This window comes from Callospermophilus lateralis, unplaced genomic scaffold (assembly GCF_048772815.1).
Source record: "Callospermophilus lateralis isolate mCalLat2 unplaced genomic scaffold, mCalLat2.hap1 Scaffold_63, whole genome shotgun sequence".
NCBI classification, from domain to species: domain Eukaryota; kingdom Metazoa; phylum Chordata; class Mammalia; order Rodentia; family Sciuridae; genus Callospermophilus; species Callospermophilus lateralis.
Genome location: NW_027514713.1, coordinates 7,858,330 through 8,002,508, shown reverse-complemented (window position 1 = coordinate 8,002,508; position 144,179 = coordinate 7,858,330). Strand labels below are relative to the sequence as shown.

At 50.0% G+C, this 144,179-nt stretch overlaps 1 non-coding gene and 3 pseudogenes across 1 annotated transcript; 3 read left to right on the top strand and 1 right to left on the bottom strand.

Moving 5' to 3' along the window:
- The first annotated feature begins 5,277 nt into the window (after positions 1–5,277).
- LOC143389618 (zinc finger and BTB domain-containing protein 14 pseudogene) lies at positions 5,278–6,641 on the top strand (annotated as a pseudogene).
- An 8,685-nt stretch (positions 6,642–15,326) lies between these two features.
- Positions 15,327–18,117, top strand: LOC143389468 (mitogen-activated protein kinase kinase kinase kinase 3 pseudogene; annotated as a pseudogene).
- Positions 18,118–51,097: 32,980 nt separating this feature from the next.
- Positions 51,098–51,223, bottom strand: LOC143389722 (small nucleolar RNA SNORA28). Its single transcript, XR_013090155.1, has one exon. It is a non-coding gene; the product is annotated as a small nucleolar RNA SNORA28 (small nucleolar RNA).
- A 1,461-nt stretch (positions 51,224–52,684) lies between these two features.
- Positions 52,685–89,251, top strand: LOC143389477 (transcription termination factor 1, mitochondrial-like; annotated as a pseudogene).
- Positions 89,252–144,179: the final 54,928 nt, after the last annotated feature.

Genomic DNA, 144,179 nt, shown 5'->3' with positions numbered 1-144,179 from the left:
CTCATCTTTGTATAGGGAAGCAGAACCTAACAGAATGTTCATAACTAACTATTCCTCAGATAATTTTTCCCAATTTTCTTTATCAACAACATATTAAGAAAGGTATAACAGGGCAGATGCATAAAGAGGAAAAGAATACAACACCATTATTGTTTATCTCTTCATTATTTCTCAAAAATACAGACAGTTATAATGTATCTTATTTCTCTATGCAGGAATCCATAAGAGTGAGACCAAAATAAATAAAATTTGTAATATAAGTAATAAAAGTAAAAAACAGAAAACTTACACTCTCAGGTATTGTTGGGAGTTCAGTTACATCAGGGGCAATGAAGTAGGAATGCTAATCAGTAAAAATAAATCATGTAAGAAAAGAATTAAATTTGGGGATTAAAAATAAGAAAATAGATTAAGTAATAAATGTCATGGGCTGACACTCAAGTTTTGTTGAATTTAAGAAACTCTTAAATGAAAGAGCAGGTTTATATAAATTTAACAATGACTTTTCAGTTAAGGCCAAAAAGAGTATATTACCAAAGATTTTATACACATATACACATACCTCAACTTGATTCAGGGAAACTCAGGACCTAACTGAATGTGTAAGATCCTACCTACATGTTCTAAATGAAGAAATACTTTCCCTTATATCATTTTTCTTAATTTCTTTTTCAACAACATATTAAGAAATGTATAACAGAAGAAATAAAAAGGAAAAAGACATAACACCATTATTCCTTATTTCTTCATTATTTCTCACAAATGCAGATATACTCATAATTATACAATTCTTCTATGCAGGAATCCATAATGTAAGTAAAAAAAGTAGAGAACAAAAAAATTGTACACACACAAACACATATATACACCTGTATGTATGTGTATATATATATATATATATATATATATATATATATATATATATGCAAGTATATATTCTTAAAACATATCTAATTTAGGTAGACTACAGAAATAAAGCTTCTCCTCCCAAAAATATGTCAAAGTATATTAAAATTCCAGAGTTTATAAGCTAAGTCACAATAAATCTCTTTGTAAAACACAGTTATTAAATGCTTAAATCTTAAAAATATAGTTGCTCATCACAAAATGACCTTCACACATCAAGTGAACAAGGATCAAATGCTACAATGTACCAAACAATACAATAGCTAACTGAAATATTTACATACAAAACATTGTATATATGCCTTCATATTTCCCACAATTTTTACAAATATTTATAAAATCAAAGTGCAATTTAATCATCAAAAACTGTTTTATTTTCTGTTCATATTAAGCTCCAAATTATTTTAATATCTTGATTTAGTATCATCTTTGTAATTAAAGGCTCAGACAGAAACTTTTCTAGGCAATATTAGAGCACAATTAAACTAGAGAGAACAAGGCTGGTTAACACAGTCATAATGTATCATTTTCCATGGTGAAAAAATAATCTGAGGTAAACCACAAGATAATCTTGTGACAAAAATTTCATGCTGTGAATGTGCTTCAAAACTGCTTTTTCTGAAGATGGGGAACATGCATATTTGGTCTCTATTAATTTTATTTGGATAGGTTTTCAATAACTATATTTGATAAGACCATGGTTTAAAAGATAGTATAAACAGAAAATATATTCAAAATGATTATTTTTTAAAGAGTCAGTCTACCATTTCCCATAGGACTGAGGTAAATTTTAAAGGCAGAGAAAAAGAAGCAACTTTTTTCCCAATTTCATAATGATTTTTAGAAGCCAATGTCTTTCAACTCACTGGTGTTAGTGAGAGCTGATCTTTCAATACTTGTTCACTGGCAATAAATATTTCTTGATTCTTATAATACATAAGAAAAAAATGAATATAGGGAAAACTTATGTAAAAGTGTTTTTGAGAGAAACTCATGCAGCTACATTATCCTTTGATTATAAGTGTTATTTTAAATGCTGATTTGGTAATTCTATGGTAGAAAAAATCCTAAAGAAAGTATTTTTACATTGTGAGAGTAGAGAACACTATGGTTATTTAATGATTTTGAAACACAATTTCAAAAAAAATCAATTTTTAGACACTTAACATCTCATAAAATCTGATATTCTAGTGACCAGTAACCCACTTTCAAGAAAACTTCCATGATCATAAATTTTTAATCTGGCAACATAAAACTAAAATCTCTACTAGTAGTTGAAGATAAATGTTCTAATCCCAAAATTGTCCCTCATTAGCAGTGTGTAACACTGGGTACATTCTGTTATTAGAAGCAAATGAAATTTAAACATAGGTAACAAGTTATTTTACCAAACACTTGAGACTAGGTGTAGAAAATGTGAAAGATATCATAGGCTATTCAAAGGCCTAACTTATCAAAATATATACAGAAAAAAATCTCAACATAAATAGCTATCAAGAAAATGCAAATCAAAATCAAAATGTGTTATCACCTCACCCCAGTTACAATGCTATTATCCAAAAGACAAAAAAATAATAAGAGTTGTGGAGGGTATAAAGGGGAACTTTTATACATTGTTAGTGGAAACGTAAATTAGCACAACCATTATGGAAAACAGTATAGAGGTTCTTCAAAAAATTAAAAATAGAAACGCCATATGATTCAGTATCCCCACTACTAGGTGTCTGGCCATAAGAAGGGAAACCAGAATGTCTTCACTCCCAGGTTCAATGCATCATTGTTCATAACAGACCAGACATGGCATTAACCTCCCCATCTGACAATGAATGCATAGGTATTTTTAAATGATACATATATACAACAGAATATTCAGCAATAAGAAATGAAATTATGTCATTTGTGGCAACATGCATGAAAATAGAGCTTATCATTTTAAATGAAACAAGTCAGACACAGAAGGATATATAAGTGATTTAACTCATATTTGAAATCTAAAAATTTGTCATAGAAGCAGAGATTCCAAGTATAACTAACTGATTCTGATTTCATTGTCATATAATCTACACATACACAACACTGCATCCCATAAATAGGTAAAATTATTATATGTCAATTAAAGGGAAATAAATTTTCATAACTCTTTAGCAAAGTGTCAGAATCACTACGAACATAATACTTTCCAAGAAAGAGGAGTTCTTTTTGGAAAACCAACGATTATTCTTTGTTTTGCTTGCACTTTCTGCTGCCTTTCTGCTGTACTGCCACTAACCATACACACTGCATTCTTTTGGCTTTCATGACCTATCAGTGTGAATTTCTCCCTATCTGCTCTTTCCTCTATTTTTTCCTCTATTTTTGGATTTCTTTTCTTCGTCCTCAGAGTCTAATTGGGCAATTAGACCTTAGCCTCTTCTCCATATTCTCTACAGTATATTCTTCACAAAGCTACAACTATCTCTGCTGATGACTCTCAAATTTGATTAAAAATATCCAGGGTCTTCTTGGCTTTCCATCCCCAGTCTCTTTCCACTTTGGCAGTATCCAACAAAAGATGATGCAGACACAAGGCAGCAGAGATCACAGGAAAGAAAGAACACCTTGAGGTGTGTGGCAAGAGCTTCATAAAGGTGGGACCTGAGCTAGTCTAAATATAGACAGTCTATAAATAAGATTCAGTGCAAAAGGAAAGCAAAATGTTCATTCAAGAAACTAGGCTAAACAATGTGACCACTGTAGGGAATGATTTAAGAAAAAATTGTGATACAGAACATGAAAAGTTAGAGTAAAATTAGGAATTGGATGGTCCGGAAAGCCTGGCCAAAAGTTCAAACAAATTCTGTATATAAAATGAGGAGTTGTTTTTCAGTAGTGGACTTACAAGGTTTAAGGTAGTTTAATTTGAGGAAAGAACTGGAAGGAAAGATTCTAGACTAAGGACAATATGAAGTGCTTAGCACCTGAATGAGGGTATGACAGTGAAAATGTAAAGAATGGAGTTAAGTAAGAAAAAAACTATTATTAAATTATAATATAAATATAATTTTATCAGGCAAGGAGAAAGTTGTTACCAAAGAAAGAATAATAATAATGATTTCCTTATCTTGCAAAAACACAAAATACCTATTACTATCTATATTTCAAGTTAGCCAGCACCACACACCACACAATGCCTCCAATAAACAAGCCTCAGGGACCCGTTTTATTTTCTAAGAAACAGCAAAAGGAAACATCCAAGTCAGAACCGAAAAAATAAAAACAGCTTACAAAAAACGGTTATCTTAATGCTAGGAGAGCACTTTAAATAATAACCGCTTAACCTCAAGGCTGCTCCCTCCCGGCCACCTGGCACCACCCAGACTCGACGAGTCTGACATCAGCGGGAGGAGAAGCCCACGGCGGGGGGTGTCGGCGCGCCCGCGGGCTGTCTGGCCACCCCGGGGTGGGAAGCCCCACTCCCTGCTCCATACGGGCGACTCTGTGCGCTTGCGATTTAGGGAGCAGTTACATAGGGGAAGCTTTATTGTGGAGGTGTAGTTGGGGGCTACATCTTTTCTTGCACTTACCCACATAAATACTGGCAATGGCTGCCTTCTGGTTTGACTCATCTGAACTTAGCAATTGGAACATCTCTATAGAAAAAAATGAGCTAGTGAACACAAGGTCTCTCCTTTCAGGTCCTCGAGAGATCTTGAGGAGGGGGACAGCCAAATACACACTAGCCACAAAAGGAAAACACATGCGCACACACAGGACACACATGGACACTGTATGACCCGTGCACTTTTATTTTCTAAGCCCCGGAAGTTACATCAGTAGGAAGTGACAGGGTAGGAAACTTCTCCCTGGACTGCCCTCTCTCTGGGGGGGGGGGTGACTGTAGTCCCTGGGGACCCTAAAGAACAGGGAGCAAAATGGTCAAGTAAGAAGCATCCTTAGAAATAATTTTGCCCAGCCTTCACACTGCAGATGAGAAACCCCCCTAGTATTCTAGTTGGCTTAGTGTTTTCTATAGAGGGAATTTTCGTCTTTAGGTTAGAGGTTTGCATCAGTTTTTTTTTTTTGTTTTTTGTTTTTTTTTTTTGGGGGGGGGACTGTATTACAGCTCAAGTCCTTTGCTCCTACTATACCAGTTTATTTGGTCATGGTTTAGTAGAGAAAGTGTTTTGATTTTTAAGATTGGAGTGCAGGAAAAAGTTCTTCAGCTAAGAATTAAAAAGCTAAATTTCTTTGAGACTGTGGGGATAGAGATAAAATACCAGGATTTCACAAGTTCAATCTTAAAGACAAGTGTGCTCAATATCACACAGGTCTGGTGTGACCCTGATCAGAGTTATTCTGATCTGAAGATTTTGGCGTTTAAGGCATTAAGATAATTGCCTGAGTTGTTCATGGAGTTTTTCATCAGTATGTCTGAAACCATTAAATACAATGACGATGATCATAAAACTCTGTTTCTGAAAACACTAAATGAACAACGCCTGGAAGGAGAATTTTGTGATATTGCTATTGTGGTTGAAGATGTGAAATTCAGAGCACACAGATGTGTTCTTGCCGCCTGCAGCACCTACTTTAAAAAGCTTTTCAAGAAGCTTGAGGTAGATAGCTCTTCAGTAATAGAGATAGATTTTCTTCATTCTGATATATTTGAAGAGGTCCTGAACTACATGTACACAGCAAAGATCTCCGTGAAAAAGGAAGATGTTAACCTAATGATGTCATCAGGTCAGATTCTTGGTATCAGATTTTTGGATAAACTCTGTTCTCAGAAGTGAGATGTATCTAGTCCTGATGAAAATAATGGCCAATCAAAGAGTAAATATTGCCTCAAAATAAATCGCCCCATTGGAGATACTGCTGACGCTCAGGATGATGATGTGGAAGAAATCGGGGATCAGGATGACAGTCCTTCAGATGACACAGTAGAAGGCACCCCCCCAAGTCAAGAGGACAGCAAGTCACCTACGACTACACTCAGGGTTCAGGAAGCAATTTTGAAAGAGTTGGGGAGCGAGGAAGTTCGAAAAGTAAATTGCTATGGTCAGGAAGTAGAATCCATGGAGACCCCAGAGTCCAAAGATTTGGGGTCCCAGACCCCTCAAGCCTTAACATTTAATGATGGAATGAGTGAGGTAAAAGATGAACAGACACCAGGCTGGACTGCTACCAGTGACATGAAGTTTGAGTACTTACTTTATGGTCACCATCAGGAGCAGATTGCCTGTCAAGCACGTGGTAAGACATTTTCTGATGAAGGCAGATTGAGGAAGCATGAGAAACTTCACACCGCAGACCGGCCATTTGTATGTGAAATGTGTACAAAAGGGTTCACCACCCAGGCCCACCTGAAGGAACACCTAAAAATCCACACAGGGTATAAGCCTTACAGTTGTGAGGTGTGTGGAAAATCATTCATTTGTGCCCCAGACTTAAAGAAGCATGAGAGAGGTCACAGTAATGAAAGACCATTCGCATGTCACATGTGTGACAAAGCCTTCAAACACAAGTCCCACCTTAAGGACCATGAAAGGAGGCACAGAGGTGAAAAGCCCTTTGTGTGTGGCTCCTGCACCAAGGCCTTTGCCAAGGCATTGGATCTGAAGAGACATGAGAACAATAAGCACAGCGAGAGAAAGCAGGTTACCCCCAGTGCCATCCAGAGCGAGACTGAACAGTTGCAGGCCGCGGCCATGACCGCAGAAGCAGAGCAGCAGTTGGAGACAATAGCCTGTAGCTAGAGGTGGCAGGGCCCGAGTGCTACGCCTGGGAAGCCGAGACTGGGACTACATGGATCGTGATCAGCGAACGCCAGTTATTATGTTTTCATGGAAATGAATGGAGCAGTGTACTTGCTGGACATAAGGCAGGGATTGGTTAGGTATTTTTAAAACTTTATCAAGGAAATTACGTTCCTAAGTTCTGTCCAAACCATTTCAGTGTCCTGTCTAGTGTCTATTGTTGCCAATAAGCTCCCCTCCCCTTCTTTTTTATGATTTTAATTTGAGAACTCCTGTGTCCAGTTTAGAGGTGAGAGACTTCTGTTCTATTTTTAATCCTCTACACTCGCGTTGTGAGTGCACTGCACAGAGTAATAATCGAGGAAATTGATTTCTTAATTGTCATAGTCACATGTGACTTATGGTCAAAACAGCAGTTTGAATAACTTAATAAACGTTCTTCATACAGACCCAGAAAATGCTGGTGGGTGATTGACCAAGAGCACTGCACAAGTGTGAAACCAAGTTCAGGAAATGCAGAATGGTATTAGATTTATATTTGGTTTGTTCACTTTTTCTGTCACTGTTTTACCTTGTTTTTGTGCACAGGTAATAATTGCTTTGCTGAAGTGTTTCTTCATCCATTTCCATTGCCCCATGTCTACCCCCAAAGCTGTAGTCGTACGTACTACATCATCCTGTGAACGCACAGGATGCTGGTGCTTAGGGCTGGCTTCACAGGTTCCTCTTTTGGGGGCATTGTCCTTCTGCAACAAAAGGAGTTTGTGGAGTAGACCAGTGGTGAGAGGAGTGAAAGCTCTCAGAGACAAGGTTTTCATATGTGCAACAATTCCAAGACTTATTAGATCAAAATAATTCTTAATTTATTTTGAAATTGGATTTATATTTAGGTTCAAAATTAGGACAAGAAACATTTGTGTGGCTTAATGGAGTGTCATCCAGCTTTTAGGCTCTCTGTGGCACATGATTTATTCATAAAAGAGATGCAATATGCTTGCTTAAATTAATAAATTTAAAAATCTTCTAAGTGTAAATAGTAGTGTTGGTCTTATGTATTTCAAGTAAAAGCAGATGGCTGCACCTTTTTTTGCACATTGGATTAAAGTAACTTCCATGAGCAACAAACATCAGACTGTTTTTAACCAATATTAAAGATTGTGAGACCAAATGTTTGTTATTGAAGTATATTTCATCACTGGTTACAGTTTAAATAGGAATTGATTGCCTTTTATTAGCTGTAAATCAGAATTATAAATTCTGTTTCAGATTTGGTGTACTAAATGTTCTTTTAACCATTTCGTTAGGAATATATTGAAATGCCAACAATAGTTTGAATTATGTTCTGTAAGAAAGTATTAGTCAATTATTTTAGAATATGTACAATTGTAGAAAATGACAACTGTTAAAATTCATGTTTGGTTGCTAGAATTTTTTTAAGTACATTAAAGTAATTTCATTTAATAGCTTGTTACATTAACACCTGTAATGACTATTGTGGGAGAAACTTTATTTTTTAAATTGGTGTATATGTTCTGCCCGAGATTGTAGGATGAAGATGCTACTTTAAAAGAAATTATTTATTGGTAAAAATGTTAATTTAGTTTAAAATTAATTTAATTTTTTTTCTTGAAAGTTTTTTTATTCTGTACTAAAAGTAGTCCTGTTACTGTGTTTATATGCTGTTAGTAGAAGGGGAACTGACTGCTGTTCCAAGGCTGTTTTAACCAAAGCAAAGGAAAAATAATTTAACATCTTGTTGATAGCTACTTCAACAAACCATATTTTGGGCCTTCATTTTTGTATATAAAAGAAAGTATACTTCTATCATTCCTGTTTTCATTTTTTTCATAGCAATCTTTCACACACCCAGGTTTCTTCCAAAATATGCTTTCTATACTCTTAATCATGGTTTTATAGAATTGCAAGTTTAACATGGGAATGACACCCATTAAAACCACAGAATCATGGCAGTACCCCCCAAAAGAGAAAGTTTAGTTTTCAGATCTTTATTTGTATTGTGCAGGTATTTTTCATTTGGCCTATTTTGCATGAGAAATATATTTCTGTTACAATTTCTACCACTGGTATTGGGTTCCTATATGTATTTGGGTGCATGTTTTCTTTGTGTTCTTTTAGTGGCAGCAGAGTCATAAACTGACAGCTGTTCTGCTTGCTGAGACCTGGTTAGTAACTGCCTTTCTTCACATCCGTCTGGCTGTAATAATCTCCTGGATAGTGAAACCATCATGTTAGATTCTTCAAGGGTATCTCTAATGTATTAGGGAGTTAATTCTGAAATGTGCTCACCCTGCATCTGCTACATACATGAGAGGAAGGGAAATTCTAAATGTCAATATTACTCCCTTTTCACTGCTACTTTTTCTGTTTGTATGAAGAGAATGTCCATAAACTTGATGTTAACTTTTGTATTCAACTTGCATTGTACTGGTACTGATGAAGAAAGAGATTTGGGGAAGTTTAACTGAAGGGCAATGTGTTAGCTTTGTGTTACTATAGAAACATCTGAGATGTTCAACTGATGAGAAGTTTTGTTTTGGCGGTTTCAATCCATGATCAGTTGGCCCAGTTGTTTTGGGCCCATGGTGCCATATCAAAAGAACATGTGGTAGAACAAAGCTGCTTATCTCTGGCCAGAAAGCTAGGAAGAGGAAGATGCCCTTCAAGGGCATGCCCCCAAAGACCTGAAGACCTCACACTAGGTCCCATGCAAAGTTCCACCATGACCCAGTAATGTCATGAGCTGAAGTCCAAGCCTCCAACAGATGCACTTTTGGAGAACATTTAAAATCCAAACTGTAGCAGGTATTTTGCATCTGTTAACTTACTCATTAATTTAAAGTGTTTGGAAATTACAGAAGTGCTATCAAATGAACTTGATACTAACTTCTGTTTTGTTGGAGGAAAAGATTGAAATGAGAGAAAATGATGTAAGTGTATGTAGTTTCCAATTAAATGGATTATACTGTAACTCAAAAAAAAAGAATATACTATTAAGTGAGCAACAGGGTAAAAGGACGACTATTATTTAAAACCTTAGCAAAAATCAAGGTAAGAGACAGTGGCTTGGATTACAGGATATATTTGAACACAGTTTATTATTGGACTGAATAAGGGTTATGAAAGAAAGAGAAAAGACAAGGATAACTCCAAGATTACTGCTGAGGAACTCCTAAAGCAGGGCCACCACTCACTGGAATAGGAAGAACAGGATTGGGGGAATAAAACAAAAGTTTGGTTTTAGAGAAAACTTTACATTTATGTATATTATTCATTCAAATAGAGTTGTCTAGTAAGTGATTAGAAATGAATATGGAGTTCAAGGGGAAGAAGACCCAAGCTGGAGATATAAATAGGAAGCATATAAGTGGTATTTTAAGCAATGACACTAAATGAGATAACCAAGGTAGTGAGTGGAGATGGAGAAAATGTCTGAGGATTGATCTTAGACCCTGAGACATGAATAAATGAGGAAAATAAGAAAGAACCAATGTTTAACATTAGGTTTGGCTAAATGTTGGGCACAATTGACCTTGACAAGAACAGGTTGGTAGAGTGGTGAAGGTCAAACCTGCTTCAAGTCAGGCATGATGGCCACATGGCTGTAATCTCAACAGCTCCAGAGGCTAAGGCAGGAGGATTGTGAGTTTAAAACCAGCCTCAACAACTTAGCAAGGCTCTAAGCAACTCAGGGAGACCCTGTCCCTAAATAAAAAACAAAAAGGGCTGAGCATGTTGCTCAGTGGTTAAGTGCCTCTGAATTCAATCTTCAGTATTTAAAAAAAAAACCTTCTTCAAGTGAGTTCAACAGAGTAGAGAAGCTGGAGACCATGAATATGAGGGGGTTTTGTTGCAAAAAAAGAATTACAGAAATTGTGGGATAGTTAGATGGCACAGAGTCAATAGAGGTTTTTTTTTGTTTTGTTATTTAAGATAGGAGATATGTCATTTTTATATGCTAATGGTAATGATTCAGTAATGATAATTACTGAAACAATACCCTAGAGCAGAAAGAGGAAAAGGGAACCAATGGAAGGATTTACCATAAATTGGAGTGAGGTGATCACTGTTAGAGGAAAGGAACTTGTACAATATGAATACTATGCAAGTTTGTTGACTGATATGGCAGAGGGAGAATGCCAACATTTTATTATTAGAGTTGTATCTACTTTATAAGCATTTAAGAATAAAAATTATTATCTAAGAGTGAGGATCTTGTAAATAGTATTGGAAGTAAGGGAAGATAAGATATGGATTGAATTAACAAAGACAAGATAATTAGCTATGAAAATGTAGCAAATTTAAAGTAAGACTGGGTAGCATAATTGAGTATTCTGTATTAAGCCAGGTTCAAATACTAGCATAAATTTTATTTAAGATTAGGGAGGGAGAGAGGTAGGATTGAAGGAGTTAGGGTATATGTAAGAAGTTATTATAATGACAGGCCATAAATCTAAGCTGTATAATAATTAAGGAATTAAGAACATGATAAGATGCATGACGATATGGTGGTTAATGTATTAAATATTGTGATGAAAAGAATGATTCAGAATTGGAGTCCCCAAAGAAATCAGCTGAAAAAATAAGAAGATATATTGGCTTTTAATTGAGATTATCAAGGAACAAGTGCAAGTGTTAATAATGACAAAGTCAGCAATGTAACAGTAATGGATGGCTGAGAGGGAATAAAGGACAAGATCAGTGGAAGATACAAGATCAAGTAACTGAGAAGTCAGGGTACCAGAAGGGTTGCTACAATACTGAAATCATGAGAATTATGATAGGAAGTGCAGTAAAGAGAGTCATTGAGGCAGGCTTAAAATCTTCAATAAATGAGGGGTTGAGATCTACAATAAGGAGGTGGTACATCTATCTAATGACATGAATTTTAGATAGGATCATGGTCTAGGACACAGAAAAGGACAAGAGGACTTTTAGTCCCCCACTGGGAAAATGCAGGCCCCTTTCTTGAGGCCCAGTTGGAGGACCTGGAAACCAGTGAGATAGAGTCCAAGGGTGAAGAGGACTGGAGTTGAGCACAGGAGCATCTGAGGAGGAATCAGTGGTCAGTTGTGGTGGGCCACAGTGGGAGCAAGTCAGAAGACAAGAGGATCTTCATAGCAGCAATATAGACTCTGATGGTCCCTAGACCCATATGTACAAGTGGCAGAGAGAGGAGGATCTCAGGCTCTTAACCAAAAGTAGCCTGGGGATGGCTCTGTGTTTGGAAAGTGCCTGGAAACCTTGGGGTCCCCTCCCCCAATGCCCATTGCAAGCTTCAGCCACGTTGATAGGAGACTTGAGAAGATGCCCCTGTCTGAACTAATTGTACTCCAAAACTTTGGCATGATGACAGGCTAAATTTTTCCCTAATTATCATTATACATTTTCTCTTTGTCTTCCCCATGTGCTGACTCTCTTGGTTATTTTGTTTGTTTTATTTTTGTTTTTGGGAAGTTATGCTTCTTTATTTTTTAAAAATTTTCCTTACTCATTTTATTTCGATATATCATCCTATAGCTTATTTTTGAAATCTTACAAATCTTAAAGTATCTTTAATTTACCCTTGTACTTGATTAAATTTGGCTGGATAAAGAATTCAGGGAGGCTGAAAATTATTTTCCCCTACATTTTTGTGACATTGATCTCTTGTCTTGCAGCTTCTAAAATTGAGAAAGGTCAAGCCATTATGATCTCTGAATCTGTTTCACCCACACACATACCCTTTCTTTTGTGCTTTTTTAAAATATTCATTCACAAGTATTTATCAAGCAGCTGTGCTGTGTCTGCTTCTGTTTTAGGTACAAATATCCAATTTATGGAATTTGAAGGAGAGGTATTTTTTGGTTTTAAAGTGCTTTGGTATTATATTTTCTTCATTTATTCCTTTTTCCCCACCTATAACAGTTGTTGTCAAGTGTTAGTGGCTCAGATCTTGGTTTGAATCCCATATCTGTTACTTCTTATCCATGTGATAATGAAAAAAAAATATTTGAAAAATTTAATTGCTAGTATATCTATTTTACAAGGATATTATGAGGATTAACTGAAATAATGTAAACAAAACTCACAGTACCCAGTGCTATACAAACATAAAATTAATGTTATCTCCCTTACCTTTCTTGGTTCCTCTTCCCTAGTTTGACCCAGAGGAAGGAGTATTGAATGAGCCCTGCCACAGCAAACTGTCCCCCACCATTCTTTACTATTTTCATGTCTCTGCAAGAGAAAATCTACAGAGTACATACCTTAGAGAAAGATCGTGGGTTGGGCTAGGGCATTGTGGAGGTTGCTAAACTTCACTTGGAATCTTTCTGAATAGAAGACATCCTTTTTCTGAATAGAGAGGGTGCTGCTTGAGCAATACTGTGTCCTTGACAAATGGGAATCTTCATAAAAAACACTTGTGTCATAGACATAGACCTTTTTATGGCATTTTATATCACTCAGAGTAAAACCCAAAAGCCTTATAAGGTCTTCTGGATCTGTACTTTTACCTCATCTATGCTTCTGTCTTATTTACTCTGATTCAACCAAACTAGGCTTCTTGATCTTTATCAAAAAAGCCAAGTATGTTCCTATCTTAGGGTCTTTGCACTTATCATTCCCATTGACTGGCTTGTTCTTTCTCCAGATAGCCATTCCCAACTTGATCCATACCCTCCTATGATAGGAACTAGAAAGGCAAATACTTTCCTAGTCTCCTTTGCAGCAAGGATTAGCCATGTGATCATATATGATCATGAAACACAAAGAGACATTTCCTAACTGGCAAGTATTTAGGAAAGGTTTGAAAAGGAATGGATAATGAGATACTACTTAGCACTAAAAAGGTACAATCTATTGATACACATGAACTTATTCAATCAAAATTATTATGTTAAATGAAAAATCCAGACAAGTGTACATGCTATATGATTTCATGTTTATGAAATTTAATTATGAGACAATCAGAACTATTGGTGTTTCTGGGATAGTGAGGGAGCTGACTCCACAGGAGCACAGGGAACTTTCATCGGTGAGGAAAGTTGATTTGCATATTTAAGAATATATTAACTTTACTACATGTAAATTATGCAATTAAAATTTTTTAAAAAGAAAAGAAAAGAATGAAAAAAAGACACAGAGGTGGCTCAGTGCCTTTCAGCCACTCCCTTTCTCCAGAACATGATTCCTGGAGTTGCCACAATCACTTGTGTCTAAACAGAAAGATCAAGAAAATTGCAGAGACATTTGTTGTAAGCTTGCTAAGTCACTAAACCACTGCCTCCCTCCAGACTCTTTGTTATGCCAGAGAAATAAATTATTATTTATTTTAGCCACCATAGTTAAAATCAAGGAAATGTAAAATATATTTTACTCCAAAAAATGAGACTAGTGATTTAAATGTTTAATAAATGTGATTCGTTTTCATTTCACATTTTACCAAGTGAGATTCTATAATGATTTAAAATGGTTTAGTGTCATAGAAGCACTCACATGGGAAAATGGGCAGATCAAGAAAATTTACCTCATTGTGGATTAAATATTAATAATGATAAAGTAGAAGGCACACTTATAAAACTCAATAATTGTATTTAAAATAAACAAAAGGACAAATAAAGAACAAGTTCTTACATAACTTTTGCTTTACAAATTTGATCCCTAAAAGGAAACAAAACTGCAGTGGCTAAAATACAAATTATGCGGGCTAAAAAAGTTAAAATTGTCTACCATAAAAATAATTGTAAGAACTAATATTTGTTGAATGCTTTCTAATTACCTGCCAATCATGCAATAAAAGCTTTTAGACATTATCTCAGCATATTCTTAACAACTCTATGAAGTATATACTATCTCCATTTTGGCATGAGGAGTCTGAGTTGCAGAGAAGTTGAGCAGCTTTATCAAGGTCATGAGGCAAATAAAGGTGAAAGCAGGCCTTAATGATGGATCCATCAGATAGTAAAATCAAGAACCCTTAACCATGTCTATGTTCAGTTTCTCTGTGTTGCCACAGGACAATGCATCACAATTTTACTGTTTTTTGTTGTTGTCATTGTTTTGATTTCTGCCTAACAAATATGTGAAAAGGACCCTGACAGTTTCTGAACCATGGGGTCTTATGCCTGCAGATCAGATCATGGATTTTCTTATAAAAATTAAAATAGACACTGTGGCCAGTAATCATAGTTTGTGTAGTTCACACTGCATTTCTGTGGGTGTAGTCCATAATCTATTCTCACTTTGGCAATTTAAAATGTGGTAATACTATGCATAAGAAATTAGAATGATATTTATTTATTTATTATATCTTAATAAAGCCAAAAAAGAGTAGAATAATGATCAGTTATAAACTGTTAATAGTTGCAAAACTTGAATTCTCAGAGAATCCAAAATATACTGATGTATAATATCTTTAAGTGAAATTTTCTGAAGATAACTGAAATAGTTTTCGTTTTGTCTTGGTAAATTTTTTCAAGTGTTCACTGCATTTATTGCATGCACCCATAATTTTTAAAAGACAATAATAGCACAACTATGTCAGGGGCAGCCGCAGCGTGGAGCCGGGCGATTGTGACCGCCGGGGGAGCAGGGGGCCAGCTGCGGCGCCCACTCTCCGTGTGGCCCCCTGAGCGCCCCCCCTCCCCTGCCCGGGAGGGAGGCGGGGGGCACCTGGGGCCCGCCATGAACCCCGGCTTTGATCTGTCCCACCGGAACCCACAGGAAGACTTCGAGCTGATTCAGCGCATTGGCAGCGGCACCTATGGCAACGTCTACAAGGTGCGGAATGTTAACACTGGTGAATTAGCAGTAATTAAAGTAATAAAATTGGAACCAGGAGAAGATTTTGCAGTTGTGCAGCAAGAAATTATTATGATGAAAGACTGTAAACACCCAAATATTGTTGCTTATTTTGGAAGCTATCTCAGGCGAGATAAACTATGGATTTGCATGGAATTTTGTGGAGGTGGTTCTTTACAGGATATGTATCATGTAACTGGCCCTCTCACAGAACTGCAGATTGCATATGTAATCAGAGAAACACTACAGGGATTATATTATCTTCACAGTAAAGGAAAAATGCACAGAGATATTAAGGGAGCTAACATTCTATTAACGGATAATGGTCATGTGAAACTGGCTGATTTTGGAGTATCTGCACGGATAACAGCTACAATTGCCAAACGGAAGTCTTTCATTGGTACACCATATTGGATGGCTCCAGAAGTTGCAGCTGTGGAGAGGAAAGGGGGATATAATCAGCTCTGTGACCTCTGGGCCATAGGGATCACTGCCATAGAACTCGCTGAGCTTCAGCCTCCTATGTTCGACCTGCACCCAAAGAGAGCATTATTTCTAATGACAAAAAGCAATTTTCAGCCCCCTAAATTAAAGGATAAATTGAAGTGGTCAAATAGTTTCCATCATTTTGTGAAAACGGCACTTCCAAAAAATCCAAAAAAAAGACCAACTGCTGAAAAGTTACTGCAGCACCCTTTTGTCACACAGCCTTTGATACGATCTTTAGCAATAGAGCTATTGGATAAAGTAAATAATCCAGATCAGTCCACTTACCATGATTTTGATGATGATGATCCTGAGCCTCTTGTTGCTGTACCACATAGAATTCACTCAACTAGTAGAAATGTAAGAGAAGAAAAAACACGTTCAGAGATAAACTATGGCCAAGTGAAATTTGATCCACCCTTAAGGAAGGAGACAGAACCACATCATGAACTTGATCTACAATTAGAATATGGACACAGACACCAAGGTAGTTACTTTTTAGGTGGAAACAAGAGTCTTCTGAAGTCTGTTGAAGAAAAATTGCATCAGCGAGGACATGTGGCACACTTAGAAGATGATGAGGGGGATGATGATGAATCCAAACATTCAACCATGAAAGCAAAAGTTCCACCACCTCTGCCACCAAAGCCTAAGTCCATCTTCATACCACAGGAAACCCATTCTATTGAGGAAGATAATCAAGGAACAATCAAGAGATGTCCCATGTCAGGGAGCCCAGCAAAACCATCCCATGTTCCACCAAGACCACCACCTCCCCGATTACCGCCACAAAAGCCTGTTGCTTTAGGAAATGGAGTGGGCTCCTTCCAGTTAAATGGTGAACGAGATGGATCTTTATATCAGCAACAGAATGAACATCGAGGCACAAACCTTTCCAGGAAAGAGAAGAAGATGTGCCAAAGCCTGTTAGCAATGGTCTTCCCCCAACACCTAAAGTACATATGGGTGCATGTTTTTCAAAGGTTTTTAATGGGTGTCCCTTGAAAATTCACTGTGCAATATCCTGGATAAACCCAGATACACGAGATCAATATTTGATATTTGGTGCCGAAGAAGGGATTTACACCCTTAATCTTAATGAGCTTCATGAGACATCAATGGAGCAGCTATTCCCTTGAAGGTGTACATGGTTGTATGTGATGAACAATTGCTTGCTATCAATATCTGGTAAAGCTTCTCAGCTTTATTCCCATAATTTACCAGGGCTTTTTGATTATGCAAGACAAATGCAAAAGTTACCTGTTGCTATTCCAGCACACAAACTCCCTCATAGAATACTGCCAAGGAAATTTGCTGTATCAGCAAAAATCCCTGAAACCAAGTGGTGTCAGAAGTGTTGTGTTGTGAGAAATCCTTACACAGGCCATAAATACCTATGCGGGGCACTTCAGACTAGCATTGTTCTATTAGAATGGGTTGAACCAATTCAGAAATTTATGTTAATTAAGCATATCGATTTCCCTATCCCATGCCCACTCAGGATGTTTGAGATGCTGGTAGTCCCTGAGCAGGAGTACCCATTAGTCTGTGTTGGTGTCAGTAGAGGGCGAGACTTCAACCAGGTGGTTTGATTTGAGACTGTCAATCCAAATTCTACCTCTTCATGGTTTACAGAATCAGATACCCCACAGACAAATGTTACTCATGTAACCCAACTGGAGAAAGATACCATTCTTGTATATTTGGACTGTTGTATAAAACTAGTAAATCTCCAAGGAAGATTAAAATCTAGTAGAAAATTATAATCAGAGCTCACCTTTGATTTCCAGATTGAATCAATAGTTTGTCTACAAGACAGTGTGCTAGCTTTCTGGAAACATGGAATGCAAGGTAGAAGTTTTAGATCTAATGAGGTAACACAAGAAATTTCAGATAGCACAAGAATTTTCAGGCTGCTTGGATCTGACAGGGTCGTGGTTTTGGAAAGTAGGCCAACTGATAACCCCACAGCAAATAGCAATTTATACATCCTGGCAGGTCATGAAAACAGTTACTGAGAAGTGTTGTGCTTTGACAGTTAAACTATAGAAAGAACACTACCACTGCAACATTAATGGATGCTTGAAGCTGTACAAAAGCTGCAGTAACCTGGCTTCAGTTACTCGTAATTTATTGTGGCATGAGACAAGATGGGGAAATTTTTGTTTTAAGTGGTATGGATATATTTAGCATAGAACCACACAAGTGCTTTATTCATTGTTATGTAATCTTTGTACATATAGGCAGTATTTTTCTGTGAAACTTCATATTGCTGAAGACATACACTAAGAACTTATGTAGATATGTACTTTTATGAGATGTACAAGTAATTGTCTTATCTGTACAGATGTAAATGTTGATGAAAATGCAGTTGGGGTAATATTTTAAAAATTCTTTAGTATATTGGGTGTGGTTATATTACAAAATGGGATGCTGGCAATGACACAGTACATTTAACACTATTGTATTTTTATTATATGTAATTTAGTAATATGAATATAAATCTTGTAACTTTTAAAATTGTAATGGAGGCTGTAATCATTTTATAATCTTGTTTTTAATTTTAATGCAAGTACACTGGTGTTTATATTTGCACAAAGTATTGATATGTGATGTATTAAGTCACAAAAATAAGCTGTGACATTGTCAATATGCATTTGGCTCCACAACATCTTTTTAAAAAATGTATTTGGATTGTTTTCTATGTGAAACAAACCAGTTAACCATCTGTTGTAGTAACTGATCTTTTAATATTTAAGCAGAATCCGGTAAGATTGCTTGTCTGTGCTTCAAAAGACCTTTGAAAAAATTTTAAATCACAGAATAGCGGTACCATGGTGTAACACTGCAGTTGTTGTCTGAATTACAGTATGCACAAAGAATAAATTAGCATTATTAAAGAGTCCACACTAGGCATTTCATATAATCACACTGAAGAACTGTAACATTCCATAGAGTGAAGTGGTTCAAATTTCTAGTGGAATTTTTCTGTTGTTGTCCTTATTTTAGGATTACTTTCATTTCTTTTGATTTAGAGTATTACAACATGGCCAAAATAATTTAGTTACTACCTCATACAAACAATATAATGGTTATTACACATCAAAGAAACTTAGTTTTGGTTAAAGTCATTTTTGATTGCTTTTTTCCAATGGAATATGTATATACCAAGTTCTAGCAAAATGCACACTTTGGACTCTTTTTGGTATATTTTTTTATATTTTACTGTGGATAAACACTAAGAACAAACTAAATTGTGATTTATGGTCTTCATTTATTTTAATTGATAACGGTTTTAAATATGTTCCTTATTGTACATAGTGTAAAATAAAAATGTTTTTTAACAAAAAAAAAATTAAAACTAGTCAGTGAAATTAAATAACCTTTCCTGCACATAAGAAAAATTAAGAGAACTTTTGAGAAAAGAGTGAGGTCATAGAAATGAAAACTATACTCATCCCCCTCCCTACTCAGTTGCTTAAAGCATCTGGAAAATTCCCATTAAAATGTTTTAGCAAAATCTAGTTTTTAGTCAGGTCCTGAAGCTTCACTATTATACTGTTACAGCTTAGAAATGAGGTGTCCCCTAAAATCTCTAGTGTGAGATAATGCAAGAAAATTTAGAGGTGAAATGATTGGGTTAGAAGAGCCTTAATCTAATCAGTGTATTAATCCACTGATAGGATTAACTTGGTAGTAACTGTGGATGGATCCCTAGGGTACGGCTGAAGGAGGTGGGTACCTGGGGGTGTGCTTTTGGGATTTATATTTTGTTCCTGGTGAGTGAAGCTCTTTACTTCCAGTTTGCTATGTCCTGAGCTGCTTTACTCTAACACATACATTTGCCATAATGTACTGCTTCATCTTAGGCCCAAAGCAGTGGAGTTGGCCATCTGTTGATTTTGAGACTTATGAAACTGTGAGCCAAATAATCTTTTTCTCCATTAAAATTGTTATCATCATGTCTTTTGGTCACAACAATGAAAAAAAACTGATTAAAACATAGACTAAACTCCTTACTTCATTCTCAAAAAATAGAAACAACAGTTAAAATTTACTATTCATTTTCTGTAGGACTAGGGAATAGGAAGAACCAAGAATAGAATTGTTGTTCTATTGAATTATTTTAAATTTTTTGTATAAATCATATATACATATACACACACACACACATACATACACATACACACATGGCACCGATTGCTAATTATCAATAGAAAATATAAGATGTATTTAAATGCTTAATTATTGAAAAAGTATTATTTATTTTATAATTTCCCAAGGTATAAAAGATAATAATGATTACCCATGAGGCAAATAAGATACATTTTTGAAAAGTGGGTTAAAGTAACAAGGAAGTTGTGGCAATGAATGTTGAAGCATTTGAATGTTTTGAATGATTCTAAAGAGTAAGAAAACATATTAAAGAACTTGTAGTAAGCCATTGTTGTAAATTGTGGCCGCCATTAGAAGATGGCGCCGGCTTCCACTGTGGCCTGTGATAAATCAAATTCCTTTGTGGAGAGTTGGCACGCTATCTCTTGCCACCCTATAAGAAAGACCCACGCGGTGGCTTAAGATTGGTACGTGGGAGGCTTTATTAGGCTGTGCTTGGGCCCTCAAAGAGAGAAGAAGAAAGAAAGGGAGTCACTATAAGATACTTAAATCAAGGCCTGAATAAACTGCTGAAAGAAGATTCCTGAGTTGCGTCTTCCTTGCGGGCAAGGGGTCGCGACAAGAACTTATTAAAAAGAAAATAACTTAGAAAACTTCATTTTATTTTAATGTGCTTGTTGAGCAAATCATACAGTTAAATATAAATTTTCTGTCTTTATGAGAAAGTCATAAGGAAAAAGAAATCAAGCTGATATTGAACTTTCATTTACAAGATTAAGTACTGAGATACATTATGGGGAGATAGCCCAGGGTGGGGGGCATATTATCTATGTCTATGACACAAGTGTTTTTTATGAAGATTCCCATTTGTCAAGGACACAGTATTGCTCAAGCAGCATCCTCTCTATTCACAAAAAGGATGTCTTCTATTCTATTCAGAAAGATTCCAAGTGAAGTTTAGCAACCTCCACAATTCCCTGGCCCAATCCATGATCTTTCTCTAAGGTATATACTCTGTAGAGTTTCTATTGCAGAGACATGAAAATAGTAAAGAATGGTGGGGGATAGTTTGCTGTGGCAGGGCTCATTCAATACTCCTTCCTCTGGGTCAAACTAGGGAAGAGGAACCAAGAAAGGTATGGGAGATAACATTAATTTTATGTTTGTATAGCACTGGGTACTGTGAGTTTTGTTTACATTATTTCAGTTAATCATCATAATATCCTTGTGAAATAGATATACTAGCAATTAAATTTTTCAAATAATTTTTTTTCATTATCACATGGATAAGAAGTAACAGATATGGGATTCAAACCAAGATCTGAGCCACTAACACTTGACAACAACTGTTATAGGTGGGGAAAAAGGAATAAATGAAGAAAATATAATACCAAAGCACTTTAAAACCAAAAAATACCTCTCCTTCAAATTCCATCAATTGGACATTTGTACCTAAAACAGAAGCAGACACAGCACAGCTGCTTGATAAATACTTGTGAATGAATATTTTATAAAAGCTCAAAAGAAAGGGTATGTGTGTGGGTGAAACAGATTCAGAGATCATAATGGCTTGACCTTTCTCAATTTTAGAAGCTGCAAGACAAGAGATCAATGTCACAAAAATGTAGGGGAAAATAATTTTCAGCCTCCCTGAATTCTTTATCCAGCCAAATTTAATCAAGTACAAGGGTAAATTAAAGATACTTTAAGATTTGTAAGATTTCAAAAATAAGCTATAGGATGATATATCGAAATAAAATGAGTAAGGAAAATTTTTAAAAAATAAGGAAGCATAACTTCCCCAAAACAAAAATAAAACAAACAAAATAACCAAGAGAGTCAGCACATGGGGAAGACAAAGAGAAAATGTATAATGATAATTAGGGAAAAATTTAGCCTGTCATCATGCCAAAGTTTTGGAGTACAATTAGTTCAGACAGGGGCATCTTCTCAAGTCTCCTATCAACGTGGCTGAAGCTTGCAGTGGGCATCGGGGGAGGGGACCCCAAGGTTTCCAGGCACTTTCCAAACACAGAGCCATCCCCAGCTACTTTTGGCTAAGAGCCTGAGATCCTCCTCTCTCTGCCACTTGTACATATGGGTCTAGGGACCATCAGAGTCTATATTGCTGCTATGAAGATCCTCTTGACTTCTGACTTCCTCCCACTGTGGCCCACCACAACTGACCACTGATTCCTCCTCAGATGCTCCTGTGCTCAACTCCAGTCCTCTTCACCCTTGGACTCTATCTCACTGGTCTCCAGGTCCTCCAACTGGGCCTCAAGAAAGGGGCCTGCATTTTCCCAGTGGGAGCACATTCTCAGATGACAGGGCAGAAAGGCAGCATCCTGTGATGCTTCATGACCCAGGTCTCACTTAGTTGGAAGACAACATCTCAGAAAGTATGAGAGGGACCCTATACAGCAGATTTTTGCAAAATCACCAGAACTGTGACACCCACCTCCCCTGCAGAAATCAGAGCCTCTCTGTTTGAGTAGGACTCTGGACTCTAGACCCAAATCCCACAGTTCTAGCTCATGCACGGCTCTCAAGTGTCTTAGCAGAATCACCTATCAGCACCTCTGCAGAACTCCAGACTGTGCACAGCTCCCATGCAGGTCACTTGGCTGCTACCTATCCACAGCACAAGGCCATTACCCAGCTCCCCCCACCTCACCAGACACCCCGGCACTGGAAGCAGACCAACTCCATCTTGGAAAATCTTTCTCGCCATATTTGATGGGTGTGGCTCTTAGATGAGATCTCCATCTGAGCAGGTACGTGATTTCCAACTCCCTCCTCCTGGAGGCAATAACTCAGCATAATGAGCTCCCAACACAAAAACAGCTCTCAGTTGGGCAGGTGTGCAGTGCAACCAGGGCACCGTCTGCCTAGTGTGAGCCTGGGGGTGAGAGTTCCTGCAGTTGGGATCTGCTAATTAAAAGAGGAGAGGGTGGCTAAAGTTTGGAGCATAACAGAGAGACCAGAATCTGGGAAATCTTCAGGCAAGAGAGGGAGATGATACCTGGGGCTCAAGTCAAATGAGTGGTCCCAAAAAGAGACCCATGAAGTGCAATTTCCCTGCTGAAACTGGTGGGTGGCATTCCCTGCTTCCAGATGCTCTACACCAGGTCCAGTCTTCTCACTCTGGTTACCTACACCATCCTGAGGGCAGAGACACCAGCTTAAAACAGATAACCCCACCTACTGGATGAGAAGAAAAGCAGGAAAGAAACGGGTCTCTAAAACTAGCAATAACCCTAGTTTATTTGAAGTATTTTTTTCTTCTTTCTCTTCTACCCTTTTATCCTCTGGCCCTCACATCTTCAACATATGTGATGAAAGAATCCTCCATGCAAGACAACTCTCCAGGGAGAATTCCAATTTTATTGCAAAAGGCTGTGTGCATATATAGATCTAAGGAGAGATGGCAGGGCTTAGATAAATGGCAGGCCACCTGTTTATTGGCAAGTTCTTCCAGATATCAGTTCCGGAGCCCAGGAATTAGTTCTTATTGGGGCTAAGGTTTCCCGCCAGCGAGATTTGAAATTGGCGCCTGCGGCAGAGTTCACACCGGCGGGAACTTTTCGCGCCAGTGAAAAAAAGGGGAAAGTAGTAAGAGAAGGTCATTAGGCGCCATGCTGTGGTTTTTGTCTGGGGTGCGGCTGCCGTTATACTTTTCCCAACATGTGAAACCAAGAACTTTACATGAAATAGGACTTTGAGGACTGAGTCACTTGAATAATATAATATAGAGGAGTTGCATAAGCCTTTTTTTCTTTTTCTTCTCTCTTTTCTTTCTTTACCTTTTTCTTTCTTCTTTTTTCACCCTCCAAATTTTACTATTTTTACATCCTGTATTTTTCTAAATACATATGTGTGATTGTTTTATGTACTTACTGTCTTCTCACATACTTGTCTACCCTAAATTACTTCCTGTCTATTCCCCTGCTACTAACCCTCTTCATATATTTTTTTTCACATTTCCTAAGATATATTAACTCTATGCCCTCACATCTTTTCCCCTTAGCATATCATCCTATACCCGACCCCCAGTTCATTGTCCACCACCAGAAACTATAAACCTTTTTATGATACTGCTGATTATATTTTAAATAATAATTGAACCCAATATTTCTGGACATTGAGACTAAAATGATATTGTCTTAATAACAACAATTTATTCATAGGTGATGTATTGTTGATATTGGGATCTGTTAACATTTTTCTTCCCCACATAGGAGGGATCTTGGAACCCTACAAGAGCACTACAAATCTATAGGGTAAAAACAATAATACACCAGACTCACAGAGCTGAAAAGGAAGACACACGGGCAACATGAAAAGTCAAGGGACAAAAGTACTATAAACAAATCAAGACAACACGTCAACAGAGCAGGGAGGAAGAGCAGGAGGAAAAGAATAACATTAAACAGAGACATGAGGTGGGAGGGAAAGGGAGAGAAAAGGGAAATTGCATGGAAATGGAAGGAGACCCTCATTGTCATACAAAATTACATATAAGAGGTTGTGAGGGGAATGAGAAAAAAAAAAGGAGAGAAATGAATTACAGTAGATGGGGTAGAGAGAGAAAATGAGGGGGAGGGGAGGGGGGATAGTAGAGGATAGGAAAGAAAGCAGAATACAACAGTTAATATTATGGCATTATGTAAAAATGTGGATGTGTAACCGATGTGATTCTGCAATCTGTATTTGGGGTAAAAATGGGAGTTTATAATCCACTTGAATCTAATGTATGAAATATGATATGTCAAGAGCTTTGTAATGTTTTGAACAACCAATAAAAAAATTTAAAAAAAAGAATCATTGGCAGCTACAGCAGAAAAAATGACAGAGAAATATTTCAGGATATACATGGTTAAAATGTTCTGTGAACTCAAAGAAGACATACGAGAACAAATACAAGCAGTGAAAGATCACTTTGACAATGAGCTACATAAATAAATTCAAGAAGCAAAAGATCACCTCAACAGAGAGAGATTCTAAAAATAAACAAACAGAAATCCATGAAATGAAAGAAAATTAAAAGCTCAAATGAAAGAATCACTAACAGAGTAGGAAATCAGCTAATGAAGATAACATATATTATCTTGAAAAGCACATAGATCACACAGCGAAAAGGTAAGAAACCACAAGCAGAATATTCAAGAAATATGGGATTGCATAAAAAGACCAAATTTAAGAGTTATTGGGATAGAGGAAGGCATAGAGGTCCAAACCAAAGGAATGAACCATCTATTCAATGAAATAATATCAGAAAACTTTCCAAACATGAAGAATGAATTGGAAATCCAAATTGAAGAAGTCTCTACAGGACACCGAATGTACAAAATCACAACAGATCCACACCGAGGCACATTATAATGAAAGTGCCCAACATACAGAATAAGGAGGGAAATCTTAAAAGCCACAAGAGAAAGGAATCAGATTACATATAGGGGAAAACCAATTAGGATAAATGGCAAATTTTTCAACACATACCCTGAAAGCTAGAAGATCCTTGAACAACATATATCAAGCTCTGAAAGGAAATGCGTACCAACCAAGAATCTTGTATCCAGCAAAATTAAGCTTTATATTTGAAGATGAAATAAAAACCTTCCATGAGAAAAAAAAGTTAAAAGAATTTATAGCTAGAAAACTGGCACTACAAAACATCCTTGGCAAAATATTTCATGAAGAGGAAATGGAAAACAACAATGAAAATGAGCAGAGAGAGGTAGTACACTAAAGGAAAAACTAATCAAAGAGGAAAACCAAGTCAAGTTAAATAACAAAATTAAACAAATATGGCTTGGAATGCAAACTATGTCTCAATAATAATCCTAAATGTCAATGGCCTAAACTTATCAATCAAAAGACATACACTAGCAGATTGTATTTAAAAAAAGACCCAACAATATGCTGCCACCAGGAGATTCATCTGATAGGGAAAAACATACTCAGACTAAAGGTGAAAGGTTGGGAAAAATCATACAACTCACACAGACTGTGGAAGCAAGCAGGAGTTTCAATTCTTATTTCAAATAAAGTAGACTTCAAACCAAAGTTAATAAAAAGGGATAAAGATGGATAATACAAGGGAACCATACACAAACAAGACATAACAATCATAAATATATATGTCCCAAACAATGGTGCAGCTATATTCATCAAACAAATTCTTCTCAAGTTCAAGAGTCAAACTAACCACAACACAATAATCTTGGGTGACTTTAACACACCTCCCTCACCACTGGATAGATCTTCCAAACAAAAGTTGAATAAAGAACTCAATAATACAATAGAACTCAATAATACAATCAATAACTTAGACTCAACTGACAAGTATAGAATATTTCAACCTGCATCAAGCGGATACACTTTCTTCTCAGCACACATGGATCCTTCTCTAAAACAGACCATATATTGTGCCACAAGCAACTCTTAGCAAATACAAAAAAGTAGAGATACTACCATGCATTTTATTAGATCATGATGGAATAAATTGGAAATCAACGACAAAATAAAAAATAAAAATTTCTCCATCACCTGGAGACTAAGCAATATGCTACTGAATGAACAATGGGTTGCAGAAGACATCAAGGAGAAGATTTAAAAATTCTTAGAGGTAAATGAGAACACAGACACAACATATCGAAATTTTGGGGACACTATGAAAGCAGTACTAAGAGGAAAATTCATTGCATGGAGTTCATTCCCTAAAAGAAGAAAAAGTCAACAAATAAATGACCTCTCACTACATCTCAAAGCCCTAGAAAAAGAAGTACAAATCAGCAACAAAATCAGTAGAAGGCAAGAAATAATTAAAATTAGAGCTGAAATCAAAACAAAAAAAAATTGAAAAATTGACAAAACTAAAAGTTGGTTCTTTGAAAAAACAAATAAAATTGACAGACCTTAGCCATGCTAATGAAGAGAAGGAGAGATTAAACTCAAATTACCAGCATACTGATGAAAAAGGTAATATCACAACAGACACGACAGAAATACAGAGGATAATTAAAAATTACTTTGAAATCTTATACTCCAATAAAATAGAAGACATTGAAGGCATTGACAAATTTCTTAAGTCATACGACTTGCCCAGATTGAGTCATGAAGATATGCACAATTTAAACAGACTGATATCAAGTGAGGAAATAGAAGATGCCATCAGAAGCTTACCAACCAAGAAAATTCCAGGACTGGATGGATACACAGCTGAGTTCTATAAGACCATTAAAGAAGAACTAATACCAATATTCTTCAATTTATTTCAGGAAATAAAAAAAGAGGCAGTAATTCCAAACTCATTCTATGAGGCCAATATCACCCTAATCCCAAAGCCAGTCAAAAGACACTTTGTAGAAAGAAAACTTCAGACCAATATCTCTAAGGAACATAGATGCAAAAATTTTCAATAAAATTCTGGCAAATCCAAAATAAAAACCTATCAAAAAGATTGTGCACCATGATCAAGTGAGATTTATCCCAGGTATGCAAGTTTGTTTCAACATATGGAAATCAATAAATGTAATCCATCACATCAAAAGATAAGAATCATATGATCATCTCAATAGATGCAGAAAAAGCATTTGACAAAATGCAGCACCCCTTTATGTTCAAAACACTAGAAAAACTAGGGATAACAGGAACATATGTCTACATTGTAAAGGCTATCTATGCTAAGTCTCAGGCCAACATCATTGTAATTGGAAAAAAATTGAAGGCATTACCTCTAAAAACTGGAACAAGGCAGGGATGCCCTCTTTCACCACTTCTATTCAACATAGTTCTTGAAACACTGGCCAGAGCAATTAGATGAAAGAAATTAAAGGGATATATATAGAAAAAGAAGAAGTTAAATTAGCACTATACACTGATGACATGATTCTATCTAGAAGACCCAAAAAACTCCTCCATAAAACTTCTAGAGATAGTAAATGAGAAGTAGTAAATCATATCTTCAGCAAAGTAGCAGGATATAAAATCAACACCCATAAATCAAAGTCATTTCTGTAGCAATGACAAATCCTTTGAGAAGGAAATGAGGAAAACTACCCCATTCACAATAACCTAAAAAAAAAGATATTTGGGAATCAATTTAATGAAAGAGGTGAAAGATCTATACAATGAAAACTACAGAATCCTAAAGAGAGAAAACAAAGAAGACTTTATAAGATAGAAAGATCTACCTTGCTCTTGGATAGGCAGAATTAATATTTTCACAATGACCATACTACCAAAAGCATTACACAGATTCAATGCAATTCCCATCAAAATCCCAATGGCATTCCTCATAGAAATAGAAAAAGCAATCATGAAATTCATCTGGAAAAATAAGAATCCCAGAATAGCTAAAGCAATCCTTAGCAGGAAGAGTGAAACAGGTGGCATCGCTATACCAGACCTTAAACTATACTACAGAGCAATAGTAGCAAAAACACCATGGTATTGGCACCAAAACAGACTGGTTGACCAATGGTACAGAATAGAGGACACAGAGACTACCCCACAAAATTTCAATTATGTTATATTAGACAAAGTTGCCAAAAACATGCACTGAAGAAAATATAGCAATTTAAATAAATGGTGCTGGGAAAACTGGAAATCCATATGCAACAAAATGAAATTAAATCCGTATATCTCACCATGCACCATCCAATTCAAAATGGATCAAAGACCTAGGAATTAAACCAGAAACTCTGAGTCTAATAGTAGAAAAAGTAGGCCCTAATCTTTATCATGTGGGATTAAGCTCCAACTTCCTTAATAAGACTCCTATAGTGCAAGAATTAAAACCAAGAATCATTAAATGGGATGGAATCAAATTAAAAAGTTTCTTCTCAACAAAAGAAACAATCTATGAGGTGAAAAGAGAGCCTACATCTCGGGAACAAATTTTTCCTCTCACACATCAGGTAGAGCACTAATCTCTAGGGTATATAAAGAACTCAAAAAGCTAAGTACCAAGAAACCAAATAACCCAGTCAACAAATGGGCCAAGGAGCTGAACAGACACTTCTCAGAAGAGGATGTACAATCAACAAATATATGAAAAAAAAATGCTCATCATCTATAGCAATTAGAGAAATGCAAATCAAAACTACTCTGAGATATCATCTTACTCCAGTCAGAATGGCAGCTGTTGGGCTGGGGTTGTGGCTCAGTGGTAGAGCACTTGCCTAGTATGTGCGAGGCCCTGGGTTCCATCCTTAGCATCACATAAAAATGAATAAATAAAATAAAGGTATTGTGTACAACTAAAAAATAAATATTAAATTTTTTTTTTAAAAAGAATAGCAGCTATTATGAAGACATACTCCAATAAGTGTTGGTGAGAATGTGGGGAAAAAGATACACTCATACATTGCTGGTGGGACTGCAAATTGGTGCAGCCAATATGGAAAGCAGTATGGAGATTCCTTGGAAAACTGGGAATGGAACCATCATTTGACCCAGATATCCCTCTCCTTGGACTATACCCAAAGGACTTAAAAACAGCATACTACATGGACATAGCCACATCAACGTTTATAGCACCACAATTCACAATAGCTAAATTGTGGAGCCAACCTAGATGCCCTTCAGTGTATGAATCGATAAAAAATGTGGCATATATACACAATGGGAATTTACTCTGCAATAAAAGAGAATAAAATCATGGAATTTGCAGGTAAATGGATGGCATTGGAGAAGATAACATTAAGTGAAGTTAGCCAATCCCAGAAAACCAAATGCTGAATGTTTTCTCTGATATAAGGAGGTTGATTAATAGTGGGGTAGGGAGGGGAAGCCTGGGAGGAATATGAATTCTAGATAGGGCAAAAGGGTGGGAGGAAAAGGAAGGAGGCAGGAAACTAGCAAGGATCGTGAAATGTGATGGATGTCATTATCCAAAGTACATGTATGAAGACACGAATTGGGTGTCAACATACTTTTTATGCAAACAGAGATATAAAAAATTGTGGTATATATTGGTAATAAAAATTGTAAAGCAAAAAAGTATATGTATAAAGACATGAATTGGCATGAACATACTTTATATACAAAGATATGAAAAATTGTGCTCTATATATGTAATAAGAGTTGTAATACGTTCTGCTGTTATGTACTTTAAAAAATAAAATCAATTAAAAAAAAACAAGTAGTCCAGACAGGAGCAGGAGGACCTGGACTCCAGGAGGGTTAAGAAGAAATAAGGAAGAAGGAAGGAGAAAGAAGGAGGAGGAAAGAGGAGGAGGAGGAGATGGGGACAGAACCAAGAGTTTGCTTTTTATATTTGTTCATAAGAGGAGAATTTCTATAGTCCTGTTAGTGAGTTCATGAAAAATGAGTTAGAAGTAAACAGAAACCAGCTGGTGTGGTGGCACATGCCTGTAATCCCAGAAGCTTGGGAGACTGAGCCAGGAGGATCACAAGTTCAAAGTGAGGTGCTAAGCAACTCAGTGAGATCCTGTCTCCAAGTAAAATAGAAAATAGGGCTAGGAATGTGGCTCAGTGGTTGAATGCCCCCGAATTCAATCCTGGGTATGCTCCCAAAAACGTAAACAAAAAACAAAGAATACTATATGTCTTAGTTATTAATAGTATTTTTATTTTCATAATAAAAAAGGAATCATTTGACAAAAATTATAACCTTGGGTTGAGAAGAATGTGTGGAAGTTATGTACAGGAGTCAAATTCAAAATTTTCATAATAAAAAGCTGATAAATAATTATCTGAAATGAAATAATAAAAATAGTAGTATAAGCATAGTAGTTGGAATTATGAATGTAAATAGGTAAACAGAAAGACATAAAAGAATAGAAAAAAATTGCCACTGTGGACTGGGCATAAAAGATTGAGAAGAAGGGGCTGGGATTGTGACTCAGTGGCAGAGCACTTGCCTCGCACATGTGAGGCACTGAGTTCAATCCTCAGTACCACATACAAATGAATAAACAAAATAAAGATATTAAAAAAGATTGAGAATAAGAGGATATTTTGAAGTTCGTGTTCTTCACTATAAGCAATATAGTTACTATTTGACTTTTTAAAGTTACACAATTTCAGTAAACATACAATTTTATTTATTTTTTTTATTTTTTTAAAATTTACATACATATATATTTGAGATGGAATCAGTTAAATAATTACAAAAATTTGATAATGTAAGTTTGCACAAAGTAACTTCAGTAGCAAGGCCAAACAAGAATATTGATTTTTCAATGAAGTCCTGAATTTAGTCAAATTCAAACACTTGCTGAATGGAATTTTTAGTTTTCAAAGAGCACTAATATTCAGCCTCTTGGTTAATATTAGTAATTTGATGAATTAGGAAAAAATGAGAGAGAAGCAGAGGATCATGGGAGGCAAGGAACTTACATATACACTTTTTATAGGCAAAGTGAATTCAAGTCCTCTGATGACCAGTTCAATCCCTTATCTGCATCAGCTAAAAATACCAAAAATAAAGTCTAAATACCTAAAAATAAATGTCTATAAAGATGGTTGTGTCTCTAGAAAGTACTTCCCTCAAAATTCACAGCTTAATTATAACTTCTTAAATGATCAGCTCTTCTTCTCTTTCTTTTTCTTTTTTTTTATTATTAGTTGTTTGAAACATTACAAAGTTCTTGACATATCATATTTCATACATTTGATTCAAGCGGATTATGAACTCCCATTTTTACCCTATATACATATTGCAGATTCACATCTGTTACACATCCTACTGCCATACTAGTGTATAAACATACAATTTTAAATTTAAAAATTTCCTGTGAATTTAACAAAATTATGCTGTGTGCATGTATAAGTAGACCACAGTGAATAATAAACATTCCACCATTATATATATATGTATATATAAAGCACTAATAAAAATAAATGAATAAGGAAGTGAAAGAAGACCAGTAGAGAGAAGAGAATAGAGAGAGGGAGGTGGGAGGGAAGTGGTTGGTGGTGGGACTGGGGACTTAAATGAAGTAAATCAAATTCCATACATGTATGATTTTGTTAAAATGGACCCAACTATAATGTATAATTATAATTCACAAAAAAGAAAAAAATCAAGTAATAGTATTGTAGGAATGTTATTTAGAGTCATGGAGGTGATAAAAGAACAAAAAACAGTTGGTAAAAGCCAATGGTTACCTCTGAAGAGTGGGATTAAGGTCTGTTTTTAAATGATCATAGAAACGAGTGCTTTACAATAAAAATAAATTAATGATACTAAAAAAATAAAGATTGGCTTATCAGATATTTGTGAGAATGGGATGGGGCTAAAAAATAACTGTGAACTAGTTGGCTCTCATTGAAGACACTTTGACAGAATACATATTTTAATAGAAACTATTATTTTGAGAAAATGGATATGTTCATGCTTTACCATGATGATGTCACTACAGTTTGCCTTTCTAATAACTCAATCTAGTTTTTTTTTTAATATCAAGGAGTGTTGTCTGTTGGCTTAATAGGAGTTACCCAAATGCTGAAATCCAAATTTGTATACTTGAGTTTAAATGACCTTCCTGGAAGAATTAATCGTTTTGGTCTTTTGTCCTAATCTTATTGTAGGCACAGATTTTATCTAATACCCAGTGAAGTTATATGAGTTCTGACACAGAAAGAGCAAATAAATGGTATTAAATGAACATTCAGAACTTCTGCGTGTTCCATGGCAGCAACCCATCCAGTCATGAATTGCTGGGTGAAATTATTGCTGGTGAAGTTAGTGAGGGCGAAATCTTGTTAGCTTTGATTTTTAAAAGACATTTAGTCAAAGATTTTACAGTATCTCTTAAAAATTCATTTGAAATTTTCTTTTAAATATGTTTACATAATATTTTAATAAATAGTGGAAAATGTAACATACATGTAAGGGAAAGTATGAAGATATAATGAAATGAAATTAGCCCACCACCTAATTTAAGAATGGGAACCTTACAAACAACTTTGTAACTCTTGAGCGTTCTATATCATATCCTCTTTAATTATAAAATAGCAATCTATATAGCTATCTTCAATACTCCCTGTCATGTTTAAAATTAATATCCTCTGATTTTTTTCTCTGGAGATAAATATTTGTGACATGTTTTGGCTTGCACTCTCTAACAAGTGAGCATAATATTTTGGAGTTGGTAGATCTAGTTGCAAGTCCAACTCTGCAACAATCTCACTAATGGTAGAACTGTAGAGATGTTATTTAACTCTTCTGACCTACAATTTCCTCATTTGTAAACAAAATAATTTCTAATTTCTAGGGCTATTGTAAGACTTAAGTGAACTAATGCATATAAAACACTATTTTATAGAAACACTATTTTATAGAAAATGAATAATTGTGATCTTAGAACCTTTTTGAAAAGAATGAAGGAAAGATAATTAAATGTTTGGCTGATTACTTCTTTTGTTAAAATCTGCTTCAAAAACCATTAAACATAATCTGGAAAGGAATGTTTTACCTTATCTTTTCCTAGATATTTTAGTAACTGAATCTAGTCATGTACATAAATGACTTTTATTGATTGTAGATATTGGTTGTCACGTCAGCTAAATATCCTGTTAGTTAATGAATTCAATAACTTTTAAAAGATTAGCAGAAGAATGATGTAAACCATAGAAATTTGTGCATGAGTAACGTATATGGGATATTAATTTAGTTTAGATCTATGTTTAGCTGAGACAGCATCATAGGCACAAAAAAAGAGGGGCTATGACATGGGAAACATTTCATTTTAGTCTTCAAAACCATTTTTTTTTCTTCTTTAAGACATAACAGAATGAGCTGTTACAATAAAGCAGGGCAGACTGTTGCCAGTTAGTCCATGACCATGGTCGCAGCATCTGCTGAACATTCAAGATGAACCACTATTCCAGCAATCCAGAGAATGACTCCTACATTTGACTCCTACATTTGCTTGTTTAACTAAAGAGATGTAAAATCATTTCTTGTATACTCTTGAGTTGTTTATAATGTTAACTTTTTTAAAAACACTAAGGTATGTAAAATTCTGGAAGAAATTAAAGATAGACAACATTATGCAGCTGCAGAAATTAAATCTGTGTTGAAAAGACAATAGTATGGAGTATTGACTGTTTAAGCTTAAAAGTACTTAATACTTTGTTATCACATATAATGCTGATGCCAGAAACTATAATAATAATAATAACAATGCTGATGATAATGACCATGCTATTGTGAGCAAATTAGAACAGGATACTTGATGTTAAAAACACAAGTGTTTATTTTGGTGCATTTCTTGCTCATTCTTAAAAAGCTGTTGCTTCATTTTCATGTGATATATATTCTGTGTTGTAGTCATGATTTTTGACTTGCATGTTGTAGTGAATATGCTATAGAGTTATATAGTTAGGTTAATTTTTTAAAGACACTGTAAAAAAGGAGGCTTTTTGCCTTTGGAGTTCAGGACTAAACATACAGCATGATAAATATTTGGGTGAAGTATGAAAAATTCATTCAAATGTTAGATTAGCACATGTTGTTAAAAGATTCATTTGACTGATTTTACATTTAGCCTGCTTCACCAATAGTTGCTTTCTTTGGAATGTTTTAGACAGAATTTAAAAACAACAACTAGCTATGTGGAAATTTGCTTAAAAACGATTTGTTTAACTACTTTTAATCAGAGTGTCAGTCATGATGTTAGTCACTGAACCATCTAGTCCAATCCTTCTCATGTGATCAGAAAAATCTAGACAGTGATATTGACTTTCTGGTGAACCTGAATTTTAAGGAATAAAATATATTTGGGATGAGAAAAGATGGTTGAGAATTATTCGAGAATTCTTAAATAAAGGGAATTCTATTTCTTTCCAATTTTTAAAATTATAATTCATATTGTTGTTACAAAATGTTATAGAACCATCACTCTGATAGCCATAAATCTTCATAAAATACATTTTATCTATTAAGATCACAAATATCTAGAAACAAGAACCTTCTAGGTATTCAATGCATAACTTAATTTTCCTTTTAATTGAGTAGTCATTGGTACCCTTAGAAATCTACCTTACCAAGAAAGGAACTCTTTTTTTTTTTTTTTCCCGAAACATTCATTTTACTTAAGGCTTTAACTTCTAAAACAAAGTGCTTAGTCTTTTCTATTATTTCTATTAGCTTATGAAACTTTTTTCATTTTAGAAAGTAATAGTATTTTATCATCTGGTCAGAATTTTTTTATCCCTATTAAAATTATTATTATTTTCCTATTTTCTTGAGATGTATATCCAGAATAACTACTTATCAATTTGAGGGTTAGTTGTAGTATTATAATGACTATTATAATAACAGGTTAAAATGTCACAGTCCCAATTTTTGCTTATTTAGATTTTTTAAAGTATCTATTTTAGATGTTGATGGATCTTTATTTTATTTATTTATTTATATGTGGTGCTGAGAATTGGACCCAGGGCCTCACACATGCTAAGCAAGCGCTCTACCACTAAGCCACAACTCCAGCCCCTTATTTAGATTTTTGATATCAAAATATCAAAATTTTGTCTGTACACAACAACCAAGTTATGGAACTAGCCCACCTTCCCATCAATAGATGAATGGATTAACAAAATGTGATATATATACACAATGAAGTTTTACTCAGTCATAAAGAAGAATGAAATCATGGCATTTGCCCATAAGTGAATGGAAGTGGAAAATAACATGCTAAGTGAAATAAGCCAGACTCTGAAAATCAAGGATTGAATGTTTTCTCTAATATGCAGAAACTAGAACAAAGTAAGCGGAAACAAGGTGTGTGGAGGAGAATCAAATATCATAAGAACAGAGGGAAGATTAGTGTAGTAGAAGAAACAGAGGGAGAGAGGAGGGATAGGAAAGACAAGAAAATGTGGGATGAATTTGACAAAATTACACTATGTGCATATATAAATATACTACAGTGAATTCAACCTTTATGCATATCTATGAAGCAAAAATTTAAAATAAATAGATAAGTGGAAGATCAGTAGAGGAAGGGGAAAGGAAGAGAAAGGAGGGGGATGATAGAGGAGGCACCAAGGACTGAAATGGAGCAAATTAAATTCCAAACATTTATGATTATGTCAAAATGAACCCAAATATTATACATAACTAATAAAGGCATAAAACCACAGCAAGATACTACTACATACCTATTAGAATAGCTAAAATGAAATACTACCAATACTAAGTGTTATTGCAGATATGGAGCAAGTGTAATTCTCATGAACTTCAGTTAGAGATCTAAAATGGTACAATCATCCTAGAAATAGAAAACAGTTGTCAATTTTTTAAATAGATGTTGATCATTAGACCTAGCCCTCATATCACCAGGTAATTGCTCAAAAGAAATAGAAGTTAATATCTTTAAAAAAATGTACATGAATGTCCATAACATGTTGTTACAGTCCCAAACTGAAAACAATCCAATGTCCATGAGCAGAAAAGTGAATTAATAGACTGTGGTATATCCATATAAAGGGTTACTACTCAACCATAAAAAACAATGAGCTATTGATACAAGCAATAACTTGGAGGAATTTCAAAATAATTGTACTACATAAAAGAAACCAGATCAAAATTTCTAACAAGCCAGTCACAGTGGTGTGTGCCAGTAATCCCAGCAGTTTGGGATGCTGGGAGAGGAGGATCCAATTTCAAAGCCAGCCTTAGCAAAAGCAAGCCACTAAGCAAGTGAAGATCATTCTGATATATTCATACATGCACAAAATACAAATTGCTCCATTTCAATCCCTTGTACATCCACTTTCCCTCCCTTTCTTCTTCCCCCTATTTCCCTTTCTCTACTCTGTTGGTTTTCCTTCCATTTATTTATTGTTTTTTAAAGTTGTTGCTTTACAGATATACATAAAGGTAGAATTCACTATGGTATACTAATATGTATACATAGCATAATTTGGTCAATTTCATCTGGCAACTCCTCCTTTGTTCCTTCCCTCCTCTCTCCCTCTCAATTCCTTTCCACTACACCACTGATAATTCTTATATTTTAAAGAATATAGACTTTTATGGGAATTTTGAAAAGAGATTATTAGTACTTTTATGAACTCTAAAGGTTGTTTTTAATTTTTAAATGCCAAAATTCCACTTTTAAAAAATAAGTAGCTTTTCTTTTCCTTGGTTTACATTGACAATAAATAGTCTTACACTTAAGGATGATAACAATCAGTGAATGGAGAGATTTGTAAAAAGGAATCAAATAAGAGTAAAATCTGGGATTGACTGGGTGCAATTAAAAAAGGGAGAAGACAGGATTAAAGATGAGGTATCTCAGAAAGAGGTTATTAGGAGGAGTTTGTCATAAAATAAACAGAAATATCTGGCAGCTTGACATAAGACATAACTAAAGACAGATATTTAGGACAGATATTTTCTATCCGTAAAGGTCATTAAGTGATCTTGTTTACAAGGGAGAATTTTGTTAAAATGAGATGAGCAGAGGGGATAGGAAGCAGAAAGAAGTGGGAGAATACTAGAGTAAACATCTGCTGTTTTTGTCTGCCCAGCAACTGTTAACCCTTTTGCCCTTCCTGTTCCTTTGGGGCAAGGGCTTATTCATGATGAATAGCAACCACCTATAATTACTGGAACTGGGAGTCCAGGCCACAGTGGGATTAAGCCCTAAGTATTGGGCTGCTGAGCTTCTAGCTTAAGAATCCTTGAATTCTCCCTGGACAGGAACAGAATTGGGCCCAGAATCCAGCGTTGAGATTTAACCAGGAGATGAAAATTAAGCAACTTCTGTTTCAAAGGTGTAGTTGTTTTCAGTTCTGGCTATATATTAGAGTCATCTGCTGGGGATTTAGGAAAAACAAACATACAAACAAAAAACCAACTCTGAACTAAAACTAAAAACAGACCAATGCCAGGACCTCATGTTAAACCAATTAGATCAGAACCCCTGGGGGTAGAAAGGTAGGCTTCAACATTTTTTAAAAAGCTCCCTTGGTGATGCTAATAAGCAGCTAGGATTAAGTTCTGCAGGATATGAGGTGCTCAGAGGTGAAAAAGTCAAGCATCTACCTCATGGGTGAAAGTTAAGAGGTAAGTTCTTAGAAGCAGCTCTGGAAGAGGCAACATTTCATATTTGGTTGGCATGGCTATTGTCAAAGTAGGATTTGGAGGACATATGTTTCCTAGTAGATATTATAGTTAGTAATGAAGCGAGAACATTAGAGGGAGTAACCCAAAGCTTCCCATTCCTTGTTAGTTGGCTGCTTTGGACATCCTTATATCCGCTCCTTTGGTTATCTGACAAGTAGTGCTTGCCTTCTCTCTAGCACGTAGCAAGGACAGCAGTTACTTAAAATTTTTATGAAAATTTAGGTTTATTTGCATTGATTTGAATCTTTAGGATAGGAAGAAGAATGAACAATCTTTTTGATAACTACAACTACCACTATGGTACAAAGAGAGCAAAGCTCCCACTCAATATAATCTCTACCTTTTAGAGCTGGAAGGAGCTTTTAGACTGTATTTCCCGTAGACTTGTAGAAGAATTAAGAGTGGTGAGACCATAATTAACTAGACCAACTACCGTGAAACCTCCCATACAGATGGGGAGAAAAGAGTGATATCTACATGGTAGTTGATGAAAATGGCTTTGGATAATTTATGCCACTGAACAGAACAGTGGAATGATAGTTATTAGCCATCTGAATCCATATACTCTTTGATTTGAAGCAATGTGGAAGACTACATATGACAAATGTGCTGCATCAAATGCTTTTATAATATATAGACTCCTTTTTGTGGTCAGGTCAGTTCATCAAGATAATGAAAATTAAACAGGCAAGAATGCAATCAATAATATTTATGATACTCAATTAAACTGAGGAGAATATGTAGATGTTCTCTTCCCTAATCTATATATTGCTATAGTGGAGTCCAATCCAAGAGATAGCTAACTCTATGTGTGGAACAATAATTTTATTTTATGATACTCTCTGGAGTTAAGTCCACCTGATCCTGCCAAAGAGAGATTCTGGGAAACATTAGATGCAAGGGGGATAAAGCAACCTCAGACACCAAGGGGAATGACGGTTGAACGATCACATCCCAAGAGAACAAGAGGAACTGTCTTGCATCTCTGGATGGTTCTCACTGGAACATGGAACCCTAAGTAGCCCAGATCTTAGCAACTGTACCTCATACTGGGTAAATCAGTTGGCTTGGAAACTCAGAAGTGTAGAAAATGCTACTAGTCTTGCCAATTAACTGGCTAAATATACCAAAGGTCCCATGTTTTCAGGGGATGTGAGTTCTTCAGTGAGACTGATGGAGCAACTGGTGGACATCCTTGATGTAATGTCAGGTTGTTTATTTGTTGACTTTTTCTTCTTTTAATGAATGAATTTAAGGCAATGAAACTTTCCTCTTAGAACTGCCTTCATAGTGTCCCATAGATTTTGATAAGTTGTATTGGAGTAGGGAATGGCTGCAGTGTCCCAAGATGGAGGTGGGTTGGGCCTGGTCTCAGGAATGGGTTGGCCAGTCAGAGAGTGGTCCTGTGTTTAATGTTGGCCTAGGCTTCCATGCAGGTCAGTGGGTCCGCCCTGGACTTGGGCCTGGGCTCCAATGTGGGTCTGATGGTAAGTGGGGCAGTCCTGGGCAGGGGCCTCAGAAAATCATCATTTCAAAATTAGTGCACAACAATCTTCTGGGCATTAGTAAGACTCCCAACTTCAAACTCACACTCCCAGTCAAGCCTGTGATAAGGCAGCATTAGTGAAGATGATGCTATTGTGGCAGATACTTCACTTTAATACATGGAGACAACTCAGGGAATAGAGCTCCTTCAAAAGAACTTGAGGCTCAGCTCATTCCTCAGAGAACTCACTCCCTTGTCTACCAACCCCAGAAGAAAGACAAGATAGCTATATTTTCTAGTTGACTGCAGAGGTGGAAGTTATATCTTCAGTTCCCAACAGAGACTCCCTTCATACAAGCATGCCCAACCAGAGACTCTCCCTATCAGAAGAGAAATCCCAAGATGGAAGAACATCTCTCTCCCTCCAAGAGGAGCCAATGAGGATATTTACTATAAAAGCATACCAAATCCTAGAGCTGGACAGCAGCTTTAGATGTGCTACTGTCAGCAGGGGCAGTGATGGTTATGTAATTCCACTAACAAAGATGGGTGTACCCTGGAAGGAGATGTTAGAGGAGGACAGATGCAATTGGTAACAAGTCTTAATAATACAACTAAGGAATTCCAAGGGCCACATGCAAGTATTAATAAGTAAATAAAGTCACAATTGGTTTGATGCACCTCTCCCTAAACTCTGGAGGAGATGGCTCTGTTGAACTGTGGCTCTCCAGTGTAAATAAGATGACTGAATCTTGCAATTCTGTGAATTTTTATAAAACATACAAAAACTTTGTATATATACAGAGTATATACTAAAATGAATTATTTATTATAAAGAAGAGAGATGTTTTAAAATTCTGCTGCTGTACAGAGAAAATTTTAAAGAAGCCAAACAAAATTTCCAGCTATTTTTCTGTAGCAGTTTGTGAATTAAATTTGTAAATATGGCTGCAATATTTTTGTAGACCTGAGATGCATTGTATATAAAACTTAGGCTTTAAAATCCTGTGGGGCAAATTTATTGTATCTTATTGTTCCTGACAAGACTTGGAAAAGTAGGAAAGATATTCTGCATCAGTTTGTAGTTGATTAAAAATCTTTTACATTAGGGCAAAGATTGAAAACATGTTTGGCCACTAGCAATCAAGCCATAGGCTTTATTTTGTACATTTTCTTAATTGTACAATGAACTAACCTCATGGAAAAAAAATAATTTGTTCTTTTGATAGGGTATAAATAAATACATTGTGTCTAACTGAAATATAATTTTTTAAGATAATTTGGAAAAAATATTGAGAAAAGTTCCTCGTTGCACATGTTATAAAATGTTTTTTCTTACCCTTTCTTATGGTAAATTATATACATTTTCACTTATTTGTTCACAGTGTTCTCCTTTGACCAGTTAGTGTTTAGTCTTACATTTAAATTTCTAATTGCTTAAAGAATGTGTTTTATGGGGAGAAAACTCTTCGAAGTCAGTTATGCCATCCCTCACACAAATGTGCTGAAATCTAAAAAAAGACTATGTCATCCCTTTGTTTACTCAAAGAGGGCACTGAGCACTTCTCACAGACTTTCTAGTAAACAAAAGGTGACTATTCTTTTTTTTAAAAAAAAAATAACATAAAACAAATATAACTCTTCTGTCTATATTTTGTAATTAGTTTCTTTATGATAAAGTTCTAATGAAATGTAAATTGTTTCAATGAAATTCCACTTTTCAGGGGCTGGGTTGTGGCTTACTGGTAGAGCACTTGCTTAGCATGTGTGAGGCACTGGGTTTGATTCTTAGCGCCACATATAAATAAATAAATGAAAGGTCTGTTGAAAACTAAAATAATATTTTTTTAAAAATTCTGCTTTTCATTTCATGCCTTTGTGTAAACCTGTTAATAATGAACATTTCACTAATATCTCATATGCAGTGTAAAATTTAATGTTGTTTGACATTAAATAAATGTAAATTTTCTCAAGTAAAAAAATAATGTAATACATGATAAATGTGACATTTCAAACTTGTGCAAAGAAAGCATTACTCATTAAATAATTTTAGAACAATTAACTAGGCATTTGGAAAACAAAATAAAACCTCTACTTCATTTCTTATCTCAAAATAAAGTCCAGATGATTCAAAGATTTAAAGTAAAAACAAATAAAAATAATAATGAACCCATACATTTATAGTCATCGGATCCTTGACAAAGGTGCCAAAAATGTACACTGGAGAAAAGATAGCTTTTTTTTTGTCATACCAGGAATTGAACTCAGGAGCACTCAACCGACTGAGCCACATTCCCAGCCCTATTCTGTATTTTATTTAGAGACAGGGTCTCACTGAGTTGCTTAGCACCTCACTTTTTGCTGAGGCTGGCTTGGAACTTGCGATTCTCCTGTCTCAGCCTCTGAAGCCACTGGGATTACAGGTGTGCACCATGGGGCCCTGCTGAAAAGACAGCCTTTTTAACAAATGGTACTTGGAAGCTAGTTATTGCTATGTATAATGCAACTAGACTCTTACCTTTTAAATTGCACAAAAGTCAACTCAAAATAGATCAAAGACCTCAGAATTAGATCATAAACCATGCATTTCCTAGAAAAAAAAATGTAGGTTAATGCTCCAGCATATAGGCACAGGCTACAACTTTCTCAATAGGATCACTAAAACTCAGGAAATAATGCTGAGAGTTAATAAATGGAATGGCATCAAATTAAAAACCTGCCCTCCAAAACTAAGCAATTAGGAATGTGAAGAGAGAACCCACAGAATGGGAGAAAATCTTTGCTAGCTACTCTTATTACACAAGATTAATATCTAGAATATACAAAGAATTTGAAAACTATAAAAAATCCCAATTAATAAATGGGCAAATTCAACACACACACTTCTCAAAAGAAGAAATCCAAATAGCCAACAAATATATGAAAAAATATTCAGCATCATTAACAATTAGGGAAATGCAAATAAAAACTACACTGAGATTTCTTCTCACACCAGTCAGAAGGGGACTCATCAAGAATGCAAATAATAAATGCTGAGGAGGAAATGGAGAAAAATGAATATTTTTACACTACTGGTGGGATTCTAAATTATTACAACAACTATGGAGATCAGTAGGAAATTTCTCAAAGTACTAGGCATAGAATCACCATGTGACCTGCTATACCACTCCTCATTATTTGTCCTAAAATCAACATATTATAGTGCTACTCATGTTTATAGCAGCACAATTCACACTAGCCAAACTATGGAACCAGCCTAGGTGTACATCTACAGATTAATGGATTAAAAAAAATATGGTATATATACACAATGGAGTTTATTCAGCCATAAAGAAAAATTACATTCTGTCATTTACAGAAAAATGAACAGAATTTTAGACCATTATGTTAAATGAAATATGCTAAATTCAGGTGAAGGGTTTTATGTTTTCTCTCATATATGGAAAATAGTGAGGAAAAAGAAAAAGAAAAGTGGTGTGGTGGGGGAAGGATCTAATGAAAATCAAAGGGAGATCAGTAGAGGAAAAGGACCAGGGGTAGGAAGGAAGTGTTGGGCAGTGATATTGCTCAAATTCTATTGTTGTATTTTGTGCATACAGGATTATGTAACAACAAATCCCATCATTATGTACAACTGAAAATGTGGGAAGAAAAAAAGTACTGGTAGAAGATATGAGTGACTGCTCTTTATAAACCCAGGGGGAGGGCTGGGGATATAGTTCAGTGGTAGAGCACTCATCTTGCTTGTGAGAGGCCCTGGGTTTGATGCCCAGCACCACAATCAAATAAAATAAACAGGAAGTTAACAAGATTGCAGCAAGTAAGTAAAAATTGAAATGTTCTTACCAGAGGGTAAGAGCACATGTTCTAGAAGAACAGCCTGGGTTCAAATCCTGGTTCCACACACATACTAGCTTTATGACTTGATAAAGTTACTTAATCCATCTAGGCCTCAGTTTTCCCATTTGCAAAACTATGATACCTACCTAACAGAGTGGATTAAGGAGAATAATTATACTCAGGAATATTCTGGAATAATATAAACCAAAATAATATTAAAATGTAAGTAGTTGTTATTTCAAAGTGATAGAATTGTGGGTGAATACTTTGATACTTTAAAAAAGCTTATTTGTATTTTAAAAAGTGAATTAAAATGTTATTTCTCCCTGAGTATAGGCATAGGCATACAGTTGCAATTATGATCATAGACTCTACAGCCCAACTTCTGAGGCTCTATTTCTAGTTCTATTACCTGTGTGAGCTTAAGTACTTAGTCTTTATTTCAGTTTCTTCATCTGTAAAATGGAGATACTAGTACTTCCATCATAGAATTAAATAGTTAATAATATAAGTGAAGTAATAAGAATAGTACCTGGCAGATAGTGTTGGATGAGTGTTTTCAAATATTATTAAATATTTTCCTCTTTTAAGTTCTCTTAAGATTCCTATTCTTTGGATTCCTATAATACAGTGGTCAACACACTAAACTACAGTTACATGAGTGTAGCTCCTTATAGTTTAGTGCAGATGTTGGCAGACTATGGCTCATGGGTAGGCCACCCTCAAGCTAAGAATGGTGTTTGCATTTTGAAAGCATTGCTTAAAAAGAAAGAAAGAAAGAATATGCAACATAGACCTTCAAATCTTAAAATATTTATTATGTGGCCCTTTGCATAAAAATTTTGCCCAACATTGGCTTAATACATTTCCCCTTTCACATATATTTGCAATTTGAAATCACCACAGTATAGATAATAAGGAATAAATCTTTAAAGGAAGAAGGATGATTCTGGACAAGAAAGATTTTATTTCATTTTTTTTGAATATTTGGGGAATTCCCAGTTCTCTGGTGAGATAATTTTTTCTACCAATGATTAAGAATCACTTCAGGGTGATTAACAGCATGGTAGAATAAAACAGTTCCAAAGATATTTACACTTGAGACTGAATGGGATCTCAAAAGATTATCCTGTTTCTTCTGGACAATTCTATCCTGATGATGTTGGCAATCCAACTTCCATGGGAAGCCAGGATCATATTGGTCCAGAATCAGCAAGTTTGCCAGTCTAAGTATCCAGTTCTTTGCCACAGACACTTTTGGTAGTGAGTGTGGGAATAGGAAAGCTGACTCAGCAAGTCTTTCAGAGAAAGAAATTTGCAGGAAGTAAAATCATTAGAAACGTAAAGTTGTTAAAAAGCAACTGTTTTGAAAAGGAAGGCAGTTTTGAGCTATCTTTTTTGTTTTTTTGAAAATAAATAGTGTTAACTACTTTAAAAAATCTCTGGGCAACTTTTACCTACTGCTTTAATCAACCTTGACCACCTTGTAGATTTTTCATTTGTTTTCATATGTAAAAAAACAGCCACAGGCAAGAGAAGAGACAGTAGGTAGAGTCCTGGGGAGAGATAAGACATTCCTCTGAGGGCACTCAAGTGAGACTGTAGGAAGCTGACAGATGAAGTTGATGAGGAGGTAGGGAATACATTTTTTATTGAATTCAGGAGTCCCATCAGTGTGCAATATCAACAGTGCCGGCAGTGGAGGGTGACTTCCTTTCTGACCTTAATTGGGTCTGCTGAGATTCAAACATGAGTGGTCAAATGAGGATCTGTGAACTTCTGTGGCAGAGCAAGACAGGCAGGCACATTGGACACAACAGAACAGTCTTTAGTTGTAACATGGCAGGAGGCAATTTAGACTACAGCACAGATTCTGCATGTGAACTTGACTTTTGGCCTAACTCCTGAGTTCTAAGTCCATTTTGGGGATGGTGAGCTCCAGAGTCTGTGCCTTTCCTCTGTGACCATCTTTTGTATTAAAAAGGTGGTGGTGGTGGTATTGCTGATACTGACTTTTTTTTTCCCAAGAAAGATCATTTAAAAAACAAATACCAGGGCTGGGGCTGGGGCTGGGGCTCAGTGGCAGATCACTTGCCTAGCATGCATAAGGCACTGGGTTCTATCCTCAGCACCACGTAAAAATAAACAAATAAAATAAAGGCATTCTGTCAATCTACTGCTACAATAAAATAAAAAATAAATACCATATAAAAACACCACTGTTTCAGAAAAGAAAAATATTTGTAAGGGAGTTATAATATGATAATATAAATTTGAAATTAAAATTAGAATTGTTTTAGCCTTCATAAAACACTCAGAAAGATGAAGACTTAAGAACAGTCTGTAGGAAAAACTCTTTTTCACCATGTTCCTATGAGTTTGTTTCATCCTGTTTTCCTCTTTGTTCCTTCATCTTTTACTTTTTGCCTTTGGTCTTTCCCCCAGCCCTCAAATGTTTCCATACTTCAATCACACTTTCTTTTTCTTAATTTTATTACTTTAGTAGAGACTTGAGTCAACTATTGGAAGGTATATGGGAGAAGCAAGTAGAGGAACAAGACATTCAGTCTGAGAAGCTAAGGTCCAGGAGGGCAGGAACTTTGTTTTGTTTTCCACTATATATAAAGGCTTGCAAGCCTGGAAACAGGGCCTTAGAATGCAGGTGCTTGATAAATGTTCATTGAATAAATGAATAAAATACAGGCAAGGTATATACATTTCTTTTGTAATGCTCCATAAATAACAGAAAGGTATTAGTCATTGCTCTTAACTAGAAGTAATGAGCACATTTCAAAAAATCATTGCAGAAATAGAAGAAAAATCCCAATTAACAACATACCATCTTAACCCAGCCATTACTCACTTTTATTATTATTTCAATATTTTATAATATGTAATTATAGCATATCTGAACTCAGAAAAATTTGGATGGAATATAAAACTTATTTTCAGAAGAACCAATTTCCTTTATGCACAAGAGATCACAAAAACAATCTTATACCTGTTACCTGATCTGAAGAAATGTTTTATTATCTGTCAGTGCAAGAGGGCATGCGGTATAAAACACAGAAGACATGCCCCATCTCTCTGTGTGGTCCTGGGCATTGAATCTCAGGCCTCAAGCATGCTAAACAAGCTCTTTGCCACCGAGCTACAACCCCATCCCCAAAGCATACATCCTCTTGCTGGCTTCTAAAGGGTATCAAGGTTCCCATCTGTAAAATGAGAAGACTGTGGCTCCATAGTCTCAAAGGCCTTCTTTAAGTATGGAACTTAATGATTCCTAAAATAGATTTTGTTTTACATTATGATTGTAGAGCAATTTATATACCTAAATTTATATATTTTTATGTAATGGTAAACGTTAATGCAGACATAGGAATCACTTCCACGCAGAAGTAGACTTTAGAAATGCACACAGGAGTCATTTCGAATTTTTTCAGTATCATTTTTTTTTAAACCTGGAGAAAAGCAGTAAGTAGTTTCACTTACTAGATAAACTGATTGTTAGTGACTCCATTCGCAAAGATAAATCTTCATCCTACAAAACAACAAAACAAAGTTAATTCAAAGTGACAACAAATATGATAAATATAAGCGGAAGATAAAACAGAATTGGTTCATTGATAGAGAAACAGGCTGGCCGGTGAGTAGCTTCCGCCCTGTCACGCCCTCAAAACCGGCCCAGTCACGCCAATCCTGGCACTCACAACGGCCTCTTACCGCCCTCTGCAGGGCTCTTCAAGTCGGGCTACTGAGGACTGAAGCATGGCCGTCGGGGCGCAGGGCCGATGACGTCATGTATGCGCGCGGCCCAAAGCAGAAAGTTAGTCTTCTCCACTTCCTCTCCTCTGTCCAGTTTAGGATTCCTGACGCCGAAGTAGAAGGCATCTATGGTAAACCTTGCTACTGTGTATGGTTCAGATGAGACGGGGGCTGGCTGGTTTTTGTTTTTGTTTGAAAGGGTGCCTGGGTGTCTTTGGTTTCAGCTCAACTCCTTGCCGAGCTTCCCTTGGGGGAAGAAGAGGGATGAGAAGAGCCTCTGTGGTTTTTGAGTTAAGAAAGATGAAGCAGTGTTCAGACTCTACACAAACTAAGGGGACTCGGTGCCCTTTTAGATTTTGTAATTTTAGAAGTAATACTTTTTAGGTTGTTGTACATGGGGTTAAGACAATGTGTATGAAGCATTTAGCTCTGGTTTTACAAAATATATTCGAGATTTCACTACCCTTCCCCATCACGTTAGTCGCATACTAGCCGTTTTCTTCTCAGTATGACTGAGAGATCTTCAGTTTACATGAGGTAATGCATCTTACAGAAGTATCATGCGTGGTTGTTTATTATGAATTCTTGGCAGTGTTTTGCGGTTTCTTTTTTTTTGGGGGGGGGTGCCATGTATAGAAACAGTGATTTCTGCTTTTCTGGAGGGATGAAAAGTCCAATTAAGATCAGTAAGGGGAGAAATGCATTGTTCCAAAGAACTCCATATTAGCTTGCTGTGTCAAAAGAAGATCAGCTGGAATGTGTTGCCTTAGGACCTGTGGTTAGCCATTTTCATTAGAAGCCCCTTAATAGGCCAATTGTAGAGAAAAAGGGAACATAAATCCTCTTCTTTTTTAAAAAATATTTTTTAGTTATAGTTGGACACAGTGCCTTTATTTTATTTATTTAATTTATTTTTGTGTGGTGCTGAGGATGGAACCCAGCGCTCTACCACTGAGCCACAAGCCCAGTCCCAATTCTCTTCTTTTATTTCTTAGACTTCACAAGTTACAAGTACAGAGATTTTCAGTGTGTTAAGCTTGAACATTAGCCCTTAATATATGGTTTTGAGAAATTGAATCAGTTTGAGAGAGAAATTGAAGACAATTATGAAATATTTATTATTTTTGAATTTGTTGATTGAGCAAGTTAATAACTTAGGCTATGTGAGTCGCTATGACAAAATATATGAGAAAAGCAACTTAAAGGAGGAAAGATTTGTTTTGTTCATTGTTTCAGAGGTAAACCATGATCACTTGGCTCTATCACTGTGGGCTTGGAGTGAGGCAGAACATCATGACTGGGAGCACCTAGTGGAGAAAAACTGCTCCTTAGAGCAGAGGAGGGTCTTGGAACAAAAATATGTCCTTCAAAAATACCCTTCCCCACACTGCCTTATGTCTTCCAGCTAGGTCCTACCTCCTGAAGTTTCTACTACCTTCCAGAAACTGCCACCAGCTGGAGACCAACCCTTTAACACATGGGCCTTTGCTGGGGGGTTCCAGATCCAAATTGTAACAGGCTATTTATTCACCTTGCTAGATATTATATGAGTACTTGACTGGAGAAGAGCTGCTAATGTAAAAATCATTGGTATTTTTGAAGTCTGATATTTTTTTGTGTAATAAATTGAAAAATAAAGGTAACACAGTTTCCATTGCATAATTCACCCCTAGACCAGTTTAATTTGTTTACATTTTTTGTCTGATTGCAAAATAACACATACTCATTAAATAAATCATAATATTTCTGAAATGATAGAGCCCCCATTAATCTTTCAGAAATGTCATTTCACTTTTTCCTTTTGCTGTATGTATTACCATTTCTTTCCTTTAAAAGTATAATTCATTATTATGCAGTTTACCACTGAGAATATCTTGGATATTTTTAATTTCATTAGGTATGCTATGATTTTTTTTAGCACCTGTATGATATTATATCACATAGCATACCACAATTTGTTAAATAATTTTACTATCAGTGGGCATTTGGGGTTCTTTTTGCTATAGCAAATGTTAGGATGGGCATACTTTTTTATAACAATATTGTTATATTTTTGTCCTTTTTTCCCTTTGTTTAATTCTAAAGAAGTGGAAATGTTGAGTTAAAAGATGAACATTTAAAATTGTGATAGATGGGGCTAAATTATCCTCCAATAATAGTATTTGAGACTTTCCTGTTTTCTCATATGTTCACCAATGGTCAGTACTGTTAATTACCATTGATTTTCGGTTTAGCAGAGAACTGCTCATTCAGTTTTTGAGGTCACTATTTCATTTTAGTGTTATAATCCAGTTCATATTTCAGTTCTGTAATAATAAATTATTATCAAGTGATTCATTTCAACAGTAAATATTTTAAGTTGAAGATTTGAGGGAAAACCATTTACGATGGGTAGATATCAGGAATATGAACCTTTCTGAAAGAAAGGACAGCTTAAGCAAAGGTAGGGGGACTAGAATGGGTTCTGAGTTCTGAGAGGTGATGATGCTAGGCAGTGAGTTTGATTGAAGACAATAGAAGAGATAGCTGGAAAAGTAGTTTGAACTAAGTGGTGAGGGCCTTTAGAAGGTGGAGTCTATTTTTTTCTGAGAGGGAACTGAAAAGGTCTTTAATCACAGAATGAGGGACATAATCAGATCTTCCTTTTACAAATATTAGTATTGTGGCAGTTTTGAGTGACTGGTGTAAGAAGCAAGTTAGTTAGCTGGTATGGCTTGGGGAAGAGAATATGAAGACTTTTAAGAGCGTGAGAACCGAAAAAAGTAGAGAAATTGGAGTTCAGAGATGAAGCTGAGTCTGCATGATTTGATGACGGTTGAGGAAGAGGAAGAAAGCAAAGTTCACTTAGATTTTTATCATGGGTGACTCTCTGAGTTTCACTCAAAGAGATGAAATTACTTGTGAAAGATTTGTTACTTTTTAAAAACTCAGCATATATTTTATCTTATTTTTGAATTGCTGTTAGAATTTCTGCTGAATGTTCTGTGCCTTGTTCAGCTCTGTTTATGTTAGTAGTACTTCTACTTGTACGTACTATCAATAAAAAAGTTCACAAATAGTAATTTATACCTGTCTTATAGTGCCATTATGTTGTATACATTATACAACATGTAGAAGTGTACATTTTCAAAGACTAAGACACAAATACATTAGAGTTTTAGTATTTTTCCCCCTACATTCCATTGGATTATCTTGCACCCTTCTTTAGAGATGTTGCTCTGATATCTAGCTGACAGTGTTCTGTCCCATTCTCCAGTAGAGGTCACCTTTGAGCATGGAAGAGAGAACAGGCTGTTGAGCTGTGAAAGGTAGTCTTTATTCCTGAGTTAGAAGAAGGATCTTATTTCTGAATTTCTAAATTAATGCATTTTTGGAAGAAATGTTGTTATAGAATAGTATGTGGAGTTATGGAGAACTGAAGAATAGTAAGCTCAGTAGAGTTTAGATTTGTTTTTATTGTTTGATGTTTGCTTTGTGAATGCTTTGCCTTTGAGTTTGAATGTTACTTGAGTCTATAGTTTTAGAATCTTTTCCTAGTTCTTTTGAGAATCTGTAGACTATGTGAGCCACAGGAATGTTTCTAGCATGTAGGCACAATCTAAGTTTTTGTTCAAATTGGAGTAATTGCAAAAACACATACAAAGAGGTTTTCATTGAAATTGATCCTAAAAGCAATATGTTAAGCAAGAAATTTAGTGGTGGGTTGGAATTATCTATCTTTATTTTCTATTTTATGCATAATTGAGAGAAGGGGCAAAGGGACATGCCTCCTCTAAGTAAGATACCATTGTAAGGAATTAGAAATCAAGAACTAAATTTGTTGCAGCCATATATTCTATTTAAAAAAATAATGCTTAAGCCTATATAACAGCTTGTCTCATGGAAGAGAGAACACTGGAATAGGTTACACTTTCTTGCTATAGCAAGCTCAAATTGTATCAGACAGTTTCAGTTATCTGTCATAGAGTGTTGATTGCAAGCAGTCATATATTCTAAAAAAGAGAAAGTAGTTTTTTTAAAATCTATGTGTTGTATGATTCAGAACTTAAGTAGTTTATAGGAACAAATCCTCTGATAGATTAAGAAATAGAAGAATGATTTTCTGTTGCTTTCCTAATAAAATATTTCCTGTGAATGAAGGTGCTCATTTAATAGGGACATATGATTATAATCATATATAAGTTCATAGTTATTAAGGTTTCATGGGGCTTGGGAGGTGGCTCAAGTGGTAGTGTGCTTGCCTGGCATGCATGAGGCACTGGGTTCTATCCTCTGCACTACATAAATAAAATAAAATAAAATAAAAATACTGTGTCCACCTAAAACTAAAAAAAATATTAAAAAAAGGTTTTAATCCCATGATAGAAGCTGAAAGTGTAGTCAAACAGGTGTAGACAGTCCTGGGTTAGTCTTGTGTAATATGGTGATGGGGTAGAGAAAAATGGTAAAAATTACATTTGAATGTTTATATAAAGCTGGGCACATTGGCTTATGCCTATAGTCCCAGCTATTTGGGAAGCTGAGGCAGGAGGATCACTTGACATTGGGAATTTGAGCAATATAGAGAGGTCTCAATGTGGAGTATGTGGATTAATTATCACAACTAGATTTTGTGTGTATTTATGTGCATGTGTGCTAGAGATTGAAAACCCAGGTCCTCATATATGCTAAGCAGGTACTCTATAACTGAGGTACACACCCAGTTCCCTAACTGCATATTTTTGAACATAAAATTGTTTTAAATTGTTGCATTACAACTAAGGGGACAATCAGGTAAAGTGAATGAGATGCATATTAGAATCAGGAGCTGTTGACCAGAGGTCTGTAAATGGTAAGAATTAAAGCTATAAAGCCTACATGGATTTCAAGGATAGCATAAATCCAGTAAAATATATTTAGCTAGAAATCAGATAATCTGAGGTATTGGCTTTCAGGGCTGGATTTAGAAGTTGAAAACAGGAGTCCAGAGGCAAAGAAGCCTGGTATCAAAGGGCAGGGAAAGATCAAACACCTGGGAAGTTGGAAGACAAGGCAGAAATGAAAATGTTATTTATTAGGAATAAACCAAAGGTTTAGAAACCAGGAGACAAAGTAGAGATGGAGAAGGACTCCTGGTTTTGGGTAGAGATGGCAATTAAGGTCAAATAGAGAAAGGAAAAAACTAGAATAATTCTAGGGCAGTGATGGTGCCATCACATTCTTCTTTATGTTAAAAATGATAGCAGCCCTGGGTTCACAGATAACCAACAGAAGCAGTGAGCTAGGGAGTGAAGAGTGTTGAATTATTACCATTAGCATCAGGAGAGCTAAAAGTATAGGTATTTTCTTATAAAAAGGACCGTGATGCTTGTAGGATGATAATATGGTCATTTGGTTACTTAATGCAGATATTTTTGTAATATTATATGTGTTATTTTATGCAGCTTTCCAAAAGGTTTGGGATACCTGACCATTATGGCATCAAGAAACCTCTGGTATATGAGAAGTAACCTTTTCTTTGGTTCAAGATGTTGGATGATTCGCTATTCAGCAGAAATCCTCAAATCAGTTTCATTTAGGCTTTTTGGTGTGACATGTAATAATGGAGACAATGAGCCTTTGGAGAATGAGGACCTATTGAACAACTTAACTTACTATGGAAGTTGATATTGACATGGCAAAGAAACGACAGCCTGGAGTTTTTAATAGAATGGTTACTAATGAGCAGGACCTAAAGATGTTCCTTTTGTCCAAAGGAGCTAGCAAAGAAGTGATTGCTAGCATCATATCAAGATATCCACGAGCTATAACACGCACTTCTGAAAGTCTTTCAAAACGGTGGGATCTGTGGAGAAAGATTATGAAATCAGACCTTGAAATTGTAAATATTTTGGAACGTTCTCCTGAATCCTTTTTTTGGTCCAATAACAATATAAATTTAGAAAATAATATAAAGTTCCTCTACTCAGTTGGATTGTCCCAGAAATGCCTGTGTTGATTATTAGCCAATGCCCCTTGCACCTTTTCCAATAGTCTTGATTTGAATAAACAGATGATTGAAGTTTTGCAGGAAGTCTGTTTGTTCTTGGGTCACAATGATTCCACAAATTTTGTCAGGAAGATAATTTCTAAAAATCCTTTCATCTTAATTCAGAGCACCAAACGGGTGAAAGCTAACATTGAATTTTTGCAGTCAACTTTCAACTTGAACAAGGAAGAACTGCTGCAACTACTATGTGGTCCAGGAGCTGGAATTCTAGACCTTTCTACAGAATGTGCCAAAAGAAATTATACAAATATCAAAGAGAAGCTGTTTTCTCTTGAATGTACTGAAGAAGAGGTACAAAAATTTGTCTTAAGCTATCCGGATATGATCTTCTTGGCAGATAAAAAGTTTAATGATAAAATAGACTGCCTCGTAGAAGAAAAAATTAGTATTTTACAAATAATTGAAAGTCCTTGGGTTCTGGATTCAAGCATAAGTACTTTAAAAAGTCGAATCAAAGAATTGGTACATGCTGGCTATAACTTGAGTGTCTCTAACATTTCTCTTCTATCTTGGAGTCAAAAAAGATTTGAAGCTCAACTGGAAAAAATTAAGTGGCTAGAACAGTGCCTGGGGAGTTAAAAAAAAAAAGTCTTGGGGCTGGGGTTGTGGCTCAGTGGTAGAGTGCTTGCCTAGCATGTGTGAATCACTGTGTTCGGTCCTCATACCACATAAAATAAATAAATAAAATAAAGGCATTGTGTCCATCTACAACTGAAAAAATATTTGTTAAAAAATTCATATAATGTATTTATATAATTTAATTTTGAATTTGGGCCTTTCAGAAAGGACAATTTTGATTTCTTCACCACAAACATATATGTAATAATCCTTTGGGTATTTTATTTTAAAAGTTCATAAGAACTCAATATTGGCATGCTTAAGTGTAGTCTTCCTAACTACTACTGTAGTTTGAATTAATGGCTGCTATATAGTAGCAGTAGTTCCTGAATGCCATGTAAAACAAATGCAGAAAATAAGCTTTTGTGATTTCTGTTTGGATTGAAAATGCCTGAGACATGCTAGAGCTGGGTCCTCGCATGGTGCTGGTGGGAATTGAAATTGGCACAACCATTCAGGAAGAGAGTGACCACGTCCATCTGCAAGACCCAGGGTTGCTGTCTGGGTGTCAGCACCAGAGAAGTGAGCACTGGTGTGCCCGTGGAGAGAGGCACATCAGCCAGTCAACAAGTGGGTGGCGATTGTGGCCACCCGTACACGGGAACCGAGAGGCACTGACAGCTTATTCAACCTGGAAAGTGGGTAAGCAAGACCTGCATGGACCCGGGTCGCACAGTCTCGTTTAAAGACGGGTCTAGAGCAGGCAGTCCTGGGACCCGGACATGGCTCAGTGGTGCTCCAAGCTGGGCAGATGACACTGGGGGACGGCTGAAGGTCCAGGGTTGGTTTGGAGGAGGTGGACTGTGGTGCAGGCCATGCACTCTCGAAGCGCGGGTGCACACTGTGTGCGTGGGCTATACCTGGGGCGGCTCTTGCCTCAGGAGCAGCGGTGCCTGGAGAGGAAGCAGGGACGCACCCCTGTGTCCACACAGCCCAGAGTCAGAAGCAACTCAGGTGTCTTGTCAGGAGCGCAGCTAAAGACACAGGTGCTGCTCAGCAGGGGAGGAGCCAGCCCTTGTGCCCCCTGGAAGCCCGGGGGCTCCCCGAGAATCACCTAGAGTAGAAGCACCCATCCCATCTGGGTGCGTGCTGGAGGATCCTTCGGCTAAGTCTCTCTAAGTGGCGGGAGAGAAGACAGCCCATGTACACGATGTGCCCAGGTGCAGGGAGGCACCCGTTGATGACAGCCCTCCATCTGCTCCAGGCTGCCTTGTGGGAAAGCCTAGTGGACTGAGGGGCCACCCCGCAGGGCACCTGCAGGACAGGGGGACTAGGGGTTTGGGATTGTGGGGGTGCTGGCCGCATACCAGTGGTTGGGTTGTGCTGCAGTCTTGTCCCCTCGAGAAGCTGGGAGGGGTCTCCTCCCTCCAGTTCCTGTAAGTCTGAGGTCACCCTACGAGTACAGGCCATGTCCCAGTGACCTGAGAGGCTGAGGCAGGGAGACTGTGAATTTGAGGTCATCCTGGGCAATGCCGTGGCGAGACCCCGACTCAAAATAGGAAAGTAGGAAAGGGCTGGGGAGGGAGCCCAGTGGCAGCATGCCCCAGCATGCCCCATGATCTCCAGTGTCACCAAAAGAAAGTGAGAGAACTTAATGTCCCAGACTGTAAGATTTCAGGTGAGCTGCTTGGCAGGGAGGACAGGGGCAGTGGGGGCCAGCTGTCTGCTGGTGATGCCGAGAAGGCATCCCCCACATGAGGGGCCAAGCACGCTGCCCTCAAAGAGCACGTTTCCATGGGCTTCGGGAAGGGACGACTCTCGGTTCCCAGGGCAGCACACGTGCTTAGCTCTAGGTCAGGAGTACATGTGTCCGCCACCAGAGTCGGCCTGGGGACTGAGGCTGGAGGGCAGATCACCCCACCCGCCCATGTGGGCACGAAAACAGTCTGCACAGATTGTCACCTCGACACCGACTCACCATGCAAGGAAGTAGCAGGCCTACTTCAGTGTGAGCGAGTTGCCCCCGCAATCTGGTGTCACCTGGTGGGTGTGTGTCGGCCTGGGGCAGCAGAGCAGTGGCAGGACACTGAGCTCTGCCTGTGCTCAGTGTGAGGACAGTACGTGTGGCTGTTCCTAGATCACTCAGAGGTCTGCCACAGGTCTGTTCCATGTCCCTCCAGACCCTGGCCCAGGTCACAGGGTGGGCACACACAAGCCACATTTCTAAGACTGTGCCTCTACATTTAGGATGCAGGACACAGCCCTGAGGAGTTGGGGACACACTGAGTGACCACTCCTTTAATGGAGTGGCTCAAGTGACTCTATTTCAAGGTCTTTGCACTGCCTTTAATGACCCTGCCTCTGCCTATGGATGTGCCCACCAAGTTCAGGGGTGGCACAGTCCCTGCTCCCCAGCCAGGGCAAGCACCGCATGTTGAGGGTGGATACCTGGGTCATCTGAGTCACCACTTCTCTTGCTGTCCTTGTCCTTCAGTCATCAAACGCTGGCTGATGGCTTGGAATCAAGCCAGTGTGATTTTCCCAGTGACGTGTACACCAGCCAAGTGAGGCACAAGGCAGAATTCTGACCCAGCTCTGCCCTGCCTCCACTGTGTCTGCCCAGGCAGTAATATGACCTCTCTGGGCCTGTTCATTGAGTGCACCTGAAAGGGTTGAGCTAGGCTAGCCATAGAGGATAGCTTCTGCCTCCCAAACCAGCACAAACTGACCACTCATGGCTGCCTGGAATCCTGTGTTGGAGAATCCTGAGGCTCTTCCCACTGCAACAGGAGGTGGCATTGTAATTGGTCAGTGATGTCTTTGTGACCGTGAGAGCTGCACTTTAAGGTAGCAGCCCTGGTATTGGCCTAGGAATAGGGTTATTTCTCTGCAGTGAAGCTGTTTCCTCCTGCAGACTGACCTGGGGGCAAGTCCAACAGGGCCGGTACAGAACCTGGCTCCCCTCCTGGAAAAACAGGTAAAGGACCCCAGGAGTGGAGAAGGATGGTAGCCATTGGCCGCCTTCTCCCTTGGAGAACTGACAGCCTCTCTCCCTGCAGCCAACGTCCCCTAGACTCCACACCTAGACTGATTCCAGGTGGGCGGCAGATGCTCAGACAGCAGAAGGGACACCCTGGGAGATGCACCGTCCCCAGGGCTGGGGTGGCATGTGCACCTGCCCCTCTTTCTGGCTGCAGCTCCTACGGCTTCCACCCGACCGCGTGCGTCCAGTACAAGACTTCTGCTTAGTCCAGCTGCTGGCAGCTCATTGCTGGAGCTGATCATTGTGGCCTGTCCCCACATCCTGGGTGCTGGAAGGCAGCAGCACTTAGGACAGCATGCAGAGGTCTCTTTGGCAGCAGTGTGATCTTCCCCATGTCTCTGAGGTTCCCAGGGAAAGGCAGCTTCCACCCTCAGCCTCTTACCCAAAACTCCTCACTGAGCTGGGCTCACTGAGCATCTCTAGTGCAGTGGCTGGGCCAGTGCAGGGTCACAGGAGCAGGAAAGACTCCAGGAAAGGAAGGGGCTGTCTTGGTGGGTGCCAGGTGCAGCTCACCTCAACAAGACTCTAAGGGCCGGGCAGGTGATCGGCACCACTTAGTCCTCCCTGGGGACTGTGGTGTGGTGAGTGGCCAATTCTGGCTTCCATGAGGTCTGAGGTGGCAGAGCACAGCTCACTGCTCCTGCTTCTAGAAGGCACCAGGGCCAAGCCTTGCCACCCCTCAGTGAGGCCGGGTGCCCCCAGTAGAGTCACCTTGCTTCCCTGTCTCTCCAGGAGGGAGCTCCACTCGAGCTGGGGCACCTCCTGTGGTCATGGCCATCTCAGCAACTCAGACTGGAGCAGTGTGGAAAGAGCCCTTTAAAGGAAAGGAGCTTCGGGGGTCAGCCCCATGGGGACGGTGTCAATATTCTTGTCATTGCATTACTCACTCATGGACAAATGTGGAACTCGGAGTCCACTGGCAGCCTGAGCTCTTGGCTCTTTAAGGACTCTAAATGCAAAACACATTTTCAAGTTAAATACAAACAGAATTTAAAATCAGTAAAATTCAAATTAACAGCATTATCTTATTGTGACAGATGATGTTCTTCTGCAGAAGCTCAACTCCAGGTGTGGGCTGTGGTATCAGGAACGTGGCCTTGGGTCCAGGTCCATCCACTGGTGGGGGCTTTTCATGGGTGACACCAACAGGGGGCTGTGCTTGGGGAAGCAAGCCCTGCAGGAGGCAGTGCTACTGGCTTGAGGCTTTCTGGCCAGGGCAGCATGATCGAGTCCCTCGATTCTCAGTCTTGGCCCATTGCCAGCTCCACACAACTATCTTGTTCCCTTGAAATACAAGTCAGCGCTTGGCGGCTCAGGATCACCTGCGAGCGGGCAGCAACTACCCTTGGGGTTGGGAGAGAGGTGCTCCATTGTCCACCGTCTGATTGATCTTGTTGTGAGCTGGTCCCCCTAATGATGGGCTCCTTCTGGCCGCCTGGGCCATCTTGGGGGTGGGAATGCTCCATCCGGCAGGTTCAGGGTCTGGAAAATGCTGTGCCCGGCTGAGCTGCAGAAACAGCGCTTTAGCTCAACTTGATTGTGACTGAGCGCCCTGTACTGAAGCCCTGGCATGCCCCTGGCCCATGCAGGCTCTCCCACTCTGCTTTCTGCCTCTCTCCACATACCCCCATGTCACACAGGTGTGAACACAGAGAGCTGTGGATAGAGTCACGTAGGAAAGCTGAAGACACACGTATCTGCATGTGTACGGGTGTCGGTCTGGTGGTGGAAGGCGGGGGCATGAGAAGGGAGGGGGCTCCTGGTTGAGTGCAGGTTGGATTCCCAGTGCCAGTCATCAAGGCTGAGCTGACCTCACCCATGCTCTGGTTCTGCCATGTGTACCAATCAGCCCCTTGAGAACTCTGTGACTACAAAGAGAAAGGCCTTGTCTGCACTGCACAGTACAGTGGGCCACTGGCCCCTTATGGCTCATGAGCATTTGAAATGTGGCAACTATGCCTGAGGAACTGAATTTTAATTTAGTTTACATTTAAAGAGTCTGTCTCCTGCTCTGTGTATTGCTATAACAAAATACCAAAAGCTGGAGAACTTGATAGAGTGAACAGGTTTATGTGGCTCATGATTTTGGTGGCTGTAGGGCCCAAATAGCATGGTGCCAGCCAGCATGCTGGTGAGAGCCATCTGGCTATGTCCCAGCATGGCAGATGGTAGAGAGGGCACTGTCAGGAGGCACACGCATGTGGGAGGATGCAAGAGCGTGGGGAGGAGCCAGGCTTCCTCTTGTGTCAACCTGCTCTCCAGGACACTGATCTGTTCCCAAGACCCTGCCCCAAGACCTGCCTCCATCCTTCCCCAGTGTGGTTGTGACCTAGTCACCTGCACTCAGTCCCTCCTCACAGTCTCCCACCTTTCAGTACTGTGACCTCTTGACCAAGTACCCAGCATCTGAACCTTGGGGGACAAGCTACCCATGACCCATAGCCAAGGCCAAAGGCAGGAGCTTCCCTCAGCACAGATCAAGCCCCTTTGAACCACCTGTATCCTCTGATCTGTCACCTGCTTCTAGAGTTTTGTCCTTGAGCAAGACGTGACCGCCTTTTTCACATGCAGGGATCTTGCCTGAAGGGCTCTTTGTGACAGGGAAGGGGACGCTATAAGTGCTCGACCATGAGGCAGAGGGGCTGAGTTACTCCAGGTGGGGTGATAGGAAGGGAGAGGCTTTCATCCAGCAGAGAAGACGGGGCTGGAACACTAGTGGTGGAGGTACCCCACCAGGTGAGCACACCTGCACACACCTGGGGGAAAGAGGCCAGTGGGAAGGGCTCCCCAGTGGTGGCCCATGTGGTCCCCTTCGCCTGCCCTCTACTGCTCCTCTGGCAACTGCTCCCCAGCAAGGACGTGCATGCGCACCAGAAGAAGAGCATTTCTTCCTAGCAGGACAGCTGTGTGTCACTTCACCATGGTGGCCAGGGCGAGCGTGTGTCCTGAACTCTGTGGTGCAGACTCAGACCCAGTGGCTGGCTCTCAGCCCTGTCTCACACCCTGGTGTCCTCTCCCTAGGCATGCAGCCAAGCCTCCAGCTCCAACACCGGCCCTTTTTACGCAGCCAGGACAGACTGCGCTGGCAGGACTTGGCCTGACACTTTCTGTCATTCCAGGAGTCTCTGACTCACAGCAGAGCCTGGAGTCTTTCCCTGTTACCAGGTCAGTTTAGCTCTTTAAAACCCTTTCTACTGCTCCTGAAATTAGTCTCATGCTGGACAGTTTGGGAAGTTGAACAAGGTCCCACGCTGCTTCCAGCCCCAGCAGGTCAGCTCCGGCTTCCCGCCAACCTGCTTTCCTTGGGGGACAGGGATAGTGTCACCACCTCACAGATGGGAGACAGCGCTGGGAGAGAAAGGTGACTTACCGGAGGTCTCCAAGGTTTCTTAACTGGTGAGATGAGAGCCCAGCCTATGCCAGGCTGCAGTCTGCATTCCTGCCCTGGCTCAGGAGTGGGGGTCTCCATGCAGCTGACTGCTCCCTTGGCCGAAGACTGCAAGAAGCTATGGCCCTTCCCCTATAGCACTGGACTGCCAGTTCAGCTCTGGAGTGAGTTGCTCTGGCCTGCAGCGTCCTTTAGGGGAGCTCACTGTGTAAAGTAGACTCAGTGATGTAGGCCCGGTCACTCAGCATGCACATTGTCACAGCAAACCAGGTAAGCTGAATGTTGACCCAACCCATCCATGGAGGGGCAGAGGCTCCCTGCAGAGAGGCCGGGGGTGGGGGGTGGGGCAGGAGGGAGGCCTATGAAGAACTGTGGCCCCAGGAGCCTGGAATATTACAACTATTCCAGTTCTTGGCCTGAAATGTGCATGACATCCCTTCGTGGCTTTCCACCCCAGCCTGAGCCACCACCCTGGCTTAATGAAACCAAGCAGCATCTCCAACCCTGAACAGTCTGTGTATCAGAGGAGAAAAGCACCAGTAGATTTTTTTAGCATCCCTTAACCTGGCCAGGCGCTGTGTGCACGTGTGGAGTGCCCTCCTTCCCTTTCCAGAGGACACTCCTGGCCCAGCCATGACGTTGAGCCCGAGTCCCCGCCGCCTCCAGCCCAGCCCCCTCCATCCGGGAACTGTGGAGGACTGCTGATGCGCTGGCTTGGTGCTCCTGGGGCTGCTATGTGCATTTGGGAATATGGTGTGCTAGTGTGGACTTCCCTGGGGGAGAAACAGCTCAAGACTCTGGAAAAGATTTGGCTTGACAAGAAACAGCCTGCAGCCCACAGTGGGCAGCGGGAGGGGCAAGCAGGGCCAGGGTGTTCTGGGAAGGGCCTCCCACGCTGTCCCTCAGGAGACCTCCATGGCCATTTCCTGGCAAATGTTTATCTCATCAGCTGCATCCTTGGGTGGCCATATGCCTTGGGGGATGAGCTCAGACCAGCCACAAAGTCCTGGGGTCCCCTCCAAGGGACAAGGCATCTTCATGGCAGAGTAGTCCACCTCTGGCCAGTTGATCTGTGGGTTTTCAACCCGCATCCCCAGGGTTGCTGCAGCCTCTATACACATCCCCGAAATCCCCGCAGCACCCAGAACCAGAGGGCTGCTGGAGGGTGCGGCCACTCAGGAGGAGCCACTCATTTGTATCTCATTTTTGAGTTATTATTGATCTGCTGCTTGTGAGAGTGTTTTGACAGCAGCTGTCAGCAAGGTGCAAGTGGCTGCCATCGCCTCTGATTGGCTGAAGACATCTATGGCAGCTGGTGGAATAATGGCCAGGCCAGCCTGCCACCAGGGGGAGGAGACGGGAGGAAAGGAAAACAGCACAGACATCCCAGCGCCACATCATTAGCATTTTTCTGGATCCCGCTAGAGAAGGCAGCCGGAAAAGACTCGGATTGTGTCTTGAGTTTTATTTAATTTATTTTATTTGAGGTCTCAGGCAGTCAGGGAGGTGGGAGGAGAGAGGATCCATCCAAACAACTGTTTGGGCTTCTCAAAGTTCATTTACTGAATTAGCGAGGTGACCACTCACAGCTCCCAGCTGCCTGGCTGCAGCCCCTGGGGCAGGAGCCAGGCACTGGCAAAGGAGCTCAGATGCAGGAGCAGGGTGTTCCAGCCAGGGAAGCAGGATGCAGGAGGGGGTGCTCTGATCAGTGATGCCCCTCTGTCTCTCTCTCTCTCCCCCTCCCTCCCTCTCTCTCATTCCCTTTCCCCCTCTCCCCCCTCTTCTTATCTGAAGTGCAAAAGGCCACCCATGCTCCCTCCTTCCCTGAGGATTCTTCTCTATCCATAACATAAATCATCCCCATGCATTTTTCCAGACAGGGTGCCACTATGTGCCCAGGCAGGTGCCTGCGGGGCGCTGGGAATCACTGCCTTTCACCAAAGAGGCTTAAAATTCATTGTTTGGTCGGTTTCGTTCTGTTTTTAAGTATGAAAAAAACTGTCAGCAACATCAGAAGGCAGCTGCCTGGTGATGGGGGCACACTCCGCCTCTACTGAGGGCCCATGGGGGTGCTCTGCCATGCACACACAGCCAGAGAATGTCAGCACAGCATGAGGAGACCATGTATCACTCTTGTTTGCACCCAGAAGGTCCCTGGGAGCTCTGTCACCTGGCAGCTCCGTCACCCTGGAAGCTCCATCCCCCAGCCTTCTGAAGCCCCTCTGCCTCGGAGGTCTGGGCTGGTTCTTCCTGCCTGTCAGTACCAGAGAGCTAAAGAGGGCCATGGTCTGGGGTGTGGTGGTCAACCAGGCTACTTGTCAGGGGACATGTGGTGACGATTGGGGTTGTCATGACTTCACGGGTGCTGCTGGCCTCTAGGCAAAAGCTAGGGGTGCTGCTGAATGTTCTTCTACATGCAGGACAGATGAGGTTGGGCTCGAGTTGGTGGGAAGAGGCTTGTCAGCAGAGGGGACAGCAGGAAGCTTTGAGGATCTGAGGTTCTGAGTGGGGTGCAGATGGCATGGATCATCTGGGGCATCTGGGGAGGACAGCTGCTGCCCAGTAAACCCAGGAGTACTCGTGGTCATTGCAACAACCAAAACTGGCCCCACAGGTCTCCCCCGGGCAGTGCCACCCTGTAAGACCTGCCACCTTTATTTTTACTTCTGGGAAGACTGTGCTAAATGCCAGGCCAAGTTCCCATGTATCCCTTTTTATGTGTAAGTGACTGTCCCCCCAGGTGGAACCTTACCTCCACTTAAGAGATGGAGAAGAGAAGCTTACAGAGGTGACGTCTCTGTTGGTGGCTGATCCCCGCCCCCAGGAGCCTGGGTCTCCAAATCTGTCATGGGACCCTGATGCCTGTCCTGCTGTTCCACAGGAACAGTGTGCAAGTAAAGGAGGTCTGACCAGGGGAGGTGTCGGAACCACAAAGTTGTGACGGTGCCATACCTGGAAAAACTCAAACCCTCGCGCATAGTGAAAAGCTGTGGTCACCTGTCTGTGGGCTTAGCTGCCTTGGGGATGGGGACTTGGTAGATCAAGGCTTCGGGCCTGGCTGGGTGTGGGCTGACATCTGGGGTTGCAGAGCAGAGGCAGATGTCCCTGGACAGATGCAGTGGGTGCTGCCTGTCAAGTCGCTGAACACACTGGGGATGTAACATGGTTGCAAACCCAGTCTTCTGTCATGGTCGAGTATTACAGAAGGCACCAGCCTGACAGTGAAGGACCCTGAGTCTCAATGCAGTTCTTCCTGTATGCCCCTCCAGCCCCCATGTCTCGGAGCCTGGCTGTGCATCCAGATGGCCTCAGAGACTTGTAAAAAGCTGGGGTCTGGTGCCACCAGCCCACCCCAATCAGAACCCCTGGGTGTTGGTGTTTCTTAGACACTCAGTGCCTCTTGCTCCCACCCCCTGGGGCTGGTGAAGAATCTGAGGCCCAGCGTCTCCTGTGGGCCTGCAGGGCTCTTCTGCTGTCCCTCCTCCCCAGATGGTGCTTGGCATGTGGTACGCATAAGCCGTGTGCTGGGGTGTTGCTGAGTGCAGGGACAGAGGGAACCCCTGGGGTCCCTTGCCTCAAGAGCTGGCTTCCGAGCCCAACCTAATGGGGCCTCCACCAGAGGAACGTGGTGCCTGTCCTTGACACGAGACAAAGGTGGGTCTGGGGAAGCAGTGACGAATGTGCTGGCCCCTTGAGCCACTGTGGCGAGGCCCAAATTGGGCGGGGCCATCGATGCTGAGGCAGAGAGGCCCCTGCACCGCGCTTGATAGGCACTTTTTATTTTAAATCCTATAAGGACTCTGTACCTGTCAGAACGTGCCCAGGTCTGTCACTGGTTCAGGTGAAGAGCTGGGGCAGGGGCATCGGTGGTGAATGTTTCTGAAAACCTAAAAAAACAAAAATTGCAAAGAATACTGAAATCTGTGTACGGAAAGCTGTGTTGGGGCCCCAGACAAGTGTGTCTTCCTGTGTTTCCTGAACACCACCTGCATCTTTTACCCACTCATGATGACCAGAAATATCTGCAGACATTGCCAGGTGTACTGGCGGATGGAGCTGGGGACAGGACAGAGCCCCATTGGTTGAGAACCAGACCTTGTTAGCTGACAGTCCTGAAGGAGGGTTCATGGGTGTGCACACGTGAGCGGGGTGTGTGGATGCGCTGTGTGTTAGTTGCTCTGTATGAAAGCCGGGAGCCCTGCTGGCTCCTCTGGTTCATCCCAGGGTTGCCAGAGGTTCTCCACTCACGCACATTTGTCACCCGTCCCTTTCAGGGAAAGTCCCGTTTCCGTGGCACGTCCTTTATTCTCTGCCTTGCTGCACTCTGGTCTGCAGGTGTTCTCAGAAATAGTTGCCCGTTGGCAGTGAACTTGGGAAGCTGGGTTTCTTGTCCCTTTGTACATATGCCTCTTGTAAAAACCTCAGTTCCCAGCAAAGACATGAGGCTGCAGGTTCTGTTGAGAGTGGTGACCTGTCTGTCCTTTTCACCGTCACATCCCTAGCACCATGCCTGGCACGTAGTAGGTGGGCAGTAAAAATGAGTACCATGGTATAGATCTGAAGTGGCCCCAGGGACCCCTGTGTTACAGGCGAGGTCCCAAGTCCATGGTGCCAGAGGAGGAGGTGGTGGAAACCCTGAAGGGTAGGGCCTCGGGCAGTTGAGGCTACCGGGCTGTGCCCTCCAAGGGTGCTGTGACATCCTGGCTTCTCATCTGCCTCCCTGTGGGATAAGTGGCTTTGTCCTCCCAGAAGCCCCTGACTGAAGCCTCCCAACCTGGGAGCCAAAGTAAACTCCTCCCTCTGCACTGGTCGCTCCAGGGGCACCCCTGGTTGACCTGGCCATGCTTCTCAGTGGCACTCCTGAGTCCCCCCAAAGCTGCGTCCTGTTCAGGATGCACCGCGGCCCGGACCCTTCCCTCCGCCAGGTCCCATCAGAGATGCTCGGGCCTCCAAGGGAACCTCCCAGCCTCCCATGAGCCTGCCCCTCCTTCTGCCTCACAAAGGCAGTTTGAGAAGCAGACTTGTAATCTCCCCTGTGCAAGGAGAAACAGAAGGTTCTGGAAAAGCTGTTTCTGTGAGCGCTGGCTAGGTGTGCCCAGGACCCAGCTGGACCAGAGCTGGTGACCTGCAGCAGCAGGGGCGTCCTGGGAGGGCAGGGGCTCAAACCAGGCAGACCTGGGTCCAGATTCCCACACAACCCTGCCGGGTGCATTGCCCTGTCGGCTGCTGGCCTGGGATGCTTTGTCTCCTCCTAGGTGACAAGGGGACACCTCGACTCTCCTGGTGGTGGAGGACTGAGGTCAGGATCAGACAGGCTGTTGAGACACTAACTCTGCCATCTTCCAGTCCTGACCTTGGGCACACTTGTGCCTGCCTCGCACATCTGTCATGAAAGCCGAGTTAAGACTCAGCCCAGTGACATGGTGACCCTGGACCCCATCACATGGGGACCAGAGGGGTTGTTCCTTCTCGCTTTTTTAAAGTCAGTTTTATTATGTGTTTGCTAAACTGAGAGTGGCTTTGCTGAACATGAAAGGGACCTTCTGCCCGCCCTCCTGCAGCAGCACAGCTGGTCAGCCCGGCAGGCACCCTGCCCAGTGGCCCTCTCTCCTAGGGCACTGCCTGAGCTTGACAGCACCCCCTCCTAGGCTGGCTCCAACTAGAACTGCACTGGGGTCACCATTGGTGACTTCAGTAGCCTCGGGAGCCTCCTTGATGTCTCTGGGTGTCTGGGCACAGTGTTCTTTGGGGGGATCCCTTGTCTTGCATTTTCTTGTCCTCAAAGTCCTCGCTCACTCTTCCTCCCCTCTGTCCCCCCACAACTTCCATCCCTCCTTTCTCCTTTTCCAATGTCTGCTGGGCTCGCTGTCCTCCAGGGTCTTCATGCTCCACCTAATTCCCTGTCCAGTGAAGGAGAGGGCCACATAGGAAGGGTGTATGGCCTCCCAGGGGTCTCAGACAAGAGCCAGGCCAGTCTTGGGCCACTGTGTTAGTCCACTTGGTGTGGCCCCAGGTGTCACTAGGAGGCAGGGTGTCTGAGATTCCTCCTGGAAGCTGCATTTGTCAATAAGCATGTGCTTCCCCTGAGGTTGTTGGGGGGCCTAGATACCCCAGGCTTGCTCCTGGAGCCCCCCTGGCCATAGGCCTCCCTCTTCTGCAGCCTCTGACACTCACCAGCCCCAGGCCTCACCAGGCTGCTGCAGACCTCCATCTCCAGACTCCACCTAGAGATGCCCAGAGCACCTTTGAAATGCACTGTTCTTCACCTCTGAGGGAGGGGTTGCTGGAGCAAAGAATTAGCAAGAGTGCAGAGTTTTGCTGTCTGCCTGTCCTGCACCCCGTGAAGTGGCCAGGCCCTGTGGGTCAGCGACTTGCACAAGTCCAGAGGCTCAGTGCAGGTTTCAGAGGCAGCTCTGAGCCCAAGTGGTCGGGGAGAGCCAGGAGCAACTTGGGTGGCCCAATCTCTGGGCAGTGCAGGGAGATGTGTGTGCTGGCTGCTCCTCCCGGCTTCCCGCACTCGTCCCCCTGACATGGGAGAGCAGGTTTCCAGGGGATCCAAGGTGTGGTTCCCAGAGGACAGAGGCCAGCAGCAATCCAGGCCCCTGGAGGCCTGGGGGTTCTGATATGGACACTGAGGTGGGAGGGCTCAGCTTCTTGGAGTCAAGCAACATGCGCCTGCCTCCCAGCAGAGGCAGTGTGGCCACATCTGGTGCCCAAAGTGGCACTTCTGCCCCATGGGACAGCAGGGCCTCCCAAAGGGGCCTCCCATCTCGAGTTGTTCCCAAGAGTCAGTGGGGCAGGGAAGCCATTCAGATGATGGGGCGCAGGCCCAGCCTGGAGAAGCAGTCTCCTGACACCCGGGACATGGGCTCCTTGATCCTGGCCAGGGCTCCCTCCCATCTGCCCCGCCTTCTGTTTTTTTTCAGCAGTGGAGGCTCTGTTTTGTCCACACAGGGCTGGGAGGAAAGGAGAGCCAGCCACAGGCTCCTGCAGACTGTCCCTAATAGAAAGGGCCTTGTGGCCAGAGGAAGGCTGGTTCCCCGTGGCTGACCCACAGCTTCTCTGACTCACCGTTTCCCTTCCACAGAGCAGACGTGGCTTTCCACCCGGATCTTCCTTCCACTGCCGCAGTTGGGCCTCCTCGGCTACGGGAACTTGGACTGTGTCTTTGGAGGTGAGGATATCAGGCCACATGACGCTGTCTCCTTCTTCCTTTCCCATGACAGATTCTTCAGTTATTCTGGGGATGCAGAGCTCTGAGGCTAAATTACCACAGTGGCCATATCATGGCAACTGTATCTGTCCCGGCTCCTGTCACTCTCCTGTGCCACCGTGGCCTGCAGGAACTTGCTCCAGAGAAGTCATTAAGGGGTAGGCAGGGATCTGGACGGGAGTGCTCCAGAGTCCCTCCTACTCCCAGGCCCATTAGGCAGTGCCCTGGGCAGGAGCCTGGGTGACAGGCAGATTGGGGGCTGGGTGGTGGGTGCGTGATAGCGTGTGTGTGGCCCACAACCCGCTGGCATCCACAGAGCCAGGGACACTTTTTGAGGGTGGAGATTTCGGAAAGGGATGAAGCCTAGAGGGCCTCTGTCTTTCTGCCCTCCTGATTTCTACCCTCTTCCATTTATTTCTTGGACTACTGACCACAGGATAGGGCCTTAGGGGATGTGTTGGTGGCCCTGCTGTCACAGAGCTGGCATCCAGGTGGGGACTGGGAAAGTCACAGTGCACAGACTCATCACCGGATCCTGATGCCTAGGCGTGAAGCTCCATGGGTGGGGAGGCTGCCCAGGAGGGGCCTTTGACCTGACACCTGCAGAGCCACACAGAGGACCTTGGTGGCCAGCCCTGGGTGAGCATGGCACCGTAAATCCACTTGCAGCAGCCACACCCTCCTGCCCCCCAAGTCTGGAGCTCGGGCAGCAGGATGCTCACCCTGCAGGTGCAGGCAGGACAAGCCCTGGGCCCCAGAGGCCAGCAGCCACAGGGTACCTGACAGCCAGGAAGAGCAGGGGATGGCCAGCTGTAGGGCACCAATCCCTGCAGCATGGGAGCTATGGTGCTCCTCATCCTTAATCAGAGGCTCAGCCTCAGCTGGGCCTCTCAGATGCTATTGGGTGGCCCTTGCCACTACACTTGGGACAGTGGGGGGGTGGGTCAGAACCACCATTATCACAGAGGAGGGGCTACTGGGAGCCCCAAGGCAAGAGGTCCTGGGAAGAAGTCCCCCAGCTCCCCTCTGCTCCCCTGCAGCCTACCCACATAGTCTTGGTGTGGCCCCACCTGGGGGTAAGGTGCAGGGCAAATGCAGTTGGGGTGAGTAGGGGTGGGGCATGAGGGATAAAGGTTTTTGCCAGAAAACATACCAGTAAAGGCTCCTCAGGGTGTGGCTGGGCTCCCTGGCATCCCAAGGAATAGGGAAGCAAGTGGTTCTGGGTGCTGGGTTCAGGCAGAACATGGTTCTCAGCAGTGCTCTCGGAGGACAAAGGACAAACTAGTCTGCAACAAGTGTTGAAGGGGAGTGGTGTTTGGGGCTTCAGTGCATCTTTTTCTCTCTCTTTTAAAATGCCACAATATAGGTGATAATTCTGCCAACATCGGGCACCTAGTGCAGAACAGGAGGGCTGTGGACTGAGCACTCAGTGTCCGTCTCCTCTGGGTCTCTCAGGACTGGAGCTTGAGGGGTTCACTTAGGGACAGATAGCTTCTTGCCAGGAGACACCAGGGTGCGGGGAGAGCAGGACAGGGAAGGAGGTCCCACTTAGGTGTGTGTGGAGGCCAGCACATTTGAGAAATGCCACCCGGTATTGTCCCAAGCCCGAGCCCTGGTGGCTCAGCCAGGGAGCATCCCTGAGGCCTGCCCTTCCCTGCCCTGGACTGAGCGAGCTCTGGGCAGGAGGGAAGAGCAGGTGGGGACAGGGAGGCTGACCATGTGACACTGCACCAAGGCCCGGCCTAAGGGGGGCAGGATGGGGGCTTGTGGGACCTGCCCTCAGCTCTACCCAGGATAGCCCCCACCCGAGTGCGTCCCCACCTCCAAACTCCCTTGGTGATTTTCTGGCACCTGGCTTTGTTCTTCTTTTTACCCTGTGTCACATGTCTCAGTGACAGTCTCTCTGGGGAGAAGTTTCTTGGCAGTGTCTTCTCCCCCCATGGGGTGTGCATGTGTGGCAGGGACAAAGGACACTTCCTTCCAAGCCCGGAGCTTTCTGGTCACTCACAGGGCAGGATGAGGTCGGACACCCTCTCCCTGTCACTGGAGAAAAGTCGGTGGGGGGAGGGAGGGCACTGTGGACGATGCCGGGCTCAGCACCACCTGTCCTCTCAAGACCTCCAGGTACATGACACCCTGGGAAGGCAAGGCCGAGAGGCCTGACAAGGCTTGCTATGGGCCTCCCTAAGTACCTGCCTCTCCCCAGTGACCGCTAAGTACCCAATTAGGGGAAGCTGACTGCTCAGGAGTGAGGAGCCAAGGCCACCTGGGTTCCAGGGGCAGGATCAAGATGCAGGGTGTTGGGCAGACAGGTGGGGTCGGTGCATTGCCCCGGGGTGCAGTGGGCATGGGCAGGGAGGAGATGAGCTAGGATGGGGTGGACACGGTTTCTGCAAGGCCAGGAGAGAGTGCTCTGCTTCATGGCCACATGGTCTGTCCCAGATGCTCTGCTACCGCAACCCAGAGAAGCCACAGACAGAACAAGTCCTCTGTAGAATTTTATGTGCCCGGCACATTGAGTGGGTCAACTTGGCCTCAGTTTGCCAGCCCTGGTCTGAGAGTAACTCGCTCCTTCTCGCTCCTCCTCATGTGAGATGGGAGTCACCACCGTGGTGCTTACCTAATGGGCAGAGGAACTGGTCCAGGCAGAGCCCAGGAGATGCTATCACCTGCCATGTGGGTCCCCACCCCACCCCCTTCAGTGGCCCACATGCCTGCCCATACTCTCTCTGTGCCAGCTGTGCTGAGCACGTCTGGAGTGTGGACACCACGGTCCTCCTTTCAGATGGGCAGGCCAAGGTCGAGCGGGACAGGGCAGCTGGCCATCCCTCCTGTAGGCAACTGGCCCAGTGTGTGCCCAGCGAGTGGGTATAAGGCTGGACCCCACTGCCAGAGCAGTGCCCCCCACAAAGGCCCAAGGCACCACGTCTGGGCTAGAGCTTCTGTCAGGGTGCTTAAGCCACACCAGGGCCATGAAGGACTCCACTCGCTGCTGACCTTCCCTGCGCTCTGCCTCGGTGCTTTGGTCCCCATATCCCAAGCCCTACCTGGCCCCAAGTGGGTTTTCTGTCAAAAACAAGGCCCCACCTGTGTAGCTGTTCCCACCCTGGCCGTCTGGGGGTGCGCTCACCTCCTCTTCCAGCCCTGGGGCCCCAGGGCCCCCCTCCTCTGTCCCACGACCCAGACTGCCACAGGCCGGGTGGAAGAGCCCTTTGGCTCTCAGTTCTGCCAACCATGCAGCCCCAGACCCCACTTTCCCCTGGTGTAATTGAATCCAGTCCTGCGTCAATTGGTTTGTCCCCAAACAAACGGCCCACCCGCAAAATCCATCTCCACATCCCCGCGAACCTTAGGCCTGACCAGTCATCCCCAGCCCTGCTTGTTTAATTGTTGTTTTCCTTCCCAGACTTTCAAAAATAATATTTATCCCTGCTGGGATGGGCTGTCCACCGCCCGCCGCCTTGGCAGGCTCAGCAGCAGGAGTCACGCCACCGTGCACCACCTGGAGAACCCCCAGGAGGGCCTCCAGGCCTTCCCTGACCACCTGGTCAGCAGCAGACTGGCTCTCTGGAAGCTTGGGGGTCGTGGCCTCCCAGGCACCTGAGACAGCCCCAGGCTGCACCCCGTGGGACTGGAAATGCGGCCACCCCTGTCCTGGGACTTCCCACCAAGATACAGAGGCCAGGAGACTTTCCCAGCCATGAACAGAGCCAGGTGGCCACCTGAGACCTGCTTGGTGAAGGTGGAGACATCCAGGGCCGGGGGGTTGCATGCTCTCCCTAACGGTAGTCATTGGCAGGAGCCAGCTCCTCAGAGGCTGCCTCTGTGTGTCCTCCTCTCCTCTCCCACCTCTGCCACCGCTTGCCTGGCAGCTCCCAGTGACTGGCAGCTCCCGCCATATCAAGGCATGAGTTCAAGGGCAGAAAGCAGTGACTTGCTCAGTGGCACAAAATAAGGAGCAAGGGACTTCTCCAGCTCTGACCTTGGAGGAGACACCTTGGTGCCTACCCAGGTGGCTCTGGGGCCCCATGGAGGCAGAAGATGGCACACCCAATGCAGCGTGCCAGTGCCCCCTCCCTGTACAGTACGCCCATCTCTGGCCTTGAGGACCTGAGCCTGAGGAAACAGGAAAGACCAGCAGCCATCAGTGGCCAGGTCCACGCACGCTGACAGGTGTTCTCACTGCACCTGCCGTGTGCCAGGTGCCGTGGACTCTGTTTTGGGCACTGACCCTGCAGTAGCCCTCTATGCCACCGACCTGTGCCATATTGTGTGTCATCGTATTACCCACTGTCTTTCTCCCTTGGGATACTGCATGTGTCACCTGTGCCCAGCAGAAGGACCTGGGAGGTGTCACTCGCTCAGCACCAGGACCTTCCCAGTGTTAAGTGCATTAGTCACAACAGTGCCCACTGACATGGCTCCTGAAAGGGGACAGAGGCCGAGTGTAGTGAGGAGACAATTCCCCTTTCACAGGTGTTTGAAACTGAGCCTCTGAGGGGTGACAGCAGCTGTGTTGCCTGCAGACTTTGGGGTTTTTGGTGCTGCCAGAACTCACCCTTCAGGGTCAGAACCAGACTCCTGCAAAACCCACCCACACCAAGACCTGTCCCCTTTGCATGTTGTGCATTCCTGCCAGAATGGCCACTGTCTTCTTTCTACCTCCCACATCCCCCCAGCAGGGTCCTGGGGCCTGCGGTACCCTGAGGGGTGATGGGGGTTCTCTGGTTTGGTGAGTGGGGCTCTGTGACCAACTGTGCTTGGGAAGCGCTACGTCTCCTCTCAGTCCTCCAGAGGTAGTGCAGATGCTCACAGCCAGAAGGACTGACAAGGGTGGCAGGGACGCATGAAGAGCCTGATGTCAGCCATGCTGACCATATCCCAGGTGGTCAACCAACTCCCTTCAGGGAGGGCCTGAGAAGCACTGATTTAAAATAATCATCTTTGATTTCCAAAACCCTTTTTTTATCCTCATCTTCACACAAAGGCTGCCCTCAGCTTCAGCAGACAGTGCTCGGCCTTCGCTGCTGCCAGGACCCTTCACCAGGGGTGGGCTCTTCCCTGGAGCACAGGCTGTGGCACACGGGGTCACCACCCAGCAGCCTGCACCTGGCAGACCTATTAAGCAGCCTAAAGCACGTCTTTTCTGTGCACCAAATGGGCCCCCCACCTCCCTCCCGATGGCTAGGGATGGTTTGAGAGTGCTTGGGTACACCTGGCATGGTGCCTGCCCAACATGTGCCCTCAGGAAGTCAAAGGGCAGCTCCAGAGACGGTCCACAGCAGACAGTTGGTGGGCTGGGGAAGATATTAGGGTTTCCATTTCTGTTCAGGTTTTTATCTCATCCTTTAAATCTGCTAATATTAAACATTTAAAGATGTGCATAGACGGGGAGCCAGCTGCACGCACAGGGACATTTGTGAAAGCGTCTGCTCTGGGGAACCGTGCACCCAAAGTGGCCTCACCAGGAGGTCACCCAACCGAGTGGTAAACAGAGTCCACTGACTCTCAGCCAGGCCTCAGCAGTGTCCCCCTCTGTCCTTGCCAGGACAGAGCTTTGTGCCCACTCATGGGGTTTGCTCTGGGGTATTTGCCAGGTGCATGCAGGGCCCACAGTCCCCAGACTACATGGTCTCTTTTGCGTGAGTCAGGACCAGCCACAGAGGTGTGAGCACTGTGCAGAAGGTCTCAGTGGCAGAGCCCTGCCTTTCCTCATGGAGCTTAGAGCCCCTGAGAAGCCACATGAGAATGGAGCTTGGTCATGGAGGTGGCAGGTGGCTTCTCGTGTTTGGTGACAGTGTATTTTGATGGCGTGGCTCTTGGTAGCCGTCTGAGATCTCGCATGAAGGAGGCTGGGTTTCAGGCATTTTCTGAAGAGGGGCTACTCCTGGGCTCCTGTGGCCCCTGCCCGACCTGGAGAAGCAGTGGCCCTTGAGGCTGGCTCTCAGCTGGGGCCTGTCACCACCCTAGAGCTGCTGATACAAAGCAGCTGGGCTGAGGTGGCACGTCTCAGATGAGCTCCCCAGTGCTGTTAGTGCAGTTGGCTTGTCCCCTGCATGTCCCTTTCCCGTCCCCCTCGGCTCACCCCATCTCCCCTCAGGCCTTGGAGCCTCGACCTTGGACAATGCCAGCCTCTCTTTGCTCTGGCACAGCCCAGTGTCCTTCCACACTCTGTTCTTTCTCTGTTGTCCCTGAGGCTGGGAACTGAACCCAGGGGCTCTGTACCAGGGAGCTGAGCTACATCCCCTACCCTTTGTATTTTAGGGTCTCTCTCCAAGTTGTTTGGGGCCTCACTAAGTTGCTGTGGCTGGCCTTGAACTTGCCTGCCTCAGCCCCTGCATCACTGGAATCACAGGCATGTGCCACTGTGCAGGTCTGTCTTGCTCTTGACCCAGAACTGCCCTAGGATCACCCAGTTGGTGCTGGACAGAGCCAGGCAAGGAGACTGCCTTCCAGTGCCAGGTCCCCTCCACCAGAGCCTCAGTCTCTCTGGAACACGGCCCTGACTCCTATTCAGAGATGCTGTTTCACTCTTACCCCTGGGATTTCTCATCTAGAAAATGAGAGGGTCATGCTTCCCTGGCAAGGACCCTGGAAAAGGCTATTGAGGGAAGCCGAACACTGTTCTCTGTGCCTCTCTGTCACTTTCCCAGAAACCAGGCTGTTTTCAGCCTCCAAGAGGCAAAGATGAGAAGGAACATGGCTGAAGGTGGCCAGGTGGCCCTGCTCAGGGCTCTCCCTGGCATGAGCAGTGGGTGAAGGAGTTCTGAGCCTCAGAGGGGCTCTTCCCAGGAGAGGGCAAGCAGGACCTGGGCAGGGACTGCCTCCTCAATGGGGCTGTTGGCAGCCCTGTGCACATCTGGCCAGGGCTGTGTGCATAGTCCACGTCCTCTGCCACCAGACGGGCACGGTTCTCAGCCCATGGTGAAACCTCTTGCTGCCATTTGCTCTGTGACTGGATGAGTCATGGCAGGCACTTGTGGGTCACATACATGAGAGAGCATCCTCCTGGGCACAGGTCTGGATGGCCTGCCCCCGAGTGTGACCCCGCCTGCACCACAGCGCGTGGCCTGCTGAGATGATGCACAGAGGATGGGGACCTAATTCTTTGGGAGAACCCCAGGCTCAGCTCCATGACAAGGGAAGTCCATGTGTGTCTGAGAGCCGGGCAGCCCTGGGTGCCGTGGCCACAACAGTGGAGGAGCCCTGCCATCAGCAAGGTCCATTCTACTGACAGAAGGAGGGGGGAAATTCACTCAGGCAGCCCTCACACATGACAGGGTGGCTGGCGGGATGGAGGCAGCCTGAAGTAGGGTGGTCTGGGAAGACTTCTATGGAGGCAGTGTAAGTGTCAAAGAGCTGTCCCTGGGGTGCCCCTGAAAGGAGGCCCTGGTCACGGACAGAGCAGTTGAAGGGCCTTGAGGAGGAGGATCACTGTAGTCCTTACAGTGAGGAGGGGAGGGAACAAGGTGGCAGAGAAGAAGGCAGGGCACCTCAGGCACCGCCACATCCCAAGAGACAAGTTCAGAGATCACCATGGGCGCAGAAGTCCTGGGAGCTGGACAGCCTGAGTGGTGACTGAGCCAAGTGCAGGAAGCCTGGGCAGTTCATCCCTTGGAGCCCACGGTGGGGGGTGGGGGTGTGGGCGGCAGAAGACACCTGCTGGGGTAAAGGGGTGGGTTTGCTTCCAGGTGTCCTGTTGGCCTGTCTCCCTGCCTGCCCCAACCAGGCCTCAAGCCGCATAGGGGCTCCGTAAGGAAAGGGAGCCCGGAGACAGGATGCCGCCCAAGGGCCAGCTTACCGCTGGAATCCTCCACTGTAGACACTGGCAGTGGGATTGGGGGAACCTGGTTCCTCGTGTGTGTCTGGCCAGCAGCTCTCCCCCAGGCGCAGAGACCCTGGGGATCAGTCTAGGAACTGACCTCCATCAACTTCTGCAGGATCCTGCCTCCCAGGGCAAAGGCTACCGCTTGGGCGGCCTCTATGAACCCAGGGAACAGGCGCACGGACCTGGGGACAGCCACTCACCTTGGGTCCAGCTCTGCTCACTGCTGCCCGTTGTCCTCAGGTGAGTCTGCAACCCTGAGATCAGTGGAAGCTCCTGAGTGACGTGGCTTCCTTCTGCCTTAGTTCTCTCCACCAGGAAATGGGCATGGCACCACACTCAGGAGGGTCCAGTGCATGGCCACTGGGAACTGGCCCACACGGGGCTCAGGGGACAAGCCGGGCAGCCTGCTTGGTCGCATGTGCCTCTGATGTGCCAGGAGATGGCAGTGGCATATTTGAAGGGCTTTTAATGACCGGAGGTCTGGCTGGGGTTTCTCCCCTGTGACCTGTTCCTCACCCTACCTCCCTGCCCTGCCTTGGGTGGCCCCAGACATGTTCCACAGCAGTGCCTTGTGCAGGTGGGGAACAGGCACCCACACACCACGTGGCTCACACTGAGCTGGCTCTGGTTCTGCCAGCAGGTCCAGCGGGAGATCAGGACGCCTGTCCTGAGGCAGGGTCCAGGCTCCTTGGGATGTGCCCCTGCTCGGTGCCACATGCACACGGGGAGAGGCGGTCAGGGCTGGTGCCTGCCCACCAGGCCTTCAGCAGCTGCAGAGCAGGGGAAGAGGGCACAAAGGTTCTTGTGGGTCACACCCCCTCCTCCTGGTGCCTCCTTCCTAGCCCCCCCTTCCCTGGGGAAGGGCACAGGTGATTTTGCCCTCTTCACTGGTATCTGGTCTTCAGGGCGGGTTAGGGCTGCAGCTTGCAGAGGTGGAACCCAAACCTCTGTGGCATGGCACATGCGCCTGTGTGGGCCTCACACCTGTGTGCAAACATGCTGTGCACACCGGCTTTTTACCAGGCCTGGCCCCTCCCACCCCACACACCCCACAAGAATTAGGAACATGGCAACAAACTCCAGTTGTTTCAGACCCACAAACCATCACTAATCATGCGTCCCCGGCATGGCGGAGAGGGTAGTGTGTGCATTGGGGAGTAATTGGTGAACCCGAGGTGAATGAAATAATTGGAAAAGTGAGGTGCGAGTTTGTTACCAAAGTGCCAGCACGGGGGAGGGCTGGGGGTGGTAGGCCGTGTTTAAAGGCCCGGCCTGTCCTCTTCATCCACAGCTACAGATACAGTAATTGCTATTTTGTGGTTCCTATTATCTACACAGTGGGGAGCAGGCTGGCTGGAAAGGAGGCCTGGTGTCCTGCCAAGCCCCTCCCCTTGGGACCTGGTCCTGCCCAGCCTGTCCCCAGTGGTAGCCTTCACCCTGGGAGGCAGGTTCCTGCAGAATTTCCTTCTAAAGTTCCTTCCAAGGACTTGAGACCTGGCATCAGGCCAGAGCTTAAGAATCGCCTGTATTCGTGTCCCGCTTCTCTCCCCAGAGCTAATGGTGCCTCATCTATTTTCTCCCCGACCTTTCTTATCTCTTTTTAATTCTCTTTCGATATCTCCATGATCATTATCGTTGGCCTTACGAGATCCAACACGATCACACGAGTGCCCAGGGCCATCCGCTGTCCCTGCATTGTTCCAGGACAGGAGCAGTCCTGGGCCGTGGGTCCCAGGTCCTGAGGACTTGGCCAATAGCCTTCTCTCTGGCCCTTGATTTTTTCAGCTGTAAACCAATAGATGGTGTCACTCTTATCCTCAGTTCCCTTACCCCTGAAGATGGTATGTTTCAAAGACCAGCCCTGGCAGGCACTCCTCGATGGCTGGCACCGTGGCAGCAATGATGGCATGCTGAAGCCTCAGTACATTTGATGCTAAAGCCAGACATTTCTGCAAGTGTCCGAAGATGTCCAAAAGTTCCTTCTAAGATCTAACTCCAATGCTCCAGCTCCATCTTACCCCGCTCCCTCTCCTCTTGTTAGTAGAAGAAAGAACCTGCTCACCAGAGCCATTTCCCTGAAGCTGCCAGGGTTTTCGGACACAGCTTCCATTGGCCTGCAGAGGTCCGTCTGGAAGCCCTGGGCCAGGGTTCCCTGAGACCCCCAGCTGGGTTCTGTGGTGGACCCAGAGTGTCCATCTGTCACAGTTCCCCTTGCTGAGCTCTGCAGCGCCTCTTCCACTGGCCACAGAAGCCCAGCTCTGCCAGCCTGTCCTCTCCACCTCCTCATCGTCTCTAGACCCCCGGCTGCTTACCATGTACAGAGCATCCAGCTGCCCCTGGACTGCAAGGGGTGGGCGACCTCAGCGGTCTCCCTCTTCTGCCCTCCCTTCTCCTTCTCTCCCTCTCTCTCTCTCTCTCTCTCTCTCTCTCACACACACACACACACACATACACACACACACTCTCTCTCTCTCACAGGCTGGCTCTTCACAAAAAAGGGCTGAGAGACCTGGGCAGAAGTTGAGGACGCACAGGGGAGAAGGCTGTGGGCCCTCCGGGCACAAGTCGGGGTTGGCGCCGGAGGACAGAAAGCTCAGGCTGTTCCCTCTCTTGCCCCCTGGTGTTGGGCAATCACTGAACTGTGGTGGGCTGCACGGGGCTTTCCTGGCCCCCTCGTGGGTCTCCTGCTCATGTCAACCTGGCCAGGCCGGCTCCTGACAGTGGCTGGCAGGGTGGCCACACTGTCTGGCCCAGAGGCCAGGCCTGGGCACTCGTTCTCCAGCTCTGTCACCTGGGGATGGGCTGCTGATGAGCATGTCTGTGCATGCCCCATGTCCCCTGCCTGGGAGGGGAGGCTGCTGTCACCTGTTGGTTGGCTCAGGTTGTCCCCAGGTGTCCTGGTGGAGCTTGCTGCAGATACAGGTGACAAGACCACTGTGGTTCCCACCACGCAGGGCTTACCTCCAGCCCTGGGGAGGCTGGGGGCAGACAGACATCCACCCCACAGTGAGCCCTGGCTTTACAGGTGGCTTCCAGCCATGCCTCGGGGACATCACAAGGGGCTGCTGTGAGCCAGTGGGGACCAGGGCTGGGTCGGGGGAACGGGCCCTCCATACTGCTGGACCACCAGTGCTGGACCTGCAGGCTCACCCACAGACCCTGGTCCTTGTGGCCACCACACATGTCATCCCTGGGGTCCCCATGCCTCTCTGAAGAACTGGAGCCAGAGGGTCAGGTATCTGAAGGGGCCCAGCAGAGAGCTCGTCACCGGCCCCAGCAGAGGCAGGGACCTGAGAGGTGACCTGGCTGTCATGGGACGTGTTGGCTTTAGGTGGCAGGATAAAGCAGGTTTTGGGAACTGTACTGCCTGCTCTCTAGACTCACCTTCTTGTCCCACCTTCCTGGCCTGTGTCCCCAGCCCCAGCCCCCTCCAGAGGGATCAGAAACAACCTCGCAGCGGGAAGACGAATGGGCTTCATTCTGGCTCCTCCTGTTCCCAGGAGGCTGGCATCCTGACCAGAGCTGTTCCTAATCTGTGCAGAGGAGGTGCCAGGAGGGGTCGAGCTCTGGGGAGCTGCGAGGAGACGTGTGGATTCATTTTGAGGCTTCATAAGGCAGTGGTTGCATGCTGTCCTGCCGGCAGAAATCAGACTGTCAGATGCCTGGTCATGCTGGCGGCCGCGAGTTAACACCTCAGGTTCAGCTTATGTTGTTTGAGGAGGGCTGACGGCCTTTCCCGTGTTGGTCCCTGGTCGATCTTTGGCCCTGAAGCATCCTGGACCGTCGGGGGCATGTGGGTGCTGGGGTCACGAGTGTGTGTAGATTTTCAAATATGCCAGCCCTCTCTGCAGAGCCGCGCATTAAATATTTATCGGCAGCAATTTGTGCTTCTGTAGTTGATAAATGGATACTAGGAGGCGGCTGGGGGTGGGAAGGCAAGGAGAGGGCCAGGAAGGCCCTTGGTCCTTTTGTCCTGCATCTCTAGGGGGAGCAGGCCACAGGGTTGGCATGTCACCTGTGTGATCCCTGCGGCAGGAGGGCCATTTTCTTGGCATAGCGCTGCCTGCGTTGGCTCACAGATATCAAAGGACAGATCAGGGAAGGGGACGTGATGTGGAGGAAGGAGCTTTGTGTCGATCCAGTGCCAGCCCTCAAGGCGCCTCCTAGGTGCCAGTCCTGGGAGCTGCTGCTCCTGCTCACCTGCTCAGCCTGGAGCTCCCATGCAGCCAGCTGGACCTGGACTTGGACCTGGCCCCACACCCAGAACCCGGGGCCTCTCTGGCCTGGCAACATGGGCACAAGCCTGGGTCCCACAGAACTGGCTTCCCCTCCAGGAAGGGGAGGAGAGGTTCCCCAGCTGGCAGCTTCTTGGATTGGAGCTGAAAATGACCTCCCCGTGTGAGCCACCAGGGCCTGACGGGTGTGCAACGTGTGCCTGGGAGCACGTGTGACCGTCCTCCAGCCACCCACCCCCTATGCAGATCCCTGTGCTCAGACCCCATCTGCTTCTGTTCACAGCACCTTCAGAGAGCTGAAGATGGTCCGCTTGCCCAAGAAGATGACCTGGACAGGCACGCACAGGTGCTTCAGCTTCGTGGACTTCCTCACAAAGCAGGATGCCAAGGTGAGACCCTGGGGAAGCTCGAGGCCTGTTCAGTGCAGCGTGCACCACCCCCGAGCTTGTGTCCCTTTTCCTGACCGTGCTAATTCATGCTGCACCTCGGGAGGGAACGCTGCTGGGTTTGCGTCTGTGACATGGGAAAAGGCTGCTCCCTTGCACCCATGCAGGAGGCCAGATTGCAGGTTTCCCAGGCCTTCACACAACAGAGAGGGCTCTGCCATTCAGCTGTCCCCAGGGTGGGCAGTGTGCTATGTGGAAAGGCACTCAGAGACGAGAGCAGAAGGTGCCAGGGGCAGCCCGTGGGGACACGTCTCTCTGGTTATCTTTGCACCCTGGCCAGGCTGTGGTTGGTATGGTTGTGCATGTGAGGCAGCCTTGGTGGCCCCATGTGCATGCTGTTTGCATCCCTGCGGCTGTCCCGCCAGGCTTGGTTGGCTGGTCGGAGGTTTGTGGTGCTGAGGACTCGATCCAGGGCTTCACACGGGCCAGCAGGGCTCTTTCCCTGAGCCCAGCCCTGGCCTTCTGAAATGGAGCCTCTGCTCCAAATTTGAGTACAAAATGTTGGCCCTGCTGTGGGTGCTGGGTTCTCATCTGCCACCAGCAGGCTTCCCTGCTGTGTCCTTGGTCACTGCTGCACCCTCAACCCTGAGCTCCATATAAAAGGTCCTGTGGGGCCATGGTCATGGACTTCCCTCTGGGAGCTCTGGCCTCGGCCCCCTCGAGGGTGAAGAGAAACCACGGGGAGGCTGTGCTGGTGACCCTGCACCTTCTGCCCTGGCAGGGATTCCTTTGGGAAAGCAGAAGCTTCTTGAATACACTGTGGCATAAGAGGGTCCCAGTGAGGGGGTCAGCTGGCACGGAGCCCAAGGTGCAGCTCTGGGTCACTGCTCGGGCCCTGGGAACACCCCGGAGGGCCCTGCCAGACTTTGTCCCCAAGCCTTGCACCAGGTGCCTGGGCTTTTGGCCACGTGGCCACTTTCATCTGGACACCTGCTCCTCTCGCCTGGGCTGGCAGCCTTTCCTTGCCTCCCTTCAGGGTTGGAGGTGCAGCCCCTGCAGGCAGCAGGCCCAGGCCAGCATGGGAGGCAGCAGAGGGCAGCTGTGCAGCCTGGAAGGCTCACCAATGGCAGGGCCCACCTTTCTGGGCACAGCAGATGGTGTGCTGACCCAGGCCCGGCACATGATAAGCTCTGCATGTGACTTGGCCGTTCCCTCCTCGCTGCCATAGTGCCTGTCCCCACAGGCCGCTGTCCTTGGTCCTTGGTGTACGCACAGCGGGGGGCTGGGTAGAGAAGGCTGTGGGTGGGTTTCCTCTGTCAGTATCTGTGCTGGGCATAGGTGTGGCTACACTGTCTGCTCATACTGGGCTAGTGGGCCTAGGAAACACCTCAGCAGGGCACACCAGCAGGCCGTGGTCAGCACGGGAGTTTGGCACACAAACCGTGAGTCCAGACTGCCAGTCAGCATCCCAGTGTCATGTCGCCTGTCCTGTGACCATGGGCCACTGGACCCCTTTGCACCTCCTTCCCCTGTGGCATGGTGGCAGTTCCTTGCAGAGTGGCCTGTGGCCTGGGTGCCAGGTGTTCTGGGAACAGGCCAGCTCGACCTCCTGTTGGTCGTGAGGGTGACACAGGGGTGGCTACAGTGGGGTGACCCAGGGAGAGGTGTGGGGAAGGGCAGGGAGCAAAACACCCCCTTCCAACCCCAGAGCTGGGGTCACCGTGACACAACACTCGGGTCTGGAGGTGGCGGCTGCTCCCCACCATCCCTTCCCTACCTCCATTTCTGGCTCCTGGAAGAAGGAGGGAGGCCCCAGCCCTCAGGAGTGGCTCGTCCACCCTCTCCTCTGCTGGGCATCTGCTTCTGACCCCCAAGGGCCTGTAGCCCTTCCCTCCCTGCTCCAGGCACAGGCCCTCGCCATCCCCCCACCTAATGAGCCACTTCCAGAAAGTGCTAGCCACAGCTCTTCAGAGATGGCCGCTCCATCTGCCTGCCACACAGGGAAAACCGCCTAGCTCCTCCGTCCTCCCGGCCTGTCCGCAGCCCGGGCGGATACCTAACCCTGACTCAGGGACTGCGCTCTGCAGTGGGTGAGTGACTCCTGCTGTGGGTGCTCTGAATACCAGGCCAGCTCCCGGGCATGGGCTTGAGGAAGGGGAGCGGCTCTGGGGCCTTGGCGTCATGTTTTGATCCTCACAGGACTCTGGGGGTGGGGCAGGAGGCCTCTGCGGCTGGAGACACAGAGGCCTCGAGGCCTGTGTCCTGCTCACAGTCCCACAGCCAGGGCTCGCCAGCTGGGCACAGTGGTCCTTCCACCTCATCTATGGAGTCCCCTAACCCAGGGCCATCTCTGTGTCACCTCTTAGGGACACCTTGGCAGAGGCCAGAGGCTGTCCCTTGGAGTATCTTTGGGAACAGCCTCTCCAGCCCCCAGAGAAAGGGTGGCATTCCTCATGCCTCCCTGCAGAGGATCAACCTCCCTGCGTCCCACTGGTCAAGCCTGAGGCGAGCCCAGGAGCCAGCCCACATGTACTGGGGCTCCCCAGCCAGGTCCTCATTGGCTGAGTGGCCACCAATGGCCACTGGGATTCTCTTAGAAGCCCCCGTCCCCCAGGCGGTCATGGAGGAAGGAAGAAAGGGCCACGGGGAGGGCGGCCTGGGGGAGATTGAGCTGCTCGCGGTTCCTTCTCCTCCCCGTCCGCACCTTTGTACTTCTGCGGCTGCAGCTGTTTTTATTTGCCACCGCCGCTATTGTTTTAAAAGGTTTATTTTCACATGGAATGTTATCCAATGAGCAGAGTGATGTGTCGGCTTAAATAAACACGTGGGAGAGCCAAGCGCCATGTCAGCGGGCGCTGGCAGCCACCTGCTCTTGCTGTGGAAGACAGCACAGTCGATTGTGGGGCCCTCCAGCCAAGGATGGGCACTGAGCGAGCCACAGGGTGTGGGCCCCATGCCTGCCCCCATCCGAGGGAGCTTGGAGCAGGCTTCTCCCAGCCCCGGTCACCTTACAGAGTCCACTGCGGTGGGCAGCCAGGGCCAGGTGGAGCTGCGAGGGCCCCCCAACCCTCCTCCTTGCTGGGAGCCTGTCCCTGCCACATCCACTTGGGAACTGTCATGGTCCGGCACGTGCTAGGGCACACTTTCTTGACTGAGTGTGACGGGGAGGCCCAGGTCTGTGGGACGCAGCAGGGTCCCAGGGGCATTGCCTGGGAAAGGGAGGGGGCAAGGCGCACTGTCCTGACACCCCCTCCCCCAGCAGGGCCACACAGGGTTCAACGTGGCGGTCAGCATGGCAGTCAGCAGAGCTGCCTCTTCCTTGTTGGGTGTGTGCAGGGGACTTACCCCCACCAGAGGAAACTGCCCTGGGGGCCACTGAGGGTGACAGGGAACATGCCTGGAAGCTCTGCCCACAGCCACAGCCCGTGGCATGAAAGAGTGGGGGCAGCAGAGCGTTCCTCCGGCCTCTGGGTTGGTGCTGCAGCTGGACATTCTCCGTGCCCTCCAGGGTGTTGGCCGGGGGCAGGCCCAGTAGTCACACTGTCCTGAGCGTGGTACGTACACACACACACTTGGGCACGCGGTGCTCCACCGTGGGGTTCTGCTGTCATCACAGCCCAGAGGGACAAGAAAAGGCGGCTGGATTCTGAGATTACCTGCAGGGCAGGGACTTGGGCTCAGCCAACACAGGTGTGAACTGAGTGTCTAGAATCAGGATAAGCCACTGCCACACAGGCACAGCCCAGCCGCTTCCCTGCCAGCCTCCCAGCAGCCTGAGGCTTGTCCTGTCCTTGGAGGTCAGAGCAAGGAGTCAGGTGCAATGTCCTCCTTTCAGATTCACAGGCGATTAGTTACCATGGGCAGGTCCAGGTGCCAGCTGAGCTGGAGGACCTCTCCTCCTCCATGGTATTCAAATAATTTGCTTCCAGTGCTGGTGAAAGATTCTGGGAGCCTGGCCCTCGCCAGGCGCTGGGCCAGGGCTGGAGGAGCAGCCGTTGTCTTACCTTATCTTCTGGTGGCCTAAGAAGTCAGAGCTTTCAACTGTGCAGTTGAGAAAGTGAAGAGGGAAGTTTCTCAACAGTCAGGAGCCAGAGAGCAGCGGGGCTGGGCCCTGTGCCCTGCTGGAGCCCTGAGAATTACTGGGCCCAAGCCCTCCTCCTCAGTGGCCATTCTGCTGTCCCAGGCATGCTGTTAACTCCTGAGGTGGAGGTGGCACCCAGGTGCCCATCTCTGGTAGAGCACGTGGCTCACAGCAGGTCCCTGGGGGAGGGTCCCTGGGGATGAATCGGGATGCTTGAGCTGGGAAGCGGGTGGGCATGGGGGTGGGAGAGAGATGTTTTGGGAGCCACCAGCTGGGGATGGGCCTGTGGGTATCTGTCTCAGAAGCACACTCTGCCACATGGTGTCACTTCTCAGAAGGACGCAGAGTCACTCTTTGTTGTGCACAGACCCCATGAACCGGGGGACATTTTTGCCCAGTTGGCACTCTCCCTCCACGCAGGCCAGGAGTGGTTGGCAGGGGTTGCAGGGTTGCCAAGAGGTGGCTCTCAGGACCTGGCATGTGGGACATGGGGAATGGGTCTGTCCTGGAGCACCCACCGTACCCACGGCGGGGTAAACATCAGAATGTCCCCAAGAAGTTGGTGGCCCTGGGCTGATCCTTAGCCAGCTCAGGGGCACTGCTGGCTGGTTGGCATGGCCTGTGTTCCCTCGGTCTCTGCCAGGACAGCTCCCCAGGGAGCCAGAGGGGCCTGGAGGGCACCCTGGGCATCACGACAGGATCCATGCCTGGCCCTACCCAGGAACCAGGCAGCCCTCACAGCCTGTAGGACTGAAGTCCTGCCAAGGGTGTGCGGTGGGCTTTTGTTGCTGGGAGGAGGAGGGTGTCCCCAGGGAGACTGTGGAAAGGTCAGGCCTGCAAAACTGGCAGCTTCCAGGGCCTCCTGCTCTTCATGATAGCCTCAGTCCACCTGCACCGCCACAACACACCACCGATGTCATGGAGTTTGGACAATGTGGCAGGAGACCTGGGTTCCCCAGACCTGTGGGTTGTGCCCTACTCAGAGGAGAGCCAAGTCCAGGATTTCTGGGAAGCTGCGGTCAGTGGGCCCAGGGGCTGCCGTTTTCCCAGGGCTCAGGCTGCTGCCTGGGGAAGAGCCCCACCTGCCCTCCAGGAGCTCAGGCACCCAGGGAGTCAAGGTTCAGGGTCAAGGTCAGAGCACGCAAGCACACATATGGCTGCCATTCAAAGGTAGACAGGTGTGTTGGCTTACAATGGGCTGAGGGACTCACCAGGATCAGTGGAGAAATGTCACCTCACTTAGCCTAAGGGAGGCTTGGATGAAAAGGTGAGGGCCGAGCAGGAAAGAAGTGCCCACCTCATCTCGCCTCCACTCCGGGCCCTCATCACTTCACCTGAGTAGAAACCCGTGTGCATGAGCCCTGCCGTGGGGCCCAGGAGCCACCTCCTATGGGGGTGGCCAGGAATGGCCAGCATCCACCGTCAGAAAACTGCAAGAAGGGGCTCCTAGGGACAGGGTGGCCCCCGTGGCCTTCTCTTTGCCAATGACTACAGACTCAGAGCTCCATCCTGGACCTTAGTCTTGCCCAGCAAGCCAGCGGGGGCTCAGTTTCTTGATCGTGCATCATGGGTCACGGTCCCTGTCCACAGTCGTGCATGTTGGGTGCAGTGCCAGACCAGGGCTGTGTGTCAAGTCAGGATCCCAGGCTCGCTCCCCAGTGCCAACGTGTTCCTGGCCTGACCCCTCTTGGCAGGCTGAAGGGCAGGGCTAGAAGGGAGCCAACAGGAGACCTGCAGTGAGGAGATGCCTCCGTCTCTCTGGTTATTTTCTGTGCACAGTGCACCACTGAGGTGGCAGGGACACAGCGCCTTTTCTGCAGGGGTCAAGGCCAGGCCTGGGATCAGCTGCAGGGAGGAAGCCAGGTGTGTTGGGTGCTGGGTGGGCATCTGCTGCAGCCCATGGGAGAGAAGGGCAGTACCTTCCGGGGCCGCCAGCAGGTGTATGCATGAGGGCAGCTTCCAGGGCTCGAGCCAGGGGTGGGATGTGGAGCCACTGAAATCCAAAGAAGGAGGAAGCTGGCCTGCGGGGGCCCGGCCCCTTCGGCCCTCCCTTCCCTGCCCGGAAGGACAGAGTCCTCTCTGAGCTTGGGGCCAAGAGCTCGAAGTTCCTTGCAGCCAGAAGATCTCTAAAATGAGGAGACCATCAGCCCATGGTGGGAGGCAGCCCAAGGGGTCCTCAATGGGGTCCTCAGTGTGGCTGAGCCGCAGGAGCCCCAAGCCCTGCAAGGCACCAAGGCCGCTGGGCACAGGCCACTCTGAGCTGCCTCTAGAAAGGTGAGGATGTGGCTGTGGCCCAATGGGCACAGCCTAGGAGGAAGCAGCTGGCAGACCTGACCCATCACAGGGGACCTTCACTTCCCTGCCCTGCCTGGCACCTTCGTGTGCCTCAGTGTCCCCTGGAGCCTGGGCCGTCTTTTTCCTCCACAACCCCGCCCCCGCCCCTGCAAGCTGCCACCCAACACATTCTCATTATGCTTCTTTAATGAAGCCCAGTCACTCTGGATTATCCAAGGCCAGATTTAGCCTGGAATCAGTGTCCTCCCCGCTGCCTGTGACAGTTTGAGGCCACCAGATTCCAGTCAGTAAGGCCGTGGGCACCGGGGAACACAGCCTGACTTCCCATTAACCTGCGGGGATGGAACTGGAGGGTGATTCTGCTATTTTTGGAGAACCACATATCTGCGTGGTAACTGTCACACAGAGCTGTGTGTCAACCTGCCATTGCCCCTGCTCTGTGGTGGGATTGAAAAGTCCAATGCACAACAAGAGCGACCTGCAGCAGGACCCGCAGGACCCTCCCAGTTCTCTGCTGCTGCCTTTCCTTTCCACGGGCAGAAGCTGAGGCTCAGAGATGTTAAGCAGTTTGCCCAAGATCACACAGAGAACAGGGATTTGAACCCAGCTAGCCAGCCACAGAGCCCATCGCAAGCTGACCGCCACTTGTCTGTGAGTGTGAAAGCCTTTCAAAGAGAGGCCATTATTAAGTGTTTGAGGAGTGCAGAGGAGATGAAAGTGGACAGGGGGAATGTGGGAGAACCAGGAAAGGGGTTTAGGGACATACACCAAGCTTCCAGGCCCAGGAGTGAGAACTGTTTCCCAGGGTAAGGCGCACCCATGGAGGGCCAAAGGAGGCAGAGAGGCTGGGCCAGTGGGGGCCACCTCCCCGGCCTCCTCGCCTTCCTTCAGGTTGAGGCTGAGAATCCAGCAGATGCAGCTGTTGGCCACCCCCACCCCCACATCTCGGATGCGCTCCTCAGGGACGCTGGCACCAGGATGGCACCGCTGCCATGCCAGGCTCCCCACCAGCTCCTCTCCCCCATCCAGCCCTGCTCCCCCACCAGGCCATTTCCCTCCCTTGACAGCTGAGAGTACGTGTGTTTAGAGCTGGAATGGGCCATTTTGGCTCTGAGTCCAGATTCATCTTTATATCCACCTGGAAAAAGCACAGAGGCTCTACTGGCAGCCAGGAAGGTTTTTTAAATTAAAGATAAAAAAAAAAAAGGAAGATGCAGTTCCCCACACCTGGCCCTCTTCAGAACCCCATGTGCCCTCCATTGGCCACATGTGCTCAGGGCTGTGTCCCGCCCCTCCCATCCCTCCCTCTCCCAGGTGGGCACTGGGTGTCCTGGGTGACTTCCACTCTCAGCCCCTTCACAGAGGTGACCAGATGACCAGGGTGGGGTGAGGTCTGGTGGTGTCACCACTTGCTTCCCGGGGCTGTGGGACAAGTTGTCCTCCCCAGGCTGCTCCAGCAACCTCAGGGCACCCTCTGTGGGTCCCAGAGGCTGTGCATCCACAGTGGAGATCAGCAGGGCCAGTCCTTGGAGTACCTCCATGACAACCACAGTGCCTGGCGTCCTCGGCTTGTGGTCTTGTCACTCAGCCTGTCTCCATGCAGTGAACCCCTGGTGGCACGGCTTCTGCCAGATGAGCGCCCACCCTCCTCCAGTGTCCCCTCACCTGGGTTGCTTCCTCCTAGTTCAGTCACCTGAGCCCCGGAGTGGCCCCAAAATAGATCGACTGTCCAGACCCCTCCTGGGTGAGAGCCAAGGACTTCCCGGCTGCCTGGTGTGTCTTGGCTTGGGGGAGCAGGAGGCACAGATCCCAATCCTTGCCTAGCCCCAGAGCTGCTGTCCAGCACCCAGAGCAGAGCACTGGCTCCTCTCACCCTCCAACCCTGATAGGGACGCCTGGGCCTGGTCCTCTTCAAACCCAAAACCTCCCTTAGCTCTGCCGAGAGCAGGCTGAGGTGATGTCAGATAACTGGTCCTGGGACTACCTGCTGTGAGCCCCACCCTTTCCTGAGACTGTTCACAGGTCACCTCTTCTGTCTCCTCTGAGCCCCGCACTGGCTCATACTGATGTTCCCATCCAGAGACGGAGATTTGATCGCCCAGATCGTGAAGCTGTGGCTCACTTCTGCAGTCCCAGCAGCTCTGGAGGCTGAGGCAGGAGGATCACAAGTTCACAGCCAGCCTCACAATTTATAGAGGCCCTGAGCAACTTAGTGAGACCTTCACAATGAAAAGTCAGGGCCAGTGCTCAGTGGTGAAGCACCCCTGGGTTCAGTTTCCAGGCCCCAAAAGCAGAACCCTACAGGAAGCCTTCCTGACATGGTCCTGCACGTAAAGACAGGGCATTGGACTGATTGTGGAGGTTGGAACAGCAAGGAGGTAGAGGAGGAGCATGTGCAGGCCCCCAGCTGCAGGACCAGGGCTGGACACAAGCAGCAGAAGAGCAGGGGACTCACAGGGAGTCAGCAGAAACCAAAAGGGCCTTACTCAAGAACAATGTGGGAGACAGGGCCACCGGGGCCAGCAAAGGAGAGTGGTACTAAGTGACACAGGGCTGCAAAGCTGTCATTCGGTGGGCAGATGGAGCTGGGCTTCCTACAGCTGACGTGCGGGGGATGGGGAGCCTGGTAATGGGGCACCCTGTGCGTAGAGGGCGTAACTCGGGAGCAAGGCCCTGGCCAGGCATCAGGCAGCCCTGCTGGCTATGATGGCATTTGGGCCCTCACAGCGTCCCCGGAAACAACCATTCATGGACAGATGGGCCCCAAGCCCCAATGTCCCCAGGCTATAGGCTCACACACTGCCTTGTCTCTTGTCCCCTTGCAGAGAGTCTTCAATGCCCTGTGTCACAGCACCCACTTGTACGGCCTAAGGTTGGTCTTGGAGTGGGCGGACTCCCAGGTGACCCTGCAGGCCCTGCGGCAGAAGACGGCCAAGCACTTCCAGTAGGAGGTCATGGGGATGGGGCCTTGACTGGGGCTTCCTGGAAGGCAGGAGGGCCTGGGCTCCAAAGGCACCACCAAGGCCCCCCACAGCCCCATGCCGGGCAGCACCCACCTGTCCCTGTGCCAGGCAGCACCCTCCTGTCCCACTGCCAGGAGGCTGGCCCCTGGAGGCCTCCCTTCTCTCTCGGGTGCCTTCACTTTGGGGCTAGGTGACAGAGGATAGGTGCCAGCTCTCTTCCCCCTTCTGGTCTGTTGGATGGGTCATCTGGCGGGGAGTGCAGACCCTCTTCCTTATGCCTATTGAACCAGGCTCCAGGATGGGGCCAGGACAGTCACTCCTGTGGCCGACCATGGTGTTGAGGTGCCTGACACAGTCCCCCTCCCTCATCAACCTGGGGCACGTGCCTTCCTGTGTCCCTGCCCTGTCATTCAGACCTGTCCTGGAGGTCAGCTAAGGGCCAAGGGGACCTGGAGCCAGGAGCAGTTGTCTGCCGCTGGCCAGGGAGGCTGGGGCTGGAGAGCAGGGACTCTGACAGCCCGCTGGACCCCAGAATGTCCTTGGAACCCAGCAGCAGCTGGAGGCCTTGGGTGAGGCCCACCTGCCAGGCCTGCAGAGGCCGACCCTGCCCACCCCAGGCTGCCCCTGCTCCGCCGCTCCCCAGCGCTGTTTCCCAGACTCGGGCAGGGCCTGACTCTGCTGCTCTGTCCCCTGTACCATGGTGTCTTGCCCCTCATTCCCTCTTTATCCTGGACGCCTGTCCTTCCCATCCTTGTTCTCTCTCACCCTATTGTGGTGGCCTCTGTGGTTCATTGTCCTTGCGAAATCCATGCCACCTGCGTGGGGCTGTTGTGCCCATCTTTGTGGGTTTTGGGTTCCCCTCTGGGTCTCTGCCACAGGCCAGGCCCTCACCTGAGGCTGTGGACATTCGAGCTAGGGTGAATGTGAAACCAGAGTCAGAGGCTGCAGACAACCTCAAGCTCAGTAAGTCCCCAAATCCTGATGTGCAGGAAGAGAACGTGTCCCTATCAACAGGCATTGAGAGGCCCAAATGCAAATGTTTATGTAAGGGACTGTCCCTCCTTGCCCCCACTCCTGCCCTGGTGGGAGAGAAGCCCAGTCAGTAAGCTGAGCTCCAGGGGCAGCCCCCTCCCTATTGGGAGACTCTGCTGAAAGAGCCCCTGGGATCATCCCTGGGGGTGGCTTAACAGCAGGGGATGGTCACAGCCCTGCCATAAACCCTTCAGGATGTGGCCCCTGCCATCTGCAGCCTCTGAGGTGAGCGAGCTCAGCCTCTTTTGCAGATGGGAAAACTGGGATCACCAGCCTGAGAGGTAACTGCCACCCCTGGGACCTTCAGTTTCCCGCCTGGCTTGGGTCTCAGTCCTGAACTCTCCAGAATGGCACTGGGGTCCCAGGTGCAGGCCCCTGCCAGGCAGGGTAGGTGCTGTGCAGAGCCTGGTGACAGCCCTCCCCTCTGTGTCCCAGAGGCACCCACAGCAGCTGGCCTGTGCAGATGGGGCCGCAGGCCTCTGCCCTCCCGGCAGGGCCTTATTCCCTCTTTGCCCTTCCCTGTGGGGAAAAGTACCTAGCTCATTGTGTCAAAGTCACACTATTCAGAGCCAGCAGGCTCTGGCAGGCTCTGGGCCAGTGGGATCCGTGCCCAGTTCCCTCCCTGGCCCTGGCTCAGGCTTTGGTCTGAGGTCTTCCAGGAAGGTACTCGGAGCTCAGGGGGAGGCTGCTGAGCAGAGGCTATACAGAGGACTCCCGTCGAGGGAGCAGAAGGCAGGCTTCTTAGCTGTGCCCCAGGTCCTGGCAGTGGGCGAGCACTGACCCTGGGGCTGGCAAGCAGTCCTCGGGGACAATGGGTGGCCAGAACAGACAAGTTGACTCCTCACTGCAGCGCATGCAACCAGCCTGTGGCACCCAAGTCTGCTCTGCCCTGGGGTTCCATTTTTCAGACCACCCAGCCAATGACCTGGGTGACATTGTGGGGACAGAAAACCTGAGGGCCCGGAGCATGCAGCCCCCTGGACCAGCCTTCCTGATCCCCGGGGAGCCCAGGTGAAGGCCGGCACCTGATTGGCAAGCAGTGTGATGCTCGTGGTCACTGCTGGGCAGACTGGCCTGTCAGGCCTGACACGGGCCTGGGGCTGGCTGTGTGCCTTCACAGACATCGGCCCTCATGTCCCTGGTATCTCCCATGTGAGGTGGGGAAGCCAAGACACAGAGAGGGCAAGTTACTTGCTCAGGGCCCCCAGCAGCTGATGGCAGTCAGAATTCAAGCCTGGCTTTGAGCCACCTGCTGACTGAGCTTCGGTCGCGGGTCCTCATGCCTGTCCCCTGACCCGGCATGCTCATCTTTGCTGTCTGTGTAATGGGCATATGTGGCCCTTGCTAGGGGCTTGGAGGGGAGAGTGAGGAGGCTCAGCTGCGCTGCTCCCCTCATGGCCACTCCCACTTTCCCTGCCTCCCGCCCGGCCAGGCTGACTGTGGGTAGAGGGCGAGACTCGGGAGGCGTCTTGCGGCCTCACCTGGAGGGCAGAGGGTAGACAGCATGGAGTGGTACCCAGGCTGGTGCTGCCACCTGGTCACCTGTGTTGAGCCAGCAGCCAAGCCTGGCGCATAGTAGGAGCTCTGTTCAAAGTAGGACTGGTCAGGTGGAGCAGCCGCTGTCCTGCCTCATCATCAAATTGGGGGACCAGGAGCTCAGACCAGGCTGCCTGTGGGTGACCAGAGGGGCCAGTTTCCACCTGACCCACCTCTCCAGGGATATTCCACCTTGCCACCATCCTGTCCCCGCAGGTGTGGGAGCTCCCCTCGCATCTGTGAAGTCCAACAGCAGGGGCAGGTCTTGGAGGTCACTTTGAAAGGGGTTCTGTGTTGGCCAAGACCTTGACCTGGACAGCAGAGCTCCAGGAAGGGACAGCCCCGGACGTCCCCCCTGCCCCAGCCCCTCTCCCCTGTCCCTCTTCCCTCCCCAGCCTCTCACCCGCTGGTTGGTGGGTGAAGTGTGGCTCTTCAGGCCTTGCCGGGGGCAGCAGGGGCAGGGAGGCAGACAGAGGATAACCTGCTGCTGCAGTGCCCTTTTCTTCCCCAGCGCCAAGCCAGCAGGGTCGAGGCATCGAGAAGCTTCCAGGGCCTCTGTCCACAGGCCGCGGTAACTGCAAGAGATCATAATGGAGTACGCACCCATAGGCGGGAAGGCAAACAGGATTTTATTGGACCAGAAGAGAGGCCGGGCCTCCGAGTTGTCTTACTCCAGCTGCGGTCAGCCCTGTGCCCTTCCCCTGGATGGAAGCGCAGATATGACCCGCATGGCAAGTGGCCAGTGCCTCCCCGTCTACCCTAGCAGGCTGGAGACCCAGGGCTTCCCTGGGGCTTCGGGGAGTCTGATCTGGCCAGGCCTCAGCCTCCAGCACAGAGCCAAGGAGGGGACTCCCACACCAGCCTCATTGTCCCCCAGCATCCCAGATTGCCCTCCCTCTGGGCAGAGGCCCTATCTGTTGCCCCATGTGCCCTGTGTCCAGCACAGCTCTGGTGCTACAGGGCTGCTGGCATGGGGTGGACGGGCACTGGGCCAGCGCAGGGTGACCAAGTCCAGCACTGGCATGTGCTGGCAACACCCAGTGATGCCCCTCTTGTGCCAGGGGCGCCCAGCCCGGGATCCCTTGGCCTCGCAGCTGGCACTGGAGCCATTTGGTCTGAAGCCAGGTGCTCCTGCCTGTGCCTTGAAGCTGCACCAACCTGAACAGAGGCAGCCACCAGATGTTCTGTTTCTGTTTGCTCTCATCCTGGGGACTGAACCCAGAGTTCTGTCTGCCACTCGGCTGCGTCCCCAGGGCTTCCCATTGCTCTCTGGAGGTGGGGCCTCTCAGCCTGTTGTCCAGGCTGGCCTCCAACTTATAGTCCTTCTTCCGCCTCCCACGCACTGGAATTACAGGCATGCATGTGTGACTTCTTAGAAGAGGCCTTTGTCAAGGACCTACTGCATGCAGAGAGGAACCCACAGCGGTTTTACATTCTGCATCTCAGATGTGAGCCTCACAACTCCCTAGAGAGAGGTGCTGTTCAAAGTTTTACAAAGGTGCAAACTGAAGCCCAGAGAGGTCTCCCAGCTTGCTTGAGGGCACACAGCTCTGGACCCGGTGGAGCAGAAAACCATTCTCACCATGCCCTAAATCCCAAGTGCATTGCTCTAGCAAACTTGGGCTCCCTGTCCAGTAGGGAAGCAGTCGAGAGTTTGGCCCCCAGCCTGATGCTATCAATAAAGTTTTGTTGGAATGTAGCCCTGAGCATCAGTGCTCTCACACTGCAGGAGCAGCGAGCAGTTGTGACAGAGCCTGTGTCCCATGAAGCCACAGGTCCTCACTGCCTGGGCCTCACTGGAAGTTTGCAGCCCCGAGGCTTTGTGGGCTGGCTGCCCTTGCTTTATCCAAAAGCCCCCAGGTGGCCATTTCCTCCTAAAATGACCATCCTTTCTCGGCGTGTAATTCTGGAGCCTCCTACCTCCCTCCCCTGTCCTGCCCTGCCCCAGGCCCCTGGCTTTGCTTCTCATTCTGCCCTTGGCACTCTTGCTGCCCACCTGGTTGTCCCAGTACTATGGGCTCTGAGCTGAAGGCCCGTCTAGCACAGAGCTGACCCAGGAGCAGGACAGGGAGATGTGATTACTATAGTGACCATGTCCTGTGTGGAAAGGAGAAAGGGTAGATGGCATGATTTGCTCTGTTCCCTTGGGGACTTACAGAAACTTCCAGGGAGGCACCATTTCTCTGTCTGGAAGGGATCAGGCAGCAGAGATATGGGGGCAGGAAGCATGACAAACAGAGGGAACCACAGGTGCAAAGGCCCTGAGGCAGGAGGCAGTTCAGAGCAGGCCTCCGCAGCTGAAGAGCAGGCCCAGCCTGGGAAGTGATAGGAACAGCCTAGAGAGGCCTGTATGGGTCCATCCTCACAGCTGTCCGCCTGCCTGGCCTGGCCAGCAGCCTGGCTTTCACTCAGGGTGCAGTGGGAAGACTCGAGAAGGCCCGAGAAGGGAGGCGCGTACCAGGGCCAGGCTCACACAGGCAGACGACCTGCTCGCTGCTGTGTGAGGTGGCATTAGAGAGGCACAGGGTGCATGTTGGAGCGAGGACAGTAACCAGAGCAGAGCTGGGTGTCAGGAGACTCAGGTGGACTGTGCATTTCTGGAGAAGGTAGCATCACCGACGGGCTCCTAGGGCAAGAGGGAGAGCAAGGGTTGTCCTGGGTCTTGGCTCCGAGTCCCCAAGGACCGTGAGGCCATGAGAGGCACCACTGGGAAGAACAGGTGTGGGGGTGGGTTTCTGAGCCAGCTGGGTTACATGTACCTGTTTGGCCACCTTGGGTCTCACCAGAGACGTGTGAGTCGGAGCCCTCAGGAAGTCGGGGCTAAGAGATGAATGTGGAGCCGTCAACATGGAGAGGATGTGTAGATCCCCAGTGGCTCCCGCTCACCCCCTCAGAACCAGTCACCCACAGGACCAGGAGAGCCTGGTGTCCTCATGCCAGCCCTTGCAAATAGGCCTCCTTGATCTTGACCTTGGAAACATAATCATCAGACTTTAAAACTCATAGTCAGGAAATTTCTAGCAAGTATGTGAAGTCTCAGAATTTATTATTCAAAAGATGCCTATGTCGTGGCTCACCCAGCCACCTGGGGACAGGCTTCCTGTGAGCCGCAGTTTTCAGGCCTCGGCGTGGCCCTGCATAGAGGATGAGAACAGCAGGAGACCTGGGCTGTCCCCATGCCTGTGGCCACCGAGGCAGCTGGAGGCAGAATCAGGAAAATCAGAGAGGAATTGTTTGGGTCAAGGCAATGCCTAGGCAGGGGGTCTGGCTGGCCATGGGGACTCTGGGGGCCCAGAGGCCAGCTGGAACAGGTGCGAACAGTCACCCCACCCCCATCCCTGAGCTTCACTGGGTGGTGTTTGGTAAATATTTCCAGGCGTTTCTCCAGTATCCTGGGCACGCTCTGTCCTCCTCCGGGAGCGCCTGTCCATGCGGCGAGGTGTCTGCTCCCAATCCGGCTAAATTGTTATTGACTTGTGTTCTCTGCACTCTGCAAACATTTCACTCAGCCATCGCCGGCGAGGCCAGGGTCCCTGCTAGGGCTAATGGGGAAGTCAGATGTTCCAGGCCATCTCTCCTGATCCTCCTCATCGATCACAGAATTCAACTGACAGGAGAATTGCGGGCAGATGGGAGCGGCAGGGGCCTGCCCCCCGGGATTGGACGAGGGTTTGGGAGTCTGGGGACCAGAGTGCTGGAAACGGGGTGGGAAGGAGATTTGGCCACTAGGGGTGGGGGCAGGGGTCTGGACTTCAGGCTGGCCAGGCAAGGATGGACAAAGCCACGGAAAGCGGGTTTTATGACTACATCCTGACTTTCTGGGTCAGGGGCTGCTGGCTGGTCCCAGCCGAGGGCACCCACAGATCTGAATCTCTCCTACAGGTAGGAAAGTCAGAAGAACTTTGAATTAATAACCAGTATTTTACACTTGAAAGATTTGGCATGAAAACCAAGATTCTGGCCTGTCTTGGAAAATCGAGTCTGGCCACCTAGTCCCCCATAGGGCACTCTGGCTGCAGAGGGGCCCCCCACTGTTGGAAGGCATGAGCCTCCCCTTGGCCTCAGTCCTCAGTCTTCCCTATTGCTGCCCCAGGCTGTCTGACTCCACTGCTCCCCCTTCTGGCCCCCAGGGAGATCTGCCATCTCCTACCCCCATCCAGGGCCTGCAGGGGCAGCGGGCATTGACCCAGGTTGATGAGCCCTGAGACCTGAAGGACTCTGAGGACTGAGCAGGTGGTGGGTGCCCTCCAGCCTCTCCTGGCCCACCTGCCTTGCCCCCTGCACAAGCACCCATCACAGGGAAGCTACCAGCTCTGTCACTGTCGCGAGTGTCCAGGGGACCAATCCCGAACCCCCCAGGCTTGGCCCGCGCCCTCTGCTCTGCCTCGGGATAAGCTCTCAGTAATCCAGGCTGAGTGCCTTTACCCACTCTTGAGTAGTGGTCTCTTGGTGGCCAGCCCAGTGTCCCAGACACCCTGCTTCCCAGGATGTCCTGAGCGAGCACACCAGGCCATGCTGTGCTCAGGGAGCCAGAGCCCCTCACACCCAGGTAGCAATGGCCATGCTTGTGGCCTCGTGACCCCCGTTGCCCACCCCCAGATCAGGACACAGGCAGCCTGGCTCCCCGCTGACTCTACCCCGTGCAGGTGCAGCCGCCACCTGGTCTGTCCTGTACCTTTCCTCCGGCGTCCCCCTTCCTGAGGGAGTCAGGCTGGTGCTGCCCGCCAAGGGCACATCCTTGGGCTTGGTGGAGGGAGAAGGGCCTGCAGGGAGAGCCTGCAGTCAGGTGACTTCCCCAGAGCCTAGACCACTATCTCCTTATATGAAAAGTGGTCACCAGCTCATAGGATTTCTACAGGAAAGTCACACAGAGCCCGCGAATACCTGGGGGACTTGGTCCTGTTCTGCACCATGCAGCCTTAATTTGGACAGCTGGGTCCCTTGCTGGGCACTGCGTAGCCCCTAAGTGGCCTTGCAGGTCCCCTCGGTTTTACATTTAACATTTCCCCAGCACCTCCTGGAGCTGCCCTGGCCTCAGGGTTTTTGCGCCTGTCTTTGAGTCCTCTGTGCGAAGTGTTTTTAGGGTATCTCACTGTAGGAGTCATGCAGGTGGAGCAGAAAAGATAGGGACCACCAGAGGGCAGAGCTCAGCTGCCCTCTGCCAGCTCCCTGAGCCCCTGCATGGCCCCAGGCCAGTGGTTCCACTTGCTCCCTGCCCTGTCCCCAGCATGAGCCTAGTACTCAGCCCCAGGCCAGTGGTTCCACTTGCTCCCTGCCCTGTCCCCAGCATGAGCCTAGTACTCAGCAAGTGCTCAATAATAAATGCCTGCCATGGTCAACTAAAGGGGACCCAGGAGGTCCCAGAGACCAGCAGAGCAGGTGCTGTCCCCTGAACAGACGGGAGCCTGCTCCTGCTCCAGGAGCCCCTGGGGGACCCGCCTAGGGGGGCTGCAGGGAGGGACCCAGCAGAGCACCGCACTGAGGGGTGTCCAGCCAACCTCCTGACCAGACGGCACGGGTGCCTGGCCCACGGCACCACACCTCGTGTCTCGGTGCCCAGTTTCCCCAGGGCCGGGGATCGCAGGCTGCCAGTGGCCCCCAGTGTCGGGATGGCAGGCCCATGAGTCTGAGGACTGGGGTGGTGTCCCAGCCTGAAGTCTGGCCCCCACCACCTCCCCTACCTCACCCCCTGGGGCCGGTGCAGCAGAGGAACCTGCAGGCCTCCTGTCCACCACCTAGTCCCCAATACACAGCCGCACTGGGCGGGAACGGGCAGGGAGCCAACTGCAGCAGCACCCCTCCCCGAACTTGGCCACCGACTGTCCGTTCACAAAACTCACGTGGGTGTCCCTCCGCTGCCCACAGTGAGGCCCTGCTTACTCTCTTTTGGCCACTCTTGGTGCTAGCAATGACCAGGGAGGTGATCCCAGGAGAGAGAGGAAGCAGGGGCTGTAAGCAGCAGACCCCACTGCGGGCACCTGCGTGGTCCTTGGAACTGCCCCGGATGAAGTGGCTGGGACCAGCGTCCACCAGCTCCCCAGCTGCCTGCATCACTGGCAGGGTTCTCCTGGCCTCCCAACCCTCCGAAGGAGGACCCCATGGTGGCCACTGAGTTCATCTGGGGCCACAGTGAGGAGGAGTTGGCCTACCTCGTGATTCTTGTCCACAGGTTCCAGGAAGTTCAGGGGAGTGGCCGCTGTCCTGCGCACTCGCTACTGGGTGCCTCACCTGCATGGCGTCACTCTTGTCTGAGACTGGGTCCCGTGGTGGTATCCAGGCTGGCCGCAATCTCCTGGGCTCAGGCCATCCTCCTGCCTCAGCCTCCCTGGCAACTGGGACTCCAGACGGGAGTGCGTGTTCTTCCGCACCCCAGGTGGATGCTGTGAGCTTCCCTGTCCTTCAGCAGCAGCAGAAGCTGAGCACAGGGAGGGGAAGCAACTTGCCTGAGGTTGCTCATCCAGGAACAGCAAGGCTTGACCTGGTCACCAGCTGCTGCCTGGACAATGAGCCCCACTGGCCTCCCCTCCCGGCTGCCCGGTCCCTCTCAGGATTCCCTTCAGAGTCCTGTCCCAGCTGCCTCTCCTCCGTGTTCTGCTTCTGGAACAGACTCCACAGGCGTTCTCCTCACAGCCCTGCCCCCGCCCGTGCCTCGCCTGTATGGTGGCAGCGCCCACCAGGGAAGGAGATGGCTGGCGTCCTGTCCAGGAATCAGTGGAAACTAAAATAATTAGGCGGGAACCCCAGAAAGGCAGAGTGGTGGCTGGGGGTTGGGGCCCGGGGCAGGACCAGGCTGCTGGGGACAGGGCTGCTGGGGAGGCTGTGCTCCTGTCAGGCTCACACCTGGTGTGATGTGGTGACATCTTCTTGTTGATCTGTGGTGCGGCTGTGATGCTGGGGACCTTCCTGTTCCTGCTTATGTCTGGTGGGACCCCTGAGGCTGTCCCTGCTGGATGCCGGGGTTCGCAGCTGCCCTGCAGCACTGGGTGCTCCGTGGACACAGGGTTGGGGTGTGGGTGTTGTGGGCGGGAAGCTGAGAGGGCGTTGGGGATCCAAGCCGATCCTTGAGCCCACGAACAGGCCAGAGCCCTGTGCCTGCCAGCCCACCTAAGCTCAGCCCTCAGTCACCAGCACATGGGGAGGGGCCCCCGTGGGTCGTGGAGCTCATGGCCATGTGTGCCCTCACACCCCACCGAAGCGACGGCAGGTGCCCCCATGCCTGCTCTCTGACCTGCAGACTGAGGAGGTGGCGCCGTGGCCTGGTGGCCTGGTGGCCCTGGTGACCAGAGCCCTTGGTGTGTGCACCTGGCAGCTGTTCACATATAACCTGGAGAGTCCAGGCTGCCCTGTTGGTGCTCGCTGCCCCTGGAGACTGGTGAGGGGGTCTTGCCCAACCCACAGCCCACCCCTAAGGAGTGGAAACCCCAGGAAGGAAGCCTTAATGACAGGGAATGAGCCCAGAGAGGTGGAGGCTGCTGCCCGAGGCCACACAGCTGGTCACGGTGAGCTGGACATGGGGTGCTCAGGGTCTCATGGGCAGGCACCCCCTCAGCCGCCCACAGCCCTGGCACTGATGGCACCTGAGTGTCTCCTCGCCCTGCCCTGGGCCCCCTGACTCCCAGCCTTGCCCTCAGGCCACTGCAAAAGCCCTGGTGCCAGGTTTCTCTGTCAGGGACAACTGGGCCCTGGAAGGGACCTGGCACTCAAGTTGCCCACTTAAAACTCAGGTTACGAAAGGATGCACGCCCAAGCGTAGCTTGTGCCAGGTGGCAACAGAGCACAGGGACAGATCAAGCACTGGTTGACACACTCATGTGCTGCCCGCTCTAGTGGACCTTCCCTTCTCCCTCTTGGTCCGTCACTCAGCAGGTACTCAGTAAGTGTCCCCTGCCAGGCATCACAAGCAGAGCAGGGGACTGAGCGGGTAGGTGGGGGGTAGGTGACAAAGTCAAGGAGAACACTTGGCTTAGTGCTGTGGCGGGGGGACAGGTGGGGCCTGGAGTGGGGAACAGCAGGACAGGTGGACTCTAGGTCAGGGAAGCTTTACCACCGGAGGCTCTGTGGCTCCCGAGGGAGAACATTTCCGACGGAAGGAAAAGCCGTGCCAAGGCCCTGAGGTAGTCAGTGGGTGCTGGTGTTTTTTGCCACACTGGGGATGGAGGCTGGGGCCTCGTGCATGCTGAGCACCCTGCATCTGAGCTGCACCCAGCCTCCAAGCCCTTGGAGGGACTGCAGGCCCTTTTTTGCTAAGAGCCATAGCCAAATAGTATGATGCATGGCAGTTTTGGTTGAAAGGTGACTCCAGCAAGCCATTGAGATGATATTATTATGTTAAGATCTGCATTCATATGGATATTAGACCCCTGCTGTCCACCTCAGCCTGCTACAGGAGTCCTGGAGAGTTCCCATTAGTTGAGGAATTGCAGTAGGAGGGAATTCCGGAGGAGGGACTTCCTGTTGCCTGTCAGGGGGAACACCGCTTGTGTTGGTTGGCATTTTTTTTCCCAGGAGCATACAGGGCATTGGCGGGAGGTTTCAAAATAAAGTTTGTTCCTGTTTGAGTGGCTTGTGATTTTGTGCCCAGTCAGACTGCACCACTTTTTCAAAACAGTAAGTCATTTATGAGCTCGCTTTCCTGATTGCCGCAAATGCAGAACCATGGCTGGCTCGTCCTGTCCTTGGCTGTTCCTCGTGGTGCACTGGGGTTGGGGCAGAGTGGGTTGGACACTGAGGGCCTGGGGAGGTGTCTGCCACGTGGGAGCTCTACTGGGCTGCTGTCAACCACACCCTTGCACCAAGGCTGTGCCCCACCACTAGGCAGAGCCCCAGGCCAGGGTTGTCTGGATCTACAGCCCAACAGAAGAGACTGCGTCTCATTATGGCCTCGCCACCAGCCAGGCCCTCATCCATCCTTCTACTTTAATGAACCCCACTTCCCCTAATTGCAGCTTTCATGAAAACGATCCACTTGGGCTACCCCGCCCCAGCCCTGGGCTCGCTCCAGCAGCAGATCTTCCTCCCCCTGCCCAAATTTTCAGGCAGCAGGTGCTCCTGTGTCCTGGGAACTGTCAGGCCTCAGGGTCCCAGATGGCGCCCAGCACCCACCACACAAAGCAGCCTCATGGCAGTCCCTCCCTTCATCAGTCCCTCCCTCGGTTAAGTCATGGCAAAGTCGTGAGATGGGGCTGACTCTCCTCTTTCACAGGTGAGAAAACTGAGGCTCCAGGAACTAAACAGCCTCCGAGGCCAAGGTCCCGGGGAAGTGCAAGCAGAAGGTGGGTCTCTGACAACAGCGACTTGTTCAGAGCTGGGGACCCTGGGTGGTGGGCCCCAGGGAGATGGCAGGTAGGTTAAGGTGCGCTCAGCTGCTTGCAGACCCAGGGGGTGTGCACAGGGTTGGGGGTTCTCCCCCAGGGGACACTTGGGAGTGGAGTGTGCCTGCTCTGATTTGGCTATGTCAAGGGACACAAAAGTTGATCTTCCTACATAACCCAGAGGCTGCCTGCCAGCCAGCACCAGGGGGAGGAACATGAGCCATGCCTTTCGGGGCAGGGCAGGGACATCTTCACATGGCTCCTTCCCACTGCCTTGTGGCCAGGATGTGGTCAAATGGCTGAGCCGAGCTGCAGGAGATGGTAGAAAGTGGAGATGTCACCCGTAGGCCGTGGGTCCGCTGTCAGAGTTCCTGGGGCTGCAGAGCAGGAGAGCAGCATTGGGGCAGCCCCTGCCACTGCCTGGGCTCTTCTGGGCACTTTCAAAGTCAACCTGACCTTGATTTCCACCTCTTGAGTGGACTTCAGGATTTAGCCACAGAAACAGGTTCTAGAAGTCTAATGTGGTCAGCAGTTCCCAACCCTCTGACACCCCAGAGCCAGAGCTGGTCCATGGTGAACCCCAGGGTGTGTGAAGATCCTGTGAACACAGGGAGTCAGGGGTCCCCCGAGGGCTGGGGAGCAAGGCCCAAGTTCACCTGCACTGCTGGCTCCACCACAGCAGCCAGTGCAGCCTCGGAGTGTCCTCTGCACAGCCTTTGCTGTCCTTAGATGTTCAGAAGGGCCTGCACTAGGTGTGCGTGTTTATCTTCTGTGACACGGGAACAAATGACACCACCCTAGTGGCTTCAAGCAACAGAAATTCTCTCCTGGTCAGGAGGCCAGAAGTGTGGAGTCAAGTTGTCAGTGGGCTTGAGGGAGGACCTGCCCTGCCTCTTCCCACCTGTGCAGACCCCAACATCAAGGGGCATTCACAGGGTAGGGGTCCTCCCCCAGGTGACAGTCAAAGGTGAGCAGCCTCCTCCACTCCAGGTGTCCCTCAGACTGTGTGCACACTGCTCCTGTCCCTGGCTCTGTCTTCTGTGGCTCCCATTGTGTCCCTCCACCTCACTCACCTTCCCCTCATAAGGACGTGCTTCACCCCAGGAGACACCGTGACAGAGGGCCTTTACTTAATCTCATCAAAGGAGACCCTTTTATTCTCCCAAGTAAGACGATTTTAGTAAAGGTCCATACCTGTGGAGGGGTCATCATTCAAGCCACTGTAGTCACCCTGGGCTTGCTGGGCACCCTGCAGGGGCCTCCTGTCTGCCAGCCTTGAGCCAGTGGCTGGAAAACTGGTGATAGGCACAGCATAGTGGCCCATGCCCTCATGGTGCCCAGCCTAGCCCAGGGGCTGGTCAAGGACCAGGTGATGAGGGTGCCGAGAGGAGAGGGATGTGTCAGTGGCTGTAGATCCCAGAGGAAGGTCAGGGAGGGCTTCTCTGGTGACTTCTACATCAAGTCCCAGTAGGTCAGTAGTGGCCACTCTGAGGGACAGCTTTACCCTGGGGCAGCGGGAGCCCCCTAATGTCCACAGGCAGGAGAGCAGTAGTGCCCAGCTGCTGGGGACTCTGCCTCCTGCCCTGCATCCTGACATCCAGGGGTGCCCCTCCCACCCACTGTGGGAAGCCCTCAGCAGAGACCCCACCTGGCAGAGCACAGCCCTGGGCAGAGTCTGAGCTGCAGAATCCTTGCCTAGTGTTTGAGCCTAAGTGATCAGTGTGCAAACCCGGGGGGCTTTGGACCTGCAGGACTGAGGGGGCGTGGCACTCACTTGTGTTGTCACGTCTAGTTATGTAGTGAGAGACAGAAAGTTAGGTGTCTGCTTCATGAGCAGGGACTGTTTCCAGCATCTGCACCAGAGGAAACACAGGAATTTGTCCCGGCAGTGGCCTTCACTATTAGGAGATGTGCTTGAACAAGGCACCAGAAACCAGGCGTCTCTCACAACAGCTGGAAGCCATGGGCTGATATCCCCATGTGACAGAGGAGAAAACAGGCTCAGAGAGGTGGTGACCTTGCCCAGGTACAGACACCAGGCCACATGTGCCAGCTGGATTCATTTTGAAGGAGTCAAGACTTAATTCTGCATGGAACCAAGTGTCCCATCCCTGTCCCCACCCTGGTATTTGTGTCCTGGTTTTGGATATACTTTTATAAAGCAGATGTGTATGTTCAGCATTAGGTCATCAAACTGTTTGCTGTAAGCATTGAATATACTTACTTCAAAACCGTCATCAGAGAAACATTTTCCTCAAAAATTTTTGAGTCAAAAAGTGAAACTAACAACAGGTTTCCACTATGATGTATAATTCTAATGTGCCGATTTAAAAATGTGGAAAAATTAAAAATTGAAAAATGGTAAGACAATAAATAAACCCTGAAATCAGGTGCAGGGATGCACATCTAATCCCAGCTATACGGGAGGCTAAGGCCGGCACCGATGCTTCAGAGAGTAGCCAAAGCTATGCCTAGAGGGAAATTCATAAACCCTTAAATATCTACCTTCTGTTGTTATGTGTTACCACAGTAATGTTGCTTGACAATTGCACCCTGTGGTTCCAGGCTGTGTCCAATCAGGACTGTGGAGGTGGGTGGAGTCCCCAGCTTGGCCACTCATGCTTCTGCCTTGGCCTTGGGCTAATGAGGCAGCTTTGAGTCTTGGCTGGGCCCGTCCCCATCTCGGGGCTACTCTGGCTGACCTGGCCGCACCTGTCACCTAGAGGATACTTTCCTGCTCCCACACTCTAGTTACCGCCTGCTGGCCCTTCAGGTCTCAACCCCACTCTGAATGGCCTCCACTGGACCCCCAAGACCCAGGTGCCCACCCTCTGGGCTCTGCCGTGTCTAGCACCACTAGGCACCTCCTCCCTGCACTGTGGCCTCTGGACTGTCACCAGCTGTCGGCTCCTGGAGGGCAGGACCTGTTTTTGCTGGCCCCTCAATAGCCCCTCATCATCTCCCTTGAGAAACAAGGCATTCAGAGGCTTTTAATCCCCCAAACCAGGAAGATTCTGGGTGAGAGTGAGCCCAGCCTCCCCCATGACCTGTCCTCTGCAGGAGCATGCTTACTGCGAAGTGACCCAGATGGTGCTTCTCAGACCACCAGGGTGTAAGTGACCATGACATGAAGGCAGAAGGGCCTTTGCTCTCTGGCCACCGTGCTTGGTTACTGCTGCTGAGTGGACCTGGAACTACCTGCAGGTCACAGAGTCCCTTTGGCAGGCAGTGGCCAGGCCAGCAACCCAGGCTGAGCCCTCCCTGCCAGGTCTGTCGTTGACCCCAGGCAGCCCATGTGCTCCTGCCCACTCACCTCCCCAACCCAGCCATCCCAGATTCACTTCGGACTGGATATGGTGAGCATCCCCTGCTTAAGAGGTGCCCCAGGGTTCCATGACAGTTGGATCTGGTTCATCCCAATCTTCTTGACTCCATTGTTTCAAACCCCTTTTTCCCTGGGAAACCTTTGATTTCAGAAATCTGATTTTTGTATTTAGCCTCATTTCTCAGCATCCTGGTTCCTCTCCAGTTCTCCAGGCCAGCTGACCTCACTCTGAGTGCTAAATCATGGAGGCCCACTGCCCTGTCTGGCCCCCACACCCAGCAGTGGCTGCCTGGCTGCCTCGTTCCCAGGGGGACCTGAGAATACTGGCTTCTCCTCATTCCAGCCTCCAGAAACCACTAGCCTCCAGTGTCTGAAAAGCAGCCCCAATTCCCAGTCACTGCCCTGGCTCAGGTGGGCCATCTGGGGTCTGCACATGCCCGTTCTCTCCTGCCTCTGCTGGCCCCAGCCATGTTCCAATGCAAAAGAGTCAGGAGATGGGGCCCAGCCAGAGCTGTCATTTCACAGTTGACCCCAGATGCTTGGGTGGCATCTCATCTGAGAATCTCGGCTTCTAGAGCCAGCAGCCCCCCAGACAAGATCACCCCTGAGGATCCCAAGTCCCCTGGTGAGAGATGAGGCTTTGCCCTTCAACCTGGAAGCACAGACTGGGAATTATGCCCTGCCTGGATTCTGGTCCCTGGGTTCCTACAAGTCGTTGCATCTGAGGGAATGACACCGGCCCTCCTGGGGCCTTTACACGGAGCCGGGGCTGTGCACTGAGCTCCCTGGGGAACATCTGAAGCCCTGTCCCATGGATTTGCTGAAGTCTAGGCCCCATGGACCCATCCCCAGACCAATGGTGACACTGTGTGGTGTGGGCAGGGACAGCTCTGTGTGCCATGAAGGAGGGGCCAGGCCTGCTCCAGAGCAGGTGATGAGGAAGCTCCGGGAAGCAATGTTCTGGCTGCGGGGGAGATGCAGTCCCTGCAAGGGATATGGCCAGGAGCCCCAGCCCCTCTTCTCTGTCCCCACCCCGCAGCAGAACACTGCTGGCACCTGCAGGGGAGGAGCACCATCAGCCAGGGCTGCTCCAGTCCACCGTTGAGACCCCACTGAGGCCCCAGGCCATGTGTGAGGCTGCACGCCCCCTGCCGGCATCCCAAGGCGTGGACGCTCAACTTCAGCTGACTGGGGCTTGGTTGAATCCACTTTTGAATATCAATCAGGCTGCCATGCCCAGCCAGGGGATCCAGACTGACTAATGATCAAAGCTTTCACCCCAAACTGGGTCTGGGGAAGGAGAGAGGCAGTGCCAGGCAGCCGCCAGGTGTGGGCACGACATGACCAGAATGGGAAGACCCACTGCAGCTGCATGCCTCAAGGTGGCCTGTGCCCAAGCCTGTACTTGCCTGGGGACCACCAGGCAGCTTGGGGAGCAGGGTTCACACAGGCAGGCAAAGCCAAGGGAAGCCTGCAACTCTGTCCTTCCTGCAAGGGGGACAGAGGGCACAGGGTTCCTTGGGTGAAGGGCAGCGCCATCTGGGCAGAGGTGGGGGTGTGGCCTCTGGGGGATGCTTGGTGCCCACCCTGGGGTCTGGCTGGCGTGTACTATGGGGGAGCCCTGCAGGGTCCTCCCCACCCCAGTCAAGGTCCAGGGTCACCTCTCCAAGCTCCTACTGACCACAGCTGCTCGCCTTACCCACCATTCCAAGAGAGGTGGGCTGTCTGGGCACCCTGCCATAGGAGGGCCAGGACCCTGTGCACCTTCATCCTCCCCACAGGCAGGACCTCAGGGGACCCGAGGGCTGCCATTGGACAGCTGGACCCCAGCACTGTTGCTTACCAGCTCTGCAACCTCTGAAGAGCTACTGTGCCTCAGTTTCCCCTTATGTACAATGAGTTGGGGAATAGCCATCTCAGGATGACTACATGGCTGTGTGTCCCCGGCCAGATGCTGTGCCTCTCTGAGCTGTGTTCCCATGGGTGGGGGCTGGACTGAAGAGGTTGGAATGAGATCTAAAAATGCATGCTGGACACTGGGTATGGTCCCTGTCTTTGCCTCCCATTTTCCAGTCTCCTCCCTGTCTCCCTGCTGAGCGGCCGACATCATTGCCTGCCCCAGGTAAATACACTCATGTTCCACATCCTGCGAGTCAGGCACCTCTGTGTTCCCATACTTACTTCCAATGAGGCAGCAGAGACCCAGAGAGGTTAGGAGACTTGTCCGAGGCCACACAGCTGGTCAAGCCAGGGATGGAGCTATCTGGGGTAGAGCTGTGCACCCTCACTCCACAGCCCTCCACTGGGATCAGCCTCTGCCACCTTTCAGACACGGGGAGCCAGAAACCCTGGGAGGTTCTGGGAACTGGAATCTCCCCGTGGGCTGCTGGAGGGCCACTTTGTCCTCACATGTGGGCAGCGGCATTTGGACTTTTTACAGGAGCTTCTTGGGGGAGTTGCAGAGAGAAGCTCAGTTTGGAGGTTCCCCTGCCTCGCAAGGCATCTTGATGGCTCCGTCCCTCCCTGCTGGGAGAAGATTTCCTGTCCTGCCTAACAGGTGGGGTGGGAGTGGCCACAGCAGCCTGACCACCAGGGAAGAGATTTTTCTGCCTCTGAAGCCAAGGACGGGACGGGACCCGAGAAGCCCCTGAGAGGTGTAGGTGGGGCTCAGGTGGGAGGGTGAGTCTTGCTGAGGACCATGGGGACCTCCCTGCTAGCATGGCTGGGCTGCATCCATCAACTGGCTGCTGATCAACAGCTCCATGGGGCTGCGCCTGCCCCATCTTACAGCTGGAAACTAGGCTTCCCAGGGTCATGCAGCCGGAATGGAGGATGTGGCACTCCGGCCAGGTCCCCGACCTCCAATGCCAGCACATTCCACAGACCAGTGCCTGGGGGACTCCCAGGAGAGTCCACACCAACTTGCCCCAGGAGCCACAGACTGAGGAGCCACCATTCGGGGGACAACAGAGGGCAGAGAGGTTTGAGCTGGGGGTAAGGGGCAGGGGCTGGTGTTGCACATGTGGGAGGGGCTGGAAGCCATCATGAACTTGGACTCTGCTCGCCCCAGGCCACCTAGTCCAAACGGCCAGGACGGGAGGTCCCCATGGCACCTCCCCAGCAGCACAGAATGGAGAACAGTGTAAACGCCAACATCCTTGGTCACCCAGGGAGGTGACGGGGGATTCTGCCTTCATCATGGACAAGCCGTGTCCACCAGCTCCCTCGACAGGGACATCATGGGATCTTGAGATGTGGCTCCAGAGAGCCTCCCTGGGACAAGACCCAGGGCACCTTCTGACAGTAAGACAGATGTGACTCCCCGAGTGGCCCCTGGGAAATGCCACATCAGGGTTTGGACTCAGGTGAGGCTGGTGTTTGGGGCCCAGGTTATGCTGGGTTTAGCTCAGGTGGCCCAGCCTCTTCTCCCTCACACCATGTGGTAGCATCTCTCTCACCCTGTGAGGACACTCTAGACCTATGCTCCCTTCACAGAGATGGACCCATCTACTGTCACCGCCACCGTCGGAGGCAGATTGTGGTGTCCCAGACAGAGAGATGGCACAGAGAGGTGCTGTGCCACTTCCAAGACCACACAGCTGGGCCGGGCAAAATGGGGTTTAGAACTGGAGAAGTCGCTCCCAAGCCCTTGCCCTGGATCACTGCATCGTGACACTGGTGTGGTATCACATGCCTGTACATGCTCCCAAGGGAGCCCTGATCTGTCCTTCAGCTCATGGACATCAGAGCCCATCAAGTAATGGGCTCAGTTGGATGCCATGGCACAGATCTGTAATCCCAGCCACCTGGAAGGCAGAGGCAAGAGGATTTCAAGTTTGAAGCCAGCCTCAGCAAGACCCTGTCTCAAAAGACAGAAAGGGCCAGGGTGTAGCTCTGAGGTAGAGCAGCCTGAGCTCCACCTGGAACAAGAGGGACAGCAAGCTCCTGACATACTGGGAAGCATCTAATCTGGCCTCACACAGGCTACAGCCATGCTCTAGCTGCAGAAGGATGAGGTGGCCAGAGGGGCCGGCTCCTTCTGTGGGGAAGGACGTGGGCCAGTGTCATCTTTCCTGACCAAATGTAAACATGGAGGGACAGGCCAAGCTCAGCAGGGAAGCCTGAGGACATGGCTTCGGCCCGCCCTGCCCGCCCCTGGGAGCTGGTGTCCATGTCCAGCTTCTGAAGAGTGGGGAACCATTGACTTTGTCAGTGACTATTGAGGACCACCAGAAAGTGGGGACACAACAGGTCTCTGTCACACCCCAGTGCAGAAGGCAGAGCTGTTGCAAAGTCCCCTCTGTTTGTCTGACCACTGGGCCACCACCTTTGGCCAAATACTCTCAGACCAGGAGCCTGCAGATGCCTCTTTCCTGCACCCTGTGTATGGCTGGTGTCCCCCCACCCCCTGCACATTGTCCCCAACCAGTGTCACAAGCAAGGTACACCAGTCAGCCCCCTCCTGCAGGACCCACCTGTCTGGTGCTCACTGTCCCTGGGCAGGCAGGCTGGTGACTATCTGCAAGGCCAGAGACATCACTTCACTCTTGGGAACAGTGAATGTTTGGCCCTTCCATACTTTAGGCCTCTGAAGAAGTCTGCCGAGAGCCGTGTTTGCACATTGAACACTTACCCAGCTGCCGGCCCCTCCCACATAAAGGAGGGCAACAGTGTCTTCAGCCCAGAGGAAGCCAGACCTGCCAAGATCCTACAAAAGCAGAATGATCTCCAAGCCCCAAGTGGGACGTGGCCCCTAGGTGAGAAAATTGGGTCCCCTCTCTGGAGTCAACCATTCCTGCATAGCTTGAACTCTTCCCTGATCTTCATTTCTAAGCTATTGTATATAGATCCAATTCTTATTTCTAAATGCAAAAAAATGAAAAAATGCCTTCTAAACTCTCTACCCAGACCACCCCCCACGAGGCCTTTCCTGCTGACTTTGGAGGGTGAGGTCTCTGGCCCTGCACCTCCCGAGGTGACCCTGAGAGACAAGGTCCTGCCCACCACCCCACCCTGCTCAGAGTGAGCGCTGCCTTTCAGCCACCTTTCTTACAGGTGTAGGTGGCTGATAAACTGCCAGCCCCTGTCCCCAGGGACCCTCTTTTACAGGAACGGGTTGTATGACAGTGACTGCTATGGATGCGTCTCCTGGCGACGGCTGGGAAGGCGCTGGTCCTCGCTCCTCTTCTTCCGATTCCTCCTTTGGTTTTGAGGTCGCACCACTGCAGAGAAAAGGCTCTGGCTTCCCGGGCTCTCGCCAAGGCTGGGATGGGTCCCCAGAGCTGGTGCGCCCAGGCATCACTCACCACCCACGGCATTTCCTGGGGCCACCAGACCTGCTACAGAAGCGGGTCCCACCCTTGTGCAGAGCAGGCTGCTGCACCCAGAGACTCCCCACCCCCGGAGGCTGGAGGTTGCCGTGACCTCCTGGATGCTCAGAGGTGGGGCTGGAAACGAATCTGGACAAGGACGAAGAGCAAGAGTGAGCTGGGAGTGTTGGCGTATGCCTGTGATCTCAGCTGCTGGGGAGGCTGAGGCAGAGGATCAAGAATTCAAAGCCAGCCTCAACAACTTAGTGAGGCCCTAAGAAACTCATTGAGACCCTGTCTCCAAATAAAATACAAAATAGGGCTGGGGATGGGGCTAAGTGGTCGAGTGTCCCTGAGTTCAATCCTCAGTACCTAGAGAGAGAGAGAGAGAGAGAGAGAGAGAGAGAGGAATTGCCTAAGGCCACATAATAAATGTGGTGCTGGGTGAGGACAAAAAGCTGAGGGTGTGTGTGTGTGTATGTGTGTGTGTGCGCGTGCGTGCACATTTTTAAAATTTTGGTTTTGCATGGAAAATACTGGAAAAATGGAGACCAAATCCCAAAGCAGTGGTAACCTACCGAGCAGGGAAGATAGCTGGGTCTGTCCTTGGTGAACCGCTTCTTGTACCGTTTGAAATCTTAAATCAGAAAGAGAAATTAGATCAAAACAGACCTCTGCTTTGCCAACCTGTGGAAGGGCCCCGGACATGCCTGTGTGAAGGGGGAGGGGACAGAAACTTCCAGAAAGCCACAGACTGGGCGCCGAGAGCTCCCTGGGCACAGCAGGCTGCAGAGCGAGGGTATCCTGGGTACCTGCCTCTGTCCCAAGATCCTCTAGATGGGCACCCACAGGGGGGGACCTTAGGGACACCCCCCATGGGAAAAAATTCACTGGAGGGAACCTCCAGCCTCAGAGCCAGCTGGGCCAGGAGTGGGCCCCCCTGGCCCCCGCGCTCACCACCCTCCAGTGGGTGCGAGCCCCCATACCCCAAGTTCACAAGATGGAGATTCTCATTTTCACCTGGAAGACAGCCTGTCTGCGGTGGCTGCTGCCAGGAGTTGCCTTCTTCTTTTTTCCTGAATGACAATTCCACCCCCCCTTTTTTTAGCTGAGAATAACCCAGCTCATCCAGATGGGGAGGGGCTGCCCTGTAAAGGGACGGGTGATGATTTCTCCAGGTCACGACATTCTCATTTGTCCTCTGTGGGCAGGAGAAGCAGGGAGGGAGCGCGAGGTGCCAGGTGGGCTGAGTGCAGGTGGCCCAGGCCATCACTGTCCCTGCACCCCCTGGGGGCCACCATCCCTTCCACCAACAGCCAGACACAACCACTTCCCACTCTGGCTCAGTTGTCCCCACCGAGAAGACTCCTCTGCAGGCCACCTGTGCCCCAGAAAGCTGCAGGGCCTGGGCCAGGAGAGTGGGTGGTGCAGGAACTGTGTCCTTGGTCACCCAGACACAGGAGGCCAGCAGGCTGGATGCCCCAACAAGCGAGGGTTCAAATCCCAGGGTTGTCCGTAGGAAGGCCGGGGCCACTCACACCCCTGTGCCAGCCTCAGTTGTGCCATCTGTACAAAGCAGGTTGTGCCTCTTCAGGCTGCTGGGATTAGAGAACCCGAGTGTGACCTCCCAGGACAGGGGATCACAGGTGTCCCAGGTTCTTTCAACCAAGGGCTCCGTGTGAAAATGTCTAGTTTGGGGGGCCAAGAAGTTAGGCAGCCATGGACAAGACCTAAATAAGTGGTGTCCCTTTCCTGATGTAGCTGGGTCACAAAAATGAGTTATGGTGACAGGAGCCCATGGCCTAAGGGAGCAGGAGGAGGCCACCCCAGCAGCACTCGGGAGACATCCTCACCCCTGGACGCTGCAGCAGTGGGCCTGGGGAACGGAGGTACCCATCCCCTCTCCTTAGGCTGGCACTAGAGTCCTCCATGACCTATCTCCAAGCACCTGAGGCCCCACCTCCTGGCTGGGCTCTGTGACCTCCCCAGAACTTAGTCCCTTGATGTCATTCCTGGAGAGAAAGCTCTTCCTGTTTTCCTGGCTAGACAGTTTGGATTTGACCTTCAAGACTCGGCACAAACACAAAGAATGACCAGAGAGCTACCTAAAGCAAAATGTCAGATACAGAGAGCACGTGTCCCCCCAGTTCCACTCCTGTGCTGAGGCAGACATCACTAATCCATCAGGATGATATCCTCACTTTAGGTGTCCATTCGGTCAAGCTGAGTGGCTCTGGTGATGAAAGCTAGCTGCCATCCAGGCAAGACGGGGTGAGAGGATGGCCAATCTGGGTTTGGTTTCTGCAGGAGTCCTGAGGTCTGAGACAAAGTGTTTCCAAAATCCTTTCACCACACCAGGAACTTGCCAAGAGCTCCAGAAATGGGGGCTTTTGTGGCCACTGGCTCCACCTTGGGCACCTAATGGTTTCCTTGGGAAGCTCTGCACTCAGACGGAACAGGGTAGGTCTTGCAAATTCAGAGAAGCTCTGGAGCTGGAGGCGGTGGCCAGGATCTTCAGAACCCCGCTCTCCATGTGGACCGAGAAGAGTGGGAAGGTGCAGCTGCCATCTTCTCAGGGCTGGGGGTGTGAAAGAGAAGGAGGGACACCCCCAACGGGGCTCCAAAGGCCTCCAGTAGGAGCTTAGCATCTGCTGTTCCTTCCACCTGAAATGGCCTTCCCTGGACTCCCCACCTAACCGATGTCTACTCATCCTGCCATCTCAACTCAGGGGTCACCTCCTGGATGTCTCCTAACACTGCTAACTCTTCCTGCCATTCTCTCCTTGAAACCAGACTGAGCTGTGGCTCAGCATCATCTTCTCCATGAGAGCAGAGAGGGCTGTGTGTGTTCATCTGTCCTCTGACTCATGCATTCAGCAGTTTAGTGAGGACCTACCACATACCTGGCTGGATGGTTTGGAGGACCCAGAAGCGGGTGACCACTGAGGCCTTCCTAAAGAATAAAGACAAGGAGGCAAAGGGAGGGGGCCAGGGGAAGAGAGGTAGGCAATCCAGAGGGAGCTGAACGTCATAGGGAAGCCCTAGGAAGCTGTATCGGTAGAGACCACTCGAACAGATGTAGGGGGGAGATCCGGTCCAGAGGCACCCAGGGACGAGGGGACGCCCCCTCTAGGGAGGAGACCTTTGGAACCCGGGTGCTGGGGAAGATCATGTACTGCTGCACCCAGGGCTCAGGGGACGCCTCCATCTAAATTCGACACCCCTCGAACCTGGGAGGAGATTAGATTCCACAGCACACAAGGACGACGGGAATCACCCCTCTAGCGGGAGGCACCAAGAACCCGGGTTCCAGGGGAGATCAGGTACGGCCGCACCCAGGGAGCAGGGGACCACCCCCTTCTAGGGGTGACATGCCTCTAACCAGATGCCCGGGGAATTTCGGTATGACAGCACCCATAGTTCAGGGACGCACCCCCTAGGGGCAAGACTCTTGGAAATGGATGCCGGGGGGAGATCAGGTAAGGCTGCACCCAGCGTCCAGGGAACTCTCCCCTGTCAGGGCGAAACCGCTCAAACACTGTGCCAGGGGAAGAACAGGTATGGCTGCACTCATGATCCAGGGGACTGCCCCCTCTAGGGGAGAGACCCATCAAACCCGCGTTTAGGGGAGCTTCTGCCACATCCAAGGTCGGGTGGACTCCCCACCATTGGGGTGAGACCCCTCAAACCTGGGAGACGGGGGAGATTAGTTATGGCCACACCCAGGGTAAAGGGGACTCCCCCCCTCTAGCGTAGAGACCTCTCGAAACAGATGTTGGGAAGAGATCATGTAAGGTGCCCCCCTGGGTCCAGGGACTCTCCCCTGTATGGGCGAGTTTCCTCTAACACAGATGCCAGGATAGATGAGATACACTCGCACCCAGGGTGCAGGTGACTCCCCACTTTAGGGCGAAACAACTCAAACCAGGTATCTGGATGCACCCAGGGACCAGGGAACTCCCCCCTCTAAGGGCGAAAGCCCTTGAACCTGGGAGCCAGAGGGAGATCAGGTATGGCACAGCAGCAACCATGGTCCACGGGGTCCATCGTTTAGGGAGGAGACCTCTCGCTCCCAGGTGAATGGGGCATATCAGGCATTGCCACACCCATGGTCCAGGGAACTCGCCCATCTAGGGGTGAGACCGTCAAATATGGTGGTTGGGGGAGATCAGATAGGGCCACAACCTGGGTCCAGGGTACTCCCCACTCTAGGGGCAAGACCCACAAACCTGAGGGAAAATCATATACCACTGCACACACGGTCAAGTTGACTCCCCCCTCTAGGGGAGACACCTCTCGAACCCGGCTGTCTTTGAAAGCTCCCGCTGCAGCCATTGTCGAGGGGACTCTATAGTCTAGGGGTGAGAACCCTCAAACCAGGGTCCCGGGGGAGATCAGGTACGGCTGCATTCAGTATCCAGGGGACTCCCTCCTCTATGGTAGAAACCACTCGAACCAGATGCAGGGGGGAGATCAGGTACGGAAGCACCCAGGGTACAGTGAAACCCCCCATTGGGGTTGAGACCCCACAAACCCCGTGCAGTTGGGAGATAAGGTTTACAACCGCACCTAGAGAACAGGGGACATCCCCCTCTATATAGGAGACCCCTGGAACCAGGGTGATGGGAAATATAAGTTACTGCTGCATCCAGGATCCAGGGGACTCCTACATCTAGGGGTGAAACCTCACAAATCCGGGGAGAAATTAGGTTCCACTGCACACAAGCAAGAGGGGTTCCCATCCTCTACAGGTGAGACCCCTAAAATCCGGGTCTGGGGAGAGATCAGGTACCAAGGCACCCAGGGTCCAGTGGCCTCTCCGTTCTAGGGGCAACACCCCTCCAACCTGGTGCATGTGGAGATCAGGTAGGGCCGCAACTAGGGTCAAGGGGATGCCCGCCTCTATGGGCGAGACAACTCAAAACTGGGTGCCAGGGGAACATCAGATAATGCTGCACACAGGTACCAGGGGACTTAAGGGGTGAGACCCTTCAAACCCGCGAGCCGGGGGAGATCAGGTACAGCCACACGCAGAGAACAGGGGACACCGCCCTCTAGGGACGAGACGCCTATAACCAGATGCCAGGGGAATTTCCGGTACAGCAGCACCCAGTGTCCAGCGTTCCCCCTATTTAGTGTCGAGACCCCTGGAACCCGGGTGCCAGGGGCAGATCATATACGCCTGGACCCAGGCTGCGGGGATTTCCCCATCGAAGTGCGAGACCCTTTGAACCCAGAGGGGGATCAAGTACCACCGCACACAGTGTGGAGGAGACTCCCTCTTATAGGGGAGATACCCCTCCAACCCAGATGCCGGAGGAAGATCATGTACGGTGTGGCTGCACCCAGGATCCAGGGGACTCCCCCCGCTAGGGAAGAGACCCCTCAAACCTGGGGGTTGGTGTGAGGTTAGGTACCGCGGAACCCAGTGTCCAGGGGTCCCCCTATTTAGGAATCAGACACCTCGTACCCAGGAAAAGGGGGGAGATGAGGTACAGCCACACCCAGTGACCAGGGAATTCCTCCCTCTATGGGAGAGACCCCTCGAACATGGTTGCTGGAGGAGAGATCAGGAAGGGCCCCATCCAGGGTCCAGGGGACTCCCCCCCCTAGGGATGAGACCCCTCAAAACCGGGTGCCAGAAGTACATCAGGTACTGCCGCACACAGAGACCAGGGAGCGCCCCCTCTAGGGTTGAGAACCCTGGAACCCGGGTGCTGGGTAAGAGCACCTAATGCCACACCAGCGTCCAGGGATCTCCCCCCTCCATGGCAGAGACCCCTCAAACACGCATGTCGGGGGGAGCTCCTGCAGCAGACAGGGGTCGAGGAGACCCCCAAATTATGGGAGAGACCACTCGAACCCAGGAGCCGGAGGAGATCAGTTATGGCCACACCCGGGTTCCCGTGGACTCCCCCCTCTTGGTTAGAGACCCCTCAAAACATGTGCCAATCGGAGATCAGGTACGGCAGGCAGCACTCAGGGTCCAAGTATGACCCACTCTATGGGCGAATCTCCTCTAAAATGGATGCTGGGGGTAGATTAAGATACGGCTCCTCCCAGGGTCCAGGGGACTCCCCACTTTAGGGGCAAAACCTCTGAAACCAGGTGCCGGGGGGAGATCAGGTAAGGCCTCATGCAGGGTCCAGGGAACTCCCCCCTCTAGTGGTGAAACACCTCAAACCTCAGTGCCAGAGGGAAATCATTTATGCTGCAGCCACAACCATATTCCAGAGGATTCTGTCCTCTATGGAGGAGACTTCCAACCCGGGTGAAAAGGGAAGATCATGTACTGCCACACCCATGGTCCAGGGAACTCACACATTTAGGGGATAAACCGTCAAACACGGTGCCGGGGGTGATCAGGTACAGCGGCACTCAGTGTTCAGGGGACTCCCCCCTCTAGGGTAGAGACCACTCGAACCAGTTGCAGGGGGGAGGTCAGGTACGGAAGCACCTAGGGTCCAGGGACCCCCCCACACTGGGGCTGAGACCCCGCAAACCCTGTGCAGTGGGGAGATCTGGTTTACAACCACACCCAGAGAACAGGGGACGTCCCCCTCTATGGAGGAGACCCCTGGAACCCCCGTGATGGGAAATATAAGGTACTGCCACACCCAGCGTCCAGGAGACTCCTCCATCTAGTGGTGAGACCCCACGAACCCGGGGGGAGTTTAGGTTCCACTCCACACAAGCAAGAGGGGTCTCTCCACTCTACAGTTGAGACCCTAAAATCCGTGTTCTGAGGAGAGATCAGGTACCACCGCACCCAGGGTCCAGTGGCCTCTCCCTTCTAGGGGTGACGCCCCTGGAACCTGGTGCATGGGGAGATCATCTAGGGCCGCACCTAGGGTCAAGGGGATGGCCACCTCTTTGGGCAAGACAACTCAAAACTGGGTGCCAGGGGGACATCAGATACAGCTGCACATAGGTACCAGAGGACTCAAGGTGTGAGACCCTTCAAACCTGGGTGCCAGGAGAGATCAGGTATGGTCGCACCCAGAGACTAGGTGCCACTGCCCTCTAGGGACAAGACGCCTATAACCAGATGCCAGGGGAAATTCCGGTACAGCAGCACCCAGTGTCCAGCGTTCCCCCTATTTAGTGTCGAGACCCCTCGAACCCGGGTACCAGGGGCAGATCAGATATGCCTGGACCCAGGGTGCGGGGATTTCCCCATCTAAGTTCGAGACCCCTCAAACCTGGAGGGAGATCAAGTACCACCACACACAGGGTGAAGGAGACTCCCCCTTATAGGGGAGATACCCCTCCAACCCAGATGCCGGAGGAAGATCATGTGGAGTACGGCTGCACCCAGGATCCAGGGGACTCCCCCCTATAGGGAAGAGACCCCTCAAACCTGGGGGTTGGTGTGAGATTAGGTACAGCTGCACCCAGTGTCCAAGGGTCCACCTATTTAGGAGTCAGACACTTCGTACACAGGTGAAGGGGGGAGATGAGGTATGGCCACACACAGTGACCAGGGAATTCCTCCCTCTATGGGAGAGACCCCTCAAACACGGTTGCTGGGGGAGAGATCAGGTAGGGCCCCAGCCAGGGTCCAGGGGACTCCTCTCTCTAGGGATGAGACCCCGCAAAACCGGGTGCCAGAAGGGGGGAGATGAGTTAAGGCCCCACCAAATGACCAGGGAATTCCTCTCTCTATGGGAGAGACCCCTCGAACATGGTTGCTGGGGGAGCCCAGGGTCCAGGGGCTTCCCCACCCAAGGGATAAGACCCCTCAAAACCACGTGCCAGAAGTACATCAGGTACGGCCGCACACAGGGACCAGGGAGCGCCACCTCTAGGGGTGAGATCCCTGGAACACGGGTGCCAGGGAAGATTAGGTAATACCACACCAGCGTCCAGGGATCTCCCCCTCCATAGCAGAGGCCCCTCGAACACGCATATCGGGGGGAGCTCTTGTCGCAGGCAGGGTCAAGGAGACTCCCCAATTCATGGGAGAGACCACTCGAACCCGGGAGCTGGAGGAGCTCAGTTATGGCCACACTCGGGTTCCTGTGGACTCCCCCTCTTGGTTAGAGTCCATTCGAAACAGATGCCAGGCGGAGATCTGGTACGGCAGGCAGCACTCAGGGTCCAGGTATGCCCCCATCTATGGGCGAATCTCCTCTAACATGGATGCCAGGGGTAGATTAGATAGGTCGCATCCAGGGTCCAGGAGACTCTCCACTTCAGGGGCAAAACCTCTGAAACCAGGTGCCGGTGGGAGAATAGGTACGGCCGCATGCAGGGTCCAGGGAACTTCCCCCTCTAGTCGTGAAACACCTCGAACCTCAGTGCCAGAAGGAGGTCAGGTATGGTAAGGCCACAACCATGGTCCAGAGGATTCTGTCCTCTAGTGAGGAGACTTCTCCAACCCGGGTGAATTGGGAAGATCAGGTACCGATCACGGGGAATCCCCCGCTCTAGGAATCTGGTGCCCGGGGGATAGATCATGTACGACCACATCAAGGAACCAGGGGACAACCCCTCTACAACCAAGACCCCTCGAAACCTGGTGCCAGAGGGAGATTAGGTATGGTGGCAGCCAGGGTCCCGAGGACTCCCACCTCTAGGGTGAGACCCATTGAACCTGTTGCCGAGAGAGATCAAGTATGGCAGCAACCAGGGTCCAGCCATCCTCCTCTTAAGGGCGAGACCCCTCCAACATGGATGCTCAGGGGAGATCAGTTCTGGCCGCACTCTGGGTCCAGGAGACTCCCCCATCTATGGGCCAGACATCTGGAACCTAGTGCCAGAGTGAGATCAGGTACGATCGCACCTAGGTACTAAGAAATGCCCCCCTCTAGGGGCGAGACCCCTCAAATGGGGGTGCCAGGGAGAAATTAGGTGCGGTTGCACCCATAGTCCAGGGGACTCCCCCCTTAGTGATGAGAACCCTGGAATGTGGGTGCCGGGGGAGAGCAGGTACAACCACACCCAGGGTCCAGTGTAATCCCCCTCTAGGGGAGAGACCCCTTGAACATGATGCCGGAGGAAGATCAGTTATGGCAGCAACCAGGGTCCAGGGGACCCCATTAATGGGCGAGACCCTTGAAAAAGAAATCTGGGGGGAGATCAGGTATAGCTGCATCCAAATTCCAGGGGACTCTCCCCTCAAGCGGAAAGACCCCTCGAAACAGGTGTCATGATGAGATCAGGTACGGCTACACTCTGGGTCCAGGGGAATCCCAGGGTCAAGTCGCCTGGAACAGGTGTGTGGGGGGAGATTGGGTATGGTGGCACCCAGGGTAAAGAGGACTCCCCCATCTAGGGATGAGACAGCTGGATGCCGGGTGCTGAAGGAGATCAGGTAAAGCCGCACCCAGGGTCCAGCGGACTCCTACCTCTAGGGAAGAGAACCCTCGAACTTGATGCTGCTGGGAGATCAGGTAAGGCTGCACCCAGGATCCAGGAGAGTTCCCTCCTCTATGGCCGAGACACCTCAAACTACGAGCCATGATGAGATCAGGTATGGCCAGACCCAGGGTCCAGGATACATTCTCCACTGAGGCAAGAACCCTCAAACCCGGGTGAAGATCTAGTATTGCTGCACACAGAGTGGAGGGGACTCCCCCCTCTAGGGGCGAGACCTTCTTAAGAGGATGCCAGGGGGAGATAAGGTACAGTCGCAACTAGGGTCCAGGGGACTCCCCCTTCTAGGGGCAAGTCCCCTCGAACCTGTGATGGGGTAGAACAGGTATGGCCACACTCAGTGTTCAGGGGACTCCCCCCTCTAAAGAAGGGACCCACTCAGTCCCAGGTGCTGGGGGGAGATCAGGTATGGCCACACCCAGGATCCAGGGAAAGTACCCCTCTAGGGACAAGACCCCTTGAACCTGGGTGCCACATGGAGATGAGCTATGGCAGCACCCAGGGTCCAAGGGACTCCCCCCTCTTGGGACAAGATCCCTCAAACCCAGGTGCTGGGGAGCAGATCAAGTATTGCTGCACCCAGTGTCCAGAAAACTCCCCTCTCTAGAGGTGAGATCCCCTGAAACCGAGGGGAGATCAGGTACCACCGCACACAGGGTTGAGGGACTCCAGCCTCTAGGGGCAAGACCTCTTGAACCTGGATGCAAGGGAAAGATCAATTAACCCCACACCCAGGGTTCAGGGGACTCCCCCCTCTAGGGGAGAGATCCTCTGAACCCAGGTGTCAGGGTGAGCTCCCGCTGCAATCAGTTTCGAGGGGACTCCCCACACTAGGGGCGAGACAGCTCAAACCCGGTGCCGAGGGGAGATCAGGTACAGCCGCATCCAGGGTATATGTGACTCCGTCATCTAGGGGAGAGACCCCTAGAACTGGGTGCAAGGGCAGAATAGGTATGGCAGCACCCAGGACCCAGGGGACGCCCTACTCTAGGAGCAAGACCCCTCAAACCAGGGTGTCAGGGTGAGATAAGGTATGGCCATACCCAGAGTCCAGAGGACTCCCCACTCTAGGGGTGAGACCACTTGAACCCGGGGGAAGATCTAGTATCTCTGCACAATGTGTTGAGGGGCTCCTCCCTCTAGGGGCAAGACCCTCAACCCCGATGCCATGGGGGACATGAGGTAAGGCCGCAGCCTTACCGTCTAGGGGAGAGACCCCTTGAAACCAGCTGTCAGGAGGAGCTCCTGCCGCAGCCATGGTGGAGGGGACTCTGCACTCTGGGCGTGAGACCTGTCAAATCCAGTTGGTGAGGGAGATCAGGTATGGCCACATCCAGGGTCCAGTGGACTCCCCACTTTAGGGGAGAGACCCCTTGAACCCGGGTGCCAAAGAAAGATCAGCTACCACTGCACCCAGGATCCATTGTCTCTAGGGTAGAGACACTTTGAACTCAGATGCCAGGGGGAGATCAGGTACAGCCACACCAAGGGTTCAGGAGACTCTCCCCTCTAGAGGCGAAAACTCTTGAACCAGATGCCGGGGGAGATCAGGAATGGCCACACCTAGGATCCAGAGGACATCTTTCTCTAGGGACAAGACCCCATGAACCAGGGTGCCAGGTGAGATCAGATAAGGCTGCACTCAGGGTTCAGAGGACACCCCTCTCTAGGGATGAGACCCCATGAACCAGGATGGCAGGGGAGATCAGTTATGGTAGAGGGGTTGTCCCCTGGTTCCTTGATGTGGTCGTACGTGATCTCCCCCCAGGCACCAGATTCCTAGAGCGGGAGATTCCCCTTGATCTTGTGTGCGGTGGTACTTGATCTCCTAAAAGGTACGAGATATCTCGCCCATAGTGGGAGAAGTCCCCTGGATCCTGGGTGCAGCAGTACCTGATCTTCCATAGCACCCGGGTTCCAAGGGTCTTGCCTCCAAAGGGGCACATCCCCTGGTCCCCGGGTGTGGCCGTACCTGATGTTCCCCTGGCACCATGTTTGAGGGATTTTGCCCCTAGTGGAGGGCATCTGCTGGTCCCTGGGTGCAGCACTTCCTCATCTCCCCCTTGCACTGGGTGCGAGGGGTCTCACCCCTAGAATGGGGAGTCCACTGGACACTGAGTGTGGTGATACCTGAGTTTCCCCCAGTACCTAGGTTTGAGGGGTCTCTCCCCAAGAGCGTGGAGTCCCTCTGATCCTGGGTACAGCCAGGCCTGATCTCCCCTGGCACCCAGTTTCAAGGGGTCTTGTTCCTAGAGAGGGGCATCCCCTGGACCCTTGGTACAGCTGTACGTTTTCTCCCCCTGGCACCTGGTTCTAGAGGTTTTTCCCCTAAAGAAGGGAGTCCCCTGGACCCTGGGTGCAGCTTTACCTGATCAACCCCCCACATCCAGTTATGAGGTGTCTGAGCCCTAGAGGGGAGGGGTTCCTGGGCCCTGTGTGCTGTCCTACATGATCTCCCCCCCGGCATATGGTTCGAGGTGTCTCTTCCCTAGAGGATATCGAGTTCCCTGGATCCTGGGTGCAGCTGACAGTGAACTCCAATGGCTCCCCGGTTCGAGGGGTCTTGCCCCTAGGGTGGGAGTCCCCTCGAACCTGGCTGTGACAGGAACTCTCCTGAAACAAGGGTTCGAGTGGTTTCACCTATAGAGGGGGTAGTCCCCTGGTTCCTAGATATGGCTGTACCTGATCCCTCTCCACACCTAGATTCAAGGGGTTTCATGCCCTAGAGGGGAAAATCCCCTCGACCTTGTGTGTAGTGGTACCTGTACCTGATCTCCCCTATGGTTCGAGGGGTCTCGAAGACTAGGTATGGCAGCACCCATGGTCCAGGGGATGCCCCGCTCTAGGGGCGAGACCCCTCAAACCTGGGTGTCAGGGTGAGATAAGGTATGGCCATACCCAGAGTCCAGAGGACTCCCCCCAATAGGGGTGAGACCCCTGGAACCCAGGTGCCGGGGAAGATCAGGTAGTGCCACACCAGGGTCCAAGTATCTCCCCCCTCCAGGGGAGAGACCCCTGGAACACGCATGTTGGGGGGAGCTCCCAATGCAGCCAGGGTCGAGGGGACACCACACTTTAGAAGCGAGACCCCTCAAACTCGTGAGCCGAGGGAGATCAGTTACAGCCAAACACAGAGACCCGGGGACTCCTCCGTCTATCTTAGAGACCCCTCGGAAACAGATGCCGGGAGATCAGGTACGGCAGCACCCAGGGACCAGGGATGCCTACCTCTATGAGCGAGGCTCCTAGAACCCAGATGCCAGGGGTAGATCAGATATGGCCACACCCAGGATCCAGGGGAAGCCCCTCTCTAGGTAGGAGACCCCTTGAACCCAGGTACCGGGGAAGAACATATATGGCTGCACCCAGGGTCCAAGGGACTCCCCCCCTCTAGAGAAGATACCCCTTGAACCCGGGTTCTGGGGGCAGAACATATAGAGTGTGACTGCATCCAGGATCCAGGGGACTCTCCCTCTAGCGGCAAAACCCATCGAAACTGGGTGCCAGGGAGAGATCAGGTACGATATGACTGCACCCAGGATTCAGGGGACTCCCCCCTCTAGGGACGAGAACGCTCGAACCTGGGGGTCTGTGTGAGATTAGGTATGGCCCCACCCAGGGTCCAGGGATTCCCCTCTTTAGGGGAGAGACTCCTCGTACCAGAGTGAAGGTGGAAGATCAGGTATGGCTGCACCAAAAAAGGTCCAGGGAATTCCTTCCTCTAGAGGCAAGAACCCTCCCACATGGATGCTCAGGGGAGATCCGGTAGGACCGCACCCAGGGTCCAGGGGCCGCCCCCTTCTAGAACCCTCAAAAGTGGGTGCCAAGGCGACTTCAGGTACTGCTGCACACAGTGACAAGGGGATGCCCCCTCACGGGGTAAGACCCCTCGAACCTGGGTACCGGAAGAGATCAGGTTGGGCCAAACTCATGATCCACGGGAAACCCCCACTAGGGGAGAGACCCCTCAAACCCATGTGTCGGGTGGAGCTCCCACCCCAGCCAGGGTCGAGGGGACTCCCTCCCTAAGGGTGAGACCTCTCGAACTCGGGAGCTGGGGGAGATCAATTAACAGCCGCACACAGGGTAAAGTGGACACCCCACTCTAGGGTATAGACCACTTAAAACAGATGCCTGGAGGAGATCAGGTATGTCTGCACCCATTGTATAGAGGATGCTCCCTCTAGGGAGGAGAACCTTTGAACCCAGTATCAGGGGAGATCATGTACTGCCTCAACCTGGGACCAGAGGATGCCCCCCTATAGAGTCAGACCCCTGGAACCCAGGTGCCAGGGAAAGATTACAGTAAGATCAGGTATGGCTGCACCCAGGGTCCAGGGGACTTCTCCCTCTATGGGAGAAACCCCTCAAACCTGATTGCTGGGGCAACTTCAGGTATGGCCACACCCAGGGGCCAGGGAATGTTTCTTCTTGGGGTTGAGACTTCTTGGACCCAGGTGCTGGCAAGGATTAAGTACTGCCGCACCAGTGACCAGGGAACTCTCCCCTCTAGGGGTGAAACCCCTCAATTTTGGGTGCCAGGGGTAGATCACGTATGGTACGGCCGCACTCAGGGTCCAGATGACTTCCCCCTCAAGGGATGAGGCCCCTCAAACCCCGGTGTCAGTGGGAGATAATGTTCGGCCACACCCAGGGTCCAGGGAAAGCCACCCTCAAGGGATCAGACCCCTCGAACCCAGGTGCCGGGGGGAGATCATATAGAGTATGGCTGCATCCAGGATAGAGGGGACTTCCCTTCTAGGGGCAAAACCCGTCGAACCTGGGAGCCAGGGGGAGATCAGGTATGATATGACTGCACCAAGGATTCAGGGAACTCCCCCTCTAGGTACGAGAACCCTCGAATCCGGGGGTCAGTTTGAGATTAGGTACAGCCCCACCCAGGGTCCAGGGATTCTGCTCTTTAGGGGTGAGACCCCTTGTTCTTGGGTGAAGGTGGAAGATTAGGTATGGCTGCACACAGGGCGCAGGGAATTCCTCCCTCTAGGGGCAAGAATGCTCCCACAGGGATGCTCTGGGGAGATCAGGTAGGGCCGCACCCAGGGTCCAGGGGATGCCCCCTTCTAGAACCCTCAAAAGCGGGTGCCAGGGGGACTTCAGGTACTGTCGCACACAGTGACCAGGGGATGCCCCCTTAAGGGGTAAGACCCCTCGAACTTGGGTGCCGGAAGAGATCAGGTAGGGCCGAACCCATGGTCCAGGGGACACCCCCAACTAGGGGAGGGAGAGACACCTCGACCCTGTGTCAGGTGGAGCTCCCCCCGCAGCCAGGGTCGAGGGGACTCCCTCCCTAAGGGCAAGACCTCTCAAACCCAGCAGCCAGGAGAGATCAATTAACAAGCTGCACACAGGTTAAAGTAGACTCCCCACTGTAGGGTACAGACCACTTGAAACAGAAGTCGAGAATGGCTGCACCCTGTGTATAGAGGACGCCCCATCTAGGGACGAGAATGCTTGAACTCGGTGCCAGGGGAGATCAGGTACTGCCGCACCGAGGGACCAGAGGATGCCCCGCTATAGAGGCGAGATCCCTGGAACCCGGGTGTCGGGGGAAGATTAGGTATGGTTGCACCAAGAGTCCAGGGAGATGATACCCCTGGAACCGGGTGCTCGTGTAGATCAGGTAAGGCTGCACCCAGGGTACAGGGGAATCAAACCTCTAGGGGAGAGACCCTCGAACTTGATGCCTGGGGGAAATCAGGTATGGCAGCAACCAGGGTCCAGGGGAACCCCTCTTAAAGGTGAGACCACTTGAAAGCGGATACCGTGGGGAAATCGGGTACAGCCTCACCCAGGGTCCAGGGGCCTTCCCCCTCTAGGGTATAGACCACTCGAACCATGTGCAGGGGAGAGATCAGGTACGGAAGCACCCAGGGTCCAGAGACACCCCTCTCTAATGGTGAGACCCCTCAAACCCGGTTCAGGGGGATATCAGGTTTAGGGATGCACCCAGGGTCAAGAGGAAGTGCTCCTCTTTGGGCAAGACACCTCGAACCTGGATGCCAGGGGGAGATCAGGTAGTGCTCCTCCCAGTGTTCAGGGAACTCCCCCCTCTAGTGTCTAGATCCCTGGAACCCGCTGCCCAGGGGAGACGAGGTACGACCGCACCCAGAGTTCAGGCAACTCCCCCCTCTTGGGGCAAGACTCCTCTAACACGTTTGCCATTGGGAGATCAGGTACGTCCTCACCCAGTGTCCAGGGGTCCCCCTCTTCAGGATAGAGACCCCTAAAAGTGGGACCAAGGGAATATCAGGCACAGTGGCACCCAGGGTCCGAGGGACTCCCCACTCTAGGGGCAAGACACCTCATACCCGGGGGAGATCAAGTACCACCACACACAATGTCGAGGGGGGACTACCCCTACTAGAGGTGAGACCCTCGAACCCAGATATCGGGGACAGATATGGTATGGCTGTGCGCAGGGTCCAAGGGACTTCTCCCTCAAGAGGGGAGACCCCTCGAACCCGGGTGCCGGGAGGGAGCTTTCGCCTCAGGCAGATTGGAGGGGACTCCCCACTATGCTGGGGAGAACCCTTGATCCCGGGTGCCAGGAGAGATCAAGTATGGCCGCACCCAGGAACCAGGGGAAACCCCCCTCTAGGGGCAAGACGCCTCTACCCAGATGCCAGGGGAATTTCAGGTACAGCAGCACCCAGGGTCCAGCGATGCACACCCTATGGGCGAGACTCCTCGTCGAAATGGATGTCCGCGGGAGATCAGGTATGGCTGCAAGGAGGATTTAGGAGAATCTCCCCTCTATGGGCAAGACCCCTTAAACACAGTGCCGAGGGGAGATCAGGTACGGCCCCACCCATGATCCAGGGGACTCTCCCTCTAGGGGAGAGACCCCTTAAACCCACGTGTAGGGGGAGCTCCCGCTGCAGCCAGGGTCGAGTGGAATCCCCACCCTTGGGGCAAGATTCCTCAAACCCAGGAGTTAGGGGAGAACAGCAACCTTTACGGCTGCACCCAGGGAAAAGTGGATTCCCCCGTAGGGTCAGAGCTCTCGAAACAGATGCCGGGAGGAGATCAGATATGGCAGCACCCAGCGTCCAGCAATGCCCCACTCTATGGACGAGTCTCCTCTAACACTGATGCTGGGGGTTGATCAGATACCGCCACAAACAGGGTCCAGGTGATTCCCCACATTAGGGGTGAAAGGTCTCAAACCAGGTCCTGGGGGTGAGATCAGGTACAGCTGCACCCAGGTCCAGGGAACTCCCCCCTCTAGGGACGAAACCCATTGAACCTGGGTGCAACCTGGGTGCCAGAGGGAGATCAGGTATGGTATGGCCACAAGCATGGTCCAGGGGACTCCGACCTCTAGGGACGAGACCTCTCGAAGCTGGGTGAATGGGGATATCAGGTATTGCCGCACCCATAGTCCAGGGAACTCCCCCATCTAGGGGCGAGACCGTCAAACACAGTGCTGGGGTCACATCAGTTTTACGGCCACAACCTGGGTCCAGGGTACTTCCCCTTCTAGGGGTGAGACCACTGGAACCCGTGTTAAGATCAAATACTGCAGCACACAGTGTGGAGGGGCCTCCCCCCTCTAGGGTCCATACGTTCGAACGTGGAGGGAGATCATGTACAGCCGCACCCAGGATCCAGAGGACTGCCCCCCCCAGGAGTGAGACCCCACAAACCTGAGGGAAAATCATGTACCACTACACACAGGGTCCAGTTGATTCCCTCATCTAGGGGAGAGACCCCTCGATCCCAGGTGTCTGGAGGAGCTCCCTCCACAGCCATGGTTAAAGGGACTCTCTAAATAAGGGGAGAGAACCATCGAACCAGGGTCCAAGGGTGGGAGATCAGGTATGGCGGCACTCAGTGTCTAGGAGACCCCCCCCCACCCCCACTAGGGTAGAGACCACTCGAACCAGATGGAGGGGGGAGATCAGGTATGGAAGCATCCAGGGTCCAGAGACAACCCCCACTAAGGGCGAGATCTCTCAAACCTGGTGCAGGAGGAGATCAGGTTTATGGCCGCACCAGAGACCAGGGGACGACCCCTCTAGGGAGGAGACAGTGGAACCCGGGTGCTGGGGAAGATCAGGTACTGCCACAACCAGGGTCCAGGGCACTCCTCCATCTACAGAGGAGACTCCTTGAGCCCCGGGGGAGATTAGGTTCCACTGCACACAGGACGAGGGGACTCCCCTCTCTAGGGTTTAGACCCCTCGAACCCAGGTTCTGGGGGGAGATCAGGTACCACCGCACCCAAGGTCCAGTGGCCTCTCCCCTCTCTGGATGACACCCCTCGAACCAGTGAATGGGAGATCAGGTACAGCCACACCCAGGGACCAGGGGACACAACCCCCAGGAAAGAGACCCCTCGAACCTGAGTGCTGGGACAAAATCAAGTATAGCCACACCCAGGGGACAGGGGACGTCCCGTCTTTGGTGCAAGAAAACTGGAACCCGTGTGCTGGGAAAGATCAGTTATTACCGCATCCTGGGTCAAGGGAACTCCCCACTCGAGGGGTGAAACCCCTCAATCCTGTGTGCCAGGGGGAGATCAGGTGTGGTACGGCCACACCCAGGTTAAGATAACTCCCTGCTCAAGGAATGAGGCCCCTGGAACCCAGGTGTCAGTAGGAGCTAAGGTTCGGACCCCCCAAGGTCCAGGCGAAGGCCCCCTAAAGGGTAGAGACCCCTCAAACCTGGGTGTCGGTGAGAGATAATGCTTGACCGCAACCCTCTTCAGGGACTATACTTTTCAAACCCGGGTGTCAGTGGAAGATAAGTTTTGGCCACACCCGGTGTCCAGGATTCCCCCAGTTTAGTGTCGGGACCCCTCAAATCAGGGTGCCTGGGGAGATCAGATATGCCTGGACGCAGGATGTGGGGATTCCCCCATCTAAAGGTGAGACCCCTCGAACCCAGGTTCTAGGGGGAGATCAGGTACCACCGCACCCAGGGTCCAGTGGACTCTCCCCTCTAAGGGTGACACCCCTCAAAACTGGTGTGTGGGAAGATCAGATAGGGCCGCACCTAGGGTCCAAGGGATGTCCACCTCTAGGGGTGAGACAACTCAAAACTGGGTGCCAGGGGGACATCAGATACGGCTGCACACAGGTACCAGGGGAAGACATCTCAAGGGGTGAGACCCTACAAACCCGGGTGCCAGGGGAGATCAGGTACGGCCACACCCAGAGACCATGGGACACCGCCCTCTAGGGACGAGACGCCTATAACCAGATGCCAGGGGAATTTCCGGTACAGCAGCACCCCGTGTCCAGCGTTCCCCCTATTTAGTGTCAAGACCCCTCAAACCCGGGTGCCAGGGGCAGATCAGATATGCCTGGACCCAGGGTGCGGGCATTTCCCCATCTAAGTGCGAGACCTCTCGAACCCGGAGGGAGATCAAGTACCACCACAAACAGGGTGGAGGAGACTCCCCCTTATAGGGGAGATACCCCTCCAACCCAGATGCTGGAGGAAGATCATGTACAGTGCGGCTGCACCCAGGATCCAGGGGACTCCCCCCTATAGGGAAGAGAACCCTCGAAACCGGGGGTTGGTGTGAGATTAGGTACGGCCGCACACAGTGTCCAGGGGTCCCCCTATTTAGGAGTCAGACACTTCGTACCCAGGTTAAGCGAGGAGATGAGGTATGGCCGCACCAAATGACCAGGGAATTCCTCTCTCTATGGGAGAGACCCCTCGAACATGGTTGCTGGGGGAGCCCAGGGTCCAGGGGCTCCCCCACCCAAGGGATAAGACCCCTCAAAACCGCATGCCAGAAGTACATCAGGTACGGCTGCACACAGGGACCAGGGAGTGCCACCTCTAGGGGTGAGAACCCTGGAACACAGGTGCCAGGGAAGATTAGGTAATGCCACACCAGCGTCCAGGGATCTCCCCCTCCATGGCAGAGGCCCCTCGAACACACATGTTGGGGGGAGCTCCCACCCCAGGCAGGGTCGAGGAGACTCCCCAATTTATGGGCGAGACCACTCGAACCCGGAATCCCAGGGAGATCAGTTACGGCCACAATCGGGTTCCCAGGGACTTCCCCCTCTTGGTTAGAGACCCCTCGAAACAGATGCCAGGCAGAGATCAGGTACAGCAGGCAGCACCCAGGGTCCAGCTATGCCCCCCTCTATTGGCGAATCTCCTCTAACATGGATGCCGGGGGTAGATTAGATATGGCTGCACCCAGGGTTCAGGGGACTCCCCCACTTTAGGGGCAAAACCTCTCAAACCAGATGCTGTGAGGAGATCAGGTGGCCACACGCAGGGTCCAGGAAACTCCCCCCTCTAGTGGTGAAACACCTCGAACCTCCGTGCCAGAGGGAGATCAGGTAGGGTATGGCCACAACCATGGTCCAGAGGATTCTGTCCTCTAGTGAGGAGACTTCTCCAACCCGAGTGAAGGGGGAAGATCAGGTACTGCCGCACCCATGGTCCAGGGAACTCCACCCTCTAGGGGCGAGACCCCTGGAACCCGAGTAAAGATCAAGTACTGCCACACACAGGGTTGACGGGACTCCCCACTCTACGGGGGAGACCTTCGAACCCGGATGCATGGGGGAGATCATGCACAGCCACACACAGGGACCAGAGGACTCCTCCTTCTAGGGGGAGACCCCACGAAACTGAGGGAAAATCATGTACCACCGCACAAAGCGTCGAGGCGACTCCCCCTTCTAGGTGCGAGACCTTGGAACCTGGATGCTGAGGGGAGATCCGGTACAGCCACACTCAGGGTCTAGGGGAGTCCTCCTTCAAGGGGAGAGACCCCTCACACCTGGGTGTTGGGGGGAGGTCTCACCGCAGCCATTCTTGAGGGGTATCTCTAATCTAGGGAGAGAAGAGCTATGGCCGCACCCATGGTCCAGGGAACTCCCACATCTAGGGTAGAGACGACTCGAACCAGATGCAGGGGGGAGATCCGGTCCAGAAGCACCCAGGGACCAGGGGACGCCCCCTCTAGGGAGGAGACCTTTGGAACCCGGGTGCTGGGGAAGATCATGTACTGCCACACCCAGGGCTCAGGGGACGCCTCCATCTAAGTTCGACACCCCTCGAACCCGGGAGGAGATGAGGTTCCACAGCACACAAGGACGACGGGAATCACCCCTCTAGCAGTGAGGCCCCTGGAACCTTGGTGCCAGGGCAGATCAGGTAGGAGCGCACCCAGGGACCAGGGGATGACCGTTTCTAGGGGCGAGATGCCGCTAACTAGATGCCCGGGGAATTTCGGTATGACAGCACCCAGTGTCCAAGGACGCACCCCCTAGGGGCGAGACTATTGGAAACAGATGCCAGGGGGAGATCAGGTACTTCCGCACCCAGCGACCAGGGGACTCTCCCCTCTGGGGGCGAGACCGCTCAAACACTGTGCCAGGGGAAGATCAGGTACCACCGCACTCATGATCCAGGAGAATGCACCCTCTAGGTAGGGGAGAGACCCATGGAACCCACGGGTAGGGCCCCACCCAGGTTCCAGGGGTCCCCCACTGTATGAGCGAGAACCCTCCTACCCAGGTGGGGAAATCAGGTATGGCTGCACCCAGAGTCCAGGGAACTCCCCCCTCTGGTGGCAAGAACCCTCGAACGTTGTCCCCGAGGGAGAGGAGGTTCGGCTGCACCCAGGGTCCAGGGAATGTCTCCCTCTAGGGGCATACCCCTCAAACCCAGGGGAGGTCAGGTACCACCACACACAATGTCGAGGGAACTCCCCCTTCCAGGAGCAAAACCCCTCAACCTGGGTGCAGGGGGGAGACAAGGTATAGTATGGCCACACCCAGGGTCCAGGGGTACCCCTCTTTAGGGTCGAGATCCCTTTACCAGGTGAAGGGGGGAGATCATGTAAGGCCGCATTCAGGGTCCAGAAAACACCTTCCTCTAGGTACGAGTCCCCTTGAACATGGTGCTGGGGGGATATCAGGTATGGCCGCACCCAGAGTCCAGGGGATTCTCCCCTCTAGTGGGGTGAACCCTCGAACTCGTGGAGAGATCACGTACCACTGCACACAAGGTCGAGGAGACTTTCCCATCTAAGGGCGAGACCACTCGAACCCAGGTGACAGGGCGAAATAAGGTTTGGCCGTACCCAGGATCCAGGTGACTCTCCCCTATAGGGACGAGACCCCTTAAATCGGGTGTCATCCTGAAACCAGGTGCCATGGGGAGATAAGGTATGGCCACACCCAGGGTCCAGGGGACTCCCGCCACTAGTAGGAAAACCTATGAAACCAGGTGCCGGGAGGAGATCAGAGAAGGCGGCACCCATGGTCCACGGGATGCCCCACTCTAAGGATGAGACCGCTGGAACACTGGTGTCAGGGGAAGATCAGGTACGAACGCACCCAGGGTCCAGGGGATGCCCCCCTCTAGGGGCCAGATCCCTCTAACCCTGGTGCCAGGGGAAGATCAGGTAAGAATGTACCCAGGGTCCAGGGGATGCCCCCCTCTAGGGGCCAGATCCCTCTAACCCTGGTGCCAGGGGAAGATCAGGTAAGAATGTACCCAGGGTCCAGGGGATGCCCCCCTCTAGGGGCCAGATCCCTCTAACCCTGGTGCCAGGGGAAGATCAGTTATGGCCTGATCTTTAGCTTTGAGACCCCTCGAATCTGGGTGCCAAGGGGAGATCAGGTACAGCCACCCCAAAGGTCCAAGGACTCCCCCCTTTAGGTGCCAGATCCCTCAACCCTGGGGGGAGACCAAGTAGCACCACACACAGATCGAAGGGACTGCCCCCACTAGGGGAGAGCACCTCGAATCCAGATGCTGGGGGGAGATAATGTATGGCTTCACCTAGGGTCCAGGGGACTCCCCCCTCTAGGGGAGAGAAGCCTCGAACCTGTGTGTCGCAGGAACTCCCACCACAGCCAGGGTCGAGGGGACTCCCCACTCCAGGGGCGAGACCTCTCGAACCCGGAAGCAGGGGGAGATCAGGTAAGGCAGCACCCAGGGTCCAGGGACGCCCCCTCTAGCTGTGAGACTCCTCCATACTAGATGGCGGTGGGAGACCAGGTACAGCCGCCCCAGGGTCCAGGGAACTCCCCCATCTAGGGGTGAAACCTCTCAAACACAGGTGCCAGGGGATCAGGTTCGGCTGCTCCCAGCATCCAGGGGACTCCCCACTAGGGACGAGACCCCTTGAACCCGGTTGTCGGAGAGACATAAGGTATGCCCGCATCCAGGGTTTAGTGGACTACCCCCTTTAGGGGCGAGACTCTTCCAAACAGGTGCCATGGGGACATCAGTTACGGCCGCATCCAAGGTCCAGGAGACCATCCTCTAGGGACAAAACCCCTCAAACATGGGTGGCAGGGGGAGCTCTCACCACAGCCAGGGTCGAGGGGATTCCTCACACGAGGGACGGGACCCCTCTAATACGGGTGCTGAAGGAGATCAGGTACGGCAGCATCCAGGTCCAGGGATGCTCCCCTCTAGGGGCAAGACTACTTGATCCTGGATGCCCAGGGGACATCAGGTGCAGCCACACCCAGGGTCCAGGGGACTCCACCCTCTAAGGGCAAAACCTCTCAAACCTGGGTGCTGGGGGGAGATCAGGTTCAGCCGCACCCGGGATCCAGGGGACTCCCCATGCTAGGGAAGAGACCCCGCAAACGTGGTTGCGGGGTGGAGATCAGGTACCCCCGCATGCAGGGTCCAGGGGAGTCCCGCATGTAGGGGCGAGACCCCTCGAATCCGGGGGGAGATCAGGTAGCACCACACACAAGGTTGAGGGAACTCCCCCATGAAGGGACCAGACCCCTTGAACCTGGGTGTCGGGGGAAGAAAAGGTATGGCTGCACCCAGGGTTCAGGGAACTCCCCCCTCTAGGGGTGAGACCCCTAGAAATACGTGCCATGGGCAGATCAGTTATGGCCGCACCCAGGGTCCAGGGGACTCCCCCCTCTATGGGGGAAACCTCTCAAACCAGGTGCCGAGAGGAGATTGGTTATGGCTTCACCCAGGGAACAGGGGACGCCCCCCTCTAGGGATGAGACCCCTTGAACCCTGGTGCCAGGGGAGATCAGGCACTGCCGCCCCCAGAGACCAGGGGATGCCCCTCTATAGGAGCAAGATCCCTCGAACCCGGGTGCCAGGGAGAGAATAGGTATGGTGGCACCATGCGTCCAGGGGGATGAAGCCCCTGGAACCACGTGCTGGAGATCAGGTACGGCCGCACCCAGGATCCAGGGGACTCTCCCTCTAGGGTCAGGACACCTCAAACCCAGGTGCCAGCAGCAGATCAGGTCCCAGGAGACTCCCTGCTCTTGGGCGAGACCCCTCGAACCCGGAGGAAGATCAAGTACCGCTGCACACAGGGTCGAGGAGACTCCCCCTTCTAGGGGCAAGACCCTCGAACCTGGAAGCCAGGGGGAAATATGGTACAGCCACTCCCAGGGTCCAAGGAATCCCCCCTCTAGGCGAGAGACCCCTCAAACTCGGGTGCCAGGGAGAGCTCCCACCCCAGCCAGTGTCCAGGGGACTCCCCACTTTAGGGGCAAAACCTCAAGAACCAGGTGCCAGGGGAAGATCAGGTACAGCAGCACCCAGGGTCCAGGGATGCCCCCCCCTAGGTGCAAGACCCCTCAAACACGGTGCCTAGGGGAGATCAGGTACAGCCACACCCAGGTTCGAGGGGACTCCCGCTTATACGGGTGTGACTCCTCGAACCAGGTGCTTGGAGACATCATGTATGGCCACACCCAGGGTCCAGGGGTGCCCCGCTCTTGGGGTGAGACACCTCAAGCACAGTGTAGGAGGTAGATTATGTATGACTGGACCCAGGGAACAGATGACGCCCCCTCTAGGGGCAGAACTCCTCGAACCTGGGTGATGGGGGGACATCAGGTACGGCCCCACCGAGGGACCCAGGGACAACCCCCTGTAGGGGCGAGACACCTAGAACCTGGGGGCTGGGGAAGATCAGTTACTGCCACACCCAGCGTCCAGGGAACTCCCCCCTCTAGAGGCAAAACCCCTGGAACCAGGGTGCCTGGGGGAGATCAGGTATGGTACAGTCGCTCCCATGGTTGGGGGGACTCTGCCCTCTAGGGACGAGATCCCTAACACTCGGTTGTTGGTAGGAGATAAGGTACCGCCGTACCCAAGGGCCAGGGGATGCCCGCCATCTAGGAATGAGAATTATTGAACCAGATATGCTGGGGGAGATCAGGTATGGCAGCAACCAGAGTCTGGCCATCCCCCCCTTAAGGGGTGAGACCCCCTGAACACAGATGCGGATGCTCGTGGAGACCAGGTAGGGCCACACCCACGGTTTAGGGGACTCCCCCTTCTAGGGGCCAGACTCCTCAAACCCAGGGCCGGGGGGAGATTATGTACGGCCATACCCAGGGACTAGGGGAAGACCCCCACTAGGGGCCAGACTCCTCAAACCTGAGTGCCGGGGGAGATTGGGTGCAGTGGCACCCAGGTTCCAGGGGACTCGCCCCTTAGGGATGAGAACTTTGGAACATGGGTGACGGGGTAGATGAGGTATGGCCACACCTAGGTCCAGGGGAAACCCCCCTTTAGGGGAGAGAACCCTGAAACCTGATGCCCGGGGGGAGATCAGGTATGGAAGCAGCCAGGGTCCAGGGTTCCCCCGCTTAATGAGCGAGACTCTCGAACAGGAATGCTTGGGTAGATCAAGTGGGGCTGCACCCAAGGTCCAGGGGGCTTCCCCAACAAGGGGCAAGACCCTTCGAATCAGGTGTCATGGGGAGATCAGGTACAGCCACACACAGGGTCCAGGGGAATCCCCCCTCTAGAGGCGAGACCCCTGGAAAATGGTTGCTGGTGGGAGATTAGGTACCGTGGCACCCAGGGTCCAAGGGACTCCCCCCTCTAGGACAAGTCACCTGGAACCCGAGTGCTGGGGAAGATAAGGTACTGTCGCACCCAGGGTCCAGATGACTTCCCACTCTAGGGGAGAGACCCCTCGAACGTGATGGCATGGGGAGACAAGGTATGGCAGCAACCAGGGTCCAGGGGTGCCCCATAAGGGGTGAGACACCTCGAACACAGATGCCAGGGGGAGATCAGGTCATGCCACACCAGAGTCCAAGGAACTCCCCCCTCTAGGGGCGAAACCCCTCGAACCTGGGTGTTAGGAGAGATCAGGTATGCCCGCACTCAGGGTCCAGGGGACTTCCCCCTCTAGGGTAGAGACACCTCAAAACAGATGCCGGGAAGAGATCAGGTACAGCAGCACCCAGGGTCCAGGGATGCCTCACTCTATGGGCGAGTCTCCTCGAACCCGGATGCCGGGGATAGATCAAATATGGCCACACCCAGTGTCCAGGGGACTCCCCACTTTAGGGGCAAAACCTCTGAAACCAGGTGCCCGTGGGAGATCAGGTACAGCCGCACCCAGAATCCCGGGGAAGCCCCTCTCTAGGGACGAGACCCATTAAACCCGGGTGCAGAGGTAAATCATGTATGGCCGCACCCAGGGTCCAGGGGACTCCCCCTTCTAGCGTAGAGGCACCTCAAACCAGATACCAGGGGTAGATCAGGTACGGTAGCACCCAGGGTCCAGGCATGCCCCCCTGTAGTGGCGAGACTCCTCGATCCGGGATGCCTGAGGGAGATCAGGTACAGCCACAGCCAGGATCCGAGAGACTCTGCCCTCTGGGGAAGAGACCCCTCGAACCTGGGTGCCAGGATGAGATCAGTGGACTCCCCCCACTGGGTGCGAGACTTCTCAAACCCGGTGCTGGGGGAGATCAGATATGGCTGCACCCTGAGACTAGGGAACTACCCCCTCTAGGGGCGAGACCCCTCGAACCTGAGTGCCAGGGGGATATTAGGAACAGCCGCACCCAGGGACCAAGGGATGCCACCTTCTAGGGGTGAGACCCATGGAAACAGTATGCGGAGGAAGATCAGCTACTTCCGCACCCAGAGTCCAGGGAACTACCCCCTAAGATGCAAAAGCCCTTGAACCTGGGTGGCGGGCAGAGTTCAGGTACTGCAGCACCAAGGGTCCAGGGAACTACCCCCTCTAGGGACGAGACACCTGGAACCCTGGTGACATGGGGAGACAAGGTTTGGCTGCACCCAGGGTCCAGGAGACTCCCCCCTCTAGGGGAGAGACGCCTCCAAACAGATGCTAGGAGAAGATCAGGTAAGGCACCTCCCAGGGTCCAGGGATGCCTGGATCTATGGGCGAGTCTCCTGGAACGTGGATGCCGTGGGTAGATCAGATACAGCTGCACCCAGAGTCCAGAGGACTCCCCACTTTAGGGGAAAATCCTCTTGAACCAGATGCCTGGGCAAGATCAGGTACAGCCGCACCCAGGATCCAGGGGAAGCCCCTCTGTAGGGACGAGATCCCTTGAACCTGGGTGCCAGGGGAGATCAGGTACGGCCGCACCTAGGGTCCGAGGGGCTCCTCACTTTAGGGGAGAGACCTCACAAACCCGGAAGCCGCAGGGAGATCAAGTAAGGTACCTCTGCACCCAGGATCCAGGGGATGCCCTTCACTACTGAGGAGACACCTCGTACCTGGGTGGTGTGGGTAGATCAGGTACTGCCTCTCCTAGTGTTCAGAGAACTACCCCCTCTAGGCGTGAGACATCTGGAACCCGGTGCCAAGGGAGGAAGAGGTACTACCGCACCCAATGTCCAGGGGATGCCCCCCTCTAGGGGCGAGACCCCTCTTACCCAGTGTCATTGGGAGATCAGGTATGGCCACACCCAGGGTCTAAGGGTCCTCCTCTTTAGGGTCGAGACACCTCAAACCTGGCTGCCAGGGGAAGATCAGGTACGCCTGGATCCAGGGTCCAGGGGATTCCCCCCTCTAGGTGCGAGACCCCTCAAATCCCAGGGGAGATCAAGTACCACCGCACACATTGTCGAGGAGACTCCAGCTTGTAGGGGCCATACCCTCAAACCTGGATGCCGGGAAGAGATAAGGTATGACCGCACCCAGGGTCCAAGGGACCCTCCCCCTCTAGGGTAGAGACCCCTCGAACTCGGGTCCCAGGGCAGATCAGGTACAGCCGTGCCCAGGGTCCAGGTGACTCACACCTCTAGTGTCGGGACCCCTCAAACCAGATGCCATGGGGAGATCAGTACTGCCACAAACAGGGTTCAGGGACTCCCTCCTCTAGAGCCGAGACCCCTCGAACCCAGGGAAAGATCAATAATGCAACACCCAGGGTCGAGGGGACTCCTTCCTCCAGGGGCTAGACATTCGAACCCAGGTGCTGGGGGGAGATCATGTACGGCTGCACCCAGGGTCCAAGGGACACCCCTCTCTAGGGAAAAGAACCCTTGAAGCCGAGTGCCAGGGGAGATCAGGTAAGGCTGCACCCAGGGTCCAAGGAACTACCCCTGTAGGGGAGACAACCCTCTAACCCGGGTGCCAAGGGGAGATCAGGTACTATCGCACCCAGGCTCGCATGGACTTCCCCCCCTCTAGGGGCGAGACACCTCGAAACTAGTGCGAGGGTGGAGATCAGGTAAGGCAGTAACCAGGGACCAGTGGACACACCCCCTCTAGGGGCGAGACCCCTCAAAACGAGGTGCCAGGGGGACATCAGGTAAGGCTGCACACAGGGACCAGGGGACGCCCCCTCTAGGGGTGAGAACCCTGGAATCCGGGTGCTGGGGAAGATCAGGTACGTACACATCCAGGTTCCAGGGGACTCCCCCCTCTAGGGTAGAGACCCCTGGAACCCGGGGGGAGATAAGGTACCACCGCACACAAGGTGGAGGATACTCCTTTTTTTAGGGGGAAACTTCCTTGGCCCTGGGTGCAGCAGTACATGATCTTCCCTGGCACACTGGTTCCAGTGGTCTCACCTCTAGATGGGGGCATTCCCTGAGTGCGGCCATACTTGATGTCCCCGTGGCACCGTGTTACAGGGGCGCATCCCATGGTCTTTGGGTGCGGCTGTACCTGATCTCCCCTTGGCATCTTGTTTGAGGGTTCTCTACCCTCGAGGGTTGAGTCCCCTGGTCCATGGGTGCAGCCATACCTTATCTCCCCTCGACACCTGGGTTCGAGGGGTCTTGTCCCTAGATGGAGAGTCCCCTGGACCCTAGGTACTGCCATACATGATCTCCCCCACCCCGTACCAAGGTTGGAGGGCATTCTCCCCTTGAGTGTGCAGTTCCCTGCACTTGGTTGTAGCAGTACCTGATCTCCCTCCGGCACCTGGTTTGAGAAGTTTCGCCCCTAAAGTAAGGAGTCCCCTGGACCCTGGGTCGACCTTACCTGATCAACCCCCCACATCCGGTTATGAGGTGTCTGGGCCCTAGGGGGAGGGGTCCCTGGGCCCTGGGTGTTGTCGTACATGATCTTCCCCCAGCATGTTTCGAGATGTCTCTACCCTAGAGGATAGAGTCCCCTGGACCCCGGGTGCAGCTGTCAGTGAACTCCCTCGGCTCTCCAGTTCGAGGGGTCTTGCCCCTTGGGTTGGGAGTCCCCTCAACCCTGGCTGTGATGGAAACTCTCCTGAAAAATGGGTTTGAGTGGTCTTGCCTGTAGAGGGGGAAGTCCCCTGGATCCTGGGTGCAGCCATACCTGATCTCTCCCCAGCACCTAGGTTCAAGGGGTTTCACCCCTAGAGGGGGGAGTCGCCTCGACCTTGTGTGCAGTGGCACCTGATCTCCCCCCAGGTTGGAGGGGTCTCACCCCTAGATGTGGGCATCCCCTAGACCCTAGGTGTGGCCCTACCTGATCTTCCCCCTTCACCCGGGTTCGAGGGGTCTCGCCCCTAAAGAGGGGGACCACTGGACTCTGGGTACGCCCATACGTAATGTTATCTGGCACCTGAATTCAAGGGCTAATGCTCCTAGAGGGTGGCATTACCTGAACCCTGGATGAAGCCATCCCAAATCTCACACCAACACCCGGGTTCGAAGGGTCGCTACCATACAGAGGGGAGTCCTCTTGACCCTGGATGGAGCCATACCGTATCTGATCTCCCCCAAGCACCAAGGTTCAAGGGGTTTCACCCCTAGATTGGGGAATTCCCTGTACCCTGGGTGAGGCAGTACCTGATTCTCCCGGCACACGGTTTCCAGCGGTCTCACCCCTAGAGTGGTCCGTCCCCTGGTTCTTGGTTGCAGCCATTCCTTATCTCCCCCTGGCACCTAGTTTGAGTGGTCTCGCCCCTAGATGGAGGAATTCCCTGGACCCTGGGTGCTGCCGTACCTGATCTCCCCACATCACGCTGGTAAGAGGGGTGTCACCCCTAAAGAGCGGGACCCCAGGACGCTGGGGGCAGCCATTTCTAATCTTACACCAGCCCCTGGATTGGAGGGGACTCGTCTCTAGAGAAGGGAGTCCCCTGAATCCTGGATGCAGCCGTATCGTACCTGATTTCCTGGCACCCAGGTACGAGGGGTTTTGCCCCTAGAGGGGGGAGTCCCCTGGATCCTGTGTGCAGCTGTACCGTACATGATATACCCCAGTAACCTAGGTTCCAGGGATCTCTCCCCTAGAGGAGGGTGTCCCTTGGGCCTGGGTGAGGTGATACCTGATCTCCCCCAGCATCCATGTTCAAGGGGTCTCATCTCTAGAGAGGCGCTTCCCCTGGACCCTGAGTGTGGCTGTAGCTGATCTCCCCCCAGCAGCTGGTTTGAGAGGTTTTGCCCCTAAAGTGGGGAGAACCCTGGACCCTGGGTGCGGCCATACCGGATCTACCCCTGGCATCCGGGTTCGAGGAGACTCGCCTATAGAAGGGGGCGTTCCTGGACCATGGGTGCTGCTGTACCTGATTCCATCCCGGCATCTGTTTCAAGATGTTTCTACCATTGGGGGGGAGGGGAGATTCCCCTGGACCATGGGTGTGGCCGAAGAAGATCTCCCCCGGCTCCTGGGTTCGAGTGGTCTCTCCCCTAGGGTGGGCAGTCCCCTTGAACCTGGCTGCAGCTGGAGCTTCCGCCGACATGCGGGTTCAAGGGGTCTCTTCCCTAGAGTGGAGAGGCCCTGGACCATGGGTGCAGCAGTACCTGATTCCCCAGGCACCCAGGTTTGAGGGGTCTCACCCCTAGACAGGGAAGTACCCTGGAACCTGGGTGCAGCAGTACCTGATATTTCCCAGCACCCGAGTTCCAGGGCTCTCGCCCTGAGAGGAGGACGTCCCTTTGTACCTGAATGCTGCTGACCTGATATCCCCTCAGCACCCAGGTTCGACGGGTCTCACCCCTAGAGGGGGATGTCCCCTGGTCCCTAGTTGCGACCGTACCTGATCTCCCCCCTGAGCCGAGTTTGAGGGGTCTCGTCCCTACAGGGGGCATCCCCTGGTACATGGGTATGGCCATATGTAATGTCCCCATGCACCAGGTTCGAGGGATGTTACACCTAGAGGGGAGAGTCCACTAGACCCTTGGTGCGGTGGTACCAGGTCTCTCACCAACAACCAGGTTAGAGGGGTCTTGCCACTAGAGGGGGAATCCCCTCGACTTTTGTGAAATGGAAGGAAATCTCTCCCCGGTTTTGAGGGGTCTCAACCCTAGAGGGGGAAGTCCCCTGGACCCTGGGTGTTGCAGTACCTGATCTTCCCCAGCATCTGTGTCCCAGGGGTCTCCTCCCTACAGGGGGACGTCTCCTGGTCCCTGGGTGTGACCTACCTGATCTCTCCCCTGCATTGGATTTGAGGGGACTCACCCCTAGAGCGGGGTGTCCCTGGACCCTGGGTGCTGCCATACCTGATTCCCCCACTACGTCTGGTTCAAGGGGTCTGTATGCTAGATGGTGGGAGTCCCCTGGACACTGGGTGCGGAGGTACCTGATCTCCTCTGCGACCAGGTTTTGTTGGGTCTCTCCCCTAGAGAGACTCAACCATACTGACCTCCCCCCCAAGCTCCCGTACCATACTGACCTCCCCCCCAAGCTCCCAGGTTCGAGGGGATTCGCCCCTAGAGGGGGGAGTTCCCTGAACCCTCTGTGCGTCAGTACCTCATCTTCCCCAGGAACCAGGTTCCAGGTGTTTCGCATATACAAAGGAGAGTTCCTTGGTCCCTTGGTACATCTGTACCTAATCTTGCCCCCACACTGAGTTTGAGGGGTATCACCCCTAGAGGAGGGCATCCCTAGACCCTGGGTGCTATGGTACCTGAACCCCCCCACATCTGGTTTAAGGGGTCTCTAGCCTACAGGGGGATTCCCCTGGACACTGGGTGTGGGCATACATGTTCTCCCCCCCAGGACCTGGGACTGAGGGGTGTCTCCCCTAGAGGGGGGTTTCACCTGGACCCTGGGTGTGGCTGTACCTGATCTCTGTCCAGCATCCGGGTTCCAGGAGTCTTGCCACTAAAGTGGGGCATCCTGGACCCTGGGGGCTGCCATACCTGATCTCTCCATGGCATGTGGTTTGAGGGGTCTCTAACCTAAAGGAGGGAGTCCCCTGGGCCCTGGGTGCGGCCATACCTGATCTCCCCTGGCACCCAAGTTCCAGGGGTCTCGCTTGTAGTGTGGGGAGACCCATCAACACTGGCTGTGGCGGGAGCTCCTCAGGCACCTGGGTTCAAGGGTTGTCTCCCCTAGAGAGGGGAGTCCCCTGGATCATGGTGCTGCCATACCTCATCTTCCCCTGGCAACATATTTGAGAAGTCTCCACCCGAGAGGGGAGTATCCCCTGGTACCTGTGTGAGGTCATACCTGATGTCACCCTGGCACCCAGTTTTGAGGGGTCTCGCCCCTAGAGAGGGGCATCACCTGGACCCTGGGTGCGGCCCTACCTGGTCTCCCCACGCACCAGGTTCTATAGGTGTCATCCCTAGAGGGGAGAGTTCACTGGACCCTGGGTGCAGTGGTATATGATCTCCCTCCAGAAGCAGGGTTCAACGGGTCTCACCTGTACAGGGGCGAGAGTCCCCTCAACCCTGGGTGCAGACATACCTGATCTCCCCCCCACCCCGCATCTGTTTTGAAGAGTCTCACCCTAGGGGGTGCGTATCTGGACCCTGGGTGCTGCCATACCTGAAATTTTCCAGGCATCTGGTTAGAGGTATCTTGCCCCTAGAAGTGGGTGTCCCCTGGTCCCTCGGTGCACCCTTAGTTGATCACCCCTGGCACCCAGGTTCCAGTGGTCTCACCACAAGAGGGGTGATTCCTGTCCTCCTTGTTTGCTGTGTAACCTAATCTCCAGGGTTCGAGGGGTCTTGAACCTAGATGGAGGCATCCCCTGAACCCTGGGTGCGGCAGTACATGATCTTCCCCAGCACCCGGGTTCCAAAGTTCTCCTCCATAGAGGGGGCGTCCCCTCGTACCTGGGTGATTCTGGACTTGATCTCCCCCATGCATCTGGTTGGAGTGGTCTCTACCCTAAAGTTGGGAGTCCCCAGTACACTGGGTGCAGCCATACCTGATCTCATCCCAGGACCAAGGTTTGAGGGGTCTCTCACCTAGATTAGAGAGACACCTCAACAATGGCTGCAGTGTGACCTTTCCCCAAAATCCAGGTTTGAGGGGTCTCTCCCCTTGGAGGAGGACTCCCCTGGACCCTGGGTGTGGCCATACCGGATCTCCCCGCCCCGCATCCAGGTTCCAAGGTCTTGCACCTAGAGGAGGGAGTCGTCTCCACGCTGTGTGCGGTGGTACATGATTTTCCCTCAGGTTCGTGGGATCTCCCCCTAGTGGGGGTGTCCTCTGGACCCTGGGTGCGGCTGTACATGATCTCATCCCTGCATCCGGGTGCAAAGGTCTCACCCGTAGAGTGGGGAGTCCCCTCAACCGTGTGTGCTGCATTACTTGATCTTTACCCGGGTTCCAGTGGTCTCTCCCCTAGATGGGGTGAGTTCCCTGGCGCCAGGTTGCTGCAGTACCTGATCTACCCCGGCACCATGTTTGACCGTCCAGCCCCTAAATGAGGGAGTTCCCTGGACTATGGGTATGACCGTACCTGATCTCCCCCTGGCACCTGGTTTCAGAGGTTTTGCCCCTAAAGTGGGGAGTCCCCTGGACCCTGGGTGCAGCCGTATCTAATCTACTCCCACCATCCATGTTAGAGGAGATTCGCCCACAGAGTGGGGCATACCTGGACCCTGGGTGCTGAATGCTGTACCTGATGTCCGCATGGCATCTGTTTCGAGGGGTCTTTAACCAAAAGGGGGGAGACCTCAGGAACCCGGGTGTGGCCGTAATCTCCCCCAGCTCCCGGGTACGAGTGGTCCCACCCATAAATTGGGGAGTCTCCTCGTCCCTGCCTGTGGCGGGTGCTCCCCCCGACATGCATGTTCGAGGGGTCTCTGCCATGGTTGGGGGAGATCCCTGGACGCTGATGCGGCATCAGATGATCTTCCACGGCACCCGGGTTCTCAACCCTAGATGGGGTGCTCCCTGGTCCCTGTGTGTGGACATACCTGATGTACTTCTGGCACCCGGTTTTGAGGGGTCTCATCCCTAGAGGGGGGAGTCCCTTGGACCCTGGCTGGGGCCCTACCTGATCTCTCCTCCAGCAACGGTGTTCGAGGGGTCTCTCCCATAGTGTGAGGAATTCACTAGTCACTGGGTGCGGTGTACCTCATCTCCCCCCTTCACTTGGGTACGAGGTGTCTGACTCCTAAATAGTGGGACCCCTGGACACTGCGTGCGGCCGTACCTAATTTCACACCAACCCTCGTATTCGAGTGGTATCTTCCCTAGAGTGAGTAGTCCCCTGGATCCCGGGTGCAGCCGCATACATGATCTTCCTCTGGCATCTGGGTTTGAGGGGTCTCTTCCCTACAAGGGGAAGTCTCCTTGACCCTCTGTGCCACGGTACTTGATCTCCCTCCGAGTGAGATTGCATTTAGATGGGGGAATCCCCTGACCCTGGGTCTAGGCGTATCTGATCTGCCCCTGGATCCCGGGTTCGAGGGATGTCAACACTAAATAGGGGGAACCCTGGACACTGGGTGTTTCTGTACCTGAAATTCCCCAGACATCTGGTTATAGGTGTCTCGCCCCTGGGGGGGGGTGTACCCTGGTGTCTGGGTGCGGCAGCACCTATCTCCCCTGGCACCCGGGTTCGAGGGTCTCACCCCTTGAAGTGGCGTCCACGGGTACCTGTGATAGGCGGTACCTGATATCC